The sequence below is a fragment of the Diplotaxodon limnothrissa genome, linkage group LG17, assembly GCF_057381915.1.
Source record: "Diplotaxodon limnothrissa isolate DT_005_m linkage group LG17, D_limnothrissa_male_GT1.1, whole genome shotgun sequence".
In the NCBI taxonomy this organism is placed as follows: Eukaryota; Metazoa; Chordata; class Actinopteri; order Cichliformes; family Cichlidae; genus Diplotaxodon; species Diplotaxodon limnothrissa.
In genome coordinates, this window is record NC_140612.1 from 37,808,582 (window position 1) to 37,925,534 (window position 116,953).

General features: G+C 40.8%; 1 protein-coding gene across 1 annotated transcript; it reads right to left on the minus strand.

The window, feature by feature from the left end:
• Positions 1-10,173: 10,173 nt before the first annotated feature.
• Positions 10,174-116,046, minus strand: LOC146615391 (copine-8). Its single transcript, XM_085376694.1, has 20 exons — positions 115,856-116,046; positions 80,277-80,317; positions 78,139-78,185; positions 75,768-75,871; positions 72,614-72,653; positions 65,494-65,570; positions 54,578-54,641; positions 53,536-53,639; positions 51,948-52,052; positions 47,407-47,448; positions 43,463-43,538; positions 39,108-39,161; positions 38,931-38,992; positions 27,029-27,075; positions 23,010-23,191; positions 21,867-21,994; positions 16,416-16,518; positions 14,164-14,221; positions 13,977-14,050; positions 10,174-10,664 (listed from the first exon to the last, which is right to left on the minus strand). Exons 1-20 carry the CDS (start codon positions 115,951-115,953, stop codon positions 10,476-10,478), a joined length of 1,695 nt encoding a protein of 564 aa, XP_085232820.1. The 5' UTR covers positions 115,954-116,046; the 3' UTR covers positions 10,174-10,475.
• Positions 116,047-116,953: the final 907 nt, after the last annotated feature.

Sequence of the window (116,953 nt, forward strand, 5' to 3'; positions counted from 1 at the left end):
ACAAACAAACCAAAAATCCAAAACATTCCTTTGAAAATATTCAGGTACAAGTACTGCTGTTGAGGATTTAATGCAAAACTTCAGTAATGGATTAATATAACATTGGATAAGGGGAAGAATTTGTTGGATTGGTGGTTTGCGACTAGATGAAAATAAACTGGAGTCACCTGTTGTACTTTGTTCCAGAAGAGTTAAAAATCATCTCAATCCCAAGATGTAATCAATAAATACACTAATTTACGGTGGCCCTGAGAGGCCAAACGGACTGCAACTTAAGAAAACACCAGCAATAAGAAAAACGCTGGAAAAGCACACAAAACACAACGGAAATAGGAAAAAACTGATTTTCCAAAAGCACGGACCAGTTGCAGGAACCAAAACATGGTGGGCGTGTTTTATCATGATTCATATAATACTGATGACGGATTTTAAGGCTAATAGGTAGGCTAACACACTTACCTTTCATCTTTTCTTTCCTCATAAAACCGATCGATCCTCCAATTCTTTTAAGTGTCTCCCAGCGCAATTCGTAGCATATTTTGGTTCCTGCAACTGGTCCGTCGGGTTATTGTCTCCCCAGAAACACTTCCCTTGCGCTTTTGGAAATCTGTTTTTTCCTATTTCCGTTGTGTTTTGTGTGCTTTTGCAGCGTTTTTCTGGTGTTTTCTTAAGCTGCAGTCCGTTTGGCCTCTCAGGGCCACCGTACTAATTAGCTGTATTTTGAAGTTCATTAAAAGCATAATCCCTTGATGAATAAGTAACACGATGTATATACTGAAAAAATGTTTATCTTTTAATTTGGCCAGACTGTGGGCGCAACAGTAGCATTTAAACAGACATCATTTCTTTGAATTCTTTCCGTCAATCTGGCTGTCCATCAGATTTTAACCTGTTAAATCAAAAACACAGATTTTTTCCCCCTCTCATTTCATCTTTCACACATAAATATTGAAACTTCATCTGCGCTATATAATTTGACTTCACTTCATGCAGCCAACCCACAATTTCAGCCCTGATTTTTCCGCAGGCCAAATGTGAAGCCAACTGAGTGAATTTGTTTTGCAAATATATGCAAATACGGTCTGTAATAAGGAGAATCCATCAGCTAATTTTGTCCGCTTTCTAAATTTACGAGTGCATTTATGGCTGGGGAATAGATGGGCCACCTGACATCTATCTCATATACACAAGAGGGTTGATGATGATTGAGTGGGGCGTCTGTGGATAGCAGAGACGCCGTGTGCATGCTTGATTATATCTGTCACCATCAGCCAGCTTTATTATCAGCATAACGCTGACATATTTACAGTGGATGTCTTACTTTAATTTGCCCAAGACAAGCCATTTTAAAATGTCAGGGATGTGTGCAAGTGTCATCCATCTCTGTTGTACCTACAGGTATTCACTTTTTTGTTCTATGTCCTGCTCAGTCATTTCTCACAAGTCCCAGAATGCCTTTTAACAATCCCAAGAGGGAGGGAGAGCAGTTAATATGACAGCACACAGTGAGATATTGTCTGTCAGCTATGAACTTTTATTTTATCCATGATAATTAATTTTTATACTTGGTCTCACTTTTAAAAATTTTTATTTATTTATTTTTGCTTAAAAATGATGAACACTGATGTATGCTATGTGTCCATATGACACAACATTGTCTGCTCATCTGTACTGATTATTACTTTATAATTTCAGTGTTAACACCTTCTGTGCTGCTCCTCAAGGAGATAATTGGTAATGAATCTATTGTGATTGCTTTATCTGATAGAACATGCTGTTTACCAAAGCGGCAGACCAGAAGGTGACAGCCTGCCAATATACAGACTGTTATATGCCTGATAATCGTCCCAGCAAAAATGCAAAGTTAATGGAGGTTTAAGTGAACGAATAATGTTAATCAGGCACAAGAATAGCAAAGTTGCCATGCAAACAGCAGCTCACATGTACGTCCACGTGAATGCAAAGCGAATGCAGCGATTACATAGTTGTTGGATGGAAAGACAGTGAGCAAAGCTGGATGCTGACCTTAAATCCAAGTCAGCATCAGTGGATTTTGCTCCAAGACATGATAAACAGAGAAGTTTTTTGAAAAAGGGTCAAACAATGCTAAACTCTCTTGATGCTTTGAAGCTAATTTGTTTTTAGCCAATCAGTATTATTGTAGATTTTATTATTGTCTGTGCAACCAGCTACCAACAGATACCGCTTTAGAGATTTGTGAATGCAAAGTAGTCATGTAGTGTCTTTATCGTCAAAATAAATGCAAACAAACAATATTGTGTTGTAAAAAAAGTTGCAGAATTTGTGCATCTTGCAAGGTACAAGTAGTTGCTATGCTACAGACACATAGAAATGACTGGAGATTGCAGCACAACCACAATGACGGAAACTATGTGAATAAATCCCTGTCTTCAAAGTGGTTGCTTTACTTTGTTGTTAGCAAAGAAATGAGATCAAGCTGACGATTAGATGCAGTTTATTTGTGGTAATACTATATTGAACTGCTATTAATTGGTAAACATTGCAAATCTATTACTGTGTGTTGCAAACCTGTCACCATTTATGTACAAGAAATTCACATTAAACAGAAGTTCACATTAGCTATAACTTTATGAATTTGAAACAGGAATTCATAAAGTCAATGACAATTAGCTTTTATAGAGGAATCTAACCAATTGATTTCCAGTTGGGAACCAGTGGAGTCAAGTCCCCTACTGCAAAAACAATCTAGTTTGCAATGTGTCTGCATTTATAAGTTAGATGCTGAAGCTCCAGCAATGCTTTATTGCTCTTCTTTCACCAGTGTATTTGACCAATAACTTATAGCTTCAAGCTCTCAAGACTTTATTTTCTTCTCTGTGCACCTTGGAAGTAGGTGCACAGAGAAGAAGTAGGTGTTTAAAAACCAGATGAAAACCTTTTTTGCTCACTGCGCATCCATTCATCCTATTTTTATTCTAGTGTGACTGAGCCATTAGCTAGCTATTAGCATAAAGGTTGAAAACGGTGTGGAAACCTTGGGTTTCACTGTAGTAAAGCTAGTAAAAAAGTAAAATTCAGTACTCTGAAATACTCTTTGTGCCCTCAGAGTGTTAACTAGTGAACATTAAAAGGGTTACAATGGCAGATGTGTGAGCCCTAAGACTTTTATTAGTGTAATGGGTGCAAAAAAGGAAAAAGAAAAACAATTCATATTTCATTTTAGTCATGAGTTTAGTCCATTTTTAGATATTCTTAACTGAGCTGAAATTTGGGTGTAAAAGCCAGGTTTAGTGTAGGCACATCACCAAATCTTTTGTATTGATGGTGTTCTGATTGTTGATAAATAATAATAGAATGAAAAACAGTAGTGGTCCTAAGATTGAACCCTAAGGCACACCTTTGGTTGCACTCGTAGAGCTAGAAGTAATAATTTCTGTCTTTACATACTGAGCTGTGCTGGACCATTTTCAAACCATTTCAAACTGTTTACTCTGCATGGGCAAGTATTTTAATATTGTATGACATGTGTGCCAAAAGCCTTTGAAAGGTCAATTTAAAAGGACTGCAAGATTTGTTTTTAAAAAATACACATGGCACAAACACATTTGTATTACACTGCTTGTTGCCTGCAAGTTGATGAGCAGCTCGACCATGAAAATTACTGGAGAGTTACAGTTTTGATGGTGTCAGCTAGAAGGAAAGCCAGGCAGTACACACACGTATGAAACCATCAGTCATATTTATTTTGCAGTGAAGGTGCTGGAACACTGCATTCTCCTTCAGTGCCACTTTCCCCTAAAATTTTACACTGTTTCTCCAAGGTTAAGTAACATCTTTGTTAACAGTTTGAGGAGAATCACTCCTCCGGATGTAAACAGCTGAGAGACAATCACTTCACAGCATAACTGCATAACCCCTCTGCTCTCTGAAGCTGACAATATCCGAAAACGCAAACAAAAACAAGCTGGATTGAAAGTGCTGGAAATCAGGGATCTCAGCACCTGTCAGAGTGCTTGCAGAGTTACTGGGTGCTGCTGAAGAACAACATCAACCCCCAGCAGATACAAACTGCACGGTTGTGTACTTCTGTGTGTCGGGGCATTGATGGTTTTGCTGATTGCCAGGTGAAAATACAAACTGAGAAACATTTTTTCATTTTACAAGAAATAACTGCCACCAATCAGAAAGATGACTCAGTAATGGCAACTTTCAAAATAACACAAAAGTTCTTCATGTTCTGAAGCGGTGCCTAGTTCAAGATTAGTGGCCATGTGTCTGTGTGGTTTGTGTGTTTGTGGTGTGGGTAGACTTTCTTGTACTGTAATTATCCTGTCAGATGGAGCAAACCTGATATTAATCCTAACAGGCTAGGGCTGGAAAAACGAGAACAGGGAAAAACACGGAGCAGAAATCCAAACATACAGTCATGTGAAAAGTATACAAGTATACATACACATCATAACAAAAGCTAAACTAATTTCCCCGTGTGGGACAGTAAAGAGTTTGAATTGAAATTGAATTGAATTGAAAAATCATCTGGGCTCTAGTAGGTCTTAGAGTTAGGTAAATACATGAACAACATATGAGACATTTAAAAACAATAACTTGGAGTAATGGTTTGACTTTATCAGTGTCTCACATAACTGTGGAGGAACTTTGGCCCACTGTTTTTCACAGCGTTACTTTAGTTCATGAAATGTTTGCGGGCTCCTAAGGTCCTACCACAACTTTTGGATTTGGACGCCACCTTGATTCTTTTCTTTTTCAGCCATTCTGTTGTAGATTTGCTGTTGTACTCAGGATCATTGTCCTGTTGCATGAGCCAAATTCAGGAAAGCTTTAGGTCAGGGGTGGGAAACTCCAGGCCTCAAGGGCTGGTGTCCTGTAGGTTTTAGATCTCACCCTGGGTCAACACACCTGAATCAAATGATTAGTTCATTACCAGGCCTCTAGTGAACTTCAAGACATGTTGAGGAGGTAATTTAGCCATTTAGATCAGCTGTGTTGGATCAAGGATACATCTAAAACCTGCAGGACACTGGCCCTTGAGACCTGGAGTTCCCCCACCCCTGCTTTAGGTGTTGCACAGATTGAGCAGACTTGACTAGAATATGCTAATATAGTAAGGAGTTTTTGGTCAAGTAAATGCCTGCAAAGTGCCCAGGTCCTTTGGCCGCAGAACAAGCCCCAATCATTACCCCTCCACCACCGTGATTGACAGTTGGTGTGAGACATTTATGCAGACATGCTGTGTTTGGCTTTCACCAAACACGGTGCTGTGCAATATGGCAAAACATCTCCACTTTGGTCTAATCTGTTCAAAGGACAGTGTTTCAGAAGTATTGTGGTTAGTCAGATGCAACATAACAAATCTATTTAAATATGCCAAGTGTTGGAGAGATCCTAATTTGAAGAGGCAGACTGTTCCAAACTTTAGGCGCAGCAATCCCAAAGCCCCGGTCTCCTCTGTGTTCTAGTCTGCTTCTAGGAACAATCAGAATCAGCTGACCTAAGAGTTCTAACATTAGTGTAACATACAGAGGATTTGTCACAATAAAGGTGATTCTAATTCTCTTGTGTTTTTTGCAATTTCTCTGAGCATTGCTGGCCGGCAAAACTTCTACTTGTATAGAGGTGGTCACACTTGCTGATGATCAGCTAATCACCTGCATTTGATTGGGATTGGTAGCATCTGGCTGAATTCCTATAGAAGCGCTTTTAGTTTTTTCACCCACTACTTCTGCATTCAGTATATCTTTTATTAAATGAACGGTCTATTAAGGGATGTTGTTGTTAACGTGAGGCTGTATTTACCTGAATTTAAGAGGTGCCGAGGACTACGTTATTTTTTAAAATAATACTTTGATATGTAAAACCTCTGAACAGAGAGAAGGCATGCTTTCTTTTCCATAATTGTGGGGTAAAAGGAGAAAAAAATTTACTTTTAACCTTTGACTGGCTCAGAGGGGAAAAAAACAACTCACAAAATGTCGTTTAATATGAATATTTATTTAAAAATCAATAGTTCAATACAGAAATAGTCATCTGTTATATGTATTATCAGACAGTCAGTACTTCAACCATGCTTTCTCTGATTAATCACGGTCTCAAAAAAGTACAAGAAATTTTTTTCCATTATTGAGCTTGTGCAAAGAAAACACACTAGAAAGCAATAGAAACACTGACACAAAGTAGATAACGATCAGTTCCTTTGAACAGTTCATTTTCCAGAAGAAGGCATCGCACAATTCCAAAAAGATCAGTCAAAGATTTAAGGCCATTTTGTACAGTTAATTTTCATATAGATTCGTATATTTCAAAACACTCAGTTTTCAACAAAAGGAACTGGTGCATCCTTTGTAAAACTGTACATGCAAACATAGTGCACATTATTAAGAAGATATGACGAGCATACGATACATTATTTGGATATCTTTAGTAAACAAAGATCTTACGTGTGTTAACACCTCACATGATCTAATAAAACACGCTTAGAAAAGGCGCCTCACAGGCACACGCGCACACACACACAAACACACGCTCACGTTCGCGCAGTATACATCAAATGTGTTCACACATATACACACTTGTGGCTTCATGAGGCTTGTCAAAGTTAGTGAGCCGTGTAAAACTGTATGGAAGCTGAGAAAGGTCTGAAAATATGATCCTTACTTACATATTATTCCAAAGTAAGAAACTAAAAAGTAGTAGTGCTTAATTTGAAATATTGGAATTTGAATGGATCGAATTTGGGTTTAATTAGTTTTCTGTTTTTTCAAAGTCTAGCAAGAAAATTTCAAGTTTCCCAATTTCCAGAGCTTCAAATTCAATTTTACATTCAAGTGTCTGTGTTTCAAACCTGGTTTGATTTTAAAAAGTTGAAAGTTTCTATCCTGAATTTCACTAAACCAGGTCCAGCAACTTTTTGTTGGGTTTTGTTGTTTGTTCATCAGTAAACAAACAACGAGAAAAATGGCCTAAAATCCTAAAATCAGAGAGAAAAAAAAACAAGTTTAACTATAAATGAGGAATTTAAATGACACAATTACCTGATTTTCACAACATTTTAGATTATGGTGACAACATCAAGTATTTAAATCAGCTCATAATTGACAATTTAGCCCTGATTAGCTGGTCTTCTCATGAAATTTGGTGAAATTAAAATTAGGGAACAGATGTATTTTCCAACCTGGAAAGTTTTTAATGATGAACGTGTGACTACAAGAGGTAGTTTGTTGTTCAAATAGCATGGGTTTAAATCTGGGCAGCCAACTGAAATTGGGATTAAAGCCAAGCTGTTGTTGTAGTCTGCAAACAATTCAAGTTGTAGTTTACATCCATGTGTGTCCAGACTCGTATTATGTACAGCCTGTAGCATATCTGCAAGGAATCAAACAGGTGGGCAACTTCTATTAGGATCATCAAATCAGTATCTGACTCATCATCTCCCTGTTTGGCACTGAATAATGGTCAAAAGTGTTTTTGCTAGAAAACATTTTGACACTTTGGATATAAAAAATTATAATTTATTCCCATTACACAACATTTGTTGTTGGTGGTATTTTTTAAGTATGAATTATATGGTCAAAATTGTATTCACAGGTCACAGTGTGTTTGACCTTTAACCATGCAGTTCCACCTTAAGTCCAAGCGGATGTTTGTGTGGAATTTAAAGAAGCAATATTGGTTTTTTTTAAATTGCTTGGTCCACAGCTGTCACCAGAGACAAGGCAAAACAAAGAAAGGAAAAAAAGAATGGAAATATATAAATGACCTGTTGAAAAGGTTTATTCACATTTGCCTCTCTATCACTCTTCTAGGTTAGATTTTTAAACCGTAGTGTTTCAACTACTGATGAAAAGCTGTATTTATAGGCAGTCCTGGTATTTGCAAAGAGTGTTTCTTGCTCTAGTAGTTCAGGGAACTTCTCTGTTTTTCAGCAACCGGCTATAGCAAACTAATTCTATCTGCTCCAACAGCTTAGTCTGGGATTTTGCAATGTCTCATGCTGTGATGACCTTGAGGTCCACCTAGGGTTTGATCAGGTGCTAACTATGTCTCTGTTTGCTCTGCAGGGACTGAATAGGTGACATAGAGCGAGCATAGAGGTGCCCTGTCTAGGCAATGAGCTCTTAATGTTGAATTATTATGCTTATTTATGCTTTCAACTGAGCAGTTGGCCACAAGAAGCCTAAACCAGCACACACACATTCATTTGATAAATTCAGCGAAATTGAGTTTCTGCTACGGTGACAATACATGGGAGAAGACTGTAAAAAAGAAAGAGAAATGTGAGAATGCAATAAGAAATGCAGCAATGTATTTCTCAAAATACCGTGAGGCTGCGGTGCAATGTAAAGTATTCCAAAGTATGTAAAAAATTCCAGTTACAATTTTTTATTTATTTATTTTTTAGTGTTGCTTTCGGGGTTACTCCTTTTTACAAGGAGATGGAGATAGCACATGAATATTAAAATGTTGCATTCCCACTTAATTTAAATATTGTATCTACTGTTGTTTTAAAAGGTTATTTCAATCGACATCCATATCTCAATCCAAATCTCCGCATTCACACACACTTGTGACAAAAATAGAAGACTTTAAATTGGAAACTTGTCGAAACGGTGAATACAACTCGCATGCGTCATCCTCGTTCATATGATTAGCACATATAAATACACATCGTAAAAACAAAGCTGTATCAAAGCTAAAGGTGTAATAAAAATGCACTCAAGTACAAACACACTACACCCACGCAAAGAAAAAATATAGGGAAAATGTGTTTTTCTCTGCATTTTTGACCACTGGGCTCTTTTTGCTCAAACAGTATTTTGTTTGAGAGCAGCTGCTATTGTTTTACACATTGGGCAGGAATATGTGACAACACAATGAGACAAAACCCCTGGGCACGTGCGCATCCTACTGCCAAGGCAGTTTGTAGCGGCAAGACAGACACAGAGAGACAGGGTAGCCATGTTTCCATTCAACTCTCAAGTAGTGCTACATAAACAGCCAAAAAGCTCTTCATTGAGCTCGGATGGAGGATTAAAGTAAAATATAATAGGGTCAAAAAATGTAAAAACCGAATATGTAACTAATATTAGCCACATTTTAATTTTTTGTTGACTTCACAGTCATGCTAACAGGATCATTCTTTTAAAATGCTAACATTAAGGCTGCTAGCATGTTCACAACGATAATGCTAGCATGCTAATGGCTAGCAATTAAACTATTTGCGATGCTCACCGCCTTGGCGTGTAAGCATATTAACAGTCACTAATTTGTGGTAAATATAATTTGTTTTTAATGATACTTTTTTCTTTTTCTTGTGACTGTATAACAACGTTACACATTAATATGGGAGTTTTCAATCTTTATCAACGACGTGTGCTAGCTAACCAACTGTGCTGTTCCTTGAGTATTTAGCTTACATTTCTTTAGGATGAACAGAGAGTCTAGGTTTTTTAAATAATTTCCAGTCAAGTTAAATCCTGTATGAAGGTCATTATAGTACTTGAACAAAAAAAATAAATAAATAAAAAATAACTAAATAAAACCCTTCTTATTTCTGATTAGCATAAAATTCTGACTTTTTCAATTAAACTAGCTAAAAAAGAAGGCTGGATGGAAAGAGCTAAAAGTGACAAATGTAGAAAAGAAAGGATTGAGAGAGATGGAAAGATAAGGCTGAAGAAGACAGACGAATGAAGATACTGGCAGACAGACACTCATCCCCCACAGACAGACAGATGGATAAAAGAGGTAGTGCAGGGCCACTATATGCATGCAGTTGACTGAGGCTACACTCATGCAAAAGTTTAATACAAACACTAGAATACAGTACGGTACAGTACAGCACAGTACAGTACGGTACAGAAGGGCTACCAGGACCTGCACTGCTGCTACCTGGCATGGATGCCAGGAGAGAGAAAGAAAGAAAGAGAGTATTACAAGCTTCATATTGAAACTATATAAAAGTATCAACAGTAAAAATCCTCGTTAGCATTTACTGTAAACAATGAGTGATTTGGAGAGAAAGAGAAAGAAAGAAGTTATATATGTCCAGTTATTTACAAGTGAAATTACTGCTCATTTAAGATCATGTAACTCCTTCATTTGTCTGGAGACATTCTCTTTAAAAAGTAAGATCAGCCATTTTATACTGCTTTTCCTTTTTTCTTATTTCTGCCACAATTTGAATTGAGACTCTCTGAACTTTCTCCAAAATCTTTCCAAGCATAAAATAAGCAGGTAAAAAAAAAAATCAAAACAATGACAGGAATGCTTGACAGTGGAAGTAAACAGACTCTCATCTTCTTTTCCTGCCCTCAAAAGCGTCACTCTCCTGGCCCGGCATGCAGCTTTCTGAACACATGAAAGACCACTGTGATCCACAACCACAAGGCATGGAGAGCGGCTTTAAGGAAATGGAAGTATTTCGCGTGACAAGTTCAGCGAACCCCTGACTCCAAAACCTTTTCCAGCCTTGCTCCTCAGATCTGGGTTTGGATGGGTTGCCCAGGTGGTGTGTATGGAGGCGGCGCCGGTGAAGGCTTTATCCCACGGGTCCGCATGTAGGAGAGGAACTGGTCTGGAATCTCAGCCAAGACATCTTTGGCGAGCCGGGCCATGCTTAGGATGTGGTTCCCCGTACGATCGATGTAGTCCCTGAACGGGACAAACTGAAAGGTAAGAGGAGGAAACAGATGTTGAGACAGGAGTTGGTTTGAAGAACAATGCGAAATCAATCATATATAGGTTTTATAGGCACTGCAGGCTTGTCAGGCAATTTCCTCTTGCATAATTCTGCGCGTCATAGCCATCAACTCTTAGCTAGCTAGCCAGCCAGCTAAGTCAGCATCATAGGCAGTGTAAAAGGTGAACAAATTTTGAAGCTTTGCCATTAGACCTTTAAAAATATTACAGTTATCGTTAACCAAGCAGAGCTGATTATTTCCTTATTGATTGTTGGTCCTGTTGTAATTGAATGTCACCCTACCAAATAAATGACTACTATCTGCTTTCCATGTGGTTTTACTGTATTTGATGTTGTTCTGCACTGAAACTGACCAGTTAGTCACGTGACCAGAGCTCAAACATCTGTCTGTCGCTTCTAAGACTTTCTGAAGAAAAGCAGTCATAGAAAGTTCTGTCTTGATGAACAAAAATTGGACTTTTGTCATTTCAGGCAATAAAACAGCTCAAAGCTAGAAAGCTTTTACCGAAGACGCTGCTTTAAAAATAACTTTATGGAAGTAGGACCGGCCAACTGATAGGACTTATAGAGGTGAAGATATCGGTGAAATGTGTGGGAAGACAGTTGGGTTTGGTAAAGCGGGGGAAAATGAGAGAAGTCACAGAGAGGATAGACGGCAATAAGGAAGAAAAGCGCAGATGGAGAAGAGACTGGGTGAAAGGAAGAGAAAGGGGGGTGAGAAAGAAGGAGGGTGAAATATGGTGAGGTGGGGTGGAGGGGGGAGCAGTGGGAAGAGCCACACAAACGAACGAAGAAAATGAAGAAGTTGAATTAAGTAATTCATCTTCTTTTTGTTACAAGTGGGAGATGTACTTGTGAACTGCAAGATTATTTTTGTAAAAGTACAGCTGTACAGCTCACCAGGCTAGCAGCTGCCTGTGAGAAGAATCTAGCCTAATTAAGACGCTGCAGAATCGCCCGGGCGGCTGAAACTCTGGCGTGTAGCTGTGCGGCGATCGGGCTACAGCAAATTGTAAAGGTTTCGCCTCAACTGGGGTAAAGAAAAGTCAGAATCTGTAACATCACCTAGCTGAGCAGAACATGTAGAAAGATGAAATGTGCATATTTTCATCCAATTTTTCATTTTTCTCCTGAGACTTTTGGTAAAAGAGTCTCCTGACACGGTTTGGGGCTGCTGGAGTGAGAAATTGAGCAGTTGGAAGCTTTGAGATAAGGCGAAAATACAAGCCAGCAGCTACATAACAAGCACCAGTTAGCTCTAGGAAAAGTCAGGGATTACTGGGATCAAATATTAGGCTGCATAATTTATAGTGGTGCTGAAAGCATACGTGTATCCTAAAACACCAGTCACCGTATGATCACTGAAGTTATTTCACTTTGCTGATATAAATCTTGTAAATCTCTCTCATAATGTCCCTCCAATGGAAGACAAAGTCACTTTTTATATTTACTTAATGAGATGTTGTCACCTGCAATCACAAGATCACAAATGGAGACAATTTGTGCTGGAAACACTTGCTGCAGAAGTTAAGCTTCACCATGACACTTGGGGTTATTAGCTTTCTGATAATGAGATCCTGCAGGCTGAGCTGGTGTAATGTTCCCGTACAGAAACGTAGTTTTTCACTGCCACCAGGTCTTTTTCTGCATGGAGCGCTTGTATATGTGTGTGCTTGAGCTTGTTAAAAAAAAAAACCTAACTAATGAGCGTGGCTCTGAGGGAGGGTGCGAGAAATAAGACTATGACGGCGGCGGCATAAAGGTCACGGAGGAGGAAAACGTGACTTCTCCGTGTTGCAATCAAACAAGTGGTTTGCTGTGAATGTTCGTTTTCTTCTACTTCTTTTATTTCGGTGCTAAGATTAAAGCTGCTTTGGGATTACCTGCAACCGTGAAGTGATCCCCTGCAGCAACACAAACAGGAATACAAAGAAAAGGGAAGGCAACGAACGCCTGGCTGAACTGGATGATTGAAGGGATGGGTGAACTAATACTGCATGAAGTACGACTGTGACTTTATACATTAAAGGCACGTCTATGTGGCTGCTTTGCTAACCTAAATGACCTTTTAAGAATAAAGAACTTAAGCACACAGGTAGCGCTGTTGTGGCTATGCCGAAGCCACATGGGGAAAATTCTGATCTTTCTGCGCTGCACAGGTCCATCTTACATGGCTGCCTGCAGACCCCACAATGCCCTAGGCTTTTTAAAATGGGCATTAAGCCAGGGGTTAGAGCTGAGGTTCACTGTTCATTCACTTTAATGAGGAAGTGAGACTGAGTAAAAGATGGAGGGGATGGCGATTTGGCTCTTCACTGTTACTGGGGAGCCTGCCATTATCTTTCTGTGTGTGTGTGTGTGTGTGTGTGTGTGTGTGTGTGTGTGTGTGTGTGTGTGTGTGTGTGTGTGTGTGTGTGTGTGTGTGTGTGTCTGGGGTATGAGCAGACAGAACCACCACATGGTTGGTTCTGTCTGCTCATACCTCCCAGGCCCAATAAAAATGCATAGGCCCTGAGTTTGGCTGGAACTGGAATTTTGTTGGGAATGTGCATTGCTAAAGCATCAGCTGATAGGGGTCTTCAGGTGGGTCCCACTTAATTAGCTAATTTGAGCACTTGATTTGTCAGGTGTAAATGAAGCACCTCGTAGCACAGGTATTGTTTCAGCACACACAGTTTGTACAGTTAAATCCATAACTTGTTTTGGATTTAACTGTCCTGTCTTCCTTCTCTCACCCCAACTGGTCGCAGCAGATGGCCCCGCCCCTCCCTGAGCCTGGTTCTAGCGGAGGTTTCTTCCTGTTAAAAGGGAGTTTTTCCTTCCCACTGTCGCCAAAGTGCTTGCTCACAGGGGTCATATGATTGTTGGGTTGTTCTCTGTATGTATTATTGTAGGCTCTACCTTACAATATAAAGCGCCTTGATGCAACTGTTGTTGTGATTGGCGCTGTATAAATAAAATTGAATTGAATTGTCTCGTGGGCAGTGCTGCTCCATGAGGATGGGGCTGGCTCACACCAATTTGACTCAACTCCACTTTCCAATTAATATTCACAGGCTCTATTTACAAACAATCATTTGGCATGCAATCCCAGTGAGGGGACACCCGTATGACCTCCATTTAATACCCTTAAGACGTCTGTATACTCACTTTAAATATATTGTCACAGCAAAGCCGTCAGAACACAGAATGGACCGAAAACGCAGACCCAAGACAGTGACACAGGTTAGTGTAATGAGGATGAGTAACGATTTAAGAGACTGAAGGCAGACCTCACCTGAACAATGTCCCTCTCGGCGTATCTTCCTCTAGAAGAGATTCTGACTTCATCACCGTCTAATTCAACCATGGCTGTAAAGATTAAAGACAAAACTAAGCTGGCAGCAGTTTTTCCTACAAAAAAAATCTAATCAAATAAAGGTTTGTTATTTTAACCCACATGTTTCAACATCTTGTTGACTTACCATCAAATTCTGCAGGCCCTACTCCCACAATGATAATTGACATCGGCAGGCAGGAGGCCTAAACGAGAGCGAGAGGAAGAACAATTAATATTTCAAAACATTCAAAGCTGTGAAAATCTTTACTTGAGTGTAACGCCATGCATGTTCACCCGTGTTGGACACTGTGGAGGTTTTTCTTTAGTAAACAAATCATGTCACATTCATGTCTCGCAGAACACATACAATATGTGTGATCATGTGTGTTTTCCACCCCCGGAGCGCTGCGTGGGTTGAGCCATCACTGTAATTAATATTAGACATGAGACACTCAACTCGCTGACAGCTAACAAATGACATGTGTTTGTGTTGTACGTGGGCGCATTCGTTCAAGTGTCACAGAGTGTGTATGCAGTCCATCGGTGTGTGAGTGTGTTCAGTGAGTAATGTTATGACCTCAGGCTGCAGAAAGATAGATGATGTTATCGAAACATCTCGCTTATTTTTTGCTCCCAGTGGTAGAGGTCCTCAGGTTTCTAATTCTGCTCCGCTCACCCCCCCCCCCCCCTCATATCTCGCATATGTCTTCCCCCTTTTTTTTACCCAAGCCTTCTATTTCTCCCGTCGAACCATCAAACCCCCTGTCCTTTGTTGTTTTCACAGGCCCTGAGATGGATCACTGGTTTCAGAAACATGGCTTCCGTTCACTGTTCATTTTGTTTGCATTCTGGGCGACTCTGGACTTGACAGTGATGGAGAGGATGGTGCGAAGGTTAACCACATGCTGGCAAAAGCAGCACAGCAAAGACACATTATAACAGAAGGAACCGCTGCCAGTCATGGATGTCGTATCAAATGCGAAATTCTATTTTTTATTAAATTCCCTCAACTGTGCACAGTTCACATGCGCTTTCACCCCTCTGCTCATTTGCACACAGTTTTGTCTTGACTGTAAATGTTTACAATCCAGAGTATTTATTTATGTTTAAGATTTGGTCCACAGTTATTTCGGCGTGTTTCCTAACTTTTCCCACCACAACACCGCATGTAACCAGCACAACAACAGAAAACTGTGACTGCTACCCGTGCACTATAGTGCACTAACCCTGATGTGTGAAAAGCACACTGTGACTTGCTGTACATGCTAACCCAGTATAAAAGGAGGATGTAGCCATGGCGATGTCACCCGCTGGGTTAGGCCTCTACACTTTGAAGCTTCAAAATGAGCCACCACACAGTTCTTATTGATGGTTTTTTGAAGTTACTATATTTGGACAAAAGGGCTGAATTATCTTGGTTTGCAAGCTGTCTCCACAAAGTGTACAGACATGCATTGCTCAGTAATAGTCTAATAGTATATTAGAATTTCTCTCAACCGAAGCACAAACCACACAGCTATAACATTAATCAGATAATCCATTAAAAATGCCCCAACAGGCATAAACACAGTAGAGAGGTCTACTTCAGTGAGTGAAATTAATAGAGGGAAACTAATAAACACATATCAGAGCCAGCTCCCTGTGTTGGGAAACCTGTCAATTAAAACAGCCATGCTCCCAATCCAATTATCCAGGTGGATGAGCTTTAAAGAAATCATCCCACTCAGAATTCTAGAAATGAAGAAACTATCCACAGAGGCCAAAACTTATTCTTGTATGAGGCTATAATTATGCTTTTTAATGCTATAAAGTTGGCCGTTTTAACATGAGAGTCCATGAATACGGACTCGAGAGGATCTGCAGTTTTTGCCACTTCTGCATTTTCCCCTGTTCTAACCCTCAATGATCAAAACTTCAGATGATACAGTAATCATCGAGCACAAAGCAATTTTCATCTATTTAGGGATGGGAACATCATCAGTGCTAACAAACTATCTAGAAGTGTGAGATTTAGATTGTTGCACCTTTAGCTAATCAGGTTGTGTTTTGATGTTTGATGGTTGTAGTGTTGTGGTGTTGTAAATATATGCGAAATGGGGCAGCTAGCATGATGGTCACGGTCATTTCTCTTTGCATTCGCCTCCATGGTGATTCGTTGCTTCTTTAGCATAAAGTACTGCTTCGTAAAGTTTAATTAAGGGATGAATTGCTTCCTTCCTTGTTTGTCGTTCATGTTTTCATTATTTCCTCATTCCTTCAGCCAGTTTTTGGTTTTGAGTGGCATTGGCTTTATTTACCATTATTATAATTAAACTTTTGCAACTAATATTTCTTCAAAGGGTGAACTTTCTGAGAGGTGCAGGCTCAGGTGTTCACAGCTGCTCTGCACGTCCTTACATTGACAATAGATTCCTTGGTCTGGGCCATGTCTGAGATGACCCCGTCTGTGATGATGAGGAGCACAAAGTACTGGGAGCCATCCTTCACAGATGCTGCGTATCTGTACAAAAACACACAAAGAAACAATTTGTGGTTATTTCTGATCTCCTTACATGTTTTTGTTACAAATACAGCTCATTACTTGAGTAGATTATGCATCACACTGTGTAGTTTAATTACATGTAAAGCATTTAGTGGCTTTATTTAATAAAGAGCAGAAACAGATCTGTGAAAACAGGGTGGTATTGATGCTCTGGATAACAGGATAATCTGTCAAACACATCTTTATGTCAGTTTCACAGATTCTTGTCTTATTAAGAATTTTAGCCACTCTGTTACCAAGTGTGTCCTTTCACTCCTGTCTGAGTCGTGACCTGATATTATTCCAACTGCTTCAGTTTCTTTCAAGCATCACCTTTCTGTGCAGCAAGCTACGTCTCCATCTCCTAATAACTTCCACTATAGACCATCACAACACTGTAGATAGAAGGATGAAATATAGCAAAACAAGTCGAGTCAGAGACAGCGAGAGACCAAGGAAGACAAAGTCGATAATTACTAAGCTGTATGGGGGAGTGGAGTAAGAGATAGCAGAAATGATAAATGGGGGCTGTGCTATCAAAAAAAGAGATGCAGAGGCTGGACGGGACTTAAAAGAACTGCAAGCCTAAAGTTGATAAATAAGTCTTACAGTTGCAAAAAGATGTTACGTGTCCCCATAACAACTAGAGTTTAAACTTTTTAATGAGGTTATGAGGAGGAATTTATGCAATGTGTTCTGATTAGTTACGTTCTTATCTCACACAGCTGAACCAGGTCTGAGAGTTAAAACTTTTAGAGCAAAAACAGAGTTAATGATCTGCAGTCTGGCTCGGGGGAGGATAGAAGTTTATGAAAAATGCAGCCTTGTTTACGTCTCTGAGAAACGCTTAACATATTTATGTTTAAAGACTTGGTGATGTATGTGTGTATATATATATATATATATATATATATATTTATTAGGGGTGCAACGATATTCGTATCGATATTGAACCGTTCGATACAGTGCTTTCGGTTCGGTACGCATATGTACCGAACAATACAACATTTGTAATTTATTTTATCAATTCTCCTTCTGACGATGCTGTCTGTGTTGAGCGCTCAGTGAATCTGTGTTCGACTACTCCGCCTAGGCTGCACTGTCCAGCGCAGATCCACTGAGCGCTCAACACAGACAGCATCATCAGAAGGAAGAGCGCAGGGCAAGCTAGCGAGACAGAAGTTAAGCTCTCCTTGCAACAGGCAAATTGAACCTCATTCAGATCTGGCGTTTGGAATTATTTTGGTTTTCATGTGACGTATGACCCTGAAGGTAAGCGAGTCATGGACTAAAGTAAAACAGTATGTTGGATGTGCCATGCAATGCTCAATTACATTGGTGTGAACTAGTGTGTTAGCGCAGTTAGCTCGTTAACGTGTTGGCCGTCTAGCCCCATGCACGGAGCGATCGGCGGTAGCTCGTTAACGGAGATTTGCCGTGTTGTGGCGTTAAGGTCATTTCAACGACATTAACCTGAAAGCACTAGTGGGAACACAACGAATATGTCTGCACATTTACGCCGACATCATCCTAGTGCAAAGACAAGTGGAAGCAGACAAAAAAAAAGCAAGCATGCTACTAACTTTAGCTGAGTCATTTAGACAGTTGTTAGCACATGATTCTCCTCATGCTGCTGAGAATATAGCCCAGAAGAAGCGGATAGTATAGCTTTTATTTTGGAAAGAGCCATTTCTCTGTAATAAACTCTCTTTTCCAAAGATGAGTGATTCCTCAATCAGATACAGGGCTCGCAATATCGCTAGCCCGACGTCCCGGAGCTAGCGATTTTTTTCAGTCGGGCTACCAAAATCTATCTCTTCCCTGCCCGTCGGGCTATTGTAGGAAGGAAAAATATATGTCAATGCTTTTGCATTCTTTCAGAAATGTAGCTGGGTAATTATGTCATTGGCATCGGTGAGCCACTGTCAATATGTGACATATTGAAGTCGCGTTTGAATTTGCGCTTGTTTTTTTGCTTTCACTTTGCAATCGCGCGAACTGTGTATAGAGAGCGACAGCACTGATCTGTGAGTGATGATAATTTGCGCACCAATTCCTCTGACATCGTCTTATCAATCGTTAGCTTACTATGCAAACATGACAAGTGAAATCTCCCGCAGCTTAAACATGTGAGAGGTTGATCGCGCAGAGAATCGCTGAGCTTATGTGAGTGCGTGTGTAAAAGCATTTCAGTTCTGCTGAGCCAAATAAGACAGGTCAGGGTGAAGAAGTGACAGCCAAAGAAAAGCTTACCACAAAACGGAGAAGTTATGACAAATGAGACTATAAGGCAAAAAGAAAGTGCAGCTTTATGGTTTCATGGACAAAAGAATTTCTGTGGCTGCAATATGATGAGCTAAATAACCAGGGCTGCACATAAGTGGTCCGCAGGTGCGCATTCGCTGTCAAAATAAAAAACACGCACAAGGGTTAGGGTTAAATTTAAAAACTGTACTTTTGAGTTAAAATATATATTTATAATTTTAATAAATGACAAATTAAAAATGCATGAACATTTTTTTGTATCGAAAAAATATCGAACCGTGACACCAAAGTATCGAACCGAACCGAACCGTGAATTTTGTGTATCGTTGCACCCCTAATAAATATATATATATATATATATATATATATATATATATATATATATATATATATATATATATATATATATATATATATATGCATGCTGCAAGCATACATGCTGCAGTTTTGATTGGGTTTGTTATTTGAACTGAGGAGAAGAATATTTCAGGCACAGAACAAAAGCAGCAAAATGAACAGCTTCACTTTGTTTAAAGAACTGGCCTGGCTCTGAGTCAGGGGTAACAGAGCTGTGCTGTTTCTTATTGTTACTATTCAATTCAGTTAAATTTTATTTATATCGCTCCAAATCACAACAACAGTCACCTCAAAGCCCTTCATCTTGTGAGGAAAAGATCCTACAAGAAATACAGAGAAAACCCCAACAAACTCCCCTTTCACCCGCTGGGCCCATGTCCTCATTTGAGGTTTGACAGCGGTTTAGTAGATAAAGGTGAAAGGCTTGGACATGAATTGAGCTGCGGTTTGGGGACTGGCAGTGGCTCACGGGCCTGGCAGATCCCCATAGTTTACCCATAGTACTACATAGAAGTGAAGAAGTGAAAGAATTGAAAAGGGGAGGGAAGGTGGGGCACGTAAACGAGAACAAACAGCTTGTAGGACTTGGGGAACCTACATAGATGAGAACCGGAAGGAGCGTGTTTGGAGGTGTGGTCCTGCTCCTAAAATTCAGATACTTTATCTCCAATTAACAAGAAGAAACCAGCAGAACAGGTTCATGGAGGGACACAAGACACAAAACATGCTGTGGAAATGCAGAGTGGTGTCTAAAAATAGAGCAAGTGAAAATTCCAGCGTAATTACGGGAGGATTTAGGGTCACCTGATCCAGCTCTAACTATAAGCTTTATCAAAAAGGAAAGTTTTAAGCCTAATCTTAACCTCTTAAGCCCCAATGCTCCAGATACAGGGGCATTGTCTGTCCCTGTGTGTTGGCCCTGCGACAGACTGGCGACCTGTCCTGAGCTGTGTGCGTGTTTGAGGTTGCTCATGCCTTGGTGGAGAGGACGGTCTTTGAATCATTTAACATGTCTGACTTGTTCTCTTTTGCTTCGTGACCAGCTTCTAGACTTTGGTGTGCTGCTCTTCCTCTTGATGGTAAAGGCGGTTTGTCTGTTTCCTTTAGTTTAATCAATAATAAATACCTTTTGATTTAATGCCAACTTTGCCACCTTGTCTCCTTTGGACACTTTTTTACTTCCCAACAACCACTGAATATTTTATGTGACACATGGATGTATAACCTGTGACCAGCTGCATCTCCGTGTGGTTCAGCAATTGCAGAGTCGGCAACCTCCGCCAGCTACAGCGGATTGTTAAAGCAGCTGCCAAGATCATCGGAACATCTCTCCCTCTGCTACGGGACTTCTTCCACAAGTGCTGCATCAGTAAGGCCTCCTGGATCGTGCTTGACCCCTCACATGGACTTTTTTCTCTCCTTCCAATATTCAGATGCTATCGCAGCATCGAGGCCCGATCCTCCAGACTGTAAGATAGCTTTTTCCCCACAAGCCACCGGACTCTTGAACTCACTACAGGCTCTCCCACTCCCCCCAACAAACACACCCACACAAACTGTTAACTAACTGCCTCTATTGCACTCCACATACCACTGCCTTTGTAACCCAGATGCTGCTCTATGGACAATCCTGCTCTCAAGAATCCTGCTCATGGTCACTTTAAATCACTTCAACCTGTAAATTGTAAACTGTTATTGATCCTTTTACCTTAGTCTTATGTATGTCTTTTGCACTGAATGGAAATGAACTGAACTGCCTCTATATTCTGTACTATATATATAGCAGAGATGACAATAAAGTTTACTTTGACTTTGATAACACACACCACAACCTGGTGACAGGCAGTGCTTTTGGGCTAATTATGGAGTTTTCCTGCTGTACTTGGGCACTCAAAACACTTTATACAACATGCCTCATGTAACCTTACAGGCACCTTTTTCTAACATTCACACATCAGAGAGCAACTTGGGGTTCAGTATGTTGCCCAAGGATACAAAGGGATGCAGATTGGAGCGCCAATGATCTAACCGTCATGGCTTTATGCTAAGCTAAGCTAATAAGTTGCTGTTGCTCAAAGGGACTGACCAATGGGTTGGAAAGGGCTCAAATACTACATAACCAGTAATCGAAAATGTGCAAAATACTGAACTCATTACAAGCTGGTTAGGCATCTGTGTTATGCTCTATTTGTATGTGTAAGTACACGATTAAGATGTGAGTAAATTATCTCCTAGATATGAAAAGCAACCTGACGAGAGACCTCGCTATAATTACATACTTGCATGAACAGATTCTTAATGTATTTTTCTTTTGGAAGTCTTTTTCTTGATTGTCCGCCTGCTCGTCTTCCCCCGCAGCATAAATTACGTTCTCATCGGTATACAGACACAAACAAACACGCAATCATCCGTCAGGCACCTTCTCTGTTTGTGTCCCGAGGTTTTTCTCCTGCACTCTAACTCTTCTTAGCTACATTACAAACATCTGCTTCAGAGAGCTCATTACAGAAAATCCAAGAACACACGTTGAGTGTCGGAGTGAAATGTACTCTCCGTTCTTTCACGCGTACTCAAATGATACGAAGTTCATTTTAAAGGAAGTGATGACAATTACGACAGCGTAAAACAGCGTGCTCAGCGTACAGAAAAGCAAAAACCGAGAGATGTAAATCAGACACTTAAAATCACTGGTGTACGTGTGTTACCTGGCCACATGGTTGATAACAGGAGAGAAGTTAGTGGGGCCGTAAAGCTGAACCGACTTAAGACTCTGGTAGTAGGCTTCCATTACACCATCAATCCCTGCACAATATGGGTTCTGAGGGTTCCCGTTCTGCAGAGGAAAGAAGAAGAGGGGATTACCTTCCATGATTGATTTGAGATGCATTCAGCAGGGCCACAGGAAGAGGGAAAGCAAGTGAATCATTTATGTACTCTCTCACTGGATGTTTGGGGAAATCCCATCCGTTTGGCAACAACAACCATGCCACAAGTAATTAAAATCACCTTTCTTCCTCATTCTGATGCTCACTTTGAACTTCAACAGGCTGCTTATTAGGGATGGGTATCGTTTAGGTTTTATCAGTGCAGCTGAATCTTGCATCTTTTTGAAAGAGCGTAAACACAAAACATTATTTTATTTTATAAGCTGGAATATGCAGAAAATAGGTTTAAATGTTAAACAAATTTCTTCACGTCAGAGACAGTTTCATATAATAAATTTTTGCTTGATGCATAAAGTTAAAAGATTACAAGTTTTTAAAAGAGACCTTTTTCTTTTGATTAAATTTTATATGACGGATTATGCATAAAAATAGAATTCGGCTGAAAGGTCTATTGCTTTACTCAGGTTGTGTATCATGTTTTTAAAAAGTAACTAAGTAAGAAAGTAACTAATTACTTTGAAAATAAGTAATCAGTAAAGTAACAGGATTACTTTCTTGGAGAAGTAATCAGTAATTGGTAACCAATTACTTTTTTCAAGTAACTTGACCAGCACTGGTCAGGACAGTTTATCCAGTTTATATCGAGGAACCTTTAAGACAGCAGGATTTACTCTGAGACTGCTGGTTGCAACAACTTTCATTGTCAACAACACCATATATACATATATACAAGCCACGAATCTACCTTTCAGCTTTGTGAAGTGAAAACAGTTCAGTGTGAATACAAATGAATAGAATAAATTTAAAAGTGTTTATGTAATTGTTTTAGGGAAATAGTAATTTTCCTCTCGTTCCCTCTCTTGCGCTCTCCAACACTAATCATAGGTCACCTATTATAAATGACTCTCCATTGACTGCAAATGGCTGCTAATTGCAGGGTACAAGTCTCAGTCCTGTACTTACCAAAGCAAACTCATGGGACACCCGTCCATCGGGTGGCAGTTTGGCTCCAAAGCCAAGTGCAGGGAACATCTTATCACTGTCGTAGTCCTGAATTATCTCTCCGACTGCCTTCAGAGCCATGGCGTAGGCATTCAACTGGTAGGGGCTCATGTAGTGGAGTGAGGTGGGCTGGGCTGGGTTACCTGTTGTGGACAGAGACAGAATCTTCAAAATCACAAGTAAGTTAAGTCCAAATTCGGAGATTTCCTTCCAGCAAGCACATAAAACAGACCGGGCCATCATGGATTGTCAGAAGCTGCAGGAACCATGATCACTGCTAGAATAGCTGCCTGAAGTTGTAAATGTTGTTTTACCACTTCTTGATTTTTCGCACATCTTTGTCACAGAGAGCTCGTCCAAAAGTAACCATCCAATAAATCTCTAGTGGTTCATGATGTGTAAATTTGTAGAAAAACACTTGAGTCATGATAGCTTCAGCGATGGAGTTAAATTAGCTGCTAATTACCTTACAGCGGCGAGAATGTGTTGCTTATTTTTTTTGTTTTATCTATCCGTATGCGACTTTTTATATCACTACGTGGGTTGTTTTTAATAAACTGCGGTGGCTATTGAGGGTTTTGTAATTGGCTGACAAGATCAAGCGCACCTCAGCCTCTAACACATTTATTACAACTACAGTTGAAGAGTTTGAAGAGTCAGCTGATCGCCCTGATGCCGGCCGGCTCGCTGGCCAGGCCCGCAGAAGTACCAGCTGAAATTTGGAGGAAAACACATCGGGGATGCAGAGGTCAAGGACAGAAGAGAAGAAAAAAGGTGACGGTGAGACAGCGGAGGCTCGAAGCGAGGAGGAGGTTTAAACCGTGTCTGCCGTCTATCGTGATGGGAAATGTGCGATCGTTGGCAATTAAAATCGACGAGCTCTCAGCACTGGTACGGAGTCAGAGGGAATACCGAGAGTGTAGCCTGATGTGTTTCACCGAATCATGGCTGCACCAGGTCATTCCCGATGAGAATGCTTCCGTGGAAGGCTTCCACACTGTTCGGGCGGACAGGGACAGCATCGCTAGCGGTAAGCGTAAAGGAGGTGGGCTTGCTGTTTTAGTTAACAACCGGTGGTGTAACCCTGCCAACATAACAATCAAAGAAAGGATTTGTTGCCCGGACACTGAACTGTGTGCTGTTGGACTCAGGCCGTATTATTTACCCAGGGAATTCTCTCACGTCATCTTGGTGGCTGTTTATGTACCCCCCTCTGCTAACCCCACAGCTGCATGTGACACTATCCACTCTGCCATAGCTCGGCTACAGACTCAGCACCCGAGTGCCTTTATTGTGATCTCGGGTGACTTCAACCATGTATCACTGGACAATACACTACCAACATTCAAACAATATGTGGACTGTCCCACCAGGGGAGAGAAAACTTTAGACTTACTGTATGCTAACGTCAAGGATGCATACAGCTCCTCCTCCCTCCCCCCACTTGGTAGGTCAGATCATAACCTGATTCACCTCACCCCCCGCTATGTGCCAATTGTGAGGAGGGAACCTGTGACCACCAGGACTGTTAGGAGGTGGTCAGAGGAGGCAATAGCGGAACTACAGGGCTGTTTCGAGGTGACCGACTGGGAAACACTCTGTGAGCCTCACGCCGAGGACATCAATGGGCTTACTGAGTGTATCACAGGCTACATAACTTTCTGCACCGACTCCATTGTTCCAGCTCAGACTGTTCATTGTTACCCAAATAACAAGCCGTGGGTGACTAAGGACATCAAAGCCCTCCTCAACAACAAGAAGAGGGCTTTCAGAGGGGGCAACAAAGAGGAGGTGAGGAAGATCCAGGTGTTACTAAAGGACAAGATCAGAGAGGCTAAGGACAATTACAGGAGGAAGCTGGAGTGGAAACTCCAGCAGAACAGCATGAGAGAGGTGTGGAGGGGCATGAAGACCATCACTGGATTCAGGCCAACCAACAGCAGGGGAGCTGAGGGAGGTGAGAATAGAGCCGACGAGTTGAATCTGTTTTTCAATAGATTCGACACCACAGTGTCTGCTCCCACCCCCACAACCTCACCTGCAGTCAGCCTGGAATCCAGAGCCACACCACTGTGCCAGCCTCTCTCTTCACATGTTGCCTCCTGTGAGATTCCTGACACCCCTCCCCCACCCATCACCTTCACTCAATACCAGGTTGAGATGCAAATGAGGAGACTTCACTCAGGCAAGTCTGCTGGACCAGACGGAGTGAGTCCCCTTGTCCTCAAGACCTGTGCCCCCCAGCTGTGTGGAGTCTTTCATAAACTGTTTATGCTGAGTCTGAGTCTGCAGAGGGTCCCGGTGATGTGGAAGACATCATGCCTCGTCCCTGTACCAAAGACGCCTCGTCCCAGTGGCCCCCAGGATTACAGGCCCGTGGCACTGACCTCCCACATCATGAAGACCCTGGAAAGGCTCATCCTGGACCAGCTGCGACCCATAGTAAGACCACATCTGGATCCCCTTCAGTTCGCTTATCAGCCTCGTCTCGGAACAGAGGACGCCATCATCTACCTGCTCAATCGTGTCTACACCCATCTGGACCAGCCGGCGAGCACTGTGAGGGTCATGTTTTTTGACTTTTCCAGTGCTTTCAACACCATCAGGCCGACCCTCCTGGGTGATAAGTTAGCAGCGATGCAGGTGGATGCTTCTCTGGTGTCCTGGATTGTTGATTACCTGACAGGAAGACCACAATATGTACGTCTCCCACAGTGTGTGTCTGACAAGGTGATTAGCAACACAGGGGCACCACAGGGGACTGTCCTCTCCCCCTTCCTCTTCACCCTCTACACCACAGACTTCAGCCACTGCACAGAGACCTGCCATCTTCAGAAGTTTTCTGATGACTCTGCGGTGGTTGGATGCATCAGCAGGGATGATGAGACAGAGTACCGGGCTGTGGTCGACTCCTTTGTCACGTGGTGTGAGCAGAATCATCTGCAGCTCAACGTGGCAAAGACCAAGGAACTGATCGTGGACTTCAGGAAGACCAGGAAACACTTGACCCCTGTTTCAATCCAGGGGGTCAGTGTTGACATTGTGGAGGACTATAAATACCTTGGAGTACACATTGACAATAAACTGGACTGGGCTAAAAACACCACAGCACTTTACAGGAAGGGCCAGAGTCGTCTCTATTTTTTGAGGCGACTGAGGTCCTTCAACATCTGCCAGAAAATGCTGAGGATTTTCTATGAGTCTGTTGTGGCCAGTGCGATCCTCTATGCTGTTGCATGCTGGGGGAGCAGGCTGAGGGTCGCAGATGCCAACAGACTTAATAAACTGATCCGTAAGGCCAGCAATGTTGTGGGGATGGAGCTGGACTCCCTCAAGGTGGTGTCGGAGAGGCGGATGCTGTCCAAGATAAAGACAATGTTGGATAACACCTCCCACCCACTCCATGACATGTTGGTCAGTCACAGGAGCTCGTTCAGTGAGAGACTGAGATTACCGAAAAGCACCACTGAACGACACAGGAAATCATTCCTGCCTGTGGCCATCTCCCTGTACAACGCATCCACTTAACACACTGTTTGCTGCTACAACTACACATGTTTCTTTTCCAAATATTTATTTATAAGTGACTTATGTATGTATGTATGTATATATATGTATATATTGTACTATTCTTAGTTAGCGTATTGTCTGTCTTGTCTTAATGTTGGTTTAAAATGGAGCACTGTAACAAAAAATAATTTCCCCCAGGGATCAATAAAGTATTCTGATTCTGATTCTGATTTTTATTTCATTTAATAGGACAGGCTGAACAGCCTCAATCGTCCACCTACTACTGAGCTCAAGGGTAGATTGATAACACAGCCCTTTAATCACGGCCATCATAGCACGTTACCGCCAGGTGTGATGGAGAGGGCTATTAGGAAACACTTGATTCTCCCATCTGCATATATTTGAATAAATGCTCTCCAGGCATTCAGGGCACTCTGTGTGTCTAAATGTGTGTTTATGAGAAGACTCACCATTGGAAGCTGTGAAGTCGATGGCCACGGTGAAGTTAATCTGGGTCCTTGTAAGACAAAAACACAGAGATAGAGATGGTTTAAAAACGTCTGACCAGATTATGGCACTGGATCACCAGAGCTCCCATAATTCAGAGGCTTCGAATTCCCTCATACTGGCACTCAAGCAAGTAGCTGTGATATTTCAGTGAACGGTCGGAAAGCTGCGGATGACCAAAAAACATTAGGATTCATGCTTTAGAGATCATGAATGTCGCTGGATTAGTCTTGCGAACAACTGGGAAGTTGTTATCTAAGAGAATGCGGAAGCAGTGAAGATGGAGGAAGACTGAACAAGACCAGGAAAAATAACACACCACGGCACCCGGGATGAGAAAGTGGCACATCTCGCTTCATCAAAACATTTTTAACTTGTGAACCTGCAGGAACAGGATGTGGTTAAGAGCTCTGTAGGCCCACTACAGGTTTTTTCAACAGCAATCCTCACCTCGCTGCCGCACACACAAACACAAAAGCCTCTTTGTCTACCTTACACACGTCTTAAACACCCAGCAGCTCATCATCTTTGGCGCTGCGCAGGGTGCAGAAGAAGAGTGAGCGAGCGACGAAAAGTTCATGACACATTTAATGATCAGCCCACACGGCAGGGGGGCTCTGACATGTGTACAAACAAATTCTATTAGTGAAAAATTACCAAAGTTTTTCCACTTTGGGCTTAAAAACTACATGGAAAAGCAAGTTCGCTCTGATTTTTCTATGAAGGGAAAAAGATCAGTCGCTGCCAGTCAGCTTTTATTAATTAGACTGTGTAGGTGGAGCTGATTGAAATCATAGCGTCTTTGTGTGCTGTGATATATGTCGTTATACTTTCTAATGCTTAGTGTCACCCTGCTAGCACGAAAGATCGAAATGATGGTAAATCCGTCATTTGCTTACCTGCTTCATACTTCTTTGCTGTGAGCCTATCATGATGACTTTAACTCTGTTTTTCAAGAAGCATTCAACTTTTTAAGGACTGTTTCTTACTGTATACATGAATCCCCAATATTAGCTTATCACAGATATAGCAGTACAAAATGTACAAATTGTCTAACATAAAGATTTACAGAATGAAATCAATATTTGGAGCAATGTAGAAACTATGTAGTAAAATAGTCCAGCAAAGTAGCTGCAAATCACTTGTAGCTGAGTAGTATAACAAGATGAGGTGGTTTACTCAAGTGCCTTCACTGTATATTGATAACTAGTTTTTGACCTGTTATATTTATACTATATTTAACCAAAATTAGTAGCAATATCAAGGAAAAAGTGCCTTTTTTCTGATGCAAGTACAGGAGGGCCTTGCCTCCTAAAGGCAAAGCACCAGACCACCAGCTTAAATTATGTTTTCTCTCTTTACTGCTCACCTTATTTCACTCTGCGTCATAAAAATCTGACAGAGGAAGTCAAATTTTGTCCCAGTAAACAGGCAACCGGTAATAATAAATAACAAAAAGGGAATGGCAGAAAAGGAGGAATGCAATTCCCAGTTTAACACATCTCGGTGAAACATTAGTGCAAGAAAACAGCAATGCCATTGTTGCATCAGATGAGTCAGAACTATGATGTGCAATTTTAAAGCTGCCAAGAAAATAACAAACAAAAGCAGGGACAACATCAGAAGCTCCAAAATGGGGAATATTGGCTGAGTCCTTTTCAGAAGTGAGTTGCAATTGTTGAGTCACTCTCATTGATTAGCATTATCAAACCTCCACAGTTTGACTGGGAATATTTTGGGCTGCAAAATCTACAGTTAATAGCAGGATACGAATGACGTCAGAGTTTCTGAGATTTAAGCGGAAATTGTGCTTCATGCTCAGCATCTATTAACCAGACACAAATCCGAGCAAGACTACGGTTTAACTGGCTTTTGATGATATTTCTGGATTGCAGTCTAAAGGTATAAATCTAAATGTGAAGACATGAAGGTTGTTAGGCAACATGCTGGTTTCCATGGTATATTTCTTGGTCTAGACTTACATTCTGTCTGTCTGTCAGTCGACACATAAATAGTTTTAAACACACACACTTCATTAATAGTCCCTTTTTCTTTATGCCAAAAATCAGCAAACAGCAACTGCAATAAATAAATGATATAACTAGTAGAATATTTCCAACTGCAGTTATCAGCCATTTTTGCACTGAAGGCAAGCAAATGGAGATGTGCAGCAGAGCACTGCTGCAGAACAGGTTGAAAAACAAGATTTTCTGGCAGTCGTGATAAGGGATTTTCACAGGCAGTGGTCTTCACCACAACATCACATCTCTGAGTTTCAGTACAGGGAGAAGAGCTGTGAGCTTAGCCTGTCTTATAAACTAAACCTTATCATTCACACTTCCCTGAACCTTTTCAAGGCTGTTAGCAGCTTTATCAAGTCATTATTTATTTATTTTTATTGGGCAGTCTACATGCCCACCTCTTGTCAGATTCCCCCAAAACTTCAGCAGACGTCTTACTTTTGGGTTTACTTGCTAAAGCATGACTCTAAATAACTGAAAACAGAACAAAGATCCCCTATTATATTCAGGGATAGTGCTTTGTTGTTGTTGTTTTTGTCTCAGTCAATGCATTATTTAATATTAATGACATGTACACAGCTACGCACAGCAGATGGACAGTACAGTATGAACAAATACACCTGACAAACATCTGGGAATATTCATTCAGCAGTATTGGCACAGCAGTGGGTTGTGGGTCTTACCCATCCACAGTAGAAAAAAATATAAAAATAAGATACAATGTATTGTTTTAAAATAAAGGAATTTTCCATATTCAAGTCTTAAGCATGTTTTTTTTGTAGTGACTGAAAATTACAAAAACATTTTCTGTTTTTTCAATGTATAGTTTTGTTTAATTTTTAATGTAACAGGTCAAATCACTAAAACCCTTTGTTTATCATCCTGTGACAACATGTAGCAAACTTTCGAGGACCCCAATGTGTTTCTCGCAACGGTTTCTTCTTTCGACACGATGTTCTGTTAGAGTTCAACAAGTAATAACTACGGCTATAAGATATGTAGTATGTCAGCAGCATTCGGGGTAAAGGAGGAATGCCTCTTGTACTGTATATATACAACATTATACAGTACATAACACACACACCAACTCCAAACAATAATAATTTAGAACCTTTAAGGGCGAAAACACAGTCCTGCCAAGGGTGTCAAACTATGTCCTTGATCCACTCATGGTAGCAACACGGCAGGAAATACAAGAATGTGGTTGCAAAGGCTGAGATGGATTTAGAAGTCTGACACTAGCAAACAAAAGTGAAACAATACTGAGATGTACGCAGTAATGCACGCTTACTCATTGCAGATTCAGCACAGACTGCAGCCAGCAGCTCTGCAAACCACGCTTAAATTCTGGCAGCTACGAGGCTAAAAGCCACCAACGCTCATTAGCGTTTCTTTTTAAAACCCAGAAAAACTTACAAAGTTGAGGAAAGTCATACAGTTACTGGAACTTTTTTTATCTAAAAGTGAGAATGTTCCAACATTTTAAAAAAATGTCCACAGAAAGACTACTTTCCTGTAATACCCAAATGCCAGTGGGAACCATGTATGCATGAGTGCACTGAGTGGCCTAAAAACAGCATCAGAGGTTGTGTGATGTGACTTCTCCTGATGATATGCAAACAGATGTTGCTGGTTGGACAGTATCCATCTGGCTAGAGGAGAGGAAAAGAGGTAAAGCGAGTGAGACGAGAAAAGAGATAAACAACCCATACTTGCATTAAATCTGTTAAATTAGCCAAACACAGCTATTGGCAAGCACATTGGACTTGTTCATCTGCAAGGTGCATCGCCCAAAAGTCAAATGTTGGCATCCCTTTCAAGGGTTTTTAATACCAATCTTTGTCTTGATGTCTGCTCCTCTACCTAATGATAACCTCTCAAGCAGAGCCCCCTCCTGCTTCTATTCTGGTTTCAATGCGCAACTCACAAACCAAAACAAGGGGAAACAATATCTGTCACTATGAGTGACAGGGCTGCTTTCAAAGACACAACTCAAAATGAAAGATACAGCCAACAATTCATCATTTTATCTTTGCGGTCACAAAGAGAGGCCTCTTTGTTGAAATTCATGGGTGGCACTAATGCTTTATCAAAAGGATGAGGGAAAGACTGAGAGCAGCAGTGCTCTGGAGTGAGTTGAAGCTTTCCCTCCCCAAAAAGAAAATCAGTCATTTATGCTAATGTTGCCAGCAGATCAAGCTCCTAATTAGGTCCAAATGAACAATTAGCTGATTGGGATGAAGCTGCAAAAAAAGAGCTATCAATCAGAAGATGAGAGCAGTGGGAAGAGAGACGGAGGGAGGACTGAGGCGAGATACGGGAAAACCAGATGAAGAAATTCCTTTGTAGCCAGTCGATCCAGCCCGAGACACAGAAAGGATTTCTAGGAAATGTGTGAGAAACTAAATAGCTGTGTGTCCTGCGCTTGCACACATGGGTGTGTTTACATTTTTAGGTTTGAGTGTGCATGCTTGAGTGTGTGTCTGTCCACAAAGACCTGGTCTGCCCATTATGCAACTGGAGTAAGTGCAACTGGACCATTACAGTCCATTTAGGTTTCAAACAGTGAGACAGCACTTGGCACTTAATTTAGTCACACAAGCGTGTAAGAGCATCCAGCTCACGCTCCCAAAGCACTGCCAAGTTTCAAAGTGCTCTCTGACTTGCGGTGCTGCTGGGAACACGGTCTTGTTTGTAGGGAGACTTGATGATGCGATTTCTCCATTAGCAGTTTAGCGACAGAGCAAGTAAACATGCGGTATGTGCCTCTAATATGGATCTCGTCCGCCCAGCATTCAAATATGACTAAACTGTCTCCCGTTACACAAATATGAGAAATACAGGGATTATACTTACTACTTCTGAATAATAATTTCCACATGTGACTGTAACCAGAACTCAGTTGTGCATATAGATTGTACAGAAGAATTCACTGGCTAAGTGTTGTGGGCACAAACAGTCTTCAAATGCATTAAAAAGTTCAATTCCACGTGCTGGCTTCTATCAAGGGTTTGGAATTGTACCAATTCTATCACTTCAGCAAGGTCATGTTGTTGAAGCACTTTATATTATAAGGTAAAAATCAGACAATAATATGCTCCCTATGAGCAAGCCCTTGCAACAGCAGGAAGGAAAAAACAATAAAAAACATGGTAGTCTTGTGCATTTTAACACTAAGAGACCTTTGGCTTGTGCTGCGATCGGTTGACAATAACCAAAGGTTAAATGCAGAGTGGTGTCTGTTGATGCCAATGCAGTATAGATGTCTTCTGGGGTGGAGAATGCATATGTATGAACCAAAAAAGCCACAAGCTTTCTTAAAGCAATTAAACTGTACTTTTAAATTTAATGCATACACCAATAAACTCAGCTGCCTCTCAGACAGAGACTGGAAATCCACTGCTTTGCACTGCAGCTGGCACTCTTTCTTCTGCTCTGCTTGGTACATGAATTACTGCATGGAGCAGGTTCTGGGTAGTGTGACCCCCAAAAGCTTGCGGTGGATCTCTGGAGCAGAAGACAGTGCCAGCTGCACAGCTGCAGTCCAAGATGTGAAGAGTTGAAGTCCCTCTGGCTGCGGGACAAGATCGTCTCTGCATTAGCACCTCAATAAAACCAAGGACAATAGATCTATTTTCAGATCCAAGCCAGCCGGTGTGGAAACAGGTTATTGTAAGGGGTGGAGCCACCTGGTTAGCAGCAACTGAACTTTCAAAATAAGAGTGTGAGGATCAGAGGCAAGAGGATTCTCTTTAATGCAGAGAAAAAAAAAAAACAATATCGAGAAAGACTTGTCAAATATAATGAGGCATCTGTTAGAATCTGTTTGTTAATGCATCACAATTTGTGTGAAAACTAATTGTGCAAATAATATTCCACAAACTGCCAAAAACAAATGTCTAAACTGGTCAGATTTTGCAGCATTCAGTCAGTATAGCGTATTATAGCCAGCTAATTAAAAAGTTAATGAATAAACATTATAATGAAAAAAAAAACAACTAATTTTACTGCAAAAACAGGAGTTAGCAAAATCCCCCTGGGTAGTCCCGGATGGAGGGAAAGGATCCATGACAGGACCCTTTTTCCATGGCAAAGAAGTTTCAGCTCGTATGATAACAAAGCTACCTAGCACACACTGAACTTGGGGAAATGATGCAAACAAGAGCATGTAAAAATAAAAAAGAAGGTGAATCTAGAAAAGAGAAGAAGGAAGTTTGGGATAAAGACTAGCAGCCCATTCACAAGGAAAGGGAGAAATGAAAGCCTGATTGGCTAGAGGCTGTCAGAGAGCGTATGGGATACATGAGAGCTTGTGATTGGCTATACATTGCCAAAAGCCAGAAAATAAAAAGGAAATAAGGTGCTATGATTGGCTCAGTGCCTTAACAGGCTAGACGGAGAGGTATGAGAGCATGCAACTGGGGAAATGTGAAGGCCTAAAATTGGACGTGGAGAGCTTTGAAAGACTGAGATTGACTAAAAGATTATTGAAAGTCAAAAACAGGGAAACGAGAGTCTGTGATTTGCTCAGGGCCATTGAAGACTAGATGGTGAAATCTGAGAGATGCGAAGATCTGACATTGGAGAGTGAGAGGTACGAGAGACTTGGTATAGGAAGTTATTAGAGCCTGAGATTGGCTAGAAGCTAAGAGCACCTCAGGGTCCTTAAGGCTTGAGGTACAGCATGAGAATCAAATGACCATGGCCCAGTGGCTAAGAGAGGAGGATGAAAAAGAGAGGTCTGAATAATGCCGAGGGATTAGACGGCACATGAGCGGTCCAATTCTGAATAAATTTAGACACAGAGGGATTGACGTAAAACTGAGAGGAGGCAGAGTCTAAAATGTATCCAACTTCAGAACGTTTAACAAGAAAACATGAAAAGAAAAAGGAAGAGCACTTACTTAAGGCTCTTTTGGCTTTGGCATGAATCAGAAATTAACAGCAGAATTGGGTAAAATCAGATGTGGAAATGCCAAACTGAGGACTGAAACAAGAAGCACTCAGAGAGCACAAACCACCCCCAGCTCACTCTTGTTATTCCTAAGGGAATATCACTACATTTTCTAAAAATCCCTTTTCTTTCTTTGTGCTTTTTAAATGTAGTTTTGTAGTGCAGTAAAAACAAGTAGACTTTTGTTGTTTGCACATAAATAAATAAATCTAAACCTGCCATCATGTAATATCTTGCAGACTGCAGAAGACTAAAAGAAACCAGACCTGAAAATAGAGAGGTGGCTAACGGGAATGGACTGGCACAACAAAACAAGGATTCTGCACTTGGCTGAGATGTGTGTTAGTATGCACTGTGACTGGCTAATTTTATTATCTTGATGGCATTTTATGTGTTATTATTATAAGAGAAGCTTATTAGAGTAAAAGAATGATGTGCCTCTAATCGGGGCTATTGATGCTCCGAAGAAACAGATCAAAAATCAACTCGGGCCAGTTGAGTTTCAATTTATCGGCTTTTCCCAGAAGCTGCGTCTCTCATTCTGTAAATTGTGACAGACAAAAACCTCTCTAATAACGCCAACACAAAAAAATCCCTTAAGACTAAAATGGCTAAAAGTCCATTTTATTTACAAGAACATTTTGATTCTTTCTTTCCCCACACAGCTTGGTTTCCTGTCTGCGAATGGGCCCGGGGGGAACTCTCAGGCAACAAGGCATACGAAAGAAGCCGTAATTCAAATGAAAGCAAAAGCTACCGTTTAATAACTGTGAATATGTTTGTTGTAGAAACTAAGAAATTGACACTGACAGCTATTTCATTGTGAAGTTTAAATGGGGGGAGCTGCTAGAGGGGTTGAAGACAAAAAAAATGTGAAAAGCAGGCACCACAGAGGATCTGAATGGCCAAATGTTTATGGTTGGGATTATTTCATTAGAAGGTCATCCAATCACAATACAATCAGAGAGGATTCATACCAGTCAAACATGTATTCATGCAGCATAACAATGAACTTAAACATGCATCCAGTCTTAAAGTAGTCTCGCGACGAGAACAAAAATGAGGTCTTGCAACATTCCAGTATTTTCCCAAGTTAGTAGTAAAAGAAGACTTTTTAGCAGATAAATACCCAACCACCACCACCACCACCAGCTAGTCCGTCTGCTATTTACTGCAGCACCAGACAGGCAGCTTCCCAGATGAATGTGCCTGATCCCATCTGCCGGTGGATCACTGACTTCCTGACGGACAGGAAGCAGCATGTGAGGCTGGGAAAGAATGTCTCGGACTCCCGGACCATCAGCACCGGCTCCCCTCAGGGCTGTGTTCTTTCTCCCCTGCTCTTCTCCCTGTATACTAACTGCTGCACCTCCACCCACCAGTCTGTCAAGCTAATCAAGTTTGCAGATGACACCACCGTTATTGGACTCATCTCGGACGGGGATGAGTCTGCCTACAGGAGGGAGGTTGAACGTCTGGTGTCCTGGTGCAGCCACAACAACCTGGTGCTGAATGCCCAGAAGACAGTGGAGATTATTGTGGACTTCAGGAAGCACACAGCCCCACTCCCCCCCATCATCCTGACTGACACCCCCATCACCTCTGTGGACTCATTCCGCTTCCTGGGTACCACCATCACCCAGGACCTGAAGTGGGAGCCCACCATCACCTCCGTCATTAAGAAAGCCCAGCAGAGGATGTACTTCCTGAAGCAGCTGAAGAAATTCAACCTGCCAACACGGACGATGATGCAATTCTACACCGCAATCATTGAGTCCATCCTCACCTCCTCCATCACTGTGTGGTACGCTGGAGCCACTATCAGGGACAAACAGAGACTGCAGCGTGTTGTGCGCTCTGCTGAGAAGGTGATTGGCTGCAGACTCCCATCTCTGCAGGACCTGTACACCTCCAGGACACTGCGGCGTGCAGCTCGGATCTCAGCTGACCCTTCTCACCCTGGACACAGTCTGTTTGACCTGCTCCCCTCAGGCAGGAGGCTCCGGTCCATTCGCACCAGAACCTCTCGCCATAAGAACAGTTTCTTCCCCTCTGCTGTTGGACACATGAACAATAACCGTATGACTGTTCCCACCACTAACACATGACCCTACACTGTGTTCACTGCATCATTCCATGTTTGGCACTGATCACCACCTGCACTCATGTATATATCATGTATATATCTATCTATCTACTTAGCACTTTTAATTCTTATTCTCATTTTTATTTTCATGTCTATTTAAGCTTAATTTATAACAGTATGTTTGCACTGAAGCACCGCAGCAATTTCCTAATGTTGTAAACCCGCTCAACATTTGGCAATAAAACCCTTTCTGATTCTGATTCTGATTCAGTGAGTTCAGTGTTACTTTAACTGATGGCGTGAGAATAGTGAGAGTGAACTAAAGCAGCTAAGTTTTATTGTCAGAAAACAAAAACAAATCGATAAAGGAGGGAATGAAAAATACAGTGATGATGCTTTTAAATATGCAACTGTAGAAATGTCATCTATTGTTACCCTTGAGTGTGGCTGCTTTAAAGTAAGCTAAATGTGTCCCTTAGGGAAAACGTTTCTCTTTGGACATTGGCTGCTTTTTTGTGCTAATTGTCCATCTAGTCTTTGTGCCTGACCATTTTTTCCCCTTTGTTAAGTCGCTTTACACTTATGAATCGCTCAGTAGTAGCTCAAGGCACAAACCAGTGTTTTGTCCACTAATTTACAATTAGTTTGGAGTCGTAGCAAAGAACCCATTTTAAATTCAAAAAGTTTTAAGAAACTGGACAAGGAAGACGTGACAGTTCAAAAAAAAAAAAAAACTACATACAACAGATGGTTAATATCTTAAATTTATGCCCTTAAGAAATAGGAAAGAAATCCACCAAGTCAACTGATCCATCTACTGTTCACCGAGGCCTCATTGGCAATGATCTTGGTGGAAGAGTAACTGTCAGGAAGCATTTTTTGGGAAAGAAAACAAGTAAGCCATCAGACAGTCATCTGGTAAACATAGTGAAGGCTATGTCAAGGTTTGGGGATTTTACGAGGATTGATGGAATTATAAACAGGAAAGTACCATCAGATTTTGATCCACCATACAATACCATCTTGGAAGCTTCTGATTGGAAACAACTTCATTTTTCAGCATCACAATGATCCCAAACACACTACCAATGCAATCAAAGCATACCTGGATAGAAGAACACACAGTGGAACACTATCAGTCATGGACTGGCCTCCCCAGAGCCCAGACCGCAACATTGTTGAAGCAGTGTGGGATCACGTTGACAGAGAACAGAACAAAGTAGCCAGTTTTCCTGTACTTCAAGCATCCAAGGAGCTGAAGACCAAGCTCCTGGCTTTTATTGTGATAGCAATGTCCCCCAAAACAATAGTAAACTTCCTTTATATTCAGTATTTGGCCCATACAGATTACATTACCCTACGTTTGCTTCTCTCCCACTCCCTTATGCTCACATGTACTATATTTTAATACACTTGAGTTCCCAATAAAAGTGCTCTCATTTCCATATTTTTCTGTTTCTGCTGTCAGATGAAATGACCATGAAGCAGTGACACAAACACAGCCATTAGGACTAATATAAGCCAGCTGTCACTTTGAAGCCCTTTTTCAACCCTTTTTGCTACTCTGCTCAGCTAAAATACTAATGTTATAACAGCGATGACGTCTGAGAAAGATATCACCATTCACTAAGTTTAGGCAAATGCCTCTGCTGTGATTTCAGCTATATTTATATGTAAAATGATCCTTCTACAAATGGTAGGGACAAAATGTCTTAAGCTTTCTGTTAGCAGCTGACGGCTCGTGGAGGGCAAAAGAGGCAGAAAAGAGGTGCTGCAGTAAAAGTTTTACATTTTTGAACATTAAAGTCTAATTGGGCTACTTTAACCTCCTAGGACCTGCCGTCTACATATGTGGACATCACATTTTGGGTTATTTAGACCAAACTACTCAATTTTGCTCTACATGGGCCTGATATCCACTTATGAGGACATTATACTGCTACTGTTCTTTCAAAATTTTAAATGAATATCCTCATATGTGGCTCTCATTTTTCCTAAAAACAAAAATAAGGTAAAAAAAAAAATCTGGTAATTCTTTGTTTTTACATTCATCGGGCCCCAATATGCCCAAATATCAAAGAGAAATTAAAAATGCATGTCGTGGAAGAGTTTGGGTCTTAGGAGGTTAAACTTTGATTAAAGATTTCTGAAGTTTTAATGAGAATGAAGATTTTAATGTAATCAGGGTTTTTGGGGAGTTGCTACTAGTTGTACTGTAGTTGAAAAATTACATTTTAGTTTTGTGCAGAAGAGAAAAAATCTATTTGTGTCCCCTCCTGAATTCCAAAGGCAGCAGGAAAAGAGGAATACTCGCAACTTTGCAGACACTCACACACACCTTTCTCCACGTTGACAGTGAATCTAATGTCTGTGTCTAATGTCCTCTTGTCTGTGAGTCTAATGAAAGCAGAGTGTGTGGGCGAGCATTTCCACCACGCCTGGGTGCACGCGGTCAACCCTCCTGAGCAACATACATACACAAGCACATGCACAGAGACACACAAACGAGCACACACGATGGCACGAGGCTCGGGCAAGTGCCAAAACACAATACAAGATTACACACAAGGACAGTCTCTCCCTCTCCACCTTTCACTTTCTTCCTCTCACATGCAAATGCACTTTTTTTCCATCTGATTCACTCACACTGAGGGATCATTATCTTTGGCACATTGCAGACACTGAGCAGTGATGGGGCCGTTATCCAAGCAGCGACGAGCACACCCAGCATGTCAATCCTCATTAAAAGACTGCAACCCCCGACTCTCAGCGTGGGCTCGGTGATTGCATAGTCATTGACCTACCCTCCTTTGATGTAGTCCAGGAAGGTGACTTCAGTGTCCACCAGGAATGACAGGAGGGTTACCTGTAGGTGATAACACCTCAGTCAGCCCAAGCACTGTCGATGATGTAACAAAGTTATTCTGTCTGACACAATAAGAGTGCCATATTTCAAATCTAGTTCAGAAATCATTCCTTACTGTTCCAGAGTTGAGGTATTTTTTCTTCTTTCCTTTCTTCTTTGGATTTACCACCTAAAGAAAGAGCACATTTTCTCCATTAAATTCAAATATACTTTGTAAATCCATCCCTTAATTTGAGTGTCGTTTATAAGTTTAGAAATGGTAACGTGTTTTAAGTACTTTTGCTTTTTTTAAAAAAAACAACAACACAAAGTTGTCATATTGTCTAGTGCCAGACTGATATAGGATTTTTTAGATAGATAACGATATTTGGCGATTTAGGCGTCAGTTTTGGATGAGCAGGCGACTAAATGCCACATAGCTGAGAGGAGCCGGCCCTTTGCTGCATGTCTTTCCTTCCACTTTCCTGTCAATCTTCACTGTATCTGAGTAATAAAGCCACGTCCCATTTATATTCAACAGTGTTTTAGCAGATAAAGGTGAAAGGCTTAAACGTGAATTGAGCTGCGGTTCGGGGAAGGCCTCAAAGGGGACTGGCAGATCCCCATGTACTACATAGAAGTGAAGAAGTTAAAGAATTGAAAAGGGGAGAGAGGGAGGGTGGGGCACGTAAACGAGAATAAACAGCTTGTAGGACTGGGGGAACCTGTATAGATGAGAACCACATCTCAACACTTTTCAGCATAATTTATTACTGGTTGCTGGATCCTACACACGGCTGCAGTTTTTCAGCTGCCACACACAAACACCAATAACAACAACAACAGGAACCAATTCATCTGTTTTAAGCTGGCGAGGCAGCACACCGCGCCCCCCCCGCCACAGATATCAATAGATCAGCAAACAGCTAATATCATCCCACTACTAAATCAGTCAAGCTTTAATGGTTACACCTTGTAAGCAAACAGTAGCAGATACAGAGCAATGTTAACATTACTTAAAAATAATGTTTCCAGCCCTCTGATAAAAGTAGGCATAATAACTTCTCGCCAACTCCTGGTGGAATTATCCGGCTCTTCAGTTGCTAAATCTGGTAAGAGCTCCATTATACTCAGCAGCTATTTTTTAAATATTATTTTTAACTTCATCTGTGCACCATCTCCTCCTGTGAAAGTAACATGCAATGGACATTTAGAGCTTCTTCTCCAAAAATAATTTAGTGTCACAGCCAAAAATACTGTTAAACTATCTCAACAGAGTTTTGGGAAATAAAGGAGCTGATAATTCTCTTTTGGTGCATTCCTACAAAGCTTCCTCAAATATGACTGCTCATAAAAATACTCAATAGTCTACTGCATGTGACTTACACAAAGGTCAAGGGAGATGTCTTCACTTTATGTCAGGTTCGACGGTGCCCCGACCGGCGACCTGTGTGTGTGTGTGTGTGTGTGTGTGTGTGTTTGTTCTCCCGCTCTGTTTTTGTCTCCGTTGTAGTTGTTACGCGGTTGCGTAGCAACGGGAGATGTCCGACCCGGAAGTTCCGCCACTCTGAGTGGTCCCACCTGCAACTGATTCCTCGCCAGCTGCTGCCAATCATCCACCATTGTGACAGAACTATTTAATGGTGTGGCTGAGTGACAGACAGCGCTGGAGTATTCCACCAAGCCGGGTAGTGACTCGAATTCAGCGAGTGTTAGACAAACGTTTGATAGCGGAGGGAGGCTAACCGCATCTGTTTGCCTTTTTTCCAGGCTACGAGTGAGACGGAGATACGAGAGGAGAGACGTCACTGTTTACGAAAGTCGTATGGACACACGAGGGGAGCACGGAAGGGACTTAGCACTATGGATTACTTTGGATTTGCTTCACTGTAAATAAAGACACTGTTCAATCTTAACGAGCGATCCGCGTCTGGGTTCTCTTACTCATCACTCCCGTAACACTTTATATGCAAACATAACAACATCCTTCAGTGTAATACCAATTAGATTCTGTAAAATTAAAGCATGCTTGGCCCTAAATGCTTCAGTTTGTGGGGATAATATGTGATAGCTGAGGTGGCTTTGCAGTATACTTCATATCCCCTTCATCGGTCCTCAGATACTTCCTTCCCTAAACCAGCAGCTACCATGCTAGGACCATTCAGAGACTTGTGTGATGAGGGGACCAGACACAACCTCCTTTTGAATGCCAAACAGTGGATATTAAATCTGAGCTTTATGGTCTAATTTAGCTGTGCCAAGGTTAAACAGGAAGACAGAAGGCCTCGGGGAAACAACATACAAATGTGTGGATTTATGCATTTCTCCTTGGTTCACTTTGGACTGGCACCCGCAAGGACGCATTTGGCTCTGGAGGTGAATTGAAATGTGATTGTGACACAAATACACACAGAGACACACAAACAAAATGCATTTAACACTGCAAAGTCTTTGTCTCGCTTGCTGCAAGTCGAGGATTAAGCAGTACCACGAAAAAGGCCAGAAATCCCAAAATGACGTGTGTGTGTGTGTGTGTGTGTGTGTGTGTGTGTGTGTGTGTGTGTGCGCGCACATCTGAGGACTATTAGGCAAACAGCAGCTGTTTAAAATGAGACTCCCCTGTGTGCGTTCTTCTCTGTGTGGTGCCCTGTTAATCAAGAAATGTTGACTCTTCCTGGGAGAAGACAAGCCAGCGATCCATCATAACTGTCAGAGATTGTGTGTCTGTGTGTGTGTCACAGACAGCCAGGCAGAATGGAAAGGAGTTTCGGCTTAGTTTTGGTTCACTCTGCCAGGAGAAATTATTTTATTATTATTATTTACACTTTTCAAATTTTTCAAGCAAGTAATTTCCCCAATTATTTCTCCACATAATATATGTGGCCATATGGTTCAGTACTTTTTATGTGTACCAAACAATCTCAATCCTCCTATTTTATTGCAAAGATATTTTTCGATATTTGCTGTTGAATTGCCTCTCAGTATTACTCAGGATGAAAGGCTGCAGTTGTAATAGAAACTTTTGTGTTTGGCAGCATCCAACAGTAAATTATGGTCAGAGGTTACCTTGTTTAGGTGTAGGCTATTAGCTTTATGACTACAGGATGAACTTTGATATGTGTTTAAAAAGAAAAGGCTTTTAACAGTGGGTTTATAAAGCACGTAAGTTAATGTAAACTGTAAAACTCACTAGAAGATTCAGCTCCTGGTCTACTCTTTCTGCTCTTTCTTGAATTTTACACTAGCTTTGTAACTGACTATATATCATAAATGTCAGTAACATTTGCAGTTCCTAATCCTTCATATTGTGTATGCAGTAAAATGAAGATTGCCCTTACAGTTAGACAAACAGAAATTCGATGCTTATTGTTTTGATCTGCTATTAGTTCTTAACGCCTCAAGTCAAAGCGCCTTGTTTTTACTTACTTACTTACTTACTTTTAAAGGCATTTGCTCTATTATAATTGAACCAACCAACAAAACTTGCATTTTCATCTTTGGTGAGTGAAATTTTGCTTTTTTATTTGAATGTTTGCACTAATTAAACAGTATCTGTGCACCTTGCTAACCATGATAGCTAGCATTAGCTCATAAATTAGCACTTCACCCTCTCATCTCAATGTCATCATTTTTTGCAACAGCACAAATATAGTGATAGATATAATGCTGAACTTAAGGCTTCAAAATGGCGTGCGATATATACCATCTACTGCAAAGTTCATGCTATCAGCAACAACATCAACTGTATCTGTGAAAATCTGTAGCTTCAAATTACTGGCTTTATTAAAACTGGCTTAGAGTCAGTCCCTTCTTCATTTTTCCCTAACACTTACGATACATTTTGACTTCAGTGAAAGCCAAATTCAGAAAACATAATTGTACTCTTTCAGTGTATTGACTGAGGCTGCAGTTCCTCTGGAACTGATGGGGAGTGTGTACACCTACGACTGCTTTAGTCTAACCTTACAAAATTGTCACTTAAAAGTCTGGTAACTAGATCTGCTCAAAGGAAGATTCAGCTTGTTTTAACATTCAATATCCTGTGTTTGAGACAGCTGGCATTATTACTGTGAAATCATTCATGTTCACTAGACTAAAATTTTAGCAATGGCTAAGATTATATAAATGCTTAAGCTAACATAGTGTAACTAATGTTATATCTTGTAGAACCATTAGTAGGAAACTTGGTAGAACGTTAACACTTTCTGTTCTGTACAGTTGTTTCTCTTTTTTACTGTTTACATTATTTAAAGTTCAGTGTATTTTTTGCAGTACAAAATTGAGCATTGAGAATGCTGTAAATGTCCTTGGATTGGAACTAATTACATTTTTGGTATCATGACATCACACACAGGTTAAACTTCAGCAGAAAGGTTCCAGACAAAAAAAACCCCCCAAAACACACTGTAAAACCTGTACACTGGTCTCCATAGGAGCTTCAGCTTTGAATTTAAATACACTAACATTCCTATACATGCAGGAAAAACTCACCTCATAGACGTTGAACTGGCTCTGTCCTCTGGATAGTTCTCTGTAGCTGGTGCTAAATTCTCCAATAAAGTCATGACTACAAACAGAAATGAAGAAGAAAGGAGACAAGAAAGAGAGCTTGAAAAAACTTCAATCTTGTCAATTAATTTTAATGTAATTTTTCTAGTTTCTAATCCAGAGATCATTAAAAAGCCAAAAAACCTAAAAAAAAACCTAAAAAAAAAAAAAAAAAAAAAAAAAAAAGGCAAAAGAAGTTGTCGTCTTGTGATTTAACAAGATTCCATTTTATGTTTGAAGTTTTTAAATCAACATGAAATGATAAGAATCCCAGAAAAAAAAACAACATCATATACACCTCAGAGTAGGGCTGGGCGATATGACCCAAAATTCATATCTCGATATTTTTTAGCTGGATGGCGATATAAGATATATATCTCGATATTTTTTTTAAAGCCATAAGTTAAGAACAAAAAGAGAGTTCTTAGTCACACTGTGTCCCAGATGTCACACGGGCACTTTTATTTACATACAGCATAGATGTACATGAAGAAATTACTCAAAAATAAATTATCAGCATTTATTAAATAATCATGGTCCATAAATAAAAGAAAACAATGTTGTTTTTGTGCATAACAAAAAGCTCACAATTGTGCAGTCAAAATGTAAACTAATAGACGCTGAGCATAATAACAAAGAGACAGATTTCAGAGCTGCACCACGTCTCTGAACAGGTGCCATTTATGGTCCTTATACACACACAGTACGTATCACTCCGCGAGGCTCCTCCCCGGTAGCCGTAATCCTCCGACATCAAGCGGTGCAGCTCCGTAGCTTAGCAAAGTCATATTAAAACATTTTTTGACAGATTGCTGAGCGCTGTGTACCACATTAAATCGGTTTGTGGTCAGCAAGCACAACCAGAATTCATACATAAGGCGCGCTGTCGATTTTTGAGAAAATGAAAGGATTTTAGGCCGTGCAGCTCCTCCGGGCTGCATGTCGTTAGCGCGGTTAGCTCGTTAGCGCGGTTAGCTCGCTAACACGTTGACGCCGTCCAGCCCCACGCACGGTAACTCGCTAACGGAGATTTTCCGCTTTCATCTTGTCATTGCCTGCAGGTGAAGCTATGGGGGAGGGGGAGTTGTGTTCAGTGAAGGAGAGGCGAGGCAGAGTAACGTTGCGTAGAGACAAAAGTGGACGAAAGAGAGGCAAACCTGCGGCTCCACAAGTATAATTATAACGTAACATAGACTATATCGATATAAACGATATTGTCACATCTTATATCTCGTATGAAAAAATATCGATATTTTTAAAAAACTCGATATATCGCCCAGCCCTACCTCAGAGCAACAATTAGGAGGTTTGTTGTTACGGAGGATTAAAGCAGGATTAAAGCACTTCATGGACAAAAATCACTGCCAGCATTTCTTCCCCACTGAAAAAGATACACCAACACACTATGGCTCAGATTAGGAGTGACACTGAATAGATTCCAAAGTACAAAGAATAGAGAAATAACTCCCTGTTAAACTACAGCTTGACAAATGTTGCTGCGTTTTCTTTCTGTCTGAATGCCAGCAGCCAGAATCCAGACTCGTCATTAAGCAGTCAATCGCTGACGATCGTGTACTCAGCTTTCTTACCTACTGAAAACATAGACTTCTGTTAATTATGTGTGACTTAGGGATTAACTGGGTGCAGGAAGCTGACATGTTGAATGTTAACGCAATCAAGACACGAAGTAATAAGGAGAGGCACTGCTGTCTGTTTATCAGTGATTGCTAGCACTGAGGTTATCAGCGCATATCAGATTAATATCTGTACAATAAGCCCTGAAAGCCTTACAGTCACACTCAGCAGTTCTGGAAAACTATCCTGAAAAATGTAAAAATGCAGAGCTTTAACAGTTATTACTTTGATCTTTTCTGTCTTGTTCCTGATCAACTGCTTGTGCAGAACACCTTATTAGATATTGATTTGTACCCCACCTTTACACCAATTAAGATAATCTGAGCCCAGTTAATCACCTTAGACGACCATATTAAAATGCTCAGCTTAACAGAAGAAATAAACAAGCTTGCAGCTTGAGAAGGAATCAAAAGCTATAGCTATTTTCTACAGTGGCCCTGAGAGGCCAAACGGACTGCAACTTAAGAAAACACCAGCAATAAGAAAAATGCTGCAAAAGCAAACAAAACACAACGGAAATAGGAAAAAGCACAGGGAAGTGTTTCTGGGGAGACAATAACCCGACGGACCAGTTGCAGGAACCAAAATATGGTAGTCGTGTTTTATCATGATTCATTTATTACTGATAACGGATTTTTAGGCTAATAGTTAAGCTAACACGCTTACCTTTCATCTTTTCTTTCCTCATAAAATCGATAGATCCTCCAATTCTTTTAAGTGTCTCCCGATGCAATTCTTAGCATATTTTGGTTCCTGCAACTGGTCCGTCGGGTTATTGTCTCCCCAGAAACACTTCCCTTGTGCTTTTGGAAATCTGTTGTTTCCTATTTCCGTTGTGTTTTGTGGGCTTTTGCAGCATTTTTCTTATTGCCAGTGTTTTAAGTTGCAGTCCGTTTGGCCTCTCAGGGCCACCATCATTTTCCCCTCTCATAACAACTTTATGGAGGTGGAAATGTGTTCATAACTCATCTTAACATTAGGAACATCCAACTTAGACTGTCTGCAGTCACTCTCAGACCGACTGGCAAATGTTTGCAAATAATTAAGAACAATAATTAACAGAAAGCAAAAGATAGCAGACTGACTCCAGCTTATTGCCATTTTATCGCATTTTATCACTTTGAAAATAGCAACTGGCTGCGAGTGGCTGCAGACCTGTTGCTATTTTCAAAGCAACGATTTCAAAGGAAAAAGGATTGACGTTCACTGCAAAATGTAACAATAAATGTGGTCATCTCGTGGTCTCCAACCACTGTTGTCTCTAGTATGATTGTTGCCATGGTACAGGGTCGTGTGACCCAGTGTTTGAGTTTTAGCGTATTTTGTTATTAATTTGTGTTCTAGTTTCAGTTTAGTTTATCTAATTTCTACGATGCCTACGTTGCTGTTCTAGTCGTTTGTTTGTGGATCGTTTTGTGTCTTCTCCCCTGTTTTAAGTCTCCCTGTTTTGTGTGTCTACCTGTCATGTTTCATGTCTCTGTGGTTCTTGTTGTCAAGTTCGTGGCATGTCTGCGTCTTGTCATGTTTCCTGTTTATTTTGAAAGTCTTGTTTCCATGTTCTATGTGCTTAGTTTATGTTCATTCTTGTCAGCTGTTTCCTCATGTGTCTCTACCTCCCTGATCTCCTCATTTGTGTATTTAAGTCCTCTTTCTTCCTGTGTTCAGTGTCACGTTGTCGGTGTAACCTTCCCAGTTATGTCTCGTCGTCGTCACAGTTTTCACGGTTCTCATAGTCACAGTCATAGACTTAGTCTTCAGTGTCATAGCTTAATCACTGTTTCATAGTCTTGTACAGTAATTAGTATCATAGGTTTTCATAGTGTGTTTTCCAGTTTAGTTGTCTTCCCTGCACTCGTCTTTGCTTTTGTTTTGCCTTCTGACATCAGCTATAAAAGGCTCGGTTTTTGTTTAAAGTTCGGTCCCATCTCCTCGCCCGTGTCTGCTCTTGGGTCCACCTCACTCACACTCCACACATGACAATTGTAGCATTACACAACTACATATCCCTGAAAAAAATTCAGTCCAACAGGCCTTGAAGTTTGTACCATTTGAAAATGTTCATGTAATATAAACAGCAAAAATACATGTCTGTAAATCTGATTTTAAAAGCAATAGCAGCAGCACAGGAATGCCAGCATTTATTATTTTAGCTGTAGAGTATTTACACCTTACGTGAGCTGAGTGAAGTGAGCTTCTGGAGCCTGTAATGTAAAAGCTTACACGACAGATGACTTGTTACTATAAGTATTTACCTGCCGTCTCTGTCCCAGTCGTACACCTCGATCTTGATTGTTCTGTTAGGGGAGGAGCAGATTAGAATCAGGTTAACAAAACAACTTTTTCTGCTGGTGTGCAGCTAAATTTTATACTCCTGGAGGCATTAAAATGCTTATTTGCACCATGCAACATATTTAAAAAGTAAGACACAATGTTGCAAAATGATGAAGTACACCGAGACCAGAAGAATGCCAATTTCTTTCTTCAATGTCATGGAGCTTTTAGTGGAAGCAGATCCATTCTGCAGCTTATCTTTATTCCAACACACTGTTTGCCTGTCACTGTACACCTCATCTCCAAATACATCTATTTTCTGCATCCTATTGTAGCTTATGAGGAAGCTGGTAGAAAAATAAATAAAAACAGAACAGTCTGCAGGAGGCAGATAATGCTGCGCTATCATGCCATCAACTAATATCTGCAATATGAGGGTTATTTCTGCCTGATAAAAGGGAGTGACACATGGAGGGTGTGTGTGTTTGTGTGTGGTGGGGCATAGAACAAACAGCAAATTAAAACAGAGGAAGCAAAAAACACTCTGCTGGAGAGAATGAGTACTCATATAATCCCAGTCGATTAAGGCTGTTGTTTTCACAGTGAAAAGCAGTTTGGGAGCACGCATGCTGTACCACTTTCTAAACTTGCAGTATCTAATTGGAAATCAAAGCCAAAGCTGCACTTTTTCCATCCTTTTTATCTCCCAGTATGAGAAAGAGTGGAAATGCAAACCATCATTAATGGGCCTTAGAGCTGCTTAGTGAGACAGATGGACATTAAAGGAAAGAAAGCTGTAAAGATAAGGAGTGGGAATGGGCTGTCTGATAATGATGAGCACTCTGATGATGAGTGTGTTTCCTGGCTGGCGTAACGTTGTCTCCTGGAGAGGTACAAGTACGTGCTGATCTGTCTGGCATAAGTGTATTTTCATGTGTTTATATAGGCGGGTGTCTTATTAAGTCGGTGTTGTGCCACAGCTCAGCAGGAAACATCCTGTCACGGTGAGCTTTGATGATGTGATGAGAAACTGACAGCAGTTTCACAGCCTCAATGTACATGTTTGTGTGTGTGTGTGTGCTTGAGTGAGAGTGAGCAAGTGATTGCAGGCCGACCACAGCATCTATGCACAGACAGACACAGTTCCCTATTGTTTGCCAGCCTGAGCTCCCCGTTATCTATTTTCCCAGACTGTAGAAACACACACTCGACTCCTGCGTGTCTGTGTTTCTGTGTGCGAGTCCACTGAGCTTCCTGACTTTTCTATTGATAAGGCACGCTGTGTCTCACCTCATCCAGTAAGCTTACTGGACCAAACTTCAGATCGATGCTGCTGTCTGTTAGTTTAGCTATGTTAAACCCTGTTGTGTGCCCTTTTCCCACACAGCTGCTGTCGACGCAGGAGACGGGACTCACATGGCTGTCATAAGAGAGGCACACACTTTTATCTGCTTTAATCTGCTTTCTCACTTGGACTTCTGCTGAGATGTAAAGTAAAACAGATGTTGCACAACAAATAATTACACATAGCGATGTTTCTTTAAGATATTCGAGGATATTATGCAAAAATGTGTCAGCTTTGTCTTTATGCCTAAATTGTAAAACTTCTAAAGGGGACCTATAATGTTCCTCCTTATATTCGGGCATATATTTACTACTAATATGGTGTAGATATTAGTGGGCAGCACGGTGACACGGTCGGGGTCTTTCTGTGTGGAGTTTGCATGTTCTCCCCGTGTTTGCGTGGGTTCTCCCCGGGTACTCTGGCTTCCTCCCACAGTCCAAAGACATGCAGTTAATGGGGGTAGGTTAATTGATCAATCTAAATTGCCCATAGTTGTGCATTTGGAAGTGAATGTGAGTGCGAATGGTTGTCTGTCTCTCCCTGCGACAGACTGGCGGCCCATCCAGGGTGTACCCCGCCTCTCGCCCTATGACAGTTGGGACAGGCTCCAGCGCCCCCTGTGACCCTGAAAAGGATAAGCGGAAGCGGATGGATGGATGGATATTAGTAGTTCAGGGTGCTGCAAATGCTCAGTTTCAGTTTTTCTCCTCTTGGCTGTGCATGAGTTTGGTGAGAAAGATTTCCCTAACATGCTCATCTTTGGCAAAGTTCACAATTTCTTAAAAGAAAGCTGAATGAAATGCTGGGTAGGCTTTTAAGAAGAGGACTTAAAACAGCTTGTTTAAAGATTCAGAGGCCTTGAGACCCACTAGTCCTCTAGAGAAAAATGTATCTCCAACTGGTGGGTGAGTAGTTGCTGGCTGTCACCAACAGGGTGATTGCTGTGATGATCCCAGTTGTTGCTTTAGTTGCTTACAAATTGCCACAGTCACCCAAGCTTTATATAGAAGACACCGTCAGCAAAGTGATAGTTACAAAATCTGAAGCAAAGCAGAAAATGAGACATTTTACCTTCAAAGCAAAAGCTTTGCTTTACTACTACAGTTTTAAAGCTTTCATTGCACTGATGATTCACCTGGTGACTCCAAATGCAATCAAAGTAATCCCCTGAAAGTTTTCGGTGCATCACTGTAAACCACTTTGTGACCAATTTCACACTAGCCGCTGACAGCAACCTCCAGCAATGCACACTTTTCCCTAAAATCAGTGTTTATCAGCAGATCACTGACATTTCTCTAAGCCTGCATCCTGTGGATTTAGCGGCTGCCAGCAATTATTCACCGACTGATCAGGAAATACACATTTTCCTCTAGTGACCACTGGTTGCCAGATACTTGCAAGCAGTTCTCTAGGCCTGTGTGACAGGAACAAGACATTACATTAGATGCTTAAAGCTGTCCCTTCCCTGCAGAGTTGCTTTGATTCAAACAGATTACATCAACATGAGCAATGTCATTGCTTGCCTGAAATTTTAACAAACAGCTAACCAAAATATGTAGATATCTTAAGGAGTGGACTCATACATTTTTGCCTCCGGTCGAATAAGTATTCTTGCCATTTGTTCAAATAAGCTCATCTTTAACCGGTTAGGCCCCCAGGGTTTTCTGAGCTTTCTGCTCGAAAATGAAATGCCCAAATTAAATGGAGTATTTCTCTGCAAGTACGAACTCCATGTATACAATGTTGGTATCAAAATAAAGCTAATACCTGTGGAATTTTATCAGAGGTGTAAATATTACTGCAGATGTTACTATGTCAAAGGTACTGTGACTCAAACATAGAACAATTTTAATTTCCATCGCCTAATTTTTAAAAGTATTTTCTAGCATATAACACCTTTGAAAATATGCTTTGATGCACATTTAACTCCAACAAATCACGTAACTGTTTGGTGTCTTTGCTTTTTCTGGTGGTTGTAGAAATGGTTTATATAAGATTCAGATGTTTCTGTGGATGCTACACACGTCGAGACTTATATTTCTGACCTTGTGTTATAACTGATTAATTGCGATCTCGTCCCTTTTGCCCCCGGTACTGAGGTGCTTAACTAGTTAAACTGTTTCATCGCCAGTTTTTTTGCAAAGAAATCTAAAGAGAAAACAAACATCAGTTTCTAAATCAATGGAAAAAACAATAAGATCAGATATTTTGTAACATATAGTGTGTGTGAGTGTGTGTGGGGACTGAATTGTACAAACTAAATGCTGGGGGCAGACAATGAAGAAATGCTGCTCTCTGGATCTTTGCTTCACTTAATCCTGGTATGACAAAACCATTTCTAGCAGTCTGTTTCTTGTGCATTGACCCCACTAAACTAAATATAAACCCGACCACCAGAAAATAATATGTTCTTTCTTCCAAAGCGACTATGAAGCATATTTCTAAAAGCATTGTTTGGATGACACATCAGTCACAGGCTTCATTTAGAAGTCAAACCGCTACGCTGCTTTCAAATGTATAAACATGCACCGACTTTGATGAAGTAATCTTACTATAAAACATGACAGCCAAACACTTTTCCAGAGGAAAACTAAATCATGCATCTACACTCATCAACTTTTCCCTCCTGCTGAAACTGACAAATGTAATATTTAAGCTTGGCAGCTGCAAACAGTATCATGCATTATTCATTCACACTGTACTCAATTTAACAAATGCTAATTTCCTTGCAAAATACAGTAAATATATTTTCACTGTCACATTTATTTACATCAATTTCAGGATTATTTCCAAAACATGGCTTACAGTAAGAGACCTCACAAATTAATCATAATGAAAACGCTCTATGATGGGCAGCTTCTGTGATTTAAAATGAACCCTAATAAAAAAGTGACACAATAATTGACGCTAATTAACCCCCTATAGATAATATTGTTCTAAAATAAGCAGATGGGAGAGAAAGTAAGGCACAGACACCCATGTAATGTTTTAGCGCTACGCAGCCTGAAGAGGCCATCAGACACTGAAATCATCAGAGGTGCATGTATTACTGAAAATGGCATTTTTGAGTGCCTTTCGTACTGAAAAGAACTCCCCTGGATGATTCAGATGGCCGTCTTGGTCGCTGCATTGTACTTAACCTGCCATAATAGCTGCTGTCTAAAAAAAGAGACATACCTGTCATAATCACCGTTGCAAAGAGCTCGAACAGGGATTTTAAAAGCCTGCCAAACAGGGTTCAGTGTATTCTTCACCACCTCTGTCTTATGGCAGATGGTAAACCTGCAGAGACAACAAGGAGGAGAGGCAGTGAGGAAAGTGCAACACTGTAAAGCCAAAACAGCTTAATGGTGTTTGTCCGAGTAGTATTTCCTGGCTTTGGTTTACTGCTGCTATCACTGCTAGACCAATAAGTTCTATTCCTTACTACATATATGACGGAAGTACCAAGATAAAGAAAATGGATAAAAAGAAGACTGATTTCCATTATTCTGCTAATTTATTTACACTGGTGTCATTTCAGCTCAGCAGGAGAGTCATTACAGGTTACCAGATAGTGCTGTCATTTACGGTCATGCTACTTTTTCCTTTTTTTGCTCTCGGGCTCACTTTGAGCTCACCTGCACACATCTCACATGTGAAGTGGAGCTGACAAGACGCAGGTGAAGTGAGGATAACATTAATCGAGTGGATGACCTGTTATGTTGAGAGCAACCGAGAGGCAGAAAAACGGAGAAGGAGGAGGTTTGCAGTTAGTTTGCAGAAACACTAAGAAAAGCTGCTGGCGTTGCAGCCACCCAGTCCCTCCACACTGTTCTTGGCTTCCTCCACGCTACGGTAGCTCTTCCTCTAGCAGCTGGGGCGCTGCTGCAAAAGTGTGGCGAGCACAGAACTGAGATGTATAGATCAGCCCCATTGTAACTGACTGTCCCAATTTACCTTGTCAGACGGGGCATCTCTATCTCCAAGATTTTGCACTAACTGGACGTCACATGTATTTCGTACATGTTAGTGAAATGTAGCATAGGGATGACTGTTGGAGTTTCCAAGTTTGTTGCTCAGAAACCCCAAAATAAAACAAAAAACAATACAATATAACATCATTTTATTCATTCTTATTGTGCTTTCGAGCATCTCTAGCTCCACCAGGGCAAGGCAGAGCACAGAAACAGCAGCAGGAGAAAGGAAAAGATGGATTTAGGAAATAAACATAAGCAGGAATAAAAACAAGAGTATTCAATTAAAGAGACATCCAGCTAACTTCCTGCCACTTTGAGTGGAAGAGTGTGCACGCTGCAGTACTTTCCTGATACTCAAACACACAGACATAGAGGGAAAAAAAGCTAATTTCATTAGTCCCTCAGCTAGAAAGTGGACTTGGTATCTCCCACCCTCAGAGCAGAAGGCTTTATCTGACTTGTAACACACTGCAGGATGGAGAGGAGTGTTCATGGGGCGCTCTGGATTGAAAACACAAACAAAACGGATGTGCGCGCACACACACACACACACACACACACACACACACACACACAAAATCCTTATCCTATTGTTTCCAGATACACTCACATACATCTGTGCGCACGTTGCTCATGTTAGCGTCTCCACATGTCACTCACATAAATGCTTAAACAGGCAGGATGGCTTTTGATCTGAGACAAATCAATGAAAGCAATTTCCTTTGGATGCAGGGAAGGATTAAACCAGACCCGGAAGGGGAGAGGGAGCAAAGGGGGCGTGAAGCAATGAAGAGACGGGAACTCACGTGCCGTCCTCGTTGCTCCTGTAGAAGACCAGGAAGGGGTCGGATTTGCCAAAGAAATCCTTTTTGTCCAACTTGTTTCCACAGAACTGCATCATCACTGATTCCTAATGAGGAGAGAGTGAAAGGAATATATTAAGTCAGGGTGGAAGGCTGAATATTCTGATTGCAGCATCGTTTATAATATGGGTTTCCTCTCAATATGACTATGATAGCACAAAGTAACTGTAAAGAAAAATAAAAAGATCTTACATGATGATAGACTGATCCAAAAACTGTATTACTTATCGTCTACAGTTGTGTTTTATTGAATCTGCTAACCTCGGTTCTCTATTTTGTGGGCTCGGGAACTGCATGAAACAGATATTCAAAGGGAGCTCGAGCCAGTTCAGCTTCTTGCCAACACTAAAAAGAGGTACGCCATTTTTCATGCAAAATTAAGACCGACATTCAAATAGCTGCTGTAACTGGGGAAGCATCATTACAAATTTTGGACCTGAAATCCATCCAATCGTGACTCATAAGGCTGAATCGAATAACCGTCATAATCCATTTAGCTTATTCTGCTAGCAGCAGAGCTAGCATACTATGAAGGAAACAAAGCGCACAGGGTCACACCTTTGAAGGAATGCTTCCTTTCACATTGTTGTGATGTCATAGTTTTGCAGCATGGAAAAAACCTGCTGATGTGGAATAAAAAAGGAGGGGAGGGGTTAATGTTACAGGGGTTTGGTTTTTGTGTGTCCATGGTGCTAAACCATGCGATCACAGCAAGGTGACTGGTCACCTGGTCGAACCTGGACCAACATTAATTATGATGACTCAGGAACAACACCGACACGGGGATATCAGACTGTGCCAGTATAAATTATTCAATCTCGGCAGATGGCAAAAGTCAAGCATTAGTATTATGTGGAAAAAGGAAAAAGTTGGATTGGTAACTTTAATTTTCCATAGTGCCTTAAGCACTTGTACAAAGTGAAACATGCAGAGAAAACGGACACATGCAGCATTTAGCAAACAGAGGTAGAAGTCACTTTCTCACCCTGCAGTTGTTCAGCTCCTCAGCTTTCACAATAATGGTCCCGCATTTCTTCCCTGGAATGCCTCTGTTTATGATACAATACAGCAAAACATGAGATTACAGTCACCAACAGCGTATTTGTCATCACCACAGTATTTTGTCCACATGTATTCTTCCGCCTACACTTCAGGGTTAAATGACAAGTTGAAAAACACAGGAAGACGGCTCACGTTTCCTTACTCGAGCTGCCATCAGCTCAGGCGGTAGAGCAGGTCATCTACTGATCGGAAGGTTGGTGGTTCAATTCCTGGCTTCCCCTAGTCTATTAACCCCAAATTGCTCTCCGATGCATCCATCGGAGTATGAATGTGTGTGAATGTTACAGCACTTAGAACAATGTGCTTGTGCGAATGGGTGAATGGGCTTTGAGTGCTCAGAAGAGTAGAAAAGCGCTATATAAGAACCAGTCCATTACCATCAGAGCAGTCTATACAGTCGAAGAGCAGTCAGTGAACACATTTAGCTTGTTTGATAACAGTGGCACTGGTTTCTAGACATCCCGCATAAGGGTTCAGGCGGGACTGTGACCTTCTCACAGCAGGAAGGGGACTTCCATGTGTCTGAAACCACTCCCGTCCTGCACAGACACACGGTCAGTCGTATTTCTGTGTGTGAAAATGTGTCAGGTTTGTTTGCTTGCTCACTGTCAACCACAGGAGACAGACGGAAAGCTTCTTTTCTGAAAATGAACCCAGCCAGTGTTGAGATGTTTTTCTCTCATCGCAGTTGATTACACACTACGTATTGTTGCTACAAGTTTCCATGAAACACGCCTTATATTTTTATATTGTTACCAATATTTCCATCTATCTACCTACCTACCTACCTACCTACCTACCTATCTGGGTCATGATGTAAGTAGTCGAACCCTTAGCGTGCCCTGGGTCTGCTTTGCAGCCTCCCAGCAAGACATGCTTGAAGACCCTCACCTGGGAGATCTCAGGAAGATATTCTACTGAATATTTTGATATTTTACTATTCTACTCAGATGCCAACTGACAATGATATGACAGGGTAACGTGTCATCATTGTAGTCTTTGCAGTTGCAATCACCCAGGACCAGTTTGCACTGGTTCACTATACAAGGGGCAAATTCCACTGACAACATGGGATCATTCGGACACATAAAGGCCCTAAAGCACAACAAAGTAGCAAATCATAGAAGCAAGTTAATAAATTTGATTAAGCAGACAAAGCTGTTTAATATCCGTGATTGTCACCTCTCAAATTCGCTGATATTCCTATGATGTATTCCAGAAAATCAGGAATTTTAGATTTACAAGCAGAGCTGGGAGGAAAAACATCACTCGCATGTTTTATTACCTCATTTCCAAGATATACTGTTAGCAAAAAGGTGTTTGTGTTTCTGTGCTGTTTGTGTGCGAGTCCACACATGAATCAGCTTCTGCTCCTGGGAAGGGCACAGAAGCTGTAGCAAAGACTGGAAGGTGAGAATAGGTGATGCACGTCGGTGTGGGTGTTTAACGTGTAAGCGTTTTCTCTGCACAAGGTTTTCAAGGTAAAGTCACCATTTACTGTACCTCCTCCTCCTAAACAAATATGCTCTTTAAACAGTCCCACTGCACACACACACACACACACACACGAGCACGACCAAAAACTTTCAGTGTTCTCGATTTTGGCACTGAAAAAGTTGAACTACACCTACATTTATTTAAATATACAACAAAATGTGGGCTGAAAAAAGGCGACACATGCAACATAAACAACATATTACCACCTAATCAAGCCAACGTAACCGATGCATTAGCAAACAGAGCACAACTCCCATTTATGTAGAGTTTTCTTTCTGATCCTGGCAAATGCAAGTCAATCATTTACTCTCCTCGAGCTCTGTGGACACCCACCCAGATCCTCATGGATTTGCGGTTACTTGCTCTGGACTGCTTATTATGTCAGGCAGCTTGTCGATAACTTTGAGTGTTAGCTGTTTGACGACCCTGGAAATGTAGTGTTAGATTATCAGCATTTGAAAGCTTTGCTGCACCTGGAAATGAGCGAGATGAGAGGAAAATTATGGTCTGTAAGATGCTAAAACTCTTTGAGGTTTGAGGGCTTCACGGAAAAACGAATAATAATATTATGGATAAATTCTTAATCATGAGGATTGCAGCAGAGAAATCTTCTGTTCTCCCTCGCTGATGTAGTAAAAGCACGTTCTGTGTGCATGTGAGAAAGCGCAGGATGACATAATTTGACACAGATTTTGAAAGAACCTACATTTCTGACAAAGAGGAATGTGATGAGCTCCGCTACGAGACACTCACCTCGCTGGGAAAGACTCTCACAGTCATTAAGTCAGCTCAGAACTGGGGTCTAGGACTTCTGTGTGAATGTAATTCAAATAGTCCTTCTCTATTTCACTCTGGTCTCGTGCATAACGGGCCGAGAGTAATACGTTTTACAAATGGGTTTATCAGATCCTGCAACCTCAGAGCCTATGGAACGCCATATGGTTGTTTCAGAGACTATAAAGCGTAAAAAAGAAAAAGAAATGTAAAATTAATATGTAGGTTTTCTTCTTTTTATCCAGACAGCACACAGAGGTGGGTCTACACAAGACTGAGAGGACTGTAACAACGAGGATAAGGCAGACAGAATGATAAAAATAAAGCCCTGATTCATCCAAATGCAACAAATTTAATAATGTTTGCCACTACAGTCTCTTTGGCTGCTTGGACACCGGCAGTGATTCTTAGGGGGAGTTTAAAAATGCTAAATTGTAGCCTAGCAGCCGTATGATGAAACACTAAACACAATCTAAATAGGCTTGTATGTAGTCCAAACACAAGAATTCCAATAAGGAAAAGCTGGGGAAAAACACATCTTTACAGATGACGTTAGCATAGAGATGGAGTGATCAGGAAGGATTAGAGCAACAGGGGAAAAAAATCAATAAAGCAATACTGATTTAAAACAACAGCCTGCTTAAAATCCCAGTAAAGCCTTCAGCTCGCGAATTTTAAGTATGATTCACACGCTTTACTGTTTTGTTTCCGCATGAGCGATGATGCGGAACATGTACAAAGTAGTGTCTTTGGATTGTTCACATCCTCTTGTAAATGCCTGATATCTGAATGGCTGACTGCAATTATGGATGTCTGCTCAAGTACACGTGAACAAATAGCACCAATGATACCCAAAGAGGACTTGAGACACTCTGATTTCAGCAAATCAGAAGCCACGGAAAGACCCACAGTGTTCCCACTCACACACCTGAGAAGGTTTTCAATGACTTACAGCTTACTCGCACCTAACGAACAACACAGCCAACAAAACTGCATTTCCATATTTCCACTTGACTTTGCACCCCTTAATCTAATTTTCAGTGGTTTCAGAATAACATTTAACAGCTCTCAAGTTCCAGATATCCAAAGTAATTACTTCATTTACATAGACTTCCTGCTCTTTGTGCTACGGTTCGACAGTGGCAGCATGAAACAATAAAAGCAGAGCAGGGGGTTGTTGGCAAATTGGACATAAAAGAAGAGCTGAGCTAATTAAAAATGTTGAGCTGTGTGGGTTCCAGTCAACTACAAAATAGAGCATCATCAACCTTCATCAGCACCTCTGTTAAATCATTTGCTGGCTTTAAATAATGATTCAGCTTCAGTACACAAGTCCCATTATTTTAGGCTATTTCATAATGACACATTAGTACTTTGCAAAGAGGAAAAGCAGGATTTGATATACAAATACTCACAGCATAGCTACAGATTTAACTTTAAAACATGCCTGTATCTATAAAGTGTTAAACTAGCACTACACAATAACTGTACACGAGTACATCTTACTACAATGATTATAGTAATGTAACTACTATATAAAATGCAAGTGTCCCTGATTATCAACATATATACATATAGCGCTCAAATCCTTGCAAATCATATATGTACATATATTATGTGTAGTCGCAGATTTTAAAACCAGTCGCGACATTACGTGTACGTTAGGTTTATGCATACGTTGTTGTAAATACGTTTTGCTCAACTACAGGGCTGCCAAAAGTAATAAAACACTCGGCCTGAGCAGTTATTTACATGATTATTTGATTTAATGTACGTAAGTGATCACTGGTGACCACTAGTGGTGTGAAAAAGTGTTTGCCCGCTTCCTGATTTCCTTTTTTTCCCGCGTGTTTGTAACACTTAAATGTTTCAGATCATCAAACAAATATTAGACAAGCAAACCACAAATGCAGTTTCTACATCATCAGGGCATTTATTATCAAGGGGGGAAAATGCAAACCTACAAAGGCCTGTGTGAAAAAGTGATTGCCCCCCTAAAAGTATATGATCGGCAGGCTAATCACTAAACAGGTGGTTGAATTTTTTCCCCACACCTGTAGCTTCTGAATGTAAAGATGCCTTAACAGCGGTTGAACAAACACAAGGTGATTCTTACATAGCGGTGAAAGTTTCATAAATTTTCCAGACGAGGAACAACATACAAACACTTCATCGCCTACAAGTTTCATGTTATTGGTTTTGGGATTCAGCGTAACTGAGCACACGCGAGGTGGAACGATGGTGTAACAGAAAAAGGAAAACACAACACAAAGTTGTAAAACTCTCGATCACTGTCCATACAGCCCATTTTACTTGTTGGTATCCTCTTACTCTCCACCGTGTCGTCTCACGGCAACAATACACATGAGACACTCATGTGTATTGATCGGTGTCGCTATGACAACTCTTCCGAGCTAGGTCCCCTCCGGCGGGACATCGAATTGGATTCCCATGCTCGTCATTTTCCTAAATGCCTGCTCTCGCTCCACTATTTTTCAGAAAGCTGCAATCATTATTCTGACAGAAATAAAATAATGCGCAGGTGGCAATCGAAAGGATTGCATAGTTACAATAGATGAATAACGTATCCCACAGTTGTGCCTTACATACAAACGCATACATGCACAGACACACGTGTGTGACAGATGTGATATAGAGTTGGAAGCTCAAACTCCTCCGGGACGATATGTACGAAAATGACAAATTAGCACAATATGGGTGAAACGACAGCGTATACTGATGCTCGTGTTTCCTGAAATCAAGTAAAGCAACACAAAACAGTCTGTGTTTAAATGAATACACATCTCTGAGCTCATCATCGTGCTCCAAACCACGTTCCTCTTTTTTAGTTTATCAAAAACACCTAAGCTGAAAGGCACGCCAGGAGCATCTCTTCTTCTGCGTCTTCCTGCATGCGTGTGAGTGCGTCTGTGTGTGAGGAAACGCTGTGAATCCTCTAATCAAGACACACGGATATGCAATCAGTGTCTGGCAAGAGACAGCTAATTAAGACTGGGCCACTTCTGTGCTGTGCTTTTCATTATATTCCCGGCGAAGGTGGACTATCTGAATGAGACATCAGTTGTCATTATAAAAACATCAGGATCTGCCTATTCTTGGTCATGCCCCGACACGCAAAGAAACACAGTCGCGCACGCACTGTCATTGAAAAGAAAGCTCATAACTATAATTCTGCTTAACAAAAGGCACACTGACATCAAATCCATGTGACACCAAAGGCAGATACACTTTCTTTTGTCCTTTCTTACAAATGCTTACAATCAGGCTTGTATTCACAGCTATCAGCCTCTGAGTGTGTGTGTGTCTTGGTTCACTTGTATTTAAAATTGTAGACTACTTGGCTCTTCTATAGTTCCACGGGGCTTCTCTATGACCCTCTTCCCACTTACAATGAACACCGAGATCTTGTTTGAGGGAACAAAAGTGTCAAAAAGAGCATGAGCAAGTGTGTGAGCAAGACAGAAATAGAGAGTTCTGGAAAGAAAAGAGCAAAGGGGAAGAAAAAAAAGTACAAAGTGAGAAAACTGCCTTGTTGATTATTCAAAAATATTCAGGAAGCAACAGGATCAGTGCTTCAAATGAAAATGGTATTAGTAATAAAGTCATGATATTTATGAAATCAGGGGTGGTCTCAGGCTAATTTTATCCAACAATAAGACTAACAGACTCATTAATTTATGGAGTTAAAGGTCAGAAAAAGCTATTGAGGGATTTACTGGCTTCAACATGTAACTCCTGTTTAATATAAAGAAAATTAAATTTTAAGTAAATCGAATGAAACTTCTAAGTCCAAATAAGCCTGACATGATCTATAATATCTTTGCCATATTATGAAAGAGTTTGACATTTAGAGAAATGCAGATATTGTTAGGTCCCCTGGGTTTATAAAGTCCCAGTGTTTTGAGTTTTTTCGTTACTTTATGTATTTCCTGGTTTTTCTATAAACTGATATTCCAAAGTTTTGTTTCTCATTTAGTTCATTTGATTCACTTTTATATGATGCATAGTGGCAACAAATAGAATTGGGATAACAGGTCTATTGCTTTACTGCGTAACTGGTAACTAATTTTCAAGTAACTTGACCAACACTGGTCTCTAGTCCCTTTGTGTCAGTTTTGTGGTCATCTAGTGATTCTGGTTTTAGTTTCTCTGCTCTGAGTTCGATTCTGGTTTATTGGGTTTTGTTTCATTCCTCGTTATAATGATCATGTTTCCCCCGTATTCTCTAAGTAATGGTCTGCTTGTGATTCCAGGTTTTGTTACTTCATGTTGTACCTTAGTAATCTTTTTATTTTCTGGTTCTTCTCGGTTATGTGATATTCAGTCGTCATCCTCTGCATCTGTATGTGTCCCATCTCAGTGTTTACATTTTAAATTTCAAAACTTACATTAACTACTGATCTTATCTATTTCTGATTTTATCTGTTTTGATTTTATATACTGTTTTGTTTGTTTGTTAAGCTTAAATTTCAAAACTTACATTAACTACTGATTTTATCTACTGTTCTGATTTTATCTGTTTTGATTTTATATACTGTTTTGTTTGTTTGTTTGTTTGTTTGTTTGTTTGTTAAGTGGGTTTAGAGCTCTGGGTAGCTCCCCAGCTGGGTCTAGACTGGGTCTAGAGAGTATTTTAAATTCAGGGAATTTAAAATAGAAAGTAGCTCGTCCACAGAAGGACTGGTAGCTCCCCTTACGATAAGGGTTCAGATCGCGCGAACAGGTGTGAAATGTGTGTGTTTAGTTAGTTTGTTTGTTTGCTTGTTTTAATCAATTTTAAATCATGCTTTTAATTTGTTTTTGTTTCTAATGTCTCTGTAAAGCACTTTGAATCACCTTGTTGTTGAATTGTGCTATACAAATAAATTTGCCTTTGCCTTGCCTTGAAATTAGAGGTAACATTTTTCTAATAATGGGCATCTCTTGAAGTGTTTACGGCATGAATTTGGAGCAAGGAGAGACAGTGCTGCATAATATCTTTGGACAATTTACCCCAGTATGCATCAGTTTGTTTACATGTGACCTGGTAATGAAATTTAAGTCAGAGCACTCATGTCAAAGTGTATCATATTGTAAGGAGAAGGGCACACGAGGTCTGAGAACCAGGAAATGAGGTTTGTTAGGAGGGTAGCGGGAGGCTCATTAGTTAGGGTAGGTTGTCCAATAATCAGAAACTGACTGAGGCGCAGCAGAGTGGACGTTCATGAGAGGCAGAGGTGATAAACTTTGACCTACTTTTACATTAATTATTTAAAATGTCTTTCTTATGTTTTTGTAGCCAGCAGTGAGGTCAGCTTTAAAATGTAGGCAATCAGCTGTTCAATCTGTTTCACAGTGAGCGCGTTTTATACCGTCTAATACCACACGTTACCCCAAATTCATTTTTGCTTTTCATATTGTTATGAAATCTTAGGCAAGGAAATAGTTGTTCGAAGTTTTTTTTGTACGCTTTATTAGTTTACTCAAATGTGCATTTTAACTTTAAGATCTAAATAATAAAACCCATAAATATTAATCTTAAATACTTGTTTTGTCTGCTCTTAAAATTAGAAGAAATAGATGAAAATGAACGTGACTTATTCAAGAAATTACGCTTTTGCCATTACTGCTGTTAAAGTGACCCCTCCTGATGGTTCTAGTGTAAAGCTACAATCATTATTATTACAGTAATTATATTTTATGATAACTCTAGCACATATACGTTGAGTTAGGGAAACTCTAAAGAAGGAGGAAAAAAGGCATGTTGTCCGCTTATGGTCACTGATTAAATGTATTCATTATTAATTAAGGTTTGGAGCTCTCTTTAGAGATATATTATCCTCTCTTGATAATGTAAACGTGTACTAAACTTCCAAATGTGTCTGTTTGCACACAAGCAGAAGCTGCACCTACACAGTTCATCTGTTTCAGCTGTTTGCAATATGGCGGGTGGATAGTGCTAAGTTAGCTGAATGCTACGTTAACCATGTGCCTCACCATTGCTGCACTTGATGATGCGTTTTGCTTCTTGTTGCTGGTTACTCTAAGTGTCTCTCTCACACACCCACGTGCACACACTCCTAAATGCCCACTGGAGTTACACTGAACAATGCAATATGTTAAAATTGTTAAGCCCCGCCCCCACGTCCTCCGCCTGTCATGTCAGGCTGCAGGTGTATGCCTGACTGTCGCTTACACCCACGCACATATATAAATACTGACACAACCTCCAGAGCCAGAGAACAGCTGTGTGTCCTGCCCCTTCATTTTTAATGAAAGTTGACAGTTTTCCTCATTCTGCACCAAATCACTCTTGACCTCTTATAAACGGTCGATATTGGTCGCACATGTGAATGTAACAAACCTGTTTCATTCAGCGTTGATTGTTTTGCTTTTTTCTCATCTGCATATATTTGCAGAAGCGTGGCACAACATACGGAGAGTGAACGTCTTCAGGACCTAAAGCAACCAACCTCCACATTTTACACAGCCCTGAATATCAAAGAAAGAACTCAATTCACACCCCATAATTTAACTTTTCTTCCACAAACTGCTTTTGTGATAACCAAGGCACACTTTGCATTTGATGTACTCGAGTAGCAAAACAAAGAAGGAGGAGTAACATCTCTATTCCTCAACCGGTTTTAACAAAATGTTTGCAAAAGAACAGGCGCTGAATATTTTCCAATATACACATCCATTCGTGGCGCAGCTGCAGGGGAGGCTGACACACCGGAGCTCCATCAGCTCATCACGCCTCCCCTGTATAGAACGTGCTGGGACCTGAGGTTGGGGTTGTTGTTGTTGTGTGTGGGACACAGCTGAAAAGCTGCGGCCGTCTGTTAGAGAACAGCAACCGGAATAAAAAGTGTTAAACGTGTGAACTATGTAGTCGGGTCTGTCATTCATGCCACAGTGGTGCCGAAACCCAGGAGACGGCATGGCGGAACCACAACTGGGCCAGTAGTGGAGGCGCTGGCCCGAATGGTGGGCGAGTTCGCAGCCATACAGAGGGAGCAGGTGGCCAGGCGGAACAGCTGCAGGACCGGTCCGAGCGTGGGATGCAGCTGATAATGAATCTGGCAGCTTGATTCGGTTCCTGGCTGACCCCCACGTGTTCATGGAGGTCAGCGCGCGGGAGGGACCTGCCCAGGCTGAGTCGGAGGTCAGTATGCCGTCTGGACTTGCTCATAACAAGCCGGAGGTCCGCACCCCGAAGCGACCTGCCCAGAAAGAGTCGGGGATCAGAGTGCGGGAGGAACTGTTCTGCCAGAGCTGGTGGACAGCGTGCGGGGAGGAACTGTTCTGCCTGACTCGGAGGTCGCCATGCCGTCCAGTCCAGAGGCGTCCTCACCAGAGGCCAGTACGCTGTCTTGACCTGCCTCAGTTCCGCCAGAGGTCAAGATGCTGTGTGGTCCTGTGTGGCTGTATGGTCGCCTGCCAAGCCGCCTGCGAGCCCCAGCTCGTCACGTCCACCGCTGGACCCGCGGTCGGCCCCCGGACCCAGCTCGTCACCGTCGCTGGTGATGAGGTGGGCCCCCTGGTCAGGTCCGTCATTCATGCCACAAGGACATTTGAGAAAAATTAGAACTTTTATTGCGGCTAGTTTCTTAAACCACTTCATAAGATTGTTTGAGGGTTAAGAGTTTCTTCTGAGGTAAGATTATTTTAAGGGGCTCATCTTGTACCCAGAAATATAGCCAAGCAAACATTTTTGTGTGCGTGCAAATGTAAATAATCAAGAGAAATACAACTGAACTATATGTGTGGACCACTCCAAAGACGTGCACGCTTTCCTTCCTTCCCTCTCCATGGGAAACCTGCCTCTGCAATCACCATGGCGATTCCTACTCAACAGGATGACAGTTTTGCTTTGACGTGAAGAGGAGATATGCAGTAAGCACACACACAGGTTGCCAGGTTCTTGACAATGTTCCCTGTTATTTCTCCCCTTAACAACGCTCTTTGCAGATCTAAAGGCTCATCGAGGCTTCAAATGAACAAGCTAATTGGATTAAAGAGACTCAATTGAGAGAAAGCCGAGTGGGCTTTCTCATGAGAGAGAAAATATGTAAATAAGAGGAGGCCACTAGAGCAGCATTGTGGACAAGAGTGATAAAGAACCACAACAAGACTGAATTAGCTGCTTACAAATACAATAACGATAACACGAGGACGAATAAAAACAATGCAGGTTTATTTGTTAATGTGACAGCGGTAATCAATAAGCCACTGTGGCTGTCAATAATCAACAATGTATTTAAAAAATTAGCAAATTAGCCCAGGGAAATATAATGTGAAGAGACAAAGATTTGCTCTCGCTCATCTAGTTTGAAGAGTCAAAATTTCAAGCTAAATATGTCATTTCTCCATTTCTCTCTGATAAAAACATCTTTATGGTGTTTTTGTGAATCTGGGCTGATGCCACTATCATCAGGCCTGACTAAAATTTGCAGACTGTGGATATAACTCTGCTAGTGCACCTGCAGTTCATGCGACTTTTGATCAGATACTCATTGAGATGTCTGCACACCTTTTTCTGCTACAGCTATCTGAGCTCCTACTCACCCAAGAGGTTTTTCCAAGCGACTGCCCAACGATCCGACTATCTCTCCCAGAGTACAGTGGGCTTGTCCGAGAAAGTCCTGCAGAGTCAAGGAGAAAGAAGTGAGCCGACACATGTTTTTTGTCAATCAGACATTGCATTACTCCCAAACCTGACCTGCTGATCAATACAGAGTCCACCCCCAAAGGCCCAAGTCTTTTCAAATACCACTACCTTCACCTTTGATAGATCATATTAGCAAGAAGAAACTGAGCCTTCCTCCCACCAGCCCTCACACCTGCCCCAGTGTGCTCCTCCACTTCCTTGGGAAATTAAACTGCCTTCACATATTGAAGCTTTAGAGCTGATGCTGAGAGAGCCAGAGACGTGAGTGCACCCGCCGCATCCTAGAAACCTCATGGATTTAAAACAATGATAAGTTGCTTTTCAGTGTCAAAAATGACCAGCCTTCAGAAAACATGACACCCATAAAACCCTAATTTCTCCCATATAAATATATTTAAATAAGGATTATAGAAACATGCCTTCTTCATGGGTCTTTAACTGGGGGTTAGATCATTTGTCTTTGTTAGATAGTATCTCTAATATTTGACCAGAGCAGCTCCAAGCACCACTAACATATCGGATTCTCTTTGGTCCATTGATTAGCCTCTCAGCTTTATCTCTTCCCATCTATCTCATCACAATTACATTCCTGCAGCCACACAGTGTCAGTCTGCTATGAACATATTTGTTTTGGTGGAAACGTGTGCCGAAATTAGACCAAAATAATAATGATGATAATAATTTCCATCCACCATGTAGAGGTGAACCCGTAAATCCACAAATTACCTAGCAACTGTGTCTGCTGCCTACATGAGGTCCATCTGAGAACTGGCTATATGCAACTAATGGCTAAATATATAACAGCATGAGCAAGAAAAATATTTAATGAGAAAAATAGCTGTGTGGGTGTAGCACCTTTCAGCACTTTTACAGAAAGAAATGAACTATTTTATGAGATCCAAAGAACGAGGGAATGTGAGCAGATGAATCTAAATCTACATCTTCAAAAGGATTATAATCATTTTGGGGGGTATCTCATAGCTTTTTAAAGCTCATATATACAATTTGACAAGACTGTGTTATGACCAGTTTTATCACCTGCAGTATTGGAAGATAACTAGAGGGAATTCACTATTAGCTATTTAATTCTGGAAGTTTCCTGATGTTTAAAAGCTTTAGGCTTGAAACTCTGTTGACTTATAGGCTCAACTGTCACTGTGGGCTTTCATGTTTCTTGATTTCTTATCGATACACAATCGGTGGTTTTACAATAAAAAACACAACGCATGTTTATATAAAAAAAACATAGGAAAGAGGAAACATACCATAATAGCTAATTTCAGGCAGTAAGCCAGTAAAATACTATGTTAGATAATAATTAGCAATTACTAAACTCAAGAAAACAGCTCAAAACAAATGAGAAGGGGATGTTTTGCTGATGGATCATTGCACAGAGAAATCTGCCTCTGTCCTGACAAAGAAGGAATCACAGCTAAAAGATCTTGTTTAAAAGAAGGACACATATGCTTTTCCATCTGGTGATGTGAAGCTTGAAATTCTTTACCTGCAGTTTATATTTAAACTATTTATTGTAAATGATCAGAAAGCAGATTACAGCAATGAAGAGTACCAGTGCTTGTTTCTGCTAGTACCACATTGCAGATGTGGTACTAGTGCAGTTTTACTATTGAAACATCTGAAACCTGGCTATTTGTTATGATTTTTAAACCAAAGCCTAAATATTAAATATATTTCTTTTAGCCCAGACATTTTTAGTAGCTACCTCTTACATTAAAAAAAGCCAATCAAAAAGCACACGATGTGAATATACTGCACTTACTGTACAAAAGACACCCTATTTTTCAGGGAACATGTTTCAAATTTGGTTAATGTCATATGGAACGACCCAGATATATGGATAAAAACCGAACTGGACACACCAACATTGAGTGTTTTATTTTCATCCTTACTCTTTCTGCTTTTCCTTCTATATGCCACACTAGTTCTCACCCAGGTCCCAGCTGAGTCCGCAGCCTACAGCTCCCAATGTTAAAACACCATCTAATGGGTTAACTCCCCGGCTTCCCCCATAGGAGCCACACCAAGGCTGCTGTCTCTGCCTGTATGAGATTATTGATTTCAAACGAGTGAGCCAAGGGGGAGCAAATTAGGGCTGGGTATCGTCACTGATTTCTAGAATCGATTCAATTCCAATTCACAAGGTCCCGAATCGATTCGATCCACGATTCGATTTAATTCGATTCGATTCGATTCGATTTGAATCTGGGAAATTTTGACAGTCAGAAATATTATAATTCAGATCAGTACATTTACATATTTTTGTATCTATTAAAAGGAAGCTGACACACGCAAGACTTTATCAAAGGTGTGAGCATCACAGTAGAGGCCTTTGTGTCAAAGTAGCTGAAGATAAAACACAGAAAAACATGAAGTTGATTTTCCTGGCCTGGGATTTTATAAAAATAATCTGCAGTACATCAAAAACGAAAGAAAACCATTAATCAACACATGAACATTACCTCTGAAGTTACAGCGGTTTTAAAAAGTTTAAATTTGTTCAATATTGAACGGCAGAAATTAGGTTTACTTTTCGGAAGTAAGTAAAAGGGGAAAAAAAAAACGTCGGCCGACAGCGCTGTAAACAACGGTAGACTTGTGCGTAACAAGCAAGCGAATAATGCAGAAAAGAGAGAGAGAGAGAGAGAGAGAGAGAGAGAGAGAGAGAGAGAGAGAGAGAGAGAGAGCTGTGCATGAAGTGTGATTTTTATCCTGAAAAGTCAGCAAAAGTCAGAGGGAATTCATGACGATGTTTATGTGAAGCATAGTTTGGATCTTCTTTTGCTGCTGGTTCGGTCAATATTGTTTGGAGAGAGATAAAACTAACAGCCATATGATCAGCGCAAAAAGGGCGTAAACACCCAGCGCGGACCCGCGGATCACAATCAGCGAGCTGTCGGCTTTCAGCCCCGACCGTCAGCTGAGAAAGGCAACATCTCACTGATTCTGATCCGCGGGTCCGCGCTGTGTGTTTACGTCTTTGTACAGGAGCCATGTACCTGCTCTCATTTACTGTCTTAGCTGTTTGGTGGTTGTTGAAATTTTGTGATCTTTCGCCTGAGATTCTGGCATTTCGGGCAAAATAAATTAATATTAAAAAAATCGATTCAGGATTTTAATGAATCGATTTTACATTATCCAAGCCAGAATCGATTTTAATCGATAAATCGATTATAAAAACCCACCCCTAGAGCAAATCCAGAGCACGGAGGGAAAAGAGAAGAGTGAGAGAACAAGGGTATGGCAATGAAAGAGGATAAAAAGAGGAAAAGAAAAAAGAAACAGCTAGGGGCATCACAAGAGGAAATGATTGCATCCAGAGAGACATCAAACCCAATAAAATAAGAAAAGAAATATCCTGAAGGGAAATATTAAGAGACTAAACCTGCATTGGAGACTGTGTTTTGCACTGTAGCACCCAATTTATCTCCTTTTATTTCATACACTTGTCATATAAACGCCAGCAGTACATTTGCAGTCTTTATAAATGTGAGCAATCAATTTTAGAAATGATGTTCGGCAAAACAGTAAGTGATAAGGTAAAGTATATGGTTTTGGGGGTTTTTTTAAAGGTCAAAACATAAAACACGATTACTGTGGCTCTGCATTAAAATCAGTGTGACTGTTGTACTTCCATTTGCGCCTATTTAGCCGGAGGCCACATAATGATAACGCACAGCAGTCAACAGGTGCATGGGGCCTTAGTGAAGGTGAAATATAAGCCTGGCTACAATGCCTCCACAAAGGTTCCAATTACAGCTATTATATTTACTTGTATTGGCTTATAACTGGGCTGAAGAAATACCATAAAAGAAGAAAATAGATCATTTTGACAACAGTGTTGCTAGAGGGAGAAAGCAGTCCACGTGTCCTCAGGCATTTGTTATTCTTAATCAAATAGAACAGAGGACATGTTGGCATTTAGATGGAGTTTAGTACACAATGCTCCATTTGAAGTGTACAAAAATGCTACCATTATTTCTTCTTCTTTTGTTTTTTTACATCACCATAAAGGGTATGTGTCTGTAATATGCTACGCAGGCAGACTTGTTGAGCTGGATACTAAACGCCATGCAATGATAAGAACTAATGGCTCCAGTGTTTCACCTTGGGGAAAAGCAGCATTGGCTGTTTGCAGCTGTGCTCAGAGGTAGACGTTGACACAAAAGTCAAGTGAGTGAAGGTTGAAAAGCAAACACACTTTCCAAAAAGTACAGTCTGAAACAAAAGAGTCGTTTAGAGTGTGTAAGACTGTGGTCTGCTTTCACCTGCTGCTTGGTTACAGTTGGAGAAAACAAATATTTGGTTAAATCGAAGTAAAGACTTTGGATAACCTTTTATAAACTTTACAACATGAGATCTACTTTTAAAATGCTCAACTATTCTACATTACTGGACTGACGAGTTCCTAATATAAAGTTCAGTTAAAAACTATCCCCCTCCTTCTTGATTTCTTAGATTTTTTTTCATGTTTGTCACACTTAAATGTTTCAGATCATCAAACAAATTTAAATATCAGAAAAGGATCATAACAGAAAATACGAAATTGTTTTTTTTTTATTATTATTATTTTATTTATTATGAGAAGAAAACAATTCCAACTTACCTGGCCATATGTGAAAGACTAATTACGCCTAAACCTGATAACAGGTTGTGCCACCCACCCCAGCAAGGAATGCAATCAAGCGTTAACTGTCAGTGAGTTGGAGAAATTGTGGTCTACTCTTCCGTTCAGTCGAGTTGGAGAGTTTGAGCGGGGAACTCAAGGGTTAGAACAGGTAACCCACTGATCAGAAGGTTGGTGGTTCAATCCCTGGCTGCTCCATCTGCATGCCAAATATCCTTGGGCAAGATACTGAACTCCATGCCACTCACCGATGCAACCATAGGAGCGTGAATGTTAGAAAGCACTTAAGCATAGAAAAAAAGTGCTTGTATAAAATGGATGAAGGAGCTAAGGTGTATAAAGCACTTTGAGTGCTCAGGTAGAGTAGAAAAGTGCTATTTAAGAACCAGTTCATTTACTCCTTTGAGTCATTCAGAGGTGGACTTGGTCTATTTTGGATCATTGTCTTGCAGCATAACCCAAATGTGCTTCATCGAATCTGTTCTGAAACATGCAAGTGTGACAAACACAGCAACGTGTGTTATGGACACTGAGTGAAAAAGGAGAAAAGACAGCTGTGTAAAAACGATATCCACTCTGTCATCCTCAGCTACTCTTTTTATTGCCGTCCATCATTTTCACTGCTGCTGTGACTTTCTGCGACTTGGATAGTCAGGCTCACGTCATTGTCCTGTTACTAGAGCAACCACCATGCTCAAACGTGTCTAAGATATCACCATAAAGCTGATGTTATAAGTACAGGTGTGTGCAAGCAAGATTACACTGAAACCCAAGCCACTGAGATATATACACACACAGTGAATCTCACTAAATGGATCAAAGTGATGCATGTAAACAGCTGTTTCCTAAATCACTTGTTAAAGCGCAGACTGATAATATCACTCATGTAGAGAAAAGACAGTTAACAACAAACCGCGGTGGACATATTTTAAAAAGAGACTAAAAAGAGCAGACATGAAAGAATATACAGATTCTGCAAATCAGCATGCTGCATCAATTCAATTCAATTCAATTTTATTTATATAGGACTAAATCACAATAAGTCACCTCAAGGCGCTTTATATTTTAAGGTAGACCCTACAATAATACATACAGAGAAAAACCCAACAATCATATGACCCCCTATGAGCAAACACTTTGGTGACAGTGGGAAGGAAAAACTCCCTTTTAACAGGAAGAACCCTCCGACAGAAAAAAAAATGTGCACACACACATCTGAATACGCGAATATCAAGATTTTTAATGCCAATTCTCTTGTCACCTTATATTCTTATTTATAGACTTTGGTCCATGTAGACAGCCATCTCTTAAAACCTTTGATGTTTTTGTGTTTTTTTGTTATGCATTCAACTGTCACTTTCCTGGGCACACCTGTTCAACTGCTACTTAAGGTAAAGATGTAATCAGCAGAAATTCAATGCATTTAGATGTGTAGACTTGGTCAAAGTAAACATATGAAGGGGGAATACAGATGATTTAAGTGACTTTAAAAGTTGCACAGTAGTTGGTTCCAGATGTGAGTGTTTCAGAAACATTGCCTGGTCTGATGAGTCTTGTTATCTGTTGTGAGTTTTACATGGCAGGCTCAAAATCTGGCATAAACAACATGAAAGCATGGCTCCATCCTGCCCTGTATAAACAGTTCATCCTGTGCTTGTGATATAATGGTGTGGGGGATATTTTTCTGGCACCCTGTGAACCCCTTAGTATTTACCGAGCACCATTTCAACTCCATAGCCTGAGTACCGTTGCTGACCTTGGCCATCCAGCAACACTTATGACCACAGCGTACCAATTTTCTGATGGCTGCTACCAGCAGGATAATACACCATATCACAAAGCTCAGATTACCTCAAACTGGTTTATTGAACATTACAATAAGTACATTGTACTCAAATGGCCTCTACAGTCATCAGATCTCAATCCAATAGAGCACCTTGGGGATGTGGTGAAATGGGAGATTTGCATTATGGATCTGCAGCAACAGTGTGATGCTGTTATGTCAATATGGAATAAAATCTGTGAGGAATTGTTTAATTTATGCCACTAAGAATTAAAGCTCCATGTCCGAGCAAGCTGTACCTAACATAAGGGCTACATTTGTTCGGTATAAAGATATATTCAGACCAAACGAAGTTGAAATTGAATCATACAACTCTAGCTGACAATTTCATGAATTCTAAATACATTCGATTTGCACTGACACACATTTGCCTTTATTTATTATTTATTCAAGTGTGTCCTGAACACACCACAAGTCAGCAGACTAATGACCGGAGTACTCTTATGTGGTTGGAAAGAGTCTAATGACAGGTAATGATATGGTCAGCATTTACGTTCACAAAAACACAAAACAATACACAAGCACTCACGTGTTTCGACAGGTTGGCACTCTTCGAATCGACATCATACCTGCAGAAAAAAACAAAAACACACTGTGAATGCATTAGAGAGTGATGGAGGGTGACAGGAGCTCGGCTGGGAACACAAAAGGGATTACAGAGAGGGTAAATCAGTAATGGGGTTAAGCATCTTGTCACGCAGAATCTCAGCGGAGGCTCTGGGAATTCACTTCCCAACATTGCAGGATCACAGTCATCCTCTATTAAAATGACACTAAATGGACTAATTGGCAGTCACAAGTATATCTGCGAGGCCATACGTGTGAACGACTGAAACAGAAACGATGAACTACTGACTTGCTAGGTGAAGAAGTCTGTCCTCGTTTGTTTTCATCTATTTTCATTACTGTCACACACGTCTGAACAGTACTCACAACTCTCAATCCTCAGTTTCACCTGGCAACCTCTTAAACATACAATATTTGCAGCGAGACAAACTTCTCCAGAAATAGCCCCTCCAGCTCTGAAGAATGGGAGGCAATCAGGCGACCCATTCACTCAGCAATCTGAGGTCATTTCACAGCTCAGGTCATTTCACCCACCACTAAATATGGATTGGCCTCTGCTGGGTAATACAGTGGGGGAGAAATGCTAGGCAATTTTGTTACCTCACATGGATGTTAAAGGTGATGTACAGTATATTCTGTGTGTGGCAGGATTCTCCTTTAATCCAAATCCAAGCATAACCAATATTTAAAATGTCCCATTTCAACTCAGTGGGACATGTGACGTGCTTTATCTTTTTATCTTTTTAGCTGTTTAGAATGATATCGGTATATGCCTCAGCTTAGGGAAGTGTAAAATTAAAGACATATATCAGTGCACTATACTTCACAGTGAGCCCTGTGGAACACAATGCACTATCATAATTCATAGTGAGAGGACATACTGTAGTATTTCATAACCTCTGCTCTGTAACTGTTTTGTTTTCATAGAGATCTCACTGCCATAAGCCTGAGGGAGTAAACATTCTTCAATCTGGTATCATCTCAGACAGCGTTACCCTTTGCAGGCCAGCAGGACCAGCGACATACAGTCGTTGATGAGAGAAGCAGCAAGGCTGCACGCACACATCCAGATACTGTAGACACTGTAGCTTTTGAGGTTTAAACCTGTACTATTTCTAATGGCCAGCTGAGGTCAACTTCTGTAGTTGGAACGTCTCATTATATAAAAGGCTTTTTGGGAAAAGATTTCACATTACTCAAATTTCTTTGTTCCCAAAGATTGTTTCTTGGTGTAAGACTGCAGTGTCCCTCAGACCAAAACCAAATCACATCAAGGCGGTGACAGTGAAGACCCTCGAGACTTCAAGGCATGACTTTCACTCAATGGGAGCCATCACGGTGGCTATCTTTTATATGCAGTCTATGATAGACACATTCACCAAAAGCGCCACACATAGGAGTCTCACACACGGATGCACACGCTGAATGTTACTGAAAATGGCACATAACCTACTCACAGACCCACAAAAAGCCTGTTTGTTTTTTCCCTCAGATGTCCAGTTCCATTCAGAAAACCACTCAAGAGACACAGAGTTATGCATTCATTCATTTATAATCACATAACCAATGAGCAGACATAGACGCAACACGCAAACACACAGATGTCCTTACATGTCCCCATCTTTCTATGAGATGTCATTCTTCCAATAGATTTAAACTTGCTCACCTGATATTGCAAATACAATGATAAGTGCTAATCCAAAACCTGCACACCTCTAATGTAAGAGAGCAACAGAAGACAGGCGGGGAAGCCACTAAAAACGTCCACATAGAGCCAATAGGGCATAAATTTAGCTTAAAGATCATTTGCTTAAGAAGCTTCGGTTGCAGTGACATAAGCGGTAAACATCGGAGTCTCTCCCATCATTCAGCTCATCTTCATTTCATCTGAAATACTACAACACTCATAAGCAAATAACAGTTCAATAACTGAGCCCCACAAAGTCGGTAAAACACAGAAAGTAACTTGTTTGTGTACATGTGAAAATGTACACCGGGCTGTAACATGGTGTGTTCCACATGTTACAAGTGGAGCAGCCGCCATCCCCCAGAAACCCTGGTTGTTATGGCTACCTGCTAAACTTCACACAAACTCACAAACACATGCACCCAGACACGCACATTGTCACCATGGTCACGCATGTGGCAATGCACACACAAATTGCACGCATCAATTTGGGTTTTGTCTCTCCACCACAAGACCCTGCGACACACCTCCTGTACATATGAGCTCAACACATTACTCCTGGCTTAACGTGCAGTCTTAGTCAAGAGCAGATATGAAATAGAGACCACATTTGTTTGGGTTACAAAGTCACATTTGACGTCTTTGTGTGTGTCTACCTTGTTCTTTCCCTCGTTTTGCTATCTATCATGAATCGACTAACATCGACGCAGACACACTAGCTCCTCTTCACGGGAGAACTTTGAGATCCCGGTGGTGCTGTCGCCATGGCTCCCTGCTTTATAGATTAGAATATAAATAATAAAGCCACTGAAAGCCCCATAATTCAGTAACAAATGTGACCTGAGAGCCACATGAGATGGAGAATCCCCTCACCTAATCTAAGACCCTACAGATAGAATCTTTTGCCTCCATGGAAAGAAGTATGAGACAGCTGTGCTCATAGCACATGACTCAGTCATCAGGACATCACCAGCAGAAGAGAATCAGAGCTGTGTACTAGTAATATATGAGACAAGACAGTCTAAATCCATGCATTAGATACAGTATATAAAGACTGCAAACTATGGGCAACCGTGGTAATCTGCTAGGAACCAAAGCAATCACAAGGAGGCTTCTGGTGCAACACCCACCCACCTTTCACAGGAGGTGTTGCTGCTGCTCCGACCTCCTACTTTCTTTGCTTAAGCATGGAGAAGCCTCAGAACCATAGAGATGGAAATAACAATCATCTTTGTGACTATGGTAAAAACAGCCACATTTACCACTTAGAATTTTTCATTTCAATACCTCTCAAAGCTTTCATGAAAGCCAAACCGATATTCAGTGAACTATAACATCATCTATATCCAGAGTCTTAAATGCAAGTTTAGGAACTAGTCATGTCACAGTGATGCAGAAACACACACACGCACTTGTACATGTTACTTACAGGTCAAACCGGAGGTTCTGTCGCTCCTCAAAGAAGTAGTCCAGAATGAATTTCCGAACAAAGTCTGGGTTTAGCGTGTTGTCAATCACCTCTGTTCTGCCAAACTAGACAAAAAAAAGAAAAACAAAGATTAGGAGACAAACAGTTTGGAAATCATTCAACTTTTTACAGTCTACAAGTTTACAATCTATAATATGTGAGTATACATTTCTGCAACTCGCCACGCTTAAAAGCTCTAACCTTTCCCAAATCACAGCTTTTACCAGCACTTTATGACGCTGCAGTGACTCGTGTAAATATTGTATCCACCTGCAGGTTTTTCCTCAGGAGACACATTAGGCGAGAGGCTTGTTACAGAAGATTATGTACAGCTTTAGTGTAATGAATGCACCGCAGCTGAAGTATCAAGTCAAATGGGGTCAGTTGGGTTCCGATTTGGCATTTAACTCAGCCGGTTAATAATGCATGGAGATGACGGGCTACTCGGATCTATGAATAACTGCGAATGATTGGTGCTGAAAGAATTGCCCCCTGATTTGCATTCATGAATATTTACTGTAAAACGTATTGTTGATGGCGGCTCGATCGTAATGAAACGTGCATGCGTTCTCTTAATAAAGTGGTGGCTGTTGGTTATTTCTACTAACTCTCGAGCACTACTACATCACAAGCCTTTCAGTTTACACTGTAAATCCTCGCGTCATTTCCAGATACCTGAACTGTACAAAAGCAGGCAATTAAATCTCACAGCGTCATTAGCCTAGGCCTAATCAAGGAAACTACATTTGCACATTGAATCTCTTCCCTCACTGAATCACTAACATAACATGCCTCAAATCCCACAAACGCCGGATTGAAAACAGTTGTATTGTTGCACTTTGTGTATTATGCAACACTTTGGTATTGCATCCATGTCATAAACATTTTATAAAGTACTGTGAGCTGTATTTAGAGTGTATACAACACTTTAATATTTTCTACTTTCCTCGACAATATCCCATAGCTACTTAGTATTTAAAAATACTTACAGGACATTATTTTACTTCTTTTGTCTGTTGGTCTTGCCGAAATATATACTGCACTAATATAGTAGTAGAGGCTAGGGTGCGTACACCAAACAAGTGTTAAATGTCACCTTTCTAACTTGTAAACCACAGCTGAAAGTAACCAAACTTTAAACACTGTGTATATAAGAATGGTTTTAATAGAGCTAGTCTTTTTATATTGAGGTGTGTTTTAGTTTTTTTGGCATAGGTAACGTACGTAGGCCCAGCCACCACTTGAGTCCAAATTGAAAAATCTCACCTGCTACTGGAAATGAAATTTTGTGCAGATGATTCATCGTGACCCTTTGACTTAATTAAAGTGTTACCAACAGGCTGATATTTGTGAAAAAGAAAGCAAACCCTTTTTCAATGCCAAGGTTTTATGACTCAGGATATGACAAAAAATGATTTGGTTTAGTTTAACATCCTCAGATGAACAACAACGCGTGGCAGATTATAGAGTATCGTCATTTATTTAACAGAAACAAAACTGAAATGTAGAAGCTGTGCGTGAAAAACACCGTGTTATGTGATAGCTTGTAGAAACACGTTTAGCAGCGATAACTTTAGATAACAATTTTCTGACTTTATCAGTCTCTTATCGTTATGGAGGAACTTTGGTCCACTCTTCTTTAAAACATCGCCTAAGATCACTGAGGTTTGTGGGTATCTGCTAATGCAAGGCTTTCAGTGCAACACCCTGATTCTTATCTATTTCAGCAATTCTGTTCTGGATTTACCGTCGTTGCTTGGAATCACTGTCCTGTTGCTTTAGCTGTCAGATGGTTGCACATCTGACTGTGGAATACTTTGGTGTACAGAGTTCATGGTTGGCTTGCTGACTGCAAGGAGCCCATGCCGTGTGGCTGCAAAGCAAGCAGTGGTTTGCACATTTGCTTGATAAGCAAAAGGTTGCTGGTTTAATTAAAACCAGAGTAGCAATTTTCCTTTAGGGGTTGTGCTAGGAAGGGCACCCGGTGTACAGACAGAGCTACCTGCTAAGGTGACCCCTTGTGATAAAGGAACAGATAAAAGTAACTTTTATTGTTATGAAATTTAACCGAGCGCTGTGGAGTCTGAGATGTCAGAGCATTACATGACTGGCCTTGTGGTGAAATTGTTGGGGCATCCATTCCTGGAAAGACTAATGAATAATCTTTCTCACTGTTTCTGACATGACTTGACCAATTTCAGCCAATTTCTAGCAACTATGCAAAAAGAACTCTGTTTTCTCCATAGTGTGTACATGGAAAGACAGCAGTGAAGTGGACAGAAGTTTAATAAAATGGAAGGAAATGTTTCAAACCCGGTTTGCACACACTCACCTCTCTCCACTCCCTGTTGCCCATGGCTTGTGTGTAGAGTACACATACTGTAAAAAGAGGCACATAAACAGTAGTTTTAATCATTAACTCCTTACTAACACTCACTTAGCAACTGCCCAGCCATTTTAGTCAGTGTCTACTTTATAATCATGTATAATATATAAGAAACGGGCAAGCAGTCTAAATAAATATTATTATATTGGTATTTACAACCAGCTTTTAACTATCTGACAGGTTGGCTGACTAACGGATGAATAGGAGAGCCTTACTTCATAAGACAGCAAGCAAATAAAATCAAAAAACAAATCAAATGTCATGGTATTTCATGGATCCATTAGAATATGACTGATAAGCCATAAATGCTTGAATTAGAAATATATATTAAACAAAGAAAAACATCAAAGCGTCTAATAGTGTCATTCACGAGTCACGAATATGTGCATTATATTCGCCGGCTTCAGATTGTGAAAGACATCATTTCGGGTGATTATGCAATTTCTCGAAACAAGAGAGTTCTCTAAAAAGCAAATTACGCAGCTCGCTCATCGTATACTTCATTCCTCAAGGCCTTTGATGTTCTTTGATGAGGATATGTACACATCCAAACACCCACGCAGACACATAAAATGTTGATTTTGCGTCTGACAGACAAACACTGGGGATACTTTTGGAGGGAACAGAGAGATTTAAACTTCGTTTGCCTGTATAGATCACTGCTCTTTCGATTTTTTAGGTATTTTTTTTTTACCACCGAGTGACATATCCAAGGTATCGTTCAGTTTTCAGGAACTTTGACATCCTGTTTTCCCGCTCTCCTTCACCTCCTTGCTCCTTCCTCCTGTCAGGCTGCTTCATATCAGGGGGCTAAAGTCAGTGAGCTCAGCATAATCACAGGAGCTACTCAGCATAAAAGCAGTACTAAATTTATGGTTAATGCCCATGCTTCCTGCTCCTAATCACTGTCATCTTCATCACTGTACTCATCACTGCCATCCCCATCACCTTGAGTCATTTTTCATCCATGCACGTGGGAATGTGCTGACATGCTCTGTTTTGCTTGCTGACTACGTGTGTGTGTATTAGTGGTTCATTACAATAGTCTTCGCAATATCTTATTTTTATGATATGACAACAATCGCTGTTTCATTTTAGGGAGAAATCGATCTCACCCTACCCTCACTCCCAATGCACACGCACCCATACATGCACACTCCTCATGTGACTCATGCAAACAAATAATGTGAATAAATGTCTTTTAATTTTTGAATTTTTTCATCTCTAGTAATTTAAACAAATATTTTCTTGCTGCATTTTATTTTGAAAACTAGAAAAGCAACATTTCAGCGTCAAACTTCCAGCTTATGCGTGTAACACTGGCATCAGGTCGGTACTGCAGAACTGTAAAAATTTGGATTGGTGTATCCCTAGATAGTCCTCTTTGTAGCATTAAGAATAACTAAACAATGGAATATCAATATTTTCTTGGCGTGAGCTTAGTTTTCATATTGGACAGCAGGCAAGGTGTCACTGAAGTATGGCTGCTTGAAGTAAATATGCTGTGCCTTCTTAAAAAGAAACAAGATATTCAAGTACTTTTTTATGCAGTCCCTGCTTAAACTGTCTGCAGACACATTTGTCAAGCCAGCGCTGAAGCCCTCCTTCAACTTTATGCAGTAGCCCTGACAGTGTTATTACATTTATTTTAGCTGTGGGAAGAGGAGCGTGAGAATTGCCGCCCATTCTGTGAATCTATAGGGAGAAGCTTTCAAGCTCTCAGGCTTTGTGTATTAGTCAGCCGTGCCTCAAGCCAAGACAACATATTTAGTGAGAAAATACTCAAACACAGATTGAGTCACAGCAAAAGAAATGCGCTTCGTTCATCTCCAAATTAATTGCTTATTTCATTTCCTTACAGCGCTCCCATAGCCCTTATTTTTCCCAAGTTTTTTCTCATGTATTCCTAACACTGTTCTTTTTGTTTCCTTTCTTTATGCAAATCAAATGAAAAGTTTACAGACACATCATGGAAATCATCAAGGAATCCCCTTTGTTTCCTCTTTATATTTCACTGACGCAGTGAAAAATATAAAACTAACTAAAACGTGGTCTTAGTGAGCGATAGAGAGATGTCGTCTTACTTGGGTCTGATTTGGAGAAGGTGTCCCTATCCAGCAGGTTTCTGTGGAGACACAATATGGAAAATAATTAGAAACACAGTTGCCTTGGAAAATGAATCCACGCTAACACACTGACTATTTATGTTCCCGGCTTCACATTGTGTTTACAGTAAACCTGCGAAGCGTCCTGATGAGGTGCAGGAGTACAAAAAATATAACATCCAAAGTGCTGTGTAACCACATTAGACACCATGCTGCTTATATTCACAGTTAACATATACAGTACAGACAAAGATAACCCGAGTAATTACAAAATGCAGCTTTTGAATGATGATTTTATTTGTTAAGGGAAAACAATATCCTGTCACGGTCCTGGGTCTTATGACCCAGTGTTTTGAGTTTCAGTTCTTTTGATGTTCATAGTGTATGTTTAAGCTTATCAGGTTTCCTAAGTTTATTTGTTATCATGCCTAAGTGTTTCTAGTTCTTATTATTTCCCCCTCGTGTTCCAACTATGTTAAATCTCCCTTGCCCTTCATGTGTTTCATGTCTGTTGTCTTATGTTGTTATGTCTGCCTCTCATGTTCCTGTTTCATTTTGGAGAGATCTCGTGTTTTTATATTATGGATTATGTTTTGAGTCCTTTGTGGTACTGTTTCGTGTTTCCCTAGATCTCAGTTATGGTTATCTTAGGTTTTGCTCTTTGGCTTCGTCATATGGCTTCCCTGTGTTCCATGTTATGTCCACTGTGATGTTTTTGTACCATATTTCAGGTTCCTATATTCTGTCTCCCCAGTTGCTGTTAAGTTTGCATGTTTAGAATTCAGTCAGTGTGTTTCCTGTTTTACTTTGAAGGTCCATGTCTCATGTGAGTGTTTCTAGTTTTGCTTCCCTTGCCTCGTCCTGCTTTATTACCCTCAGCTGTTCCTCCATGTGTCTCCACTTCCCCTAATCACCTCCTGTGTATTTAAGTCCTCTGTTTTCAGTGTGTGATTGTCAGGTCGTCTGTTGTCCACGCCATGTTTCCTATGCCATGCTTCCAAGTTTCTTGTCTAGGTTTTTCTTATTGTTTGTTTAGATTTCCCAGTTTAGGTTTGTGTTAATTTTGCTTCAGTTTGCCTTGCCCTTTGTTTGTACCTTTTTTTTCCAGCCATATTAAACGGCTCGCTTTTTGTTAACATTCAAGTTTTGTTCCCTGTTCCTTGGAGTCTGCATTTTGGGTCCTTTTTCAATTCATACAGTCTGCCCTCGCCAGACTGTGACATATCCAAAGCTACTTTGCACTGTGAGGAAAAGTAACTGCTCCCTAAACCTAATAACAAGAACTGCAATCAGCCGTTTGCAGTAACTGGCAATGAGTCTTTTGCTTAGCTTTGGAGAAATTTTGAACCACTCTTCTTTGCAGAATTGTTTTAATTCAGCCACACTGGAGGGTTCCTGAGCATGAATGGCCTGTTTATGGTTATACCAAAGCATCTCAATCGGATCAAGTCTTCGTTTTGCTTTTTGAGACATTGAGAGGATCTGCTGGTCTGCTTTGGATCATTGTCCCCGCTGCATAACCCAAGTGCGCATGAGCTTCAGAGCATGAACTGATGATCGGCCATACTCCTTCAGGATTTTCTGCAAGTCGTCCTGAAGCAGCCAAGCAGCCCCAGATCATCACACTACCACCACCATGTTTGACCGATGCTTTGATGTACTTTGTATGAAATGCTGTGTTAGTTTCATGTCAGATTTAACAAGATACAAACCTTCCAAAAAGTTCAACTTATTCTCATCGATCCACAAACTGACTCCACATTTTTCAAAAAGTCTTCAGGATCAACATTTTTTCTTGTCAGATGTGAGGCGAGCCTTTATGTTCTCTTTGGTCCACAGTGGTTTTTACTCCCATGGTCAAGTCTCTTGCTTATTGTTGAATCATGAACTCTGACCTTAACTGAGACAACTGAGGCCTGCAATTCTTTAAATATTGTTCTGGGTTCTTCTGTGACTTCCTGGATAAGTTGTTGTACCTGCACTCTTGGAGTAATTTTGGTACTCTAGGCTGGCCGATCCTCGAAAGCTTCACGACTCTTCCAGATTTTCTTCCTTTGAGGATAATGGCTGTCTCCATGGTTCTCTGGGAGTCGCAACACTTTATTTAAGTGATTTCTTAATTTGCTAGCTCTGGCAGTAATCAGGCCTGGGTGTGGCTAGTGAAACTGTACTAAGTCTTCCCAAAAAAACATGCACGTATTATTATCCTCCACGTCAAATACCTGAAAACCTTTTGATGGTTACATCAACATTTAGAGAATAAATTCACAATAACAACACAACCGCTAGTTTATACAACTAATAATAGAAGTTCAAACTTTTAATGGGAATTCAGTCTTCATGGTGCTTCACTCCTTGCTTCAAAAACACCAAGTTTGAGCTAATCTTCTCAGTGATGACTCATTGTAGTGTGCAGCCCTCCAAACTTGTGTTTCAGCCAAGATGGGCATTAATACAACCATGAAGAATTTATGCTTCCCCCCCTCCAACAAAGAAAAAAGCTGAGATGATATAAAAACAGCATGACAGCTTATGATTACTTCTGATTTCTGAATAATAAGATCGAGGATGCTGAGGATAGTCACACCTGGAGAGGAGAGAAGAAGAGATCAGAGAGCAGAACACTAACAGGATCACTAACTTGTCACTTTGGTGAAATCAGCCTGAACAGAGCTCTGCATGAATAGAAATCTTCTTCCCAATCACTCTAATCCATGTGACATGCCCCGGCTGCACAAAGGGCATGAAAGATATGGATAATGTTTCCCATCATCCTTTCAATCCCAGGGCTTGTGGCAGACTTTTAAAGGTTCTAAGACAAAGCCCTGAAACCATCGACGGCTTAAGAGTATCAAGGCTTCGAGCTGCTTTCCAGTACCAGTGTTGCTGTCACAGTTTTGTTTCTTTCAGCTCACTTCTCTCTCTGTTTCTGTACTTACTTCCTCTCTGTCTTTCTTTCATGTGAACCTATCAACACAATCTATGACATGTTTCTCTCTGTCTCACTCTTGCATTTGCTCTAAAAGCAAAAAAACCCAACCTCTTGGTATCCCGGCGGTCCTTCCTGCTTGTTTGCTTCTCAGCTCACTCTGTCGCTCATTTGAAAATTGTAGCCTCACTTATGTCAGAGCATTTACTGCAAATGCAGCACACATAATGATTTGTTGTCACTCTGACGCGGTTATTTGAACTCGAGTATGTCAAATTAAAGGTTTCAGGTCAGATTTCTGTTTGAGTTTCCTCCCATAATCCACAGACACACAAATCATTTATATGTCTAATTGCTTGTTTTGTTGTCTGTCCATGGTGTGACTACACCGGCCTCAGTGACCATTTCTACACGACCACAACAATCCAGCTGAGATGTTTACAGGGCGGGAACAAGTCCACCCATAATCCAAGGTACAAAACACCTCCAGTTACAATGATTAACATAACAAGAAAATATTCTGTGGTCTGTTGCAGGTGAACACAAACTCTGTGTCTCTGATCAGCACGTCTGTCTATTACAAAAAGATATAAAAACCTGAGTCAGATATTTTTGTGTCTCCACAAATGCCACCATTCAACACGGGATATTTTCAGCAACACAAAATCTGCTATTTGGCGGCATCTTTGTCGATACATGCCTAGACACCAGCCTAAATCTAGTTTGTCAGCTGAGCTGCACTAATTAGGCTAACCAACATTACTAGATCTCACATGTCAGAAAAATTATTTTGCTAATGAATTGTGTGCTTTGAATTCTTCTTAGATCACTGAAAGTATTCTTGCTGATTGAAAACTAAAGTGTCAGTTTAATGGATTTTAATTGGGCTGCTTTTAACTGCATCAGTCAGCACATAAAATTGAGAATGATAAAAATGAGACTGTACTGTCAAATGACACAACAAGTGTATTGGTCATAGTGCCTTTTACAATAAAGTAAATAACTAAATAAGCATTACTGTTTTGATCTAGCTGGTAGGTGCTGTTGCTTAAAAACCTTAGAAATTGTCTGATTTTAGAAGACAGCAATGAAAAAACGTTATGTTTTTAACTGAAACAAGCAAACTAAAAAGTGCAGTTGTTCTGTGTTTTACTGGGCTTCACATGAATAACTCACTCCTATTTAGTTATAATGAAAACATGCAACATGCACTGTAATCTATAAATCAATCCAACATTGATTAATTTTGGAGGAAATGTCAAATAGTGCAGCAATATAAATTCTCCTCAGGCCTGTTTGTGTTGTCGACAGTAAATAAAATCCAAGTACATTTATTTCCAAAGATTTTAAAGCAAATAAATTGGATGAACTGCAAGTAAAAAACTAAATGGACACTGTTTAAGTGCCCATTAATGCAAATATCTGATCAACCTAAGTTCAAACTCAGCATGACAATGGAGAAACAGGGTGATTTAAGTGACTTTAAATTAGGGCTGTGCAATATGACCAAAATCTCATATCCCGATAGAAGACATTTATCGTCCTGACAACAATATATATTAAAAAATGTAACATTTTCTGTAAATTCTGTGAATCTCGGGCAACTCGACTTGTTTGAAGTGTTTTCAGCTGGCGTCGTGTACCTGGAGTCGAGTGTTTTGACCGATGCATGAAACTATACATTTTTAGGCATAACTTGTAACGGCTACCGTTTTCTTTGTGAGTATTTATTACACGGCGTGCTGCGGGGAAAAGCCTGTTCTAACGTTTGAATCTAAGCTTTATTTGGAGCACCTGACAGCTCTTTTTTGCTTCTCATTAGTAAACTCTCTCCATACTCTTTTACGTGACTCTTGCATAGGTGATCCGTGTCAGACTTTTCATAACCAAAGCATGCCCATGCTACAGAGGTAGCCCCTCGTTTAGAAATAAGGTCCTCAATTTGTTTTGACTGGTCTTTCTGTTTGTCATCGTTTCAGTTTATTTTGAAAAATCTCAACAGGGTCTTCCGCTTTATTGTGAAAGGTTTATGTGGAAAATAAACAAGCGGACGGCGGAGCAGTGTTTACCGTCGTTGTAAAAACAGTCGCTTATCCATCAGTAGTTTGGTTATTTTAAATATAAGAGAAAGAAAGAAGTTTAAGAAATAAATATAGCTAATACAGTGACCATCAAAACAATGAAAAAAATATTGCTGTAAACGGTTTATTTTGCGACACCACAAAACAAACGATAGCGTAATATAAAACGATAGACGTTTTCATATAGTCATCCGATACATATCGTTATATCGAACAGCCATACTTTAAATGTGCAGTGACTGCTGGTGCCAAACAGCTCCAGCTACTCTCAGGATTTGACAAACCGCTGGGATTTTCCTAAACAAACACGTCTAGGTAGTGCTGGGCGAGATGACAATATATATCGTGTCGATGATAGAAAAGTGTCTATTGTGCCATTTGTCTTCTATCATTTCTATCATTTCTAACCTAATTTTATAAATTATTACATGAAATATACCATTAAAAAGCCTGTGGCAAATATATTAGTGTTGTCTTCTCACTATACATACTCTTAACTTTATGCAAGAGAAAATAAAGTATGAAAAAATGATATTTTTCGCAAAGAAACTCCGTCTTGTGGTTTTGCGACATGGTGCTGCTTTACGTGCACCCGGATTTGCGACATGCTTTACGGTAACTCAAAACGATGGACGTGCGACAGGTTGCAGTTTCATGCCCGGACATGCAACAGGCAGAGACAGCTACACAGGCAGCCCAAGAGGAAGCACTTTTACCGAAAAGAGGGGGTACATCTGTGATTTGGTTACATTTTGGGTTCAACAGCACCAACACGGAGCAGAAGACGCCCATTTGCAAGCTATACTATAAAACTATTCCTGCACCCGATGGCAACACAACAAATCTCTCCTATCACCTACAGAAGGTCCACGAAAAAGAATGCTCAAGAATCCAGAAAATCCGAGCTAAACCAAGTTGTGGAACGACAGGAGCAAGTTGGGAAAAGAAAAACTATAGCTAGCCAAAGATACAGCAGTCTTTCACACAAGGCCCTTATAAGAAAACGTCCCAGCGCCATAAACAAATCACAGGAGCCGTCTCGTGTTACATTTGTAAAGGCATGGCCCCTGTTTATGTAGTTGAGAAGGACAGCTTTCGTGACCTCATCAAAGTCCTTATAAGTCGAGTTGCCTCGCTTATATGACGCATGCCGGGCCAAAGTAGAGACGGATGTTTGCAGTGTCGTGCATTATGCCTTGACGACTGACCTATGGACGAGCAGAGATACGCAGCCCTACATGAGCGTAACCATCCATGTCATTAACAAAGACTGCACCCTCTGCGCTCGCTGTTTACAGACTGCGTACTTTCCAGATGACCACGGGTCAGGTGGTATATCGTGATATATATCGTCATCGTGATATAAAATAATTCATATCGTGATAAATATTTTTTCCATATCGCCCAGCACTACGTCTAGGGTTTACAGAGAAGGGTCCGATAAAAAGAAAATATCAAGTGAGCGACAGTTTTCTCGAAGAAAATACTCGTTGATGTCAGAGGTCAGAGTGCTTCCAACAGTAACTCAAAAGCATTCATTACAACCACAGCACGCAGAAGAGCACCTCACACAACATACTAAACCTTGAAGCTCATGAGGAGACGAGGAGAAGAATGCTACTTGTGTCAGGTAAGAACTGAGGAATTGTTGCCTGGTTTGATGTGTCTCAATTTCTCAATTGCTGTGACATTTGCATGGTAGGGTCAGAATTTAGTATAATCAACATGAAAACAAGCATCCATTCTGCCTTAGTATTGATGTATTTTATGGTTATTTTATAGTTTTTTTCTTAGTCTTTTATTTCTAAATCCCCTTAATCACGTAACAAAGCAACTAACTCAGCTTTGCCCTTTCTGAGCTCATGTATTACACTGATTATACCACTGCAAGCACAACTCATTTATTTGATAAATGAATGAGCTCATTTGAGGATTAGCACACACTTCTTTTTTTAAACAAGCAGTGCATCCGTTTTCTGAACCCTTAGGTAAACAGAGAGAAGCACAGGGAACACCGGGAAATAAATATCCTTACAAACAAAAGAAAATAACAGACAAACAAAACAAATAAATAAATAAGGACACGGTGGTGACAATTATATCCTTGCCCTTTGTCAATTCGTTTTGAAGTAACTGTGAGGCCTCACAGCAGAGCTGCTCATGCTCATTTAGCACAGTCTTTAACACTCGCTTTTTTCTGATTTAGCTCATTCAAGATGGCTTCTTAAGCCGTCAAACTATAACTAATCTTTACTTAACTAGGGAGAGAAGGAACAAACCACTTTCACCGTGTAACTATGGTAGCCCTGAAAGGTCAAGTTTCATTTATTTTTGTGCAGTAGGCTAGTAAGGTTTACACTACCTCACAACACTTTGGCCTTCGATCCACAGACTGCATATAAAATGGTCACTGCCAATTAGTTTTGACTCCACATTTTGACGCCTCATTGTCAGTCCTCTGAGTGACACAGTATTATCTTTTCATAGCCAGCATTGAGCATATTTGGATAAGAAGGTGAAGTTATCCACTAACGCCAGCAAGCTAGGTTAGCTAGCGACATCTCTTAATCCTGCAGGGGAACAGATACGCATACCTGCTAAGTAGTGCCCGGTAACAGATAAATAAAATGCTACAATATTAAATATCCCAGTTCAATGAGTGTTACTATTTGTCAGCTAATTGCATTTTAATGCTCTTAAAGGCACCAGCACCACAGTAACAGCCAAAGGTGTGAAACGCAAGGCCTACTAAACTACTGGCTGCAGCCCCCTGTTTGGCATACCGGCAATCGGCAGCAGTCGTGCCCCTAACTTTAAAGATTAACCGACTCCACACAGGTGAGAACTTAAAAGAATTTCCCCAACCTACATTTTTTTATGAAGGGAGACTGCCCATGTTTTTGTACGGGGCAATTAATATGCTGTTTAATATTAAGCTGGACATTTTTACAGATTCTGAGAGGTGGACTGAGATGGGCCTCAAGCAGCTGTTGGAACATCTGCAGTTTTTGGCACTAAGGTACACATTATTAGACAGCTTCATTATCTTGAGGGCACCGGGGTGCAAAAATGCTTTTTAATGCTGTAACATTTATTTTTACTTACAGAGGTGCTCGCTCTTGGACCCCTCCTCAAGTGGCCATTAGAGGAACTGCAGTTTCTGGCACTTTTGCAGTTGTTCCATTTTCCAGCCTTGTAGTTTGATGCTTGGTTATTTTTTGCAAAGAGATTCATACTACTTCTGATTCATGATGTGTTGGTGACTGTCATAAAGACTCAACAGAAACTACAGGAAGAGAACTGATGCATTTAGTGATCACTAACCATTTAAATTGGCACACTGTAACGGTACCTTTAGCTGGAGTTACAGTTTCTACTTCTATCTGTTACCATTTCCTGACAACTGTATTCCCGACTGGTCACAAGGGTTCAAAGTGCAGCAGCATGACCATTACTGCACACGCACCCACAAGTGCTGCATGTAGTCAGTGTTGCACATACTAAAAACAAATGTGTCACAGCCAAGATCATAACAACAGAAACAAGCCACAGTCACAGTGACAGCTATGTCATCCCGTGTCTGCTGTCACAATCACAGGCGGTGATGGTGAATGGTGAATCAACTCTCCTTCTTTCGAAATAAGTCGGTGCGGCCACAGCCTCCTCTCGCTGTAAGCAAAAGTGTGGCGAGGTAAAGCAAAACAACCCTCTAAGAAGTCTTATTGTGACTTTACGAATAAACCTAGACATCAGATGATGAACACACACATTTATGCTATAAAACACTCTCACCACTGCAATAATGTGTCAGCATGGAGGTGTAGTTAGGGGCACATGTCCGAATAGAATATTCAAGAGTTGAATCTGAGGCTCTACAGACTGACTGCTGCTCAAAGCACATCACACATGGTGGCACTCCAAATGAGCTCCTGGGCTCCCCCTGCATGCATATACTCTGTGAGTGTGTGTGTGTGTTTTCGTATGTGTGATTACGTTGTCAGGATTTCCACTTCAGAGGATAATGTGAATGAGTCATGGCTCACTCTTTTTCCTCTCGCTCCTTCTCTCTTTTTATCCAGAGGCAGACAGCGGAAAGCGAAAAGCTGCCATCCGAGTCACAGAGAGGTCTGCAGGAATAAAGACTCAAATAGTGTTTGTATTTTTAGCACAGAGTTTCCCAGAAACGCTCATCTCGTGGCAGCGATTTGGAATTTTGATGCTTTTAGTTTTGTAATTTAAATGTTGTGCAATATTTTGCAGTCTACACTATGAAGAAAGGAATAAAATTCTACCACTGGCAAAAAAAGCGCACCTCTCATTCCCCTCTCAAAATATTGATTTCTACAATAAAGTACCCCGAGGCTTACCACTTTGGGTATGTTTACAGCTTCCTCTCTGTGTCATTCTTCCCAAACACCACCTTTGGCATCTGCTCTAGCTCCCAGTCATTCTGCTGCTGCTCAGTGATGGAGAACTCATTTTCTTGATTCCAGATCACAAAACAAATCACAAATGTTTAAGTGAAGGAAATGCTAAACCCTTTGGTAACTTAGTTACTCCTACATGTGTTCATTCGGGGGGTTTTCTTTGTGGAAATACGGTTATTAAATAACAGTAATCTTTTCGCTACCTCAAAAGAACTGCTGCATTATAAATCCTGCATGCCCTACTAAAATAATCGAGATTTCAGCTGTAAAATTTACTTTTCAACTGATAAAGGCCATTTTCCATGCAGTCACCTCTGTGGCTTTGTAGAGGTGATGGCCAGTACAGGCAGAGGACCACAGATCCTCCCAGTTTAATGACTGTGTTGTTGGACGCCTACATTTCTGCCTTTTACCAAAAACGTTTAAAACTTCAGAATTGGTTAAATGACTACAGCTGTTGTTTCTTTTCCTTATTTTTTGTACATGTATGTATGTTATGCTAATGCGTTTGTGAATGCAGAGATCCCTGTTATGCACGGAAGCCCCACCCACTGGCTGTTCAGGCAGCCAATCAAAAGAAAGCTCTCCTTAACAGGAAAGGGAAAAAAAAAAAAAGCTGAAACAACTGGTTTCAGAAAAGCAGATGAACTGAGGACCCGACTGGTATAAGATCAAGGTTACGTTTAAAAATCGATGAGTGTAGGCGAGTCATTTTTCATGGTTCATGTAACATCTGCTCAGGAAAAAAATGCTTATTAAATACAAAACAAAAATGATTAGCTAACAGATAATGTCGCTTTAACACTGGTTTGTTTTGGGGGGTTTTTATTACTAGATTAGAAGTGAAGTAATGAGAAGCTTCTCTTTTCTAATGTATTTCCTGCAGCCGGGACGCTGCACTAATTAAAACTCATTCATTATTTAAGCAACCTACTCCAAGCCAGCTAGTTAAGTTTAGGCACCAAAACTACTTAGTTTGATTTAGGAACTATTGTGGTTTGGGTTAAAATATGCCCGTGTACAACATTAACCTTCACACTGCAGAGCTTCAAAGTATCTAGACAACACCAGTTTTTACCAATTCTCTGCAGATTTTAAGGTCCAAGCGATTAACTAAATAGTTTAAAAAAAAATACAGCAAATTTACCTTATGGTGATCTCTTGGGGCATCGTCTTAGTAACATCATGTATTGATCTCTGATTAATGTTTGCATTATTATTATTAACTTTACAAAACTTTACATTGTGAATATGTTACACTTATGTTTAAAATAAAACTGATGATGTGACATCATAATGTAAGTTCAATTATGTCTCTGTTATGTTAGAAAAACACATCACATTTACAATATTCTACTTTTTTTGCAACATTACAGAAGAGTCTCTGTGCAGACTGGTTACTTTACTGGTTACTTTACTATTACTATTACTATTTACTATTACTTTATTATTACTACTAATACTATTATCAATATTTGTTGATTTAACCATACAATACAATATTTTGGATGATATATTTTTCTTTTAGACATGAAACAAACAGATTTCCCCCACATTTTTATGTGGACTGGATTTTGTTGGATTACCATCTGCCCGACTCTGCTTGCAAGGCAAGGCAAGTTTATTTATATAGCACAATTCAACAACAAGGTGATTCAAAGTGCTTTACAGAGACATTAGAAACAAGAACAAATAAAAAGCATGATTTAAAATTGAATAAAACAAGCAAATAAACTAACTAACTAATTAACAAACAAACAAACAAACAAACAACAGTATATAAAATCAAAACAGATAAAATCAGAACAGTAGATAAAATCAGTAGTTAAATGTAAGTTTTGAAATTTAAGCTTAAAGTGTGGATTTGGTGCTTTATTCAAATGCAGCTGAGAACAGGTGAGTCTTCAACCTGGATTTAAATAAACAGTGAGTTCTATGGATGGCAAAATATTCCCCCACATGGGTGTTTATCCCACCTGTCCTTTTCCATTTTTCATTCATCAGGCCATGACAAATCCAGGTACCGATAGATCAATAAATAGCTAATACCTTTCAATAACAGCTCACCGATAGGTTGGTCAGACTCTACACAGAGCAATGTTGTCACGACTGTCACGACTTACACACAGACTGGTTACTTTGCAAGAACATGACTGATGGAGGAGCAATGTTGTCACGACTTACAACATTTGACCAGATTGACTTTTTAACAAGCAGTTCTGTTTACTTTAGTTTCTTAAAATGCAACAAGAATCATATAAACAAAGTTTGTTTGTTTTTTTCATCAACTTTAGTCTCATGCTCTAACCCTCTGCTGCACAGATTCAAAGTACAACTCACATAACACAAGCAAAAGTCACAGGCAGGTATGACAGTGCTGATCCCAGACTGCTGTCGAACCGTGCCTCCTCCCTCCTGGGGGCAAACGATAGCAGTACAATCCCCTGCCATCCCGGCCCTGCCTCTGATGCATCACCTGTGACAGCTGTCAGTCACTGCATCAGGAAGGGGAAATCCGATATACCAGATGGATAGCAAAGACTATTTTTTAATGCTCATTTCCCACGTCAGCCTCCCTCTAAGCATGTAAAAACACAAAGGAATAACTTTTTAAAAAAACACGGGGGAAGGCAGGGGGAGAGGAGAGGTATGTCACTGTGACAGACACAGAGAGAGAGGGTGAAGCAGCATCTCCAGCTAATGTGACAGCCCTCTAATTATATGATGAAGCTTCAATGTGGGGTCAGAGGGGGGTTATTGCTCTTTGTCTCCTACCTACACAAACTGGAGACACACTCCTGTGAATTTGCTCATCGGGGGTGGTGCTGGTTGAAAGCTGCATGATAGCAGGAGTGTGGGGACAGTTACCATGGCAACTGCCGAGAGCCAATTGGGACCACTTGACTGAGTTGACTGACAGTTGCTGTATTGCGTTGTTTTTGCACCCGACTCAACGAGCGGAGGGATGCCATCGGTGCTGAGATACGCTCACCTTCCCCACCTTCGTTTTTCTCACCTCCACTCTCGGGTCTCAGCCTCCCCTTCCCTTTGATCTATTTTCTTCCACCCCTCCGTCCTTTTCCCACTTCCCCTCTTCATCTCCCCCCTCCTATTTTTAAATGAACAAACACATTCCTAGTGCCGGATTCAGAGGCCGCGTCCCGGACAGTGTGTTACCTCTACAACGCAGCAGCAAAACCCCTTGGGAACCTTGCAAGCCTGTCCAATGTTACAGAAATAAATTGGGTTTTTAGCCCACTCGATGAGGGCAGAGAGAGGAGAGGAGAGGAGAGGAGAGAGCACTACACCGGGAAAAACACAGGTGTTGAGTGAAAGAGTTACATACTGAGAAAAAAAGAAAAACAGCAATCCATCTAATTATCTGTCCCAAACTGTGAAAGCAGCAGCAAGCGGAAGCTTTTGTGTGTGTGTGTGTGTGTGTGTGTGTGTGTGTGTGTGTGTGTGTGTGTGTGTGTGTGTGTGTGTGTGTGTGTGTGTGTGTGTGTGTTTCAGACTGTGTCTTAATCTGCTCTATTTCTGTCGTTTGGACTCTATTTGCAGTCCAGGCTTAACCACGGGCACAGAGAAAGAGAGAAAAGTTGAGAGGGAGAGTGTGAAAAGAGGAGAGGGGTTTAAAAGCCACAGAACATGGAGGTGCAGAGAGCAGCGGCGGCGCAGCGGTGGCTCAAGCTGGAGCTCTGAGGCTAAGATTTTCTTTTTCTGTAAATGATGCCATCATCTCACCCCACGTTTTCTGTTCAAATTTTCAATTTTGGAGCCAAAAACAGGAAATCCAAGCAACCTTGTGAATCAGTATTTACGCTTGACTTGCAGTTTTTGTTTTTTTCTTCAGTCAGTCTAATTGTCTAATTAACTTAAGAGTTTAAATGTCATTTTGGATGAAGACTACTGTAAATTTAGACAAAATATTGAACTTTTTGTCATGTTGTCATCATCATTTTTCAGATTAATATTATTTTTGCTGTTGTCGCCTCTCGTAGTTGGTGCATGAGCACATTTTGGCTGTCAGTTATTGGTAACACATTCAACAAAGAGATTTTTCCACTCTACATTTCAAACGTGGTTTCATGTAAAAATAACAATTAACAGTTTCCTACCATCCAGTATTTAAAAAAAAAACGCCAGCTTTAACAGTCCCATGTTATCACACATTTCCATGACACCTTACAGTGCAGAGTAATCGCTTAACCCGTGTGCAGAGTGTGCCTTATGTCAGCCTCATTATGTTGACTTTACGGTCAATTACATGACATGATGTGACAGCGGAGTGAATGTCTTTTTCCAGGACAGGGACTCCTGGAAAAAGACTGAAATCCCGCTGTATAAATGAGGAAGCAGCTCCTTTGAGCTATACCGAATGCCCTAAACTATATATAAGTATACTTAAAACAGTGCTCCGCTTCAAATGAGGAGGCTAGATTAACTGCTCCACCTCCAAATATTCCTGCTGTGATTCAAATGAATTGTATTTCTGAGATTCATTCGTTTGAGATTAGCATCCACACCACTGTGCAGAAACTGTTTACACATTAGTGTTACTGGTTTTCTAGATAAGTACTGTTTTCCACCTTCCTTAATTACAACTTCCCATTATGTGGAGAGAGGCGTTGCCATGTTAAAACGATAGTTACTGGTCTTCTCTGGAAGTCAGAGAGTCTGGTTGGGAGCATCTTTTGGCATTGATGGCGCCTTTATAGACATACAAGCTGCCATTTCACCTGTACCATCAGAGACGTAGTTATTCTCCACTGTAGTCTGGAGGACACAGTGTCCATATTTTCTAAACAGAAGTTCAAATTCCAATTCGACTAACCGCTGATGAGTTTTCCACTTTGCTCAGTCATTTTAAACAAACTTTGGCTGAGCCGAGCAGCATTTCTGGATGTTCACATAGGGCTTCTATTCTAATGTGCAGTCGTGGCTGCATGGTGACCTGTGTTCTCAAAGTGTTCCTGAGCCCATGCAATGGCTTCCATGACACAATCACGCCTGTCTTTAATGCAGTGCTACTTGAGGCCCTGAAGATGATGATCATCAAATACCGATTTTCAGCCTTGACACTTGCAAACAGAGATTTCTCCAGATTTTTATGCTTTGATCATATTATGTAATGCATATAATAAGACATTCAAAGTTTTCACAATTCTACAGTGAGGAACATTAGTGCAAATTCTTTTTCCAAAATTAGTTACTTCTCTAAATTAAACTAAACTAAACTCTAAAACTCTAAAAAACTCGAAATCTCTAAGATGCCCCTCTCATACAACGTCATGTTACTCACCCATTGCAAATTAACCTAAGGAGTTGCAATGCATTCTTCTTTTTAGAGATACATTGCTGCCATCAAATTCAAAATGGTGGCAATTAGAAAGGGAAGTTTTAAATGTCTGGCTGACTAGTCTCAAATATCCCCACTAAACTGTTTTTTCTGTAAAAATAACTGTCACCTGCTCAGATGCAGAACACAAGCACGTCTTATTCTGTCTCCACTTTTCTAACCTCACCTGCACTCAGCTGAGCTTTTACAGATCTTGAAATATTCTCCAGTCCTTAAATCATTACTCTTCATCCTTACTGCAGTATTCTTTATTTCCAAGTCTCCTGTTCTCATGGGAGATGGGTTTCTCTCACTGAGAGTCCTGAGCATTAATTCCTGCTGTTTACTCCTTCTTTTCTCCCCAATGCTCTCCCTCTCTCCTTTCTGTCGTTCTCTAGGTTTGACCATGACCTGAATAGGCTTTGTGCAAACTACACCATCTCACTGAACTAGTTACAGTTACACACATGTAGACACGCACAAAACCACACAGGACATCCTGTGTATGGTCCAGTGATTTTCCAGTTCAGCTACTCCCGATGTACACTGCCTCACTGATGCACAACCTGTACTCATATGCACAAATGAACAGGAACTTCCCAATTACTGTATTAATACTTCAGATTTAACAACTCTTCATACATCAGCTTAATAACACACACAGGCAAGTCTGCGATACCGAGACAGCACTACTGTAAGGGTGCAAATCTAGACAGTTCTTGTCTTAAAGAGTCTGCTATAAATACATGAGAACAGTACCGTACACAATTCAATCATGATTGCATAATCAGTACCAAAAATGGCTACTGAAGAATAGAGGTGGGTTTGGGAAGTCTTTACACTTGCGTACAAACATTAGGTTGTCTATGCATGGAAAAACAAGGAAACTCCACAAGGAAAAACGATTACTACTAATCCTGGCATATTAAAGGAGATCTATCGTGCTTTTTCTTTGACTCTGTCATGCATTTACAGTTACCGTGGCTAATACTCATCTTAGTTTTGAACAGTAACCAACAAGTAACCACTGAGTCAAAAGCTGAGTCAGGCTTGAGGTTACTCTAAATGCTCTGTTTCACTGTTTTCTTCCCCATCTTGGCCTTGCATTATGTCATAGAGATAGAGGGCATCTAAGGCACAGAGCTCAGGCTGTGAGCACAGATGCCCTGCCCATCTGCTCAGTCATCCAATCAAAAGAAGGCTGGCTAAAAAAGTCTCAAAACTACAAAAGATGAATAAGAATTTCTTAAACTCTGAAATATGGCTCACAATAAAAATAAACTGAGCAAGACAGGACCTGTTCAAGCAAGCATACCAACAGCTAGAAGGAGCAATAAATGGCCTGTAGTTGTATAGCGCTTTACTTAGCCCCTATGGACCCCAAAGCGCTTTACATTACATCCAGTCATTCACCCATTCACACACATATTCACACACTGGTGATGGCAGCTACATTGTAGCCACAGCCGCCCTGGGGCGCACTGACAGAGGCGAAGCTGCCAGACACTCTGACCACCACCAGTAGGCAACGGGTGAAGTATCTTACCCAAGGACACAACGACCGAGTCTGTCAGAGCCGGGGCTCGAACCAGCAACCTTCCGATTACAAGACGAGCTGCCAACTCTTGAGCCACGATCGCTTAATTGTTCTCTACGGGTTTAACATCAGTTTTCTTATAAATGCAAAAGCAATTTATATATATTATATATACACTGGCACAAATGGAATCAAATGTAACACTTAACAAATAGAAATGCTAAAAATAAATCAGAAAGTGATTCCAAAAGAAGAGAGAATTCTTCTTTTTCCTGTAAGTGCAGACCTGCCAACCCTGAGCCGGAAAAGGCACCGGGAGCTGTGAGCTGCTAAAAGACTCGAGTGTTTATGCTGCGGGAAACCTTTTCACCTCGCTGGGAGTGCTCTCATTAAATGTTAATACCAAAAGTAATGCTTAATGGAGCTTTAAGGGCTTGTACCGAGAAGTGAATTCTCCTATTATCACAAGACTGCTGACCGAGAGGAAGGCTTTGCAATTTTTTTTCTCCCAAACAGTCTATTTAAAAATGAATCTGTAAAATCATGGGGTTTCCATCACCCCAGGATTCACTTACTGAGTTTATGCGTGTGTGCGAGTGTGTGGCCACGCTTAGCAACAGACCAGGAATATTCTTGGAAACACGTGGAGCGAGAGGAAACAACTGAGCATGCTCAGCCGCTCTCAACAGGTCGCTGAGCACCGAGCTACACGTACCTGCTTCTTGGCTAGCTCTCCTTTGTGCCCACCCCTCATTTTTACTGATTTATCCAAAAAAATTTTCATTTGTTACAGAGCGTGAAGTAAAGCACATGCTGGCACAATCAATCCCCCCCCCCTCACGGTTTCTCCCTCCCACACACACACACACACATATATTGAAGGAGAGCATCAGCAGCTTGTATTCTCTCTCTGCTTCTCTAGGAGGGCTGCCCTAATTCTTCCTGACAAGGGCTGGGAGAGCCAAGAGAACATCTCAACACACACAAACACGCGTGCCGAAATGTGCCACGCCACTATCACTCACGCACAGCACACAGCTACACATCTGTGCTAGTGGCATTTTACCTTAATCGCCTTTGTCACCGCTTTCAGTGCAGTTTAGTCCAACTCGGCTAGCTTCCTCCATCAACACATGTCACTGGCCAACGTATGACCGCAACTGCTAAAAAGGAACGAAGGTCAAATGTCTTCATCCAATTGAGAGCCGCCGAGCGTGACGTGCTTAGTCTGATAATATATATTAGTTTTAGATCTTTACGGTGCCGTGTTGTGTTACCATACAGCAGATGATAACCGAGGCTCGATCAGATAGAAATTCCTTGTGCTTGTGTGACGTGTTAGTGTGTTTGCGACTGATTAGCAGTGTGTAATTAGAGGCTACCCGGAGCTGGTGTGGGGGATAAGAGTGAGGAAGTGAGGAGGATAGAGGCATTTCTCTTTCTTTGTGCGGTGCCAACCTTCTTCCTTTCTCGTGTGTGTGCATGTTAGCTTCTGCCTGCTTGCAGTGCTATCAGTGGGGGAGAGAGACTTGTGTTTGTGCATGTGAGAGAAGACATGCTTGGATGTGCAGGCTGAAGCTAGGGGCTTCTACATGAGGGAGACAGACAGGGAGAGCGGCAGCATCCCTGAAGGAATTCAAGCAGCCTCTATGCTATGTGACCAGGATAGAGATGACTTCATTAGGCCAGTCAGTTTCTCTCTCCCTCCCCCTCCTTCTGTCTTTGCCTTCCCCTAGCTGTACATAAAGCTGCGCGGGAGCTCTACTGTATGTCAAGTAATCTTACTTGTCAAATAGTCCAAATCTGGGTCGCAATAGCAATCTGAAAGCTTGGCTTGTTGTGTTTTTGTGAGACAGCGTGGAAAAAAAAATCCCAATCTGATATAGCCACTTCTCTATCCAGATATCAAACACACAAAATGTCAAAAAAATCTAATTGGCCGGGCAGATTCCACGGGAGATGTTGTGATTTGTTTTATTTTACCTTTATGTCTCACAGGACAGGAGGCGACTGACATCGGTGTGGAAATAAAATGTCAGAGCATCAAATGTGACTGAATTTTATATGTGTGTGCTGAAAATGTCATCAGCTGTCTGACTGATGGAGGGGGGGGGCACAAGGCAGCACAAATGCCTGCAAGAGTGTGTGGGCAGGCGCGACTGGTTAAACACTTTGAAATGCATGTGTGCACATACAGTGTGTGTAATGTAGGTGTCAGCCCATATGGAGTCCTTCAGCTGAATGGCTCCATATGGGCTTTTTTTCTGTACATCTAGCTGATGGATGACTTTGCTCTTCTCTACTGTTCTTTGATGGAGCATTGAGTCTGTGCTTTTATTGCCTGTGTCGACCAGAAGGTCAACAGGTCTTACTGCATAGGTCGTACTGAGACTTAGTCTCCACTGAATAATTTCAGGAAAATTACATCTTAATGAAAACAATCTGATATAAAATCTCTAAAGAACAGCTAGAAGCATGCGAAACAGTGTAAACATCAAGTATAGAGTCAGCCGAGTCCATAAAGTCAAGCTCAGCTACAGTCCCAGCAGATGAGCTGATTACTGTGATCTGCTGTATATAAAAAAGAAAAGCTCGGTACATGTTAACATTTTCATCTCAGTTCCAGTTTTGAATGGATAAAATTATTGCTGTTTTGTTCTCTTTTTTAAAAAAATATATATTTTTAATATATTTAATATATAGCTACTGGTTCATCTGGTTTTATAAATCAAGTGCACCAATTTTCCTTTACAGTGGTGCAGAACATATTGCCTCTTATAGGAAGGGGCCAGCAGGGCGAGCAAAGGCGAACTCACAGTTTAAGTAAATGGAGGCACTAATCGGCAAACTCCATCTAGAAGAAGCAAAAGGTATCTGCAGTAAAACGTGTTGCCTGAGGCTGCATTTCATTTCCAGATCTTTCAGTAGCACTCAACTAAGGCCTTATCAGGGTGTTAGCTTCACTTATCCACTGCAACTACCCTGCTGGTTTATGACCATTCACAAGTTCACAGCCACCTAGGCCTTGTGTTGCCTCCGTCTCCCCCAGCAAACATCTTGTGGTGCAGGCTGTAGACTGGCAGACAATGGTGCTAGTACTTATGAAATGGGCTTTAAGTCTGTACTTAATAGCTTAGACTATAGAAAACTCTGTGGCCCCCAGCACTTCTTAATTATCATTTTTTTATTTAAACTTTATTTAAAGTTTAAGTAAATCCCCAAGAAACAGAAACTATATCAAGTATTTAAATTGTTTATTATAAACCTGCCTACAGTTGCAGCTCATCTGCAAGCCACTTTGGAACCCACCCCCACCCCAGCTCTCGTTTCACATGCTTCTAATGTTAACAGTGTTACATCTGTTATGCACATGGATGGACACTGAGATCCCAGAGCCACAGCAAGACAATGTTAGCTTTGCTTTATCATAATAAATACCCTGACACTAAATATGATAGAAAACAACTGAATATGGTGAAAACAATTTTAGACATCCCTGCTAGGAAAACACAACAAATATAAATTCCTGCAGAATGAAATCCCTTAAACCGCAACCGGGTCATGGCAGATGGCTGCTCCACCCCGATCCTTCCTGTTAAAAGGGAGTTTTTTCTTCCTACTGACACCAAGTGCTTTTTATAGGAGGATCAGTTGATTTGGGGGTTTTACTCTATTGTTTTAGGGTGTTTACCTTACAATATAAAGGTAAACTGTTGTTGTCATTTAGCGATAATAATAAATAAAACTGATAAATAAAACTGAACTAAATTAAAATGACAATCTTCCTTTCACTTAAGTGATCCTGACTGAACCCGCTTTTTCACAACTCCAAAGTGACTTTCCATCATTTATTCCCGAGTCCATCAGTGACTCGGGAATAAATAATGTAATCTTACAGCAAGTTGCTGGTGTTAAAGGTATGCGTGTCCTTGAGTCCATGTTTTATCACCTCCATTTAAAATAACACCACAGCTGTCCAACCTTGAGGGTCGGGCCATCATGTACGCTTATTTTCCCTTCACTTATTACTTCTGCATGCAGCAGTCAAGTAGTACATATCTGCTTTCTGTTTTTAATAGTGTGTGTGTGTGTGTGTGTGTGTGTGTGTGTGTGTGTGTGTGTGTGTAGCCCTTGACATCTGTCAGTGACTTCTCTTCACCGTCTCCATCAGATCTTTATCAATGCATTTCTTCACCCTTTAGCTTTCCAGCCAGATTGATGGTGCAGAGGGATTGTATTAGCGTGCAGCTTGCATGTTGTGTACAGTACAAATAGACACACACATGTTGCGGCACTTTGCGCATACGCACCCGTCGACTTGCATAGCAAAAAAAAAATAAAAACAAAACCACAAACTAAACACCCACAGTGAGCAAACAACAGAAGAACCAAGGTCGATAGTAATTTCCACAGAGTGCATAAATCTTTACTGACTTGAAAGCTCAAACCTGATTACAGAAAAGAACTTTGGCCTATAGCTTGCATATGAGACACTCTCTCGGATGTATATTAACACACTGCGAGAGCAGCTCAGAAAATACTCAGAAAACAGAGCCGGGGTACAACAGAGAAGACAAAAGCATTACTTTCCAGTAGCACAGAAAGGGTTTCTTCAATACAGCTTTGTCTCAGTGATTGCCACCACCACTGTGTTCTCATCCAAAATCATTTGCGCTCCCCGCTGTTGAGAACCGCATGTAAACAGACGAGGGGAGAAAAAGTGATCGGCTGCTGCGTCACTACACACACACAGTCTTTTGTGCTTTTTGCCAGCATTGAACCAGCGCACAGCAGGCAATTCCATCTTCCCTTCAAAGTGATGGTTGTCAGCGACGTCTTCAATAAGAGCACTATTATGCGAGCTCTATGGGGCCAAAAAGGTCAACGCAATCACTTCCCATAGAAGGAGTGGGTGTGAGCACCCTGAAAATAGATAGCCAAGAGGGTCGTGACTTGTGATGTTAAAGGCTGGTAAGTGGTTCACGAGTAGCGCTCGGAGCAAAATAGTAAGCCGGGTGGTAAAATATTTTCCTGCAGCAAGAGAAACAGCAACCCACCTTTGTCCACAACAGCAAGAGAAGCACAGGTATAACTAATGATAGTAAAAGCGATGGAGACATTTAAAAAATATATATACCTGAATCCACCTGTGCACTTCCTGTTATGACAGGTCAAAAGATCTTCAGGACTTTAAGAGGGGCTTTAAAGGCGCCGCATGCAATCCAAAGCATGTGTCTTCAGGCGGTGTTACATTTTAGCTACACTTTATCTCAACAAATACCTTCACACTAAAATCTTTGATGATAACATTCTCATCATGAACGATAACAATTTCAGACGTCACTGCCAGGAATCCACAACAGAGGAACACATGAGTTTACATCTTAACATTAGTCATCCTTTCTCTGGGGGGGGGGTGTTGATGACCAAGAATGCGTTCATGATGGCTCAACTTTGCAAACTCTTGTGTGTCCAACCTACATTCTCCCAACCTACTTTTCATCCTTTTCTTGGCAGTGTCCCAATAACTCCAAGTGTCTTCCCTCTGCTTGCTTGTGATTCAATTAATTCACTCTTCGCTCCGTGTCAAAGCCTTGTTTCGTGTTATTTGCCCTCTCGCAAACGCTTTGTGATCAAGAACACACAGTGTTGGGGAGTAACGGAATACATGTACCGCCGTTACGTATTTAAAATACAAAATATGAGTAACTGCATTCCGTTACAGTTACCGTTTAAAAAGGTGGTATTTAGAATGCAGTTACTTTGTTGAAATAAATGGATTACATGGCGGTATTTTCCTGTTTCATATTGTGGCGGGTCAGGACTGTTTGGGTTTGGTTTGACAGCTATGCTCTGTTGTTCCAGGCAGCAGCGTTACAGTTGCCATGGTTACAGGGTGACGCTCTCTCTCTGCGACTGTGTGTTTCCTGGGTGTTGTTGTTGTTGTGCTAAGCTAATAGACAGAATGCTACAGGCATAGCCCTAAAGAAAGTAGCCTCATGGGCAGTGTAGTCTGTGCTGCAGGGAGAATGGACTGGCATACCCGTTATGTGTCTGTGAGCGCGAGGAGGGAGAAAAAGGAGAGTGGAAAAGTAGTTATCGTAGCAGAAACGGGAGCTGGAAGCATGTAAATATAATAATAACCACTGCAGCCAAGAAGAGTGCCTGACGAGCCCAGCTGTAAGTAAGCTATTAAGACTCGACTGTACACCGTGTTCGTGTTTTCCTCCGAAACAATAAGTTCCGTTGGAGCAGCCTTTCAACGCCTCTCTCTGTCTCAAACTTGACCCAGACAACAAAGTAAAGCTATTTTTCGGCTACAAACCCAACACAGAACCGACGTATTAGCCAGAAGTCCCTTTACTATGGAGCCGCAGACCTTCAGTAACAGTAATAAATCACAGCAATAGTACATCCATGCAGTTGTAAAAAGCATGATAATATATTAAGTAATCCAAAGTATTCAGAATACGTTACTCTCATTGAGTAACGTAACGGAATACGTTACAGAATACATGTTGGGGCATGTATTCTGTAATCTGTAGTGGAATACATTTTAAAAGTAACCTTCCCAACACTGACAACACAATGTGCTAATAAGGAGACCGAAATCAATCCGTTTTCCTTGCCTTGGGAAAAGATTACTGCAGACTGGAACACAATATTCATCTTTTTCAATCTTGGTGAAAGTTCAATAAAATATTTGGGTTGTCCTAAATCATCATTGAAAACTTTTAAAAAAAGAACCACAAGGCTTAGCAACAGAGTAACCTGTATGTTTCACGATAGAAAAGGATTAAACCTGGAGAAGGTAAATGGTGAGGTGGTCTACAACTTCTGAGGAATGGAAATGTGGACCTTACTTTTATATTTATTGCTTAATGTGACGGTAAAATGCAAACTGCACAACTGCTGGTAACAAAGTGACAGTGACACAATACAAGCAATGGCACAGAGAGCATGCTGACACTAAGCCAGTAGTGAAGAGCTGACAATGATGTTAAAGCTCACTTCTAGCACTGTAGTCTTCACTTTTTCCTATACCTGTTTCTACAGCAGAATCACTATGGCGATGCTGGGAAGTGCTCTTTGGGCTGGTTTCAGACTCCGGTGGCTTTGTGTTTGTACTGCACTGAAATAAACACCTCATGTGTCCTCATTATTATAGGAATTTGTGTTTTTGTGTGGTAATGCAAACTGGTAATTCTGCAACAATGTATCTCAGGCCTCAGAGTAATCTAAAAGTAATCTAACGAGCAGTGTATCAAATTACAAACATCATTTAACACTCCCACTATACGACTAACAAAAAGACTAATCTTTTCATAGCATTCATTCCAGCCAGAGAAGTGCCAGATAAAAGTGGTAGCGCTAATGCAAGATTGTCAAAGATCAAAACAGTATTTCAGCGTACGCCTGCAGTAGGCTGCTCTTTTACCGCTGCTTTACTGTCCTTTCATATACACAGCTATAGATAACACATTGTCCTAACATTGTAACACTGTGACTAAGCAGAACTGAGTTTGCAAAGCCATTTCATTCTGCATCAAGTCTATGCATATGAACAGTGTTGGGACTAACGCGTTATTAAGTAACGCGTTACAGTAACTACTAGAGATGGCACGATACCACTTTTTTATGTCCGATACCGATACCGATATCATAAATTTGGATATCTGCCGATACCGATATGAATCCGATATAGTGTTTTTTAATCAACAAAACTGTTTTTTAAATATCTTGCTGCATTTTGTATAAGTTCATACTCAAGTTTAAAACAACAACTACACTAAAGCTATTCTGTTATACCTGTATGCAAAAAAAATTTTTTCATAGTTCAGCAATACTGATCAATCTAATAAACTTAAACCTACACCATCCTCCCTATTCTGGTATTTTAAAGAGTACTTAGCATATATATTAAGCAACCTAACTAATAGAGTTCCAACTCCCAGCAACAATAAAAATAAATAAATAAAAAATAGGGAACCACCCCTCACGCTCCACCTCATGATGCTTAATCGACGTAATCAACCTTAATTTGATGCAGTGTGAAAAAAAAATGCACAGAAATCAATTATTTTTCAAGAAATATTAAATAGATTCAACATCTTTCTTCAACAAAATTGCAGACTGCACAGATGGTACCTTCCCAAAGGAAAAAGTACTATAGCTTACTAGGGTATATATATTAGACTTAATAGTTACTATATACAGTAATGGACTTCTATTCATTTTACATCAAATTAAAACTTTGGGTGTCAGATAATTATTTATTAAAAGCTAGACATTTTAAATGAGAATAAGAAAGAAAAGTATGTCTTTGTGCCCCCTTTTCCCTGTTCATGCCCTATCGGCCCCCCTGGCTAAACTTTGCTAGATCCGCCCCTGCACAGTTACCAGCGTCAGCTACGTAGAAAAAGATCCTGGAGTAGAAAGTAATATTAAATACATTCTAACAATAGCTGATCAAGCTTAAACGTGCTGCTGTTGTTCAGCCGCTGGTTTCCTCTTTCTGGTGCAAAGTGGGCCAAAAGCAAACTAGAGACACGGACTCGCGACAGAAAAGCCGATCAGCTGATCGTTAAGCAGTTTCATGATTGAAGTAGCAGCAAGAAGAGGCAGTCGTTTGTTAAGCTTAACGCAGGAATGCTTTACAAACATTCAGAGATGGACTTACACACTTGCTTTACTTCTCTCGGGATAACTTTATCGGAGATGAAATGCCGGGTTGCTAGCGAAGCTCCACATGCTATTCAGACCACCGACAGGTCCCGCATGCCACAGCCGCTCTATCACGTGATGCATACTGCTCCAACGTGCTAACGTTCTGAGGTGAGTTACGGGGTGTTGCAAGTTTTGTGAGGTGCTTTCGTGATATTTAATGGATCGGATTACATTTTTTATTTTTCTCCGATATCCGATCCAGTAATTTAGGTCAGTATCGGACCGATACCGATACGTAATATCGGATCGGTCCATCTCTAGTAACTACGTTATTATTGCGGTAACGAGCACGGTAACTAGTTATTATGCCAAAACCGGGAACGCGTTACTCGTTACTGGGATTTAGATAGGCTCGTTATTCGTTACTTCGTGTGGTGGCTATAGCGGAGCTTCCACAGATTCAATAACATTAGCAAGTGGTGGAAGCCAGCAGGTGGATGAAGGAAAAGGGAGGCAAGAGGAGAGACCCGAAGCGGCCGCTGGTCCGAGAGTGTCAGGTGAACTGAACTTCAGGTAAGAAGTTATAACCTGCAGTCCATCTGGGTCAGATATAAACTAAGTTTAGGTGGAGTTTATTTTCGTTGTGCTGACTTTTTCGTACTGCGTGCTAGCTAGCATGACGAAGTTTCTATACAGATGGGTGGGTGCTATGTTACTGATGTTGAACTTTATTTTGTTCATAAGGTTAATTATTAGAGTTGCCAACCGTCCCGTAAAAAACGGAATCGTCTCGTATTCAGAGAAAATATCATGCGTTTCGTATTGAGGTGAAAAGGAACACAGTTTGTCCCAGACTTCAGCTAGAATGGAAAAAGACACAAAGCTGGAGTTTTTCTGCGTCTTTACGCTGTCAGCTGCCTCTTCTTCTCTCATCCTCTCACCCTCCCTCCCCTGTTTCTACTTCAATCATGAAACTGATCAATGATCAGCTGATCAGCTTTTCTCTCTTGTTTATTTATCGCCCACTTTGCGCCAGAAAGAGGAAACCAGCTGATGTCGCGGTAAACAACAGCAGCACTTTTAAGCTTGATCAGCTATTGTTAGAATTTATTTAATATTAATTTCTAGTATCAGCTGATGTTTGCTGGAGCCACAGCTGTAAAGCTGCTGGTCATGATGTCGGTTTGGTTATGTGATGAGAGGGAAACATGAAGATGAAACCAGGAGATGTCCTTACTGAATCATCAGAGCTGTGATGGAGAAACAGGTTTACCTTTTAGGTGACATGAATGAGTTGAAGGGAAGTTATGAACTGTTTCTGAGAGACAAATAACACCAGGATCCTTTTCTAAGTAGCTGACAGCTGGTAACTGTGCAGGGGCGGATCTAGCAAAGTGTTGCCAGGGGTCCATGTAGGGCATTAAAAGGGAAAGGGGGGCACAAGGAAATACTTTCTTATTCTCATTTAAAATGTCTCGCTTTTAAAAAAATAATTATCTGAGTCTTACAACAAACGATTGATAGATTGATACATATATACCATCAGAACAGTGTACATCACTGTCACAACAGCGTTTATTTTCATTCAAAGGCTTTATGATTTTTCCTATAATGGCGGCCGGTCTCTAGTCAAAATGCCCGGGACGATTTTTTTGTCCCAGTCCAGCTCTGTATGCAGCTCATCTGCAGTCTGGTGTTACCTACATCTTCCTATTCAGAAGGCAGAATTTCCGAGTTCTGAGTACAATCGAAAGCACCACGACTGCAGTTTTTGTGTTGGATGTAAAAAGCAGGCTAGGATAGAATCAGGTGTGGGATTTCTCTCATGGAAATGTGCACATTATTGTTTTCCTTTCTATAGGTGGCACAGTGCACTTGTGGCAAGTATGCAAGCTAGAAGACTGGCACTCTTGCTGGGTATCCAGTTACGGAAGCAACACATTAACAAGAGAATTCTGAGTAAAACCAAAGTTACTTTCCCTAGTAACTAGTTACTCTGAAAGTAATTAGTAACTTGAAGTAACTGAGTTTCTTTTGATAGAAGTAACTAGTAATGTAACTAAGTTACTAATTTAAAGTAACTTACCCGACACTGCATATGAAGTAGTGATAAAGCTGTCAGCACAAGATTTTGTGTGTATATATAAACAATATTCAATCAGCATAGTTATTCAGGTGCTGTTGCATCAGCCATGTTGGCAACAGAAGGAGCTTTTTAAGTTAGTTTAATGAAAAACCAAGGAAGGTGATGCAGTTTGATCTCGGTGGCCGTCTTTCTGCAGTTTCAAACTGTCGGTATACACTTGTCAGCATATACTGACAACTCTGCTGCTAAACGAGACCTCTAAAAATAAGAGAAAAGTCAAGGTTTCCCCTAGCTAACAGAATACAACTGACCTCTTGCACAGCATGGCAGGTAAATTATTACCTCGCCTGTCCACTACCAGCTGATTTGAGGCTATATGCACTCTATGTGGGACGCCTCCATTCTCCCATTGCTGCTTAAGCAATAGGTAACAACATGCTACCAGTTCCTAACAGCACTTAAGCAATGGACACACGGTAAAGGTTACATCTGAACTCAGTGTGGGCTCTGCCTCTAACATTAACTGAATTTACATTTTGTTCTTTGATAAACAACAACACATTTCAATATTTCTACTAATGTACTGAGAGCACAGCAGTTATTGTGAATGCTCAGTGTGGACAAACATTACATTGCATCATGGGATTAGCCTTCCCGTTCTTACAGAGAAATACCAAAAGCTGCAGGACTACTTGTGGTTTAAAGTAGATACAATGACACATTTTTTCAGTGAATCCATTAGGATCACAGCAGTCATGTGTCCCAGCCTTCGGGCCTATACAAATATGACCTTATTTTCAAATTTGGCCTCTTTTCACATTTCAAAACAGTCCCTATTCAAATGAAGACAACCTGTATAGGCATGGCAAACAGTATGTTAAGATTCATTCAGATGCAACTATCATCCATGAAACAATACACACACACACACACACACACACACACATACACATATATATATATATATATATATATATATATATATGTATGTGTGTGTATATATGTGTATATATATATATATATATATATATATATATATATATATATATATATGTGTGTGTATATATATAGTGCACTTGTGGCAAGTATGCAAGCTAGAAGACTGGCACTCTTGCTATATATATATACACACACACACACACACACACACACACACACACACATATACATATATATATATATATATATATATATATATATATATACATACATATACATATATATATATATATATATATATATATATATATATATATATATATATATATATATATATATATATATATACACACACACACACACACACACACACATATATATATATACAGTGGGGCAAAAAAGTATTTAGTCAGCCACCGATTGTGCAAGTTCCCCCATCTAAAATGATGACAGAGGTCAGTAATTTGCACCAGAGGTGCACTTCAACTGTGAGAGACAGAATGTGAAAAAAAAAAATCCATGAATCCACATGGTAGGATTTGTAAAGAATTTATTCGTAAATCAGGGTGGAAAATAAGTATTTGGTCAATAACAAAAATACAACTCAATACTTTGTAACATAACCTTTGTTGGCAATAACAGAGGTCAAACGTTTACTATAGGTCTTTACCAGGTTTGCACACACAGTAGCTGGTATTTTGGCCCATTCCTCCATGCAGATCTTCTCGAGAGCAGTGATGTTTTGGGGCTGTTGCCGAGCAACACGGACTTTCAACTCCCGCCACAGATTTTCTATGGGGTTGAGGTCTGGAGACTGGCTAGGCCACTCCAGGACTTTCAAATGCTTCTTACGGAGCCACTCCTTTGTTGCCCGGGCGGTGTGTTTTGGATCATTGTCATGTTGGAAGACCCAGCCTCGTTTCATCTTCAAAGTTCTCACTGATGGAAGGAGGTTTTGGCTCAAAATCTCACGATACATGGCCCCATTCATTCTGTCCTTAACACGGATCAGTCGTCCTGTCCCCTTGGCAGAAAAACAGCCCCATAGCATGATGTTTCCACCCCCATGCGTCACAGTAGGTATGGTGTTCTTGGGATGCAACTCAGTATTCTTCTTCCTCCAAACACGACGAGTTGAGTTTATACCAAAAAGTTCTACTTTGGTTTCATCTGACCACATGACATTCTCCCAATCCTCTGCTGTATCATCCATGTGCTCTCTGGCAAACTTCAGACGGGCCTGGACATGCACTGGCTTCAGCAGCGGAACACGTCTGGCACTGCGGGATTTGATTCCCTGCCGTTGTAGTGTGTTACTGATGGTGACCTTTGTTACTTTGGTCCCAGCTCTCTGCAGGTCATTCACCAGGTCCCCCCGTGTGGTTCTGGGATCTTTGCTCACCGTTCTCATGATCATTTTGACCCCACGGGATGAGATCTTGCATGAAGCCCCAGATCAAGGGAGATTATCAGTGGTCTTGTATGTCTTCCATTTTCTGATGATTGCTCCCACAGTTGATTTTTTCACACCAAGCTGCTTGCCTATTGTAGATTCACTCTTCCCAGTCTGGTGCAGGTCTACAATACTTTTCCTGGTGTCCTTCGAAAGCTCTTTGGTCTTGGCCATGGCGGCGTTTGGAGTCTGACTGTTTGAGGCTGTGGACAGGTGTCTTTTATACAGACGATGAGTTCAAACAGGTGCCATTCATACAGGTAACGAGTGGGGGACAGAAAAGCTTCTTACAGAAGACGTTACAGGTCTGTGAGAGCCAGAGATTTTCCTTGTTTGAGGTGACCAAATACTTATTTTCCACCCTAATTTACGAATCAATTCTTTACAAATCCTACCATGTGAATTCATGGATTTTTTTTTCACATTCTGTCTCTCACAGTTGAAGTGTACCTCTGGTGCAAATTACTGACCTCTGTCATCATTTTAAGTGGGGGAACTTGCACAATTGGTGGCTGACTAAATACTTTTTTGCCCCACTGTATATATACACACATATATATATATATATCATGAAGGTGCACTGCCAATGTTTTGCCAACAGTGATTAGTGTAAGTGATGCATTTGTCCTCTGCATAACTATACAAGTAAGCAGGACGGAAGCAGATAACTGTTACAATGTTTGCATTTTAAGACACCTTTTTTAGCATAAACTGAAGAATAGGATATCATATACTGGGTTGGACTACTGGACCAATATATATGGCTATTAGTGATCAGCTAGTTGTTGATATGATTGTTTTTGTGAGAAGGAATTTCATTATTTTTGTTGCTGTCCACTTTGTCCTCAAGTCCACTGCTGGGTCGGACCGCATGGTTGAGCGAGAGCTGTGATTTGTACACATCTTGTATGCAGTGGCTTGGAAACCTGCCACTGTGTGGTTGAAGTTAAGTACTGTTGTAGCATCAAAGTGTAAGTCTCACCAGAACGTCTGCTAATCCAGAGACCATGCTAGGTCTACCAGTGGTGTGCTGCTTTGTGTTTTTGATTTCTTTAATCACAATCATGTTATCCTAATAATTTATCCTAATAATTTATTAGGGTGCTTTAACGCTGTTGATTTAGAGACTGCAAGCGCTGCATTTGTTATCTGATTGCATCATTCATATCCTTTGGTTTTTGTCCAGTTTAAAACTAAATATATCCCACCTAGGTGATATTTAGCAAGTGGGCGTATGCAGTTCATCTCCTCACACATAGCTCTTTGGATATTATATCAGCAATCGCTAGTATAGTGCTGCTAAATTACCAGTAATCATCATGGCTGGATGGACCATTTTAGCACATTTCCCAACCCATATACTCGTGCAAACAAACTAAAACACTGACCCTACAGTTAAATAGAAAGCAAGTCGTCTGTACTCAACAGCACTCTATTGACTCACTACACATTTCTCGACATTATAAGGCTGGGACAAGCTTTACAAGCAAAGACTTTTAGAATGTCATAAGCTTATGTCTGGGTTTGTGTGCTAAAAAACAAACAAACAGGTGTGTGCTGGTCAGATCGATAACTGTAACAGAATATCTGGACTTGAGGCCATTCACCAGTATACAGTATGTGCGGACAGACTGCTTGTGTGCTTTTGTGCAACACAGTAGGCAGAGTTGGTAGCGTACTGATTCTAGCTGATACCTCGGGCTCTCCCATCGATCAGCCAAATGTCTTCAGCACACTGCTGACTCCGAGCCGTGGTCTTATTTCCTGTCCCCATAGAATGGGAGCATTATCTGAATTAGTCAGGATTGCAAGTGAAGAGAGTGTATCAATATTTTTGCAATGGTTATGTCAAGACTGACTATACAGCAATTATATGAAGAGATCTACTTCAAGCGCCAGTCTCATCTTCTTTTCTTGACTTCTCTCTTGCGTCATCTCATTGCAGCAGGTCGTTCATGACTCAACGAGTGTCTCCCAGACGTTTGCGTTAGTTTGAGCAGCAATTAAACATGAGTGCTGAAAACGATGACTGCAGAAAACCAGAATGGGCATCTAAAGCTTTTCAAGAATTTGCACTTAAAGGAATTCAAATTAATTCATCATTAATTGGTAGTTTTTGCACTCACTGCCATTAAAAAACACCAAACCCAACACTTGCAACCATGTTTAACACACTGCAATCCACACTATCTGATATCATGACCACTCACTCGCATTGTTCTCTCTTAAGCCACTGTCTCACTCTAACACCACCCTACACGCACAGAGGGGAACCTAAAAGTAGTAACCATGGCAATATTCAACACTGCCCACCGGGTCCACTGACAAAAACTATTAAACAACACACAATGTATATGGTTTAAGCTCACAGAAACATGTAACTGTAGCATTCCTGCCCCCCCTTTGGTCAGAGGTGGGAGGATAGCCACTAAAACACCCCCCGCCCCCTGGGGCTGTGGAGCTGGGTGACTCAGACATTTGCAAACTCTGACAAAACATGTTCATATATACAGCTGGTAGATGACATTATCCCTCTGTTACTAAGGAGATGAAACCTTCTGGAAATACAGTAGCTACAGTGTCTGAGGCACTTGGGCAGCACTTCTACCAGCAGCATCACAACAACTTGTAAAAATTTGGAAAAAAACAAAAAAGTAATCTGTGTGGAAACAGTGCTCAAATATAGTGATGTAGTGTCACGGTGCTATGGTCAACTTATTTGGTTAGTATGCTATGATCCAACAAAATTCTAATTGGTGTGACAATTGGAAAACGAGGTAGCCCTACACCAACAGCCTCCAAAGAATAATCCATTATTTTTAGCAGCGGGTAGAACGTGTGGTTACATTGTAACCTGGGTTTTCTGAGTGAGAGACCATCTCTTAAGATAGAACTTTATTAATCCCTCGGGTGGGTTCCTCTGGGAAATTCGACTTCCAAAAAGCACAGCAACGACCGAAGTTACAGTTACAGAATTGTTATATATATATATATATATATATATATATATATATATATATATATACACACACACACACACACACACACACACACATACATAAAGAATATGTAATGGTGGATTACTGGACTTTCACTCAGAGCTCCAAACACAGTTTTCAGGTATGTAAAGAATATGTACGTAAACCTACATTCTTTAAAATGGTCAGCAGGGGGCAACCCATCTTGCTCTATAACCGTAAGCCAGTCACAATTAGGCAATGAGTGTCTGGTTTCACAGTCATTTCCAATTTTTTCTTGCCTAGTTGGACTTCAAAACACCAAGATGGAAAAAAAAAAGCGTGATCGCACGGTGGCTACATCCAATCATAATGCATATGCTCAAAATTAATTTACACCATGTCAAAATCTCCAGTGAGGCTGTATTTTGTTAAACCAGATGGGTGAAAATTTTAGTAAACATAATAAAAATCTTACTGCTCAACTCCCGACAAGGTAGTCGACTCATGACTGTGTAGCAACACACAGTTCAAATCACATCATTAAATTCGCTGATGACACGACCGTGGTGGGTCTCATTAGCAAGAACGACGAGTCAGCGTACAGAGAGGAAGTGCAGAGACTAACGGACTGGTGTAAGGACAACAACCTGTCTCTGAATGTTGACAAGACAAAAGAGATGGTTGTTGACTTTAGGAGGACACGAGGCGACCACTCACCGCTGAGCATCAACGGCTCCTCTGTGGAGATCGTTGACAGCACCAAATTCCTGGGCGTACACCTGGAGAAGGACCTCGGCTGGTCCCTCAACACCAGCTCCCTGCACAAGAAAGCCCAACAGCGTCTCTTCTTTCTGAGAAGACTGAGAAAGGCCCGGCTTCCACCACCGATCCTGACCACCTTCTATAGAGGAACTATTGAGAGCATCCTGAGCGGCTGCATCACTGTCTGGTTTGGGAGCTGTGCCATATCAGACCGCAAGACCCTACAGCGGATAGTGGGAACAGCAGAGAAGATCATCGGGGTCTCTCTACCCTCTATTGAGGACATCTACACCACACGCTGCATTCGCAAAGCCACCAGCATTGTGGCTGATCGGACACACCCCTCTCACACACTCTTTACACTCCTGCCATCTGGAAAAAGGTACCGAAGCATTCGGGCACGCACATCCAGACTGTGCAACAGCTTTTTTCCACAAGCCATCCGTCTCCTCAGCAAAAAGGGACTGACTGATAAACACGCACACACACACATACACTAACATTATCACTCAGCTTAACTCAAATACCTCAAAACATTGAGACTGGACTGACTAACCAACACAAAGCGCAAACACACTGACCTACACCACCAAACCATCGCACACACCAACCTGTAAATGCTCTTTTGCACAATATTATTACTAGATATATTATATATATATTTTTTTTTTTGCACTAACTTGTCTTGTAGCACCTTGGTTCCTGGAGGAACGTTGTTTCGCCTCACTGTGTATTTTTAAACTGTATATGGTTGAAGTGACAATAAAGTTGAACTTGGAACTTGGTATAGCTTCCAGAAATAGTAAACCAACATACATCTTTTGGGATATTTTGCCAATCTCATAATTGGCCACCACCAATACACTACTGGATGTTGTGCCGGTATGATTTTAGTCAACTGTCTTTGGTTGATCACAGTCTGAGTAAAATGTAGCAAGTTGAAATTCCAATAAAAATCAATAACTGAACAAAATTTGAACTTTATTACTCAGCAAATTACTGTAAATAATTATTAAGATTGTTAACACTTTTAACACTGCTTCTTCGGAAAATTTCAACTTATTGTAATGTGACCCAAGGTACACGTTCTGTGGGTAGGGTGTTCCAGTCTATCACAGGATCAACACAGCGACAGACACTCTGACAGCCACACCTCTTTTTTGTGTTTGTTTGGAAAAGCCACAAAAATGCTCTGACTATGAAGAGTTACACAACAGCATTTTCAAAAGTGGCTTCACTTCGCTTCATCCTCGGTGTTGAACCTGTTTTTTTAGTTTCTGGAAGAACTTCTCCTTTTCAAAGAACATTTCCGTTAAACATCTGAATAATTGCGGATTTACATATTTCATATATGCAAACTACACAAACCTCATTTTATCAGAGGAAAATCTTGAACCTCCAACACCAACAGATGCTGCACCAGTGATGACATTCATCTGCACCAGAGCTTTACCGCTTGTATCAGGCTGTCCTAGTCTAAACATTTACGGATCTATCAAGTCATGACAGAGGACATCGCTGACAGTGTCTATTTCATTTGACGGCCGTCTCTGCCTGCCTCACACTGGGGCTCTGGAGAGCATGTGTCTGACCCGTGAGGCACACAGCCCGTTGGGTGAAATGTCTAAGATGTCTGGATCTAAATGTTTATGAGCAGACTGAAATGACAAAAACTGCTTTAGCTGTGCCACAATAATGTCCTCGTTTGACAGGTGACCGGGCAGCAGCAACTGTCAGCTGTCACAAACTGCGATAACAACACCAAACAACCGGGCAGACAGCGAGGCAGCAGGAAAATCCCAATATAATAAGCAATAACACCTTCTAAGGTGTTATTGCCTAATATATCTTTGGTATCAAATAACACGTTTATACTTCAAGCTTCTGAGCGGTTGTCCCGTTTTCTCTGGTATTACCATGTTATGTCGATATACGGAGTCAGGTTGGTTTCGTACGTGGCTTGTCACACTTAATAGGCTCTATAAATTTAGCTAATACTGCAAAGTTAGCACATCTTCATAAATGACTCTTTGCTAACCACAGCGAGGTTGCCATATTTCATTAACTTAATCTCTAACAGCCCCGTGTTTGCGTTGTCCTTTTTCATTAGCAGTAATAACTAGTTTTGACACTAAGTGACGCAAAAGTGAATGATTTCGCTAACACAAAGTAAATGTAATTTCTTCACGCCATAAACTGAAGAGCAGATGCGACGTTTTCCTTGCAGGTGCTGTAAAATGCGCCGAACTGAAACTAAACGCAAACTTGCTCGGAGTTGAAGCCCAGGTGACTTCCAGCTCGGTGTTTTTTTTTTCTCCCTCGTCTCCCTGTCAGACTTAAAACCAGGTAAAACACACACACACACACACATTCCCCTACCTGCAGGACACCGTGATTTCAACTTTGGTGGCAGGAACAGAAGGGTTGAGCGGGTCGAAATCTACTATCGACGCCATGCTTAGAAAACTGTTGTTCATCCTGTCAATGTTTTTCCTCCTTTTCCCCTTTTACTGCGGTCCTGCCCCTTTTTACGAGCGCTGAAGGAGGATAGCGAGAAACTGTGTTTGCGCCTCCTCGGCGAGAACTGGAGCAAAGGTGCCAGAGAGAGAGGGGCTGGAAGATGTGATGTCACACTACTCTCGCCTCTCTGTGTGTATTCCTCTCTTTCTATCGCCCTTCCCTCTTTTTCTTTTATTTTCATTCTGCCACACGCTTCCCGTCGGTGTCTTTCTGTCTGTGTCTCACTCCTGTTCAGTTCTGCTGACTTCTGTTTAGGTCATTGAATTACCTCACATTTACAGCCATGGAAGTGCTGACAATGATACAATCGCCAATTACGCAAAACAATAAATGTGTCATGAAAAGTATTTCCTGTGCATGTGTGTGTATGTGCACACACGCACACACACACATATTTCTCCTGCCCCTGTCTCAATACTCTTATTCACTCTACTTGAATTCAGTTTAATTCAGTTCAGTTCAATGTAGGCTTTTGGCTGAAACACCCCTAGCCACGTCTTCCATGGCCGCATTAACCTCTTAAGGGGCCTAGGGCAACAACATCCCCACTTCACCATCACCCATCAGCCCTAGGTCATGTCATTAATATCGTTTAGCTCAGGCTTGTGAAAAGGCTTGTCCATACATGAATTCTTCTCACAAGATAAAAATATCACTTAACTTCTTCTTCCCCCTTTTTTTTTTAAATATATATACACATACCGGGTGAGGCTGTTACCTACAAATGGGGTTGGCATCTTTTACTACAGTCACACAGTGGTTGGAGACTTTGGCACCACCTGAAAAAGAAGGGGACTAGATCTGCAACCACTTGCAGTCAGCTGCCATCTTCAAATCAGCTCTGGTGCACTAAGATGGCAGTAAAATGATAACAAGACAGACCAGTCTGCTTACCAGTTACCAGACTGAAGGGGGTCAAAGTGTCAATACATGCAATCTGTTCATGATAATATGGCA

Excerpts from the sequence above, each read along its gene's own strand:
- LOC146615391 (XM_085376694.1), bottom strand. The coding sequence starts at position 115,953 with ATGAACAACAGTTTTCTAAGCATGGCGTCGATAGTAGATTTCGACCCG. Across the intron at positions 54,642-65,493 it reads CGCTTGGAAAAACCTCTTGG|AGGCATTCCAGGGAAGAAAT; the intron begins GTGAGTAGGAGC and ends TATCATAAACAG. Across the intron at positions 53,640-54,577 it reads AGGAGCTGAACAACTGCAGG|GAATCAGTGATGATGCAGTT; the intron begins GTGAGAAAGTGA and ends TCTCCTCATTAG.